The 144,179-nt window shown below is 39.1% G+C and overlaps 5 protein-coding genes and 1 long non-coding RNA gene across 7 annotated transcripts; 2 read left to right on the plus strand and 4 right to left on the minus strand.

Annotated features, from left to right (window-relative positions):
• Window positions 1–3,518: 3,518 nt before the first annotated feature.
• On the minus strand, window positions 3,519–9,410 carry METTL1 (methyltransferase 1, tRNA methylguanosine). The gene is made up of 6 exons (XM_053457702.1): window positions 9,226–9,410; window positions 8,583–8,749; window positions 7,104–7,288; window positions 5,167–5,280; window positions 4,513–4,614; window positions 3,519–4,247 (listed from the first exon to the last, which is right to left on the minus strand). Exons 1-6 carry the CDS (start codon window positions 9,351–9,353, stop codon window positions 4,113–4,115), a joined length of 831 nt encoding a protein of 276 aa, XP_053313677.1. The 5' UTR covers window positions 9,354–9,410; the 3' UTR covers window positions 3,519–4,112.
• A 19,963-nt stretch (window positions 9,411–29,373) lies between these two features.
• EEF1AKMT3 (EEF1A lysine methyltransferase 3) lies at window positions 29,374–33,196 on the plus strand. The gene is made up of 3 exons (XM_053457703.1): window positions 29,374–29,737; window positions 30,881–30,992; window positions 32,765–33,196. Exons 1-3 carry the CDS (start codon window positions 29,573–29,575, stop codon window positions 33,145–33,147), a joined length of 660 nt encoding a protein of 219 aa, XP_053313678.1. The 5' UTR covers window positions 29,374–29,572; the 3' UTR covers window positions 33,148–33,196.
• Window positions 33,197–35,154: 1,958 nt separating this feature from the next.
• TSFM (Ts translation elongation factor, mitochondrial) lies at window positions 35,155–38,820 on the plus strand. The gene is made up of 6 exons (XM_053457704.1): window positions 35,155–35,259; window positions 35,491–35,643; window positions 36,291–36,419; window positions 37,196–37,318; window positions 37,434–37,512; window positions 38,322–38,820. The coding sequence occupies exons 1-6, from the start codon at window positions 35,227–35,229 to the stop codon at window positions 38,738–38,740; spliced, it is 936 nt and encodes a 311-aa protein (XP_053313679.1). The 5' UTR covers window positions 35,155–35,226; the 3' UTR covers window positions 38,741–38,820.
• Window positions 38,821–41,903: 3,083 nt separating this feature from the next.
• Window positions 41,904–68,896, minus strand: AVIL (advillin). The gene is made up of 20 exons (XM_053457705.1): window positions 68,780–68,896; window positions 60,099–60,202; window positions 58,183–58,257; window positions 57,865–58,061; window positions 56,928–57,036; window positions 56,486–56,596; window positions 55,514–55,719; window positions 54,985–55,063; window positions 54,571–54,669; window positions 53,567–53,720; window positions 52,902–53,002; window positions 52,108–52,245; window positions 51,270–51,428; window positions 48,749–48,928; window positions 47,575–47,720; window positions 45,420–45,564; window positions 44,550–44,738; window positions 44,329–44,397; window positions 43,334–43,465; window positions 41,904–42,259 (listed from the first exon to the last, which is right to left on the minus strand). Exons 2-20 carry the CDS (start codon window positions 60,162–60,164, stop codon window positions 42,146–42,148), a joined length of 2,469 nt encoding a protein of 822 aa, XP_053313680.1. The 5' UTR covers window positions 60,165–60,202; window positions 68,780–68,896; the 3' UTR covers window positions 41,904–42,145.
• An 11,540-nt stretch (window positions 68,897–80,436) lies between these two features.
• CTDSP2 (CTD small phosphatase 2) lies at window positions 80,437–103,982 on the minus strand. Of its 2 annotated transcripts, XM_053455788.1 has the most exons (8): window positions 103,457–103,980; window positions 90,615–90,763; window positions 89,672–89,710; window positions 86,051–86,152; window positions 85,756–85,812; window positions 84,877–84,969; window positions 83,893–84,078; window positions 80,437–81,593 (listed from the first exon to the last, which is right to left on the minus strand). In XM_053455788.1, the coding sequence occupies exons 1-8, from the start codon at window positions 103,515–103,517 to the stop codon at window positions 81,468–81,470; spliced, it is 813 nt and encodes a 270-aa protein (XP_053311763.1). In that variant the 5' UTR covers window positions 103,518–103,980; the 3' UTR covers window positions 80,437–81,467. The 2 variants fall into 2 exon arrangements, with proteins under 2 accessions (XP_053311763.1, XP_053311764.1); XM_053455789.1 differs by lacking the exon at window positions 89,672–89,710 and having other exon boundaries at window positions 103,457–103,982.
• A 5,238-nt stretch (window positions 103,983–109,220) lies between these two features.
• Window positions 109,221–110,201, minus strand: LOC128475238 (uncharacterized). The gene is made up of 2 exons (XR_008346479.1): window positions 109,947–110,201; window positions 109,221–109,335 (listed from the first exon to the last, which is right to left on the minus strand). It is a non-coding gene; the product is annotated as an uncharacterized LOC128475238 (long non-coding RNA).
• Window positions 110,202–144,179: the final 33,978 nt, after the last annotated feature.

The following is a 144,179-nucleotide window of genomic DNA, read 5'->3' on the forward strand; positions in this document are numbered from 1 at the left end:
ATCTCTTCAATGGAGAGTATGAATGAGTCAGCTCCAGACTGTTACTCTGAGAGTTCCCAGGTATGTCTGTTACCTCTCACTTGTTTACAGGGAATTAAATCGTTTTTGGGGTTGGTTGCAGTACAAATATTATTTATAGCAAGTTCGTAACTGGAGTATTTAGTCCTTTTCTGTATCACTCTACAGGCTTCCTATGTATCGCGTATCTTATGGGTGGGTGGGTGTAAGAAAACTAAAAACTATGGATGAGCCTTTCCATAATCAGGAGATGCAGCTGAACAAGCTTGGCTGGATTTCTCTGCCATAACACATAACCCATGCAAAAAAATCCTAAACAGCACAGAAGTGTTGGTCAAAAAAGTACAGGAGACTATTTCTATGGGTAACTTTGGCAGTGATTGGTAGACAAATGCTCCTGATGATATACACTGGGTTGTCTGCATTACAGAAATATATACTTTTGTGGGTATGTTTGGGTTCTTTGTTCAAAATTAGGGTTGCCACCCAGGATACTAAATGGAAAAAAATCAATAATGTGCACCTAAAGATATCTGCCCTATTTTGAGGAAGGGGCGTAACTAAAAACCACAGGGCCTTCGTGTGAAAATTACCCTGGGCCCCCCCCCCTTCCAACATACACTTTGACACATATATGTTAACACTAACTCATCCTCACTAACACACGCATAGATACACATTCATTCTAACACACACTCCATCTGAACTGACATTTGGCAAAAACAGCTGATAAACGAATATGGCACCCGTATTACATGCCTAGCACACCTTCTTTTGCAGGCTACAACTCCTATCACCCTATAAATTGGGCATATGCTCCTGGGGTCCATTATGCCAGTCATAAATGATGTATGATAGTCTAGAAGGAACAGGCCACTCTAAAAAAATTTCATGCATCAATGCCAACATGCATTTTTAGTTACAAAATGAGGCTTCGGTTTTTTAGAACGTTCAAAAATAAACCAAAGTTTGGACTTGTCATACATATAAAACCGCTCAATGCTTCATTAATTATAAGAAAAATGTCACAATGCGTGTGTATGAGAGAAATGAATGTACATGTAGGACGTGCAGAGGGAACATGGGTCAAAATAGTAACCTTTCTATCTGACCATGACTTACAGAGGCAGGTGTGTTTAACGTGCAGCAGGCACCTGGCTAAATATTTGAGGAGCTAAACTTTTTTTTATATATTTGTAAAAAGTTTAATCTATCTATTAGAGTATTAAAAGTAATTCTTCCAGCGTCGAGAATTTTTCCCCATTCTGAAGCACAATTGGAAATGGCTTCATTCTGGGGTTATTTTGCCGCCTTCTGGCTCAGCAGCAACGGTTGAGCTTGTTGGACTTTTTCAACGTAAATCATGACCCCTCCACTATATTTCTACGTTAGGTTATTTTGAGGATCTTTTTATTAAATATCTGATTCGCCAACCACTTACCAGTCATTTCAGTTCATCAGATATTGCCCTGGCACTGCCTAAACCACCATCTTCATTTGTGTTCCTTGACGCAGAGGACATGAGACAATTTGAAGACAGAATTGGTCCTGCAAGAGCCTGCAAACCCTGGGCACAGCATCGGTTAGTGACCTAAAGAAGACTCCATGATCAAATTCTGGGGTACACTTTGTGTTATGAGCTTTCTGATGATCTATGACAAATAAAGCATTTTTAATTTTGTGTATTATATTAATTAGAAAGTGAGTTTCAGGTGTGCACCAACATGATAACGACACACAAGCTGACAATGAACATGCATACTGTCATCATTCTCCCAGTTTGTTTATATTTTTTATGAAACGGGCAGGTCTGTTGCCAAAAGTGCTTACAGGTCGTGATGGCTGGAGTTTCCCTTCAATAACTGCAGCGAGCTGTACGTATAGCGCCTGCCAAGACGACACAAGCAAGAGATAGGACGTACTTTTGGATTGGCGTTAAACTTAGATATAATCTATAAGAGTGAGAGAGACCAACATCATCACATACAAACCTGATCCGCTGCAGGGCCAGGGCCGGGTGGACATTGCCAGTTCGGCCCTGCTTGAGAGAACTATTATCCAACAGGATGGTCTACCTTCTAAAATTTATAGTACTCAGTTTATGTTAACTTCAGAAATCCAGACATTACCCCATTGTTCCACATACATAGATCTGTAAATAACCGTTTTCTGCAGTATTTGCACAATTACAATTACACTCACGCCCATCCAAGACAAAACAGTATATATCATTGATATTAAGCACACAAAATCCTTCTGTCATTCAACACAGTATAACAAATGAAAAAGAAAAGTGAAAATAATTTAGGATGGTAAGTGGAGTGTTGGCCTTTTTATGATGCATAGTTAAGTGCCTGCAATGAAATGTTTCATCATACCGGAAGTAACCCCACAGTCTCGAGATACGTGGAAACTGAAAACTTATTTTGTTCATGACTCAGAAAGGGGGGAAAAATTTTCCAAAACATGTTTTGCTTTCCCATAAATTGATACCACAACCATCTATGTCATGCAAAGGGAGGCACCTGGAAACCGTACGAGCTGCTCACACTCACTCTCGATGTGATGATCGTTTTTGATGCGATTTGACTTTGACAGGTACTTTTTGATTTGACTTTTGACAGCCATGTACACCCAAAACATGGCTGGCAACTTTCAACAAAGAAGATGAGCTAAGCCACATAGCCTCACATTATAAGAATTCTGTAGGCACAGCATTTATCCTCCATGTGCAGCAAATCGTATTTCTCAAACAGTAACATACTACAACAAGGGTATATGGACATTTCTGACAGTAAGAAATCATAAAATGCCTGATTATTACATTTAAAATACAACCTAATAGCTAATATTTTTTAGGGAAGGAGCTTTGTACAAAAAATATATATTAGGACAAAATTGTGTATTACATTAAAAACACAGAATTGGCTATCTTCAGTCCCGTTTGTTAAATAAGCAGACCGGGCTAGTGGTGCATTAAAGCAATCATTATAAAAATGGGTCAAGTGGTCACTGACTGCCAAATAAACAGTCTCTGGAAAAGCAAGACTTATTTAAGAGCCCAAGCCTTTTCCCCACAAAGATATCAATATTTACAGTATCTGTAAAACATGACCACTTACAATTCCTGCATTCATCACATTTTCAAACAGGGGCCACTTCTTTGACAAGTGGACAGCGCAACCTATAGAGTCCATGGGCAATGTCTGCTAGCACACCCAATCCTACCATATAATATGGAGTCCAGGAGAGACCTTCAAGTGTGTATTCCATGGGAAACGGAAAATTCTTACCTGAGAATTTATTTTTCTTTTCGTTTCCCAGTAACATGTAGTATTCGATATCTCCACCTACCTCCAGGTAGGGCAGAAAATTATGAAACGTTCTGAACGGCCCTGCTCCTTACCTCACTGAATAACAAAGCCATCCTCAACTTACACAGCTTGACTTTTTTGATTGTTTCTTATGATAGACCCAGTGCAAGAGAAGAAAGAGAAACCAAGAATAAAAACTAAATTTTAATGCATAATTATCTTTGAGTCCAAGTCTTCTATTTTGGTACATGAACAGATTTATCATGTACACTTGCATTTGGCCACCATTGGGGGCATACAGCAGCAGAATACAATGAAAAGTATGCTCAAATAATGCAAATGCTGAAGACTGGTAAAATGTAAAAGAATGGTTGAATGCACAGAAACGAGAGCCAGAAGTAACATTTTATCAACCTAACCCCCAATACATGCAGAGCCACACATATATGATGGAGACTATAGAAGGTATGTGGCACTTGGTTCTTATCACACGTATTCAGAATAACAGGTCTAAATATCGGCTGGGTGCTTCATTCCTCCTACTGAAGCTTAAATATAGAGATGTATTCGTAGAGAATTTGGAATACCCAGGCACCTTCCACACAGAAAGGAAGGCCACTTGGAGCATGGAATTCTTAATGCAGTTGGGAAGTAAGTAATAAGTTACTATCCACGGCCGTTTATCTTCAGCATTTAAGGTAACTGTCCACTTTGTTGCAATTAGTCCTTCAGAAAATGAAACAGACTTGGATGAAAACAATGTTAAACCAAAAACAAATACTAGGAATCACGATCTCTAAATGTCCTGTTTTCTACTCTGGAAAACACTGCCAGGAAATTCTGGCCTTTGTTACGCTGGACCTTCTTTCCTTCTTCTGTGGAGGTTCCCAATTTATCCACAATTATATCACCTTCCTGGAGTTTCAGCAAAATAAAAAGAGAGGGAAAAATAAGTTAGCCCTATCTCATAAGTAAACATCCTACATCCTTATACTGGCTTGTAGTAAACAATAGAATGTTGCACACAGCCGAATGAAGGTCTGTGGGGAAGTGAACTCCATTTTGTCTTCAATGCTATATTTCATTACTGAATGCCATGCTGTATTTAATGCTTTGAGACAATTATTTCAGCGCAGCACATTCTAAAGAGAGAGAACAACAAAGCAATGACAACACTTACCAGCTGTTCTTTTGAAACCCGCTCAAAGAGTGGATGCTCTGTGAAATGCTTCACCATCCAGTCATGGACCTCTTCCACGTCTGTTATAGTGTATACCAGGCCCTGCAACACATAAAACAGGGATGTCAACTGGGGGGGAGGAATCAAATGGGTTCAGAGAGGAAAGTCTGCTTAGTGTGTCTCAAAATGTATTCTTTCTAGAAATCAGACCTATTTTACAGCGTGTACGCAAATCTGCTCTTGTTAGTTTTACATGTAAAGTACCATCATTCAGTCTGTGGCATCACTGGTTAACAATAATGGGGATGTTAGATAGAAAAAAATGTTAGGTTTCCGCTCACAGCAACAATGTAATGGCAGATAAGAGTCCATTGGCCCATATGGTCCGTCACATTTTGTATCTGCTGTAACACCTCAAACCTTTGTTTTGATGCTTGGATTTTTGTTAAGGATAGCCTATGCATGCCAACATTCCCCCACGGTATTAATTCAAACACCTCTGTTGGAAGCTTTTATGAAGCAGATGAAAGAGGAAATATTTTTTCTTTTCTATCAAAAATGAAAGGCAGAATACAGAAGAATAGAAGTCCTACATGAACACAAAGCCGATGGATAGGAGGGAACATCAAGAGAATGGTGGAAAAAAACTCTCACCCCTACACGCAGCACATAAGCATACTCGGCTAATAGGGTAGGGCTGATAATCCTCCATTTGTGCTTTGTCTTCTTGAAGTGAGGATCAGGAAATAGGAAGAACATCTTGCTCAACTGGGGAAAAAAAACAGAGTTTCATTACAGAATGTGAACTGGCTGGAGACAGAATAGGTGATGGCTGTGAAACCTGCTGTCCTACGGTTATTTTTCCACCCGATTAACAACCGGAAGGCTGAAAAGGGCATCACATACAGTTATCCAGTCTTCAGAGGAAGCCTTTTTGTTTACATTTAGGCAAGTCAACTGCAACTGCATGGGTTGCCAAGAAAAGCCAGCCTATTAAGAGTAATGGTTTTAGGTTATTTGGTTTCAAAGCACTGTTAATGCAGGACAAGTCGCATAAGATAATGCCTTCTCCTTACCCCTCCTTGACAAATGTTACCAGAACTAAAGTTCTGCATAAGCGAAGGGGAGGAACAATAATGCAAACCCAAACAGAAATTTAAGACACCTGCTCCCATGGAAAACACACGTCTGGTTCCTAACACATTAGCAAAATAACACAGGTTTACTACATGTACTGACCCGCAGAACAATTATTTTAGACGTGGGGAATCTACTCAAAGGAAAGCCATCTCACATTTTACCATTAGTAAATAAATATGCAGCTTGTGCTTTTTGTTGGCTAGTTTAATTGTTTTAGGACATCTGGTTTCAATGTTGACCAGTAGCCTGTGTCAGAGCCAACAGTGTCTGAATTGTTTCTGGTCCTGAAGTTCTGTCCTTTCACCTCATCCCAGCTTTTCAAGGGATCACGGAAACAATCAACAGGACAGAGGTAACTGAGGAATAATCATGCAGCTCCTGTAGGAAAACAGAGAACTCAACCACCCCGACGTTTGTTGTCTCGATACATATATGGCTTATTTTTATCGGTAAACAATATTACACAGGTTTATATACTGTATAGAACTGGAAACGTGGATTGTAGGATTTGAGAATAGAAAAGTGTCAGTTGGTGTTTAATGTTCAGACTGTTCACTCTGAACAGCAGTCAGAAAATAAGTGCTGTCTAGCTTTCCCACGTCTGGGTATAACGTTTTGCTAACCGAGATAAACAGGATGTATTTGAGATCCAAACGAAGAGCTGATCATATAAGCACAAAGTATCCAAGCGCCTTTGTTTTTGGAAACCACCTTATATTCTGCTTAATGTTTTTCTGATGCTGATCAGCATTATTGGAGTTGGGATTTTCTTATTTTATAGATTTTGGAATTACCAAGGTGTGGTAATTGTCACAATGACCCAAATCTCTCCAGCAAGAAGACAACAAACTGGGGCCAATTCACTAAAGGAAGAGACATCAGGAGAGTTGCAGTTGCAACTGCCCCACTTCAGTGCCAACACTGGCAGTTTTCTCCAGTGAGAAAAGCTGGCACGGTGAAAAGCATAATTCAGTGGGTGACGAGACTGAAGAAGTTGCCTGCAGCAGAAGCTCTCTGGGGTTGGCTTTTTATAATGTTTTGTTAAGTGAGGAAGCTGAAACTGCAACTCTCCGGTCAACCACTCCTTTACTGAAGAAACCCCATTGACATTTATTTTGTTTTAAAAAAAGCCATATTGTATCAGCAACTAGCTTTACAAATACGTGTTTCCTATTTACTATTCTTGATTGTATTTTTTGAATAAAAAAATCCACCAAAAAAAAAAAAAAACACAAGCAAGGTTCCTATTTTAAAAAAAGAGAGACCAGATTTGTTCTTGATGTGTCCATCTGGCATCATTCCTAATGATCACAGATGAACAGTTCAATATACTACAAATATAACAGCTCAAAGCATGGAATGGGAACCGCTACAGTCACAGCACTTCTTCCTCTACCTAACACAAGAGTTACTAAAACTATACTACTTCATTGTATTATGTCATAAAGTACCTGGGCCTTCTTGAAGAAGTTAGGCAGATACTTCATGGCGTTGCTACGGATGCAAGCAATGTTCTGGTATTGGCCAGGATGAGCGATCCTCAGCGATTTGATCCGGTCTCGCACGTAATCAGACACCTTCACGCGGATTTCCAGTCCAAGCATGAGTTTGTTTGGGAACAGGGGTGACAACTCAACTGGAAGCATAAAAAAAATAAAGATATTCAACCCACAGCAAACCATCTAACCAGGAGCACCATGGAGCATGGAGCACCAGGAGCATCATCTACATATCATTTACACGCCAGACAGAAAACTCTAGGAGCTGCTTACAATTCATTTTTGTGAATGCACTCAGTTATAGAAATTAGAAAGGTTAGGAGCCACCAGCAAGGTCATGGCTACTGTGGATTTACCCACTGGTGTTCTAAACATACCAAAAAACTAAACACTGAAAAGAATACTACATTAACCCCTTCCGTACCGGTGTTCTCGAACTGCGTCTTCACTTGAAGACCACAGTTTTATTTAAATATTTTAATTCCGTGCTCATGATTCGCTTCAAAGCGTTCACGTGCATGGAATTGAGGGGGAGTGGTTGCTACGGATCGCTGGGGACAACAGTCAGTAGCAGCTGCCCCTCGCGATCCCAGCATCCATAGCACCGCTGGATCGCGCATCATCAATAACATACCTGGTACGTCCAGGAAGTACCAGGTATGTCATCGGTACGGAAGGGGTTAAAATGTATTGACCCCCCACATTAACAGTGGCTTACAGAGTTGTGGGATATGCCAATAGTCCACACATGTCTAACGCATTAGGGCTTATTTGAAAAATAAGATTCTGGAAAGAAGGATGAAAAGGTTTATTTTTTTATCAGCATAGCAAATAATGGGCCAATCAGAAAGATCGTTCCATTTTATGGTGATAAAAGTAGTTTTGCAAATTTAAAATTATTTTGTTACACTGCGAACATGAAACGCAGTGTATATAAAAGTATCAATGAAGGAACCACTGCAAAAAACAAAACAAAAGCTCTTATCCTCCTACATGGATTGGACAGGGAGAGCGATCACAATCACCCAATCAATCAGATTTGCTCCTTAGCACCAAGGTCTGCACTTAATATAGTCTGAATGCCATGTCGTAAACATATTATTTATCATTGTAAAAGAAGATATTCTACACTCTATTTTGTTTCTATTTTCCGAGAGGAAAAAAAAAATGGCTTTTCTCCCAATTTGTCTGTCCCCGACCTTCCATCTCATACTCCTGAGTGCTGACAATCTATTTCTTGTTTCCGTGCATTGATAATTGTGGTTTGGAGTAACCCGTTATTTGTGGAGCACCACCTGAACGTTATTTATATTTTCTAACGACTGAGCTCGCCCATTTTCAGATTCTAAGCTGTGACAGGACCCAAAAAACAGACTTCCCCAGCAAATATAGCATGTAATCCCCCACCTATAAGCGCATTGTCAACTGTACCTAAAAGACCACCATATCCACAACCGATGTCTGCAAATTCCACCTGATGCTCTTGAACCTTCTCTTCCTCCAAATCCTTTGCATCATCATGACGGCCATCAGAGGACAAAGGCTTGAAAAACTCTGGATAGTATTCCGACCAATCCATTAACTCTGGCTTCACCGGACTGCAAAAACATTAAGATAATGAGCACCTAGTCGTGGCTACAGACAGAGGAAAACTAAACTCTTTGGGGTTTATTCACTAAAGGGTGTTGTGGTTTCAGCTCCATTCCCTTCACTATTCATTAAGTGCCAACACTGACAAGTTCCTTCAGTATGAAGGGCTGAGCTGGCCCTCTATAATGTATGATGTATGATTCAATGGGTAAGGAGACTCTTACTGATTTAACTATTCCTTACACAGGGCCGACCAAGCTCTTCCTGCAGCAGAAGCTCAGTGGGGTTTAGGGTTGGCCATTCATGAGCCGTGAAGTGAGGAAGATGAAATCACAACGTTCTCTTTAGTGAATTGACCCATTTTCATAAATTACTGAATGGATCCTGGATTGTTTTGAAGGCCACTAAGAACATCTAATCTTCCGAGCCCCCGCTCTGCAAGTTGGTATCAACGATATCCCCACAGAACGGTGCTGACACTCACTACTCAAACGTGTGGTCAGCCATAGGGTTAGAGTGCGCTCTCTGTCTGTAATAGCGCTTCTGAGGCAGCGAGACGGCCATCTCCGGTTCAGCTGCTGCATTAGACCGCTGGATCTCAGCACTAGACATGATCCTACTATCCAAACTTCTGCAAGGAAACAACGTGGTGATCAAACCGGCATGCTACTACCGTACGTCGCACAGAGCGCGTCACCTCGGTCACGTGACCTCCATTGAGGCAGTTAAAGCAGCCCTTTCTCCCATAGTTACGGTGAGGCCGCCATGTTTGATACTGGCAAGGGGACTGACAGCTACGGAAATATGTCGTTAGTTTTCAGCGCTGCCGCGGAAATACATATTCTTATGCAACTTAAAAAGAAAGCACCTAATAAGCGAATAATCTGACACTTATACAGATAGCGTTTAAGGCAAAGCTATAGAAAACTATTTAGGAATGGACTTTTATATATGATTTATGCAGTTTATGACATAAGTGAAAAAAAAATGATTCTTTTCACCACAGCAACCAAAACTGAGCCATGCTATTGGTTGTCATGGTGTTATGTTGTACTTATGTTTTAGACATAATAACACAATTGTGTGTCTAGTTTGAAAAGCGTACCATAGACCGCAGTGATGAACCACTCCTTATAACAAACACACAACTTTTACTATTTACATTGCCCACATAGAACCTGACCAACACCCAGATTACACAAACAGATTACAGTCCAGAGGGATCCAATTTTGTCCCCAAACAGCCCAGCGTGAGCCAACTTTGTCCACAAACAGCTCACCCTGTGTCATCTTTCTCCCATGAACACCCTGTCTGTGCAATCTTGGTCCCCAAGGCTTAAAAACCCTGCGTGTGCCATCTTTGCCTTTCCCTAAATCACATCCATGATACGCATATCCATTAATGCATTCTCACAAATCATTCAAGCAATTCATCCACACATTAATTCATTCATTCTCTTACTCATTCACACAATTCATCCACACATTAATTCATTCTCTTACTCATTCGCACAATTCATCCACATATTCATTCATTCATTCTCACTCTTTATTTCAATATTCATACTACCCCCTTTCTCACTATCTACCCCCTCTCATTCCTTCTCACTATCTACCCCCTCTCATTCCTTCTCACTATCTACCCCATCTCATAATCTACCCCCTTTCCTCTCCTTTGTAGTTCACTTACCTTGCCGAAGTCCCGTGGTGGGAGCACAAGGCCTCTGTTTCACTGCTGAGCGCCGGGATATAACGCAATATTCCGGTGCTCAGTGTGAAGCACCGAGACAGAGGCCTCGGGCTCCCACCACCGCAGTCAGGGCAGCGCTGAGGCAGGTGGCCGCAGGGAGCCGAGGAGACAGAAGGGCGTCGAAAACTCATGAGCAACAGCTAGGTGCCCCTCTCTCCTCCACCTGGGTGCCGTACAGCGTTTCGATTAGGGCAGGCACAGCATGGCCTCCCTGCCGACGCCGCACGGGGAGCACACTCACATGTGCTACCTTAGTTTTGGGTTGGTTAGGGAGATCCATGGTTTTCCCAACCAGTCCTGCAGGATGCAGCTGCTGATTGGGCTGTGCGCCCCCTCGCAGCTGCACCCAAGACGAGTGCCTCTCTTCCTCCCTTCCTGCAGGCCACGGATCCCCCCCCCAGGAGTTCATGGCGGACATTTTCATAGTTGCTGGACTCGACAAGGACACTATCATTTTTTTTTTTTAAACAAAAATAAATAGTGCCCATGGGTTAAAAGTGTTAGAGTGAATCAGTCTATTTGGTAGAATGTGAAAATACACACATATACACAAACACTCGCTTTACAAATGCCTGCCCATACACATATACATACACATTCACGCTTGCCCTTGCTGCAACACACTATCATACAAACACTTTCAAACATACTATCCCACCCGTCCCTTATTCTATCTCTTCTTTCTTTATCTCTCCTATTTTTTTAACCCCTTAAGGACAATAGGGGTTTTTACTCGTAGTATATTGTGGGACAATGGCTCTTTTAACGTTTTTCAGTGTTACTGTTTAGCTGTGATTTTCTTCTCTCTCATTTCATGCTCCCACACATATTATATATTGTTTTTTTCAGGACAAACAGGGCTTTCTTTAGATAACATTCATTTTATCATATCATCTAATTTACTATAAAAAAAATGATAAAATATGGGGATTTTTTGTTAAAAAATTACTTTTTCTCACTTTTTAAACAGAAAACTTTTACTCATCTGCAAAAACTAATGAAAAAACCTACTAAATAGATTCTACTATTTGTCCTGAGTTTAGAAATACCCAATGTTTTTATGTTTTTTTGCTTTTTTCTGCACGTTATGGGGCAATAAGTACAGGTAGAGTTTTGCTATTTCAAAACCTTTTTTTCCAAATCTGGTAATTCTTCCCCCCATGTGCCATTTCGGGTATCTTTGAAGCCGGCCAATGCAATTTACCCCATCAAATCATATATTTTTAAAAACTAGACACCCCAAGGTATTTGAAATGCTGGTATTTTAACCCTTTCAATGCACTAATTTTACCACTACCCTTTGTGAAACTTTATGGTAGTAATTCTTTTTGTATTTTTTTCACACATGTTGTACTTCAGGTATAAATTTATCGCTCCTGGTATATGTCCGTGTCACACAACACCCCAATATGTGTTCAGTAACATCTCCTGAGCGCAGCGATACCCCCCATGCATGGGTTTGTAGGGTTATTTGGGAGGTAAAAGGCCGCCTTTGTGAGGTGTGTATTTTTTTGCCATTTAGACATCTGCCCCATGCCCCATATTTGGGACATCTTTGAACCCGGCCAATTCAATTTACCCCATCAAATCATATATTTTTTAATACTAGACACCCTATGGGCATTTGTAATGCCAATATTTTAACTCTTTCCATAATGGAATTTTTGTAAAGATAAAAAATTTTAGGACTTGCTTGTTAAAAACTTTTTTTTTTTTTTTGGTGACAGTGGGGATTTTTACATGTTACCATATTTTTGACATTTTTTTGAAACATTTTTTTAATTTTTTTCTTTTTTTTTTTTTTTACTAGTCACTCTCATTAGTGAGCTGGGCTCCATTGACCTTGCATGGTTGGATGCAGTACCTGCATTCAACCTGCAGGAGGAGCTCGAGAGTTCTCAAGAGGGTCTGGATAGACCCTCTGTGAACTCAGATCTGTTGTTAATGCCATCCTGTGAATGACGGCAATGTCATTCACAGGATGGCACTTGTGGTTGCTCCTCGGAGCAATCACAAGGTGATCGGGGTAGGGGGGTAGTGTTGCTACATGCCTCGATACTGAGGCATGTCAGCAACACAGTTTATGCTTAGGAAGCGATTCCGATCGCTTCCTAAGCAGTTTTAGCCGGGCGCCGCCGCGATCTTTGATGATCGGTGCGGCGGCGGCCATTTTTCTTCCGGGGAGGGCTGCCGAGGGCTGCCCTCCCCGGATCCACGGTCAGCCTCACTTGGGAGGCTTCCGTGGATGCTGCAAAGCCGCCGATCGCGCCGAAAACGCTGCGATCGCGGCGATGCAGCTATTTAACGGCAGCCCGTACATGTACGGGCATTGTCGTTAACCCGTTGCACGGCAACCCCGTACATGTACGGGGATTGTCGTTAAGGGGTTAATCCATTCCTATTTATCTTATTTCTTCTTATGTCTCCGGTCTCTCATTATCTCGTACCTTTCTCTCTTTCCTTTTTTCTTATTTTTGATCATGAGCGCAACGTCTGTTTCTTCTAAGCACCAGGATATGTTAAGCGCTGGGTAAATTGTTGGTGCTATATAAATAAAAGATAATAATAATAATATGATGTCATATCCTGGTGCTCAGCATCAGTTGCCTGCACACAGTCTTAGGCAGTGATGAAACAAATGTCTGATGGGATAGACCTCACATAAGTTTCCAACTGCCAATTTCCCCAAGACCAGTCCTGGGACAAGCTCCCAAATCCTGGGACTGTCCTGGGAAAAAACAGGACACTTGGTGACTATGCCAGTAAGCACTAATGTGGGATTTTGCAGAAGAGTTAAATGTTTCAACTGTGGTATATCATTTTAAAGTAGGGCTGGATTATCCACAAGGCATGTGTCGAGATGTGTCATGTGGTGCCAACTGTGGACAAAACGTTGTCCGCAGTAGTCCTCAGGAGGCTTCCCATCTTCCATTAGCTGTTGCTAGGTGAAAATGCTTTTCCCTAGAAGAAATGAGGTTTGCAGATCATGGATTCCTGCATACACTGTTACATTTATAGGAGTTGTGGTCTGGTCAAAGTAAGAAATCGGCCTCTTACTATGCGTTGATCTGGCAGGAAACCAGTAATAACCTTGTATCATCCGTTTCAAATATTTCAATGTAGATGAAATAATCAAGGGTCTCAGAACACTACTCTTTGGACTGCTTTTAAGATATAATTAACGAGAGAGACTTTGTTAATGTTTCAGTAAAGTTTTTCTCTGTATTGCATTACTGCAAGGATAACTCCAGGGTTTCCAGTTATTTATTAACACCATGGTCAGTATACTACTGTAATTTACCAAATCACATTGGACACCTGTTCACACTCGCCTATCAGAGATACTTACCTATTTGCTTCTTCTTGATCTCAATATAATTCTATGCGCTCTCATATACATTGTTTAAGTTGTATAAAACTGGATTTTAGGGCTGGTTGTGCACCAAATGTCTCCCTGAATGAAAATTAGAGTGAGTTCACAAATTTCCCCCCCGTCAGAACTTGGAGCACCAAACACACTAAGAGGTAAGGCTCAATTGCCCCCTGGGCTAGTCCAAAAGCCTTCAGAAAGGGCCAGTCCGGCGTGGACATGGGAAGGCAGTGGTGTTACTCGTCCCTTTGAATACCTGAAGGGTAAAAGCGAGGCTGCATGCACACTGTGTGAGCAGATAGAGAGAAAGCGGTGAGTGAGGAAAGGGGAGTAAGAGAAGGAGGGCGTGAGCGAGAGGGTTAGAGAGTATGCAATGTATGAATGTACGTATGCATGTTAGAGCAAGAGTGTGTGTGAACATGAATGTGTAAGTGTGTCAGTGAGCATGTGTTAGCATGAGTATGTAAGTGTCTAAGCATGATGGTGTAAGTGCGTGTTAGTATGTGTAAGCGTGTGTATTTGCATTCGTTTGAGTGTGTACATATTTGTGTGTATGTGTGCCAATGTGAATGTGAATTACCGGTGGGGGGGGGGGCAAGAATCCGATGGGGCCACTTGGCTTTATCTGTCCTCCAGGGCCAGAAAGTGCCAGCCCTCCTTTGGATCCAAGCCAGGGCCCACCCAACACAGGCTGAACTGAATGTCTCCTGAAAACATGAAAAATTCTTCATGAGGGCCAAACATTAAACAAGAGGGGGGAGTTAAGCCAACTTGGTTATAGCTTATACCTCTCTTCACAAGCTGGTGTATAGTCGGATTGCCTTGCCGTTCCCCAATAACCGTATGAAATTTCTGCACCTGGACTGCTGTACATTCATATGCTTCCATACCCAACATGCCTGCAACAGTTCTACTGTTATTGAATGGAAATTACCGTATTTGCTCGATTATAAGACGAGGTTTTTTTCAGAGCAAATGCTCTGAAAAATACCCCTCGTCTTATAATCGGGGTCGTCTTCTAATCAGACCTCAAATAGAGGTCTGATTAGGAGACTAAGATCCAGATCCCCCGCACCGCTGCAGGGGACCTGGATCCTCCTGTCGTCGCCCCCCCCACACACACACACACTTACCGGTGCTTCCGGAGGTGAAGTTGGCAGCGGGGGTTTGTATGCGTCCGTCGCAAATACCTTCCCCGACTGTCAGAGATCAGAGTTCAAGAGTTCCTGATCTCTGAGAGCCGGGGAAGGTATTTGCGACGGACGCATACAAACCCCCGCTGCCAACTCCACCTCCTTCCGGCTGCCGCGGAATGAGACGTCAACCCGCTGCCCCGGCAATACAGCAGGAAATTGGAAGCACCGGTAAGTAAGTGTGTGTGTGTGTGTGTGTGTGTGCGTGTGTGCGTGCGTGTGTGCGTGTGTGTGTGTGTGTGTGTCATTTCTGGAATGCCTTACACCCCTATATGCCACTCTGGCACTTAGGGGGTTAAAAGGCATATTATGGGGCAGAGTGGCATATAGGGAGGTATAAGGCATTTCAGGAGGCAGAGTGGCATTAAGGGGGCATTTAATAGAGCACTCTGCCTCCTGAAATGCCTTATACCTCCCTATATGCCACTCTGCCCCATAATATGCCTTTTAACCCCCTAAATGCCAGAGTGGCATATAGGGGTATAAGGCATTTCTGGAGGCAGAGTGCTCTATATAATGCCTTTTAACTCCCTTAATGCCACTCTGCCTCCTGGAATGCCTTATACCTCCCTATATGCCACTCTGCCCCATAATATGCATTTTAACCCCCTAAATGCCAGAATGGGATATAGGGGTATAAGGCATTTCTGGAGGCAGAGTGGCACATAGGGGGTCAAAAGGCATACCATGGGGCACAGTGGCATATAGAGGGTTAAAAGGCATATCATGGGCCACAGTGCCATATTGGTGTGGCAAGCCTGGGGGCAGATGTGTGTAACTGGGGGACAGGTTGGAAAATACAAGAAATAAAAACAAAAAAAAAATATTTTTCTCAATCATAGCTTTTATTAAAAAAAATAGTTTACATGAATTAACATTTACTGGTAAAACTTTTTTCCTTTAGGGTCGTCTTATATTCAGGCTTTTTCTTTTTTTCCTAAGTTAATATTCAGATTTTGGGGGGTCGTCTTATAATCAGGGTCGTCTTATAATCGAGCAAATACGGTAAGTGGCAGGGAGTACTGCGTGCAGTACTGTGAGGGGCTTGGGACCCTCAAGAGGGTGTTTCAGGCATAACCCTCTTAATGGTGGGTATAAATTCTGCTACTTACAATTTTTACTCACTGTCAGCCCATGTAGGACATCTTACCATGCTTCCTGGTTTCCATCTGCAGTTTGTGCATTAGTACTAGAATTGTTAACGATCATGTACAATTGTTTACAATCATTTGTAAAGCTATTACCACAAATATATTATCTGGATGTGGGAGGGATGGCCTTAAATATTAATGATAATTATTTAAATATTAGTAAAATTAATAATTGGTGTTGTGTTTGAACACAAGAACTGGATGTAATTGCCACAGGAACTGTACAATGGGGAGAGAGGACATAACATGTAGTGGATAACATGACAATTCGACTTGCAGAAACAAAACAATATAAAAAGACACATAATGTAAGGTTATGATAAGGATGCAGTTTAATATCTATGTGTACATGATCACATTATCTTCTTCTTGGGAACATAGCCAAGCCTAATTAAACAGTAATTTCTCTGCTAACCTTGACCTGACTCTAGGATTCCCTGGATGAGTTAGCACAAACCTAGTCAGTGCCAGCTAAGGTCTTCACATAACAAGGAATACAAGGAAACAACTCAATGCCTGGTATTTTCATATATCTTGGTAGTTACATGGCTAAATATGAAAGATCACTGCTTCACTGTTTCCATGTGATATTCTGGGAGTATTGCCCCAACAGCAGCTACAAAAACCCCAAATTCTGTACAAAACTATATACTTTTGGAATGTTGACAACCCATTTTAGGAGGGGCATTTTAACATTTTTTATTGAACCATTTTGGAACTGATAATTGCAGTGAATTTTAGGTTGTTTCCATTTTTAACAAACACATTATATACCTAGCAATATTTCAGTAGATTTATTTTCCAGGGCATGTGCAAGCACAGACACAACTGTGGCTTCGAGTACAGCAGTGCCTCACATGCATGGAAAGGGCATGTTTTTTGATGTTGCTGGGTCAAAATTGGAACTTGTGCATTAGAGATGGTACTTTGAAAGATCACTCTGATAAGTGATCAGCTAGTAATAATTAATTATGTACCGGTATGTAAAAAAAAAAATTATTCATAATTTATGGTGGGTTTTTTTATGACTACTGTCACATATGAGAGGTGAGGGGCATCAGGTGGTTATAGTATTAAATCAGATCACTTCTATTAGTCAGGAGTGATCTGATCATCCACGACCCACTCCCGATTGGCTCTGCATCCCAGGCAGACAGCAGCAGCAATGCCCCAGCAATCGCCACAATTACTTTTAAATAATTACAAAATGTCTTTTTGGCATATTTTCTAAGTCTAACTCCTGCTGTCAAGTGTCTACCTATATATATATATATATATATATATATATATATATATATATATATAATTTGTTCACATTTTTGCTAGTTTTGCCTGGTAATTCATGATAGATGCAACAAAAAAAAATCAAGAACATGAAAACTATACCAGATGTTTGAAGTAACACCATTTCACATACACAGAAGGGATTTCTGATACAGCTGGTGCTGAGCTGTGTTTCACTTCTGATCTACTTGTTGAGGCAGGATGACTGTAAGTTATTCATTAAGTTAAAACAGTGCTGACTGATACACTATTGTACTATTACTTTCATTTAATGCTGATTTAATATGTGGTATGTGATGGCCCAGGGTTAATAGGTGCTGTCTGTGGTAGTTATTGTCTGAATTCTGTATGTCCCAATAGCACACCTCCCAACACTTCAAAATCTGAAAGAGGGACACTTTTTTTTTTTAATCTCACCAATACAAGCAATTGCACTGTAAAATGTTGCGCTTGCATCGCCACTTAAAACACACTTCATTTTTGTCAGCACAGTCATGCATATTAAAAATACCCAACACATTGAATTTATTTCCCATAAGGCTCAGCCAGACATACTACTTCCATGATACGGGCTGAGCGTCATGGGAACTGCAGCAACAGCAAAGCTGCAGATGCTAGCTGTGAACAAAAATTCCTATGATTCTCAGCCAGCCAGGTGTCCACGATAATGCTGGCTGAGCATCATTGGAAGAGTATTCCACAGCACCAGAGATTTTTTTTAATTAAACAAAGGCTAATGTTAGCCTCCCTCCCAGGACCCCTACACACTGCCTTTACACACACCTGCCCATAAACACACGTATACACATACACTGCCTTTACACACACATATACACATACACTGCCTTTACACACACCTGCCCATAAACACACATATACACATACACTGCCCATACACATATACACGTACACTGCCCTTACACGCACACATACACGTACACTGGCCTTACACACACACAGAGCCGGCCTTAGGTGTTCTGGCGCCCTGTGCGGACTACTCGTCTGGCGCCCCCCCATCCCAAAAAAAGAAAGGAATCAAAACTTGTAACAAAACCCCAATCACTATATACTACGCCAAACATTGATGTGGTGTAGGCCTACCACTTCATTGTCTGGCTTAGTAGTAGGGATGCACCGAAACGAATTCTGGACTGAAACCAAAAGTGCAGCATTTACCTGGCCGAAACCGAATATGACCCCCCCACACACCATAACACATAACAAAACAATTAAATAACAATATTTATATATATATATATATATATATATATGATTAACAGCAATCACATTCTTATCATGCCCGCAGATTCCAGGATGTACTCGTAGACTACTTGGCATGATAGGAGTATGATTGCCCTATGTACCCCGTCTCACTCCATTCTCCCTATCTACCCCCTCCTAACTATCTACCCTCTCCCTCTTTGAAGTTCACTTACCTTTCAGAAGTCCTGCGGTGAGGGTGCAAGGCCTCTGCCTCCCAGCTCTGCCACTGTATGGAACAGTATAGAGTGATGGGAGTTATGATGTACTTTAGAGCATAATTATATAATGAAAAATACATTGGAAATGGTACAGCATAACACCCATCACTCTCACACCCTTACCAATCCACACACATACACCAATCCACACATATACACCAATCCACACATATATACCAATCCACACACATACACCAATCCACACACATACACCAATCCACACACATACACCAATCCACACATATACACCAATCCACTCCACACATATACACCAATCCACACACATACACCAATCCACACATATACACCAATCCACACATATACACCAATCCACTCCACACATATACACCAATCCACACATATACACCAATCCACTCCACACATATACACCAATCCACACATATACCAATCCACACATACACCAATCCACACATATACACCAATCCACACACACATACCAATCCACACATATACACCAATCCACACATATACCAATCCACACATATACACCAATCCACACATATACCAATCCACACATATATACCAATCCACACATATACACCAATCCACACGCATACCAATCCACACGTATACCAATCCACACATATACACCAATCCACACATATATACCAATCCACACATATATACCAATCCACACGCATACCAATCCACACGCATACCAATCCACACATATACACCAATCCACACATATATACCAATCCACACATATACACCAATCCACCAGGGCCGGACTGGGACTGAAAAGCAGCCCTGGAAAAATTTGGAGACCAGCCCCATATAGTTTATCTCACGGTGAAGCTCTTATACCCACACGCACCCCTTATACACACCCGAGTCACACTATGTGCCATTCTTTTTATCTCATTATTTGTATTAAAATGCCAGAAAGCAAAAGTGTTAAAAGGCCCTAATAAATGAAATACATTACACATAATGGGATCAAAACATTTACTACTGCGAACATTTTTAGATGAAAGAGTTCCATTTTATTCAGTGGAACAAAACACTGATCACATTATTCTTCACGATATTCTGGTAAGAAACTTTTATTTCTTTATTAATTCATGTAGACTATTTTTTTCCATATTTAATAAAAGCTATGATTGAGACATGTAGGGGGTTAAAAGGCATATCATGGGACAGAGTGGCATATAGTGGGTATAAGGCATTCATGGAGGCAGAGTGGCATGAAGGGGGTTAAAAGGCATATCATGGGGCACTCTGCCTCCAGAAAAGCCTTATGCCCCCTATATGCCACTCTGCCTCCCTGATATGCTTTATACCCTCCTATATGCCACTCTGCCCCGTAATATGCCTTTTAATCCCCTATATGCCACTCTGCCTCCAGAAATGCCTTATACCCCCCATATGCCACTCTGCCTCCCTGATATGCCTCAACCCTCCTATATGCCCCTCTGCCCCGTGATATGCCTTTTAACCCCCTTTTTGCCACTCCACCTCCAGATATGCCTTTTGACCCCCTATATGTCACTCTGCATCCAGAAATGCCTTATACCCTATATGCCACCCTGCCTCCCTGATATGCCTCAACCCTCCTATATGCCACTCTGTCCCATGATATGCCTTCTAACCCCCTATATGCCACTCTGCCATATAGGAGGTTAAAAGGCATATCATGGGACATTTTTGTTTACTTTATATGGCAAGCCGATCCAGCTTGCCATATTAATTAAAAAATAATATATGCCACTCTGTCCCATGATATGCCTTCTAACCCCCTATATGCCACTCTGCCATATAGGGGGTTAAAAGGCATATCATGGGACAGAGTGGCATATAGGGGGTATAAGGCATTTCTGGAGGCACAGTGGCATGAAGGGGGTTAAAAGGCATATCATGGGGCACTCTGCCTCCAGAAAAGCCTTATGCCCCCTATATGCCACTCTGCCTCCCCGATATGCTTTATACCCTCCTATATGCTCCTCTGCCCCATGATATACCTTTTAACCCCCTTTATGCCACTCTGCCTCCAGATATGCCTTTTGACCCCCTATGTCACTCTGCATCCAGAAATGCCTTATACCCCTATATGCAACTCTGGCATATAGGGGGTTAAAAGGCATATCATGGGACAGAGTGGCATATAGGGGGATATAAGGCATTTCTGGAGGCAGAGTGGCATATAGGGGGACACACTTACATACACACACATGCCGATATTTAACAAATACAAAAAATATTATACAGTACAAAAAATACATTATTTTACTCACCTTCTACTTCTCTTGACTTCTTGGCAGCTGCACACTGTTCTCTATGCTGACAGACAGGATGCCACTGACCTGACATCCGGTGCTGCAGCAGTCTGAGCGCGAGGGGGCGGAGCTTCCACCTCACGCTGCTCCCATCACTATGCAGCCATCAGGCTGCTGGGAATGTAATCTAAACGGCCGGTGCGCGCTGATGCCGCCGGCCGGAGCTACTTTAACACTTTTTTTTTTATTATTTATATGGTAAGCTGGATCGGCTTGCCATATAAAGTAAAAAAAAAAAAGTATTAAAGCAGAGGCGGCCGGCGGCATCAGCACGCATCGGCCGTACAGATTACATTCCCAGCAATCTGATGGCCGCATAGTGATGGGAGCAGCGTGAGGGGTGAAAGGTCAGTGCGAGGGGGCGGAGCTTTCACCCCTCACACTGCTCCCATCACTGGACGGCCATCGCACACGGCTGCTGGGTGCTGATGCCGGCCGACCGCATCAGCACCCAGCGGCCGCTTTGATTAGATTTCGGGCAGCCTGGGGGCAGCTCAGCGGCTGTCTTCATGGCCGCCCAGCCCCCGGACCTTCCGGCCCACCGGGAAATTTCCCGGTATCCCGGTGGGCCAGTCCGGCCCTGCAATCCACACATATATACCAATCCACACATATACACCAATCCACACATATATACCAATCCACACATATACACCAATCCACACATATACGCCAAACCACACATATACACCAATCCACACATACACCAATCCACACATTTACACCAAACCACACATATATACTAATCCACACATATACCAAACCACACATATATACCAAACCACACATATATACCAAACCACACATATATACTAATCCACACATATACACCAATCCACTCTCACTATCACTCTATGCTTTCCTACCTTTCCTCTTTCAGTTTCTTTGCCTCCTCTTCGCTCTTCTTCTTAGTTCTTCTGTCTTCTCTTCTTCCGGGTCAGAGGGCACGGAGACCGGTGGGCGCGGCTTCAGTGCTGTGCGCCGGGATCTGACAGCAAACCCCGGCGCACAGCAGCTGTTGCCGCGGGGATCACAAGGGAGTGGTATCGGAGGTCTGTTAAACACCTCCGATACTGCTCCCTTGCGAGCCTGCTCCTCCAGCGGCGGACATTACTGTCCGTCTCTGGAGGGGTGCCGGGTGCCCCCATACTGGCGGCAGCGGACCCCGCGGCGGCAGGGGCGTCGGACCGCGCTGCGGCGGACCCCGCGGCGGCAGTGGCGTCGGACCGCGCTGCGGCGGCGGCGGACCCCGCGGCGGCGCCCCCTGGAGTGTGGCGCCCTGTGCGGTCGCACAGGTTGCACACCCCAAAGGCCGGCCCTGCACACACATATATAAACGGACACTGCCCTTACACACACACACACATATATACATTTACACTGCCCTTTGATTTTGGAATCAAAACATTTGCTACTGCAAAATATTTTAGATGAAAAAGTTCCTATTTATTCAGTGGAACAAAACAGTAATTTTGTTACTTTCTTTTAATAAAGTTTAACAAGCACACATAAATTCTGAGAAGGATCTGTCCTCGGAATTGCTCAAATCAAAACATACTAACTAACCACGTAAACCATGCTTAAGACTCATTGAAGTTTGGATGTAAAGCTCTTGCAAAACAAAGTCCTGATTTTATTTTTTGTAAAATAAATTAGTTCCATTGAGTTTTATTAATATTTTGTCTTTAATAAGGGGTCTTTTCTTTAATTGGAGCTACTATAGGACTATGACAAATCTTAACCACTGCTTAAAAAATGTATTAGCAAAATATATTAGAAAAAATGTAAGCATAATAGATTTTTTTTAAAATTCATATTAGTACTATTTGTTTGTGTGGGTTAGCGATATTACAATTAGATATATACAGAGACATGGAGTGTGGCCATTTTGCTAATGGAGTGGCAGAGAGATAGTAAGAGGCATCTCAAGAGCTCTGAATCTCCTGAGGAAAAGTCTCTTGAACCCTGCATTCACTTTGGCTTGGTTCTTCATCAACATACCTGGGAATTTTCAAAATGAGCTCACCCTGAGACTCTTTAAATGTTAACCTTTTCATAGCCCAATGTGAATAATCTATGTAGTGATTTGCCAAATGTGTTACCCAAACAGCGGGGTCTACAGGGGTCGCAGCAGTCGCACTTGCGATGGGACACGTGTCTCTAAGGCGCTCCTTGTTCCTGTCTTCTCGTACCAGTTCAAAATTGTTTTGAAAGGGCCTTTCCGACCTGGACTGCATCAATCTAGGCCAAAAGGGCCATTACTAAACTATTTTGAACGGGCATGGTGAGACAGGATCGTATTAGGGTCACGTGACGTCACGCGACCCCACGAAGAAACAGAGGCTGCTCGCACAGTGTGAGAACAGCTGGACAAAAAGCTGCAGGAGTGGTGGGGCGGGTGGGACTTGGGATATATGTACCGTTTGTATATATGTATGGATGTGAGCATGGATGTGTAATTGTATGTGAGCATGGATGTGTTATTGTGAGTATGTGAGCATGGATGTTTAATTGTGTGTGTTTGTGAGAGTATAGATGTGTAATTGTGTGTGTGAGAATGGATGTGTAAGTGGTTGAGATTGTGTGTTAGAATGAATGTGTCTACGCGTGTGTTAGTGAGTATGAGTAAGTGTGTGTAATTTGTGTGTTTACATATGTGTGTTAGAGTGTATGTTGGAGGGGGACAATGATAGCACAGACCAGACGTTGAAGATGGGGGCCCTGGGGCAATTTTTGCACCAGGGCCCTGTGGTTTCTCGTTACATCCCTGTGCCCAAATGCCTCTGATACGGGTCCTTATGGAAATCTTTACTTAAAACTGAAATGGTAAATATTGCTTCCAAAGCATAGTAGACACGTGAGCTAGTGGTGACCTGACAGATGTGAATGTTTAACAATGAGGAGAATGACCAGGGCATGCAAGCCATCAAATGTTATACAATCCTCTAACCTGGAATCTGTCCAGAGCCATTAGTCCCCCAGAAGGCAAAGTCCCAAGTCTCTATTTGAGCTGATTATTATCCGACAGGTCTGACAGCTCTATCCTGCATTACAGACAAGCTTAATCGCTGTTCAGGTTGATAGCCTCACATTCTGTCTTAAATGGCTGGGTGAACATGTAACTGTAGTCTGACATGGCCTCTTCACCTTTAAAGGGAAATTATCAGTGAAAAATACTGTATTAGGAGAAGAAGAATATTTTACTTGTCTTTCTCGGACACTGTTGAATGCTTTGCATACAGAAAGCATGTTTGAGTTTTTGAAAATAACCATTTTGTTTCTCTAATAGTGCTGAATTTTCCCTTTTTGTAAATACCCATTTTTTAAACATGCCACCCCATTACTACCAATGTTCACATCTACAACACCGTTTTTCTTCTTATTATTTTTATTTTTTTAAAACATTTTTATTGAGGTTAAAAAGACATTTGTTTCACAACCATAGGGAGATGGTAAAAGATAAATGACATATAGCCAAAAACATCCCCACACCGGTACTCCCCAGTAGCAGTCTTATCCGGTCTTCAACAACCGGTAAAAGGGCCAATCCAGCCATCTTGCAGAACATGCATTCGTGAAACCATCGACATACGGTAATATAAATCTTGAGATATCATAATTTTTTTTTCATTATTATAACCGTGTATGTTGTACATTGCTTGGGAACCTGACACGACCCAATGGATCACAGGAGATGTCAGTACCTTTTACCATTTTATGTTTTATTTATTTAGCAGATGTTACAAACCGGATACATATTTACAAAACGAGGTAAATCATTTTCATGAATCTGCAGAACATAGGCAGAAATGGATCAAGCTACTGATATCCTCTTCCCGTCGCATGAAGTCCCTTAATAAACAGCACATTGGACCTATTCCTTGTTAACTTAATGGGGAGTCCCGACTAGCTGCAATGGCCAAGCAAAAAAGTCACTTATGCAAAGAATTGGATTAATAAATAATACAGTTTGTGGATTATTATTTCTCCTAATAAACATCAGTAACAGCCCCTTCAGATTGTATTTACGGGCGTTATTAAAGCCGGTGTTACTTCAGAAGGAAATAAATATAAAGTGCTCTTATAGAATGCCATCTAAGGGCCTAGTAACAAACCGACATACAGGTTCACCCTTTGGTGATGTGCAGATGCCTACATAACCCATCGGATAAAGTTCCCCTTCGGCCAAGCACCTTCTCTTGGTACTCTTGGAACGCTGGTGTCTGTTTTTCTCATCTGCAAAAGAAGCGCTTATTTAGTATTTCCACAGTTTTTAAAATGAAATTGAACTCAGACTACAGACTGTACTATATCAGCTGATATTGTATTAAATTATAGCATAATTCCATATGAGACACAGATCAAAAATAACCTTGAGAGATAGGAATATATCTGAATTGCAGCTGAGATTTGCAGCATTAAGAGAACCGCATCTGGTTTATTTTGCTTAAGTGGACAAATAATACAATTCTGATGCACAATCTCCTTAAAGGCAGCGCTCTGCCTATACAGTGTTTTAATGAGGGTAGACTACCATTAAATCTCATGCGCTCTTGTCGATTCGTTACCTTTCACATCGGGTATTGTCCTAAAAATAAGCTGCGCAGATAGCATATTGAGTTTACACGGCCCTGAGCTCATGTACTGTGAATGGTTCAAAAGAACATAATTATATTAAAAAGACATTTCACTAATTCCAACATTGAAGAGCATTTGAATTCTACTTTATCAAAACAAGCGAGAGCCACTAAGCATCAAGAGGCTTTAGAGCGGAAGAATATATTCTCTCTTTTATGAAAATAGAACTGAATAGCCAAATGCCTGTGTGCCATCATAAATGGAACTGGCTTGTTTGGTTCCATTAGATTTTTAATTAATCTTTTTATAAACAACACAATTCACCTGCCATAATGTCCTGTAGATTTGGGCTACAGTATTAAAGTTATGGCATTATATAATGAACGATAAATCATTTTAATTATGTGTTGTCATCAATTCATCAGGATATTATTTTCTAACGAATGTTTTAACAGAAAACAGTGACACTACTTTTAATCAGGGCCAGCCTTTGTTCCAATTCAAAAAACTTTGAGAGCTGCAATGAAAACAGGCTCAGGCTCCACACAAGGTGGATCAGTGTTAGAGTGAATGTATGTGTAAGTGTGTGCATGTATTTATGTGTGTGTTAGTTACGCACAGGGGGTGGGGGCTACATGGCTTTACAAGCCCCTAGGCTAGAAGGTGCCATAAGAGTACCTCTATCACTACTCAGTGTGCCCAGGAGATGAGCTCCTGGGTGCGCGGAGTATTAAAAAATTAGAAATCTTGAAATACATCTAAACAAATTTAATAGACCATAGAAAAGTGGAACAAACACCCAGCAAATGCTTGGAGAAGTTGAGAAACAGTAGAATACGAGCAATGTAACCCTTTCAATGCTGTATTAAATTCACTAAAAACAAATAGTGAAAGACACACATCTGAAACCGTTTTCCTTTGTCCTTTAATATGGATATTGATCAAAGAGATTTGGTCTGGGTTTTCTTCTGCTCAATTAAATTAATTTTCCAGCCAATATGAGCGTAAGCCAGCAGCACGGGCCCTCACTCCAAAAGAAAAATCATATCATCATAGCATACCTCCAAAAATGGAGGTCTTCCCCTTTACTAAAACATGCTAATATATTATAACCCCAAAACATGCCAATATCCTCAACACTACTGAAACCTTTAAAATTTTCCTTTTTCACTTTAGCCTTTTCAGTACCGTGGGTTGGTTACTTAAAGTTTCTCAGTTTCTTCATTCTGATCAATCCACCATAAATGCTGCTGCCAGACTTATCTTCCTCTCCCATCGATTCATTTCAAAATCCTCACTCTTACTTTGAAAGCCCTTCACAGCGGTTCCCCTGCCTACATCTCCTCACTCATCTCTAAATACACTCCTAACCGGTCTCTCCGCTCATCCAATGATCTCCTTCTATCCTCTCCTCTGATTTCTGGCTCTCATACAAGATTTCTCCAGGGCTGCCCCTATCCTCTGGAAAGCTCTCCCCGGTCTATCCATCTCCCCCCTGCCTTTATTCCTTCAAAAAATCCCTCAAGACCCACTTCTTTAAGGATGCTTACAACATAGCACATTAACGCCCTCCCATATTCCTTTAGCTCACCTTTCCTAGTCCCTCTCCTGTAATACTTTTACTAGTGTGTCTGGTTCATCCCTAACAACGGCACTTTTACCTATTGTGTAATACACTCTAACTCCATCTAGACTGTAAGCTTGTTTGAGCAGAGCTCTCCTCACCTGTTGTTTCTGTAAGTCAGTTTGTTATGTTACATACTACTTGTTATGTCTACCCATTGTACAGCGCTACAGAATTTGATGGCGCTATATAAAACAATAAATAATAATAATCTCCCCCGTACTGACCACGTACCGATCAGCAAGCACGGCTCCATAACCTTGAAAAGACTGATTGTAATGTGGGCGATCATCCAGCAGGGTCTACACAGACGCTGCTGGGAGTCTCTTCTCCTCAAGTGATCAGGCATTCTGTATGTAATGGTGCTTTTTTTTCTGCGAGTGCTAATTGCAAGTTGGACTTTGGACTGTGTGCGCAAAGCATGGTTTTGTGACTCATTCATCTACCATGTCACCATTTCTGGCCATACCAGAAGCATGATGCATGCAATACCTGATATAAAAAAAAATCAATACTAAGATAGATTGAAATACAAGTTTTGTAGGTCTGTGGTGGTGGTTTTACTTTGATCATTTGTTATTGATTGATATTAAAACTGAAATCAATTATAATAAGAGGCACTCCAATACTATGTGCATTTTTTTGCTGTGGTAAGAAATTATGGAAAATATCGAGTACGCTGGGTTAAAAGTAGATAAATTGAACACCCTCCCATCAGAAGTGGCAAAGGCTAATACAGTAAGGGAATTGAAGCATGCATGGGATAGGCATAAAGCTATCCTGAATCTAAGACAAGAGCAAGGACCGTTTAAGACCAATGAGGAACAATGGGCAGACTAGATGGGCGAATGGTTCTGATCTGTGGTCAAATTCAATGTTTCTATATCAGTGTTGATAGGAGCTTGGTATCAACAGTCATCATCAGGCCTAGAATGGCCACCTGGCACACTGGCAAATGCCCAGTGGGCTGATGTCCAACATCACTTCATACATGTCAGTTCTGCTGCTCCAGAGGCAGATTGGGTCCTGTAGTGTGCAGCCGGCAGTTGGATACACCCGGCAGCATGCTATACAAGGATAAAAATGTAATATCCGGCCAACGTTGGCTGCGCTTACGTCATTAGGCTTAAAGTGACAGGGCCACAATATTCACAATCCAGCCCTGGTCATCATGTTATTATATAACGGGATATTCCCAACGTGAACATGGGGTCGAAATGCTGTATTCATTGTATACTTCGCTGGCGTAACTAAGGTGGTCGTGCCTCTAGGGGACTCGGTGTGACGCCTTGTTCCTGTCTCCTCATGCCGATGCCAAATAGTTTAGAAAGAGCCCTTTCTAAACTATTTTGAACCGGCACGGGAAGACAGGAATGTATCGGGGTCACGTGACCCCGTGGTGAAACTGAGGATGCTTGCACACTGTGCCCGAGCAACCGAATAGCAAGCTGCAGGAGCAGTGAGAGATAAGCGAGGGTATGTGTGTATGTATGATTGTTAGCATGTATGTCTAATTGTCTGTGTGTTTGCAAATGTGCCAGAAGTGGGGGGCACAGTCAAGTTGTTTGGGGCAATGATAGCACATACCAGCTGTTGGGGGGCAGGGGAAATTTCATTCTCACATAACTCCTTTCGGCAAATGCCTATTCTGTATGGCGACTGTTTTTTTTGGATTAATGGTCAGTCTTACACCTGGGCCCGGCTAATATGTCAGCTTTTGTTACCATTTTACCAAACTTACAGCAAACGATACTTTGAATAACTATGAATAATTTCTCCTGTAGGCCTACACGGTGCTTTATTATATATAATCCATGAGGTCCTCCTTTCTGGGAACACATCCCTTTACAAACTCCAGCAACTCCAGGTCCACGCGTGGGAGCCAAATACTGCAGCCTGGAGACACGCAACACACGCTGTAAATTAGAAAGCCGCTTTCCCGATGGCTTCCACCCAAACTGTTATCACGTGACGCGCCAAAATACACGAGATGCCACACACCCAGCGCTAAATACCGTGTCAGTGTTAACACTGGAATGACGCGGTGAGGGCGGCGGGTGACCGGTAACTGTGCGCACGCCACACCCTCCACGACGCACAAACATGCAATGGGAGAGCGGCCTGAGCGAGGTGCTGCCGCGGGACCTGGGCTCACTCTTCTCGGACACTTACACGGAGGAGAGCTGCTACAAATTCTGCGGCCAAGAGCTGCGCATCACCCAGCTTTATGGCGCTAACCTCGGAGTGGCGGCTCCCGTGTGGGACGCGGTGAGTATTGGGGCTCACCGGGCTGGAGTGCCGTGAGCATCGTGCAGCGATACTCCGACGTCTCCCTGGGATGCGCGCTGCTCAGCCCGCAAAGCAACGTGGCGTTTGTTGTTGAGCGCGCTCTCCGTGTGTTCAGTGAGCCGCTCCTCCAACACGCGGCCAAAGCAGGACCTGCATCTACCCCGCAGGCACAGCCGGCGGTCACGCACAGTGTAGCCCCGAATTAAAGCGCGTTTCACGTATGATCGTTTGAGAATGTGCCGTTATTACTGTAACCGCACCGGGAATGATGCTCCGGACATCGTGTGCACGTTAATGATGTGTGGGATTTACATATATACTCGGCTGTATTAAAGGACCCTGTATGCATATGCGGGAAATACGCCCATTCATTACAATTGGAATGATTTCCTGTCGCTGATTGGCTACAAACAGCCACCAATCAGTGGCAAGAATTATTTTATTTAATGTTTATTATACAGATTCCTATGCATTCTTAGCAGCGATGTCACGGACTATATATTGGCCCTTTAATAACCCTCTTAGTTTCAGGCCATATTTTTTTTTAACAAATTGTTTCTAGATACTTAAGTTGTGCGGTATTTTTCTCAGATTTGATGTTAAAATGAACTTAAAAGTAAACGGTTGTTTTAATGCACACACTGTCATTTTCCTGCGGCATGAATATTGGGTGGTATGTGGAAAGCTGAATTGCATATTTGTTTCGATCTGTTTCTTCTAGTGGCTTCAAACCACTTACTTTGTACCACAAATGTTTGGATTTCACCTTGATAAATTAGGCCCATACTACTGACTCATCCTCAACAAACCTAATAACTTTTGGCTGACTGGGCTAATCTGCTTTGGTGTGTGTGTATATATATATATATATATATATATATATATATATATATATATATATATACTAAGCATCATAGGAACCACCAGACTGTTTCTGCAAATTATTCTTATTCTACCTCCGATGTGTACCTTTTATAGACTTCGATTCTACTGCAAGAATAGATTACAGCCATGGCCCACCCTAACAAAACTCATGTGTAGAAGTACATTGTTCTAAATCTGCCTTCTTAATGAAAATGGCCAGTGATTGTATTTAGGCTTCATTCTCTTTTTCTTCCCCAGGCATTGAATCTCTGCAGCTATATTGAAGAGCAGAAGTTGAATTTTAAAGGGAAGAAAGTAATCGAGTTGGGTGCTGGAACTGGTATCGTGGGAATTCTGGTGTCCTTGTTGGGTATGTTGGCGTCTGCCAAAGTATACAGATTCTCAGTAAAGATAGGTTTTGAACAAATCAGTCCCTGTTTATTTTCCAAATGTACGCACCCGTTATAAAGTCATGAAGTTTGAGGGCAAAACAAATTGTTTTGATGCAAACTAAGAAACTTGTTGCCTTTAAATGCTTGGGCTGGTTGCTCAAAATGTAATACTTTGAATCAGAATTACATGGGCATTGTCTTGATAAATAATGCCAATATTGTTTGACTGACCACAACAAACATGCTTGCCAGCAGGGCTGCTCTTAGGATTTATGGGGCCTATGGCAATAAATACTTGTTGCAGCCCATTGGCCCATCTTCACAGAGAGTATTGAGTTTGGTGCGTCCCAATTTCTGCCCTGTACATATACTACAGTATATACACACACACACACTGACTCTATCACTATACATATACACTATGACACTACAGTGTGTACACACACACACTCTGAATGACACTATTGTATATACAAACTCACATACACTACTCCCCCTCTCACCTTGTGGAGACCAGCCACGGCAGGATGCTGTGCCACCTCAGACAATGTGAACTAGTCATGAAAGCCTGCCGGTGACAGAATCTAACAGATTATGTGCCCAATGTATTCATAGCTAAACGAGGTGGTAATGTTTTCTAGGTTATAATATAATTTGAGCAGAGCCCTTCTAACCTTTTTCCAAAAGTCTAAATTGTTCTGTGATATCCTGATTTCCCATTGTACAGCACTACAGGGCATGATGGCGCTATATAAACGACCAATGTTTTCTTAAAAAAAAAAACAACCTTTCATTGAACAAGAGTCTGAACCCTTCAAGCACCCCAGGGATACGCTAGGCATCATTTGGGCTACGTATTGCACAGGTTAATGTTTGGAAGCGTCAACATTTCCCAGCTGGGCAAAATGACCTCGTAAGTGCCGGCAGCATAGCGGTACCAGCCAGAAACTGCCATTCAAGCTGTAATGAGCGAAAGCGCTGTTGTTGCTGTTTCTATGGCTGCCGCCAGCAGATGTATTTGAAGTGTAAGTGCCTTTTAGCTAAGAGCCCGGCTGTCATTATATTTTGTTCTTCTGTTGCTTTTTTTATTATTTTATACATAAGAAAAGCCTAAACAAATCATGAATCCATCAGCAGCTCTGAATAACCTGAAAAGACCACAAAGACCACCTTGATGTTAATTCCAGCTACAGTACATCACAAAATAAACTGACCTATTAATTGCTTAAATAGATCTGTTACTTTGTGCAGTTGTGTTTTATATGTTTAAAAATAATTCATGGAGAGAATAGGATAATGAGGAAGTCTGTCATGCAATGCATAAGAGCAGAATGAAGTTCTGTATAGCCCCTAACTTATTTCCTACTCCTTTATAGCCATAATTCGTGTGTCTTGAAGCGTCTAGCACAAGGATGTTAGATTTTATTTATGGTTTCATATAGTATGTTCATATTCCGCAGAGCTGTACAATGGGTAAACCGGACATAACAAGTTATTTGACTTACAGAGACAAGAGGTAATGCCGGCCTTTCTGAAACCAGTTTACAATCTTTTAAGCGCATTGTTTTAATAACTGGCATATAGCTGATATATATCTGCTCGATATGCCGCAAACCTGAATTAGATTGTTTGTGAGATCGGCTCTGTGGCCGATATTGATGAGCTCGTCATGAGGTCCCGTCAAATTAACTGCATTGTATAAAATTATTTGTTTTCCTTTAATAAACATGGTCTCAATTTTCCTGTGTAGGTGGGGATGTGACTGTGACAGATCTTCCGCACACACTGCCACAGATCGAGAAAAATGTGCTTGCCAATGTTCCACCAAACCAAATCCCACGCGTCTGTGCTCTGTCATGGGGCCTTGACCAAGAGCAGTTTCCTCAAGACTTTGACTACATCATTGGGGCTGATATAGTATACCTAAAGGAGACATATCCCCTCTTGATTCAGACTCTTCAGCATCTTTGTGGACCTCACACAACTGTATTGCTGTCCTCAAAAATGCGTCAAGAACACGGCACAGTGGCCTTTTTCCAAAATGTCTTGCCCCAGCATTTTGCTTTGGAGCTTGTTCAAAGAGATGAAGATGAGGACATCAATATCTACAAAGTGACCCGCTGTCAGAACTGAATGAAAGGATCTAAGCTAGGTTCACTGCAAATTCTGAAGCACATTTCTACATGGGGTTGTAGCTCTAACGAGTGTGGGGGGGGGCTAGTATTTTTGTAATCCCTCTTAATATGGCCTGTTTCCCCTTTATGTATCAAGCCACCTAAATCTTCCATTAAAAGAGGGATATATTTTTTTTAAAAAGGTGTTTTTGTATTTTGGGACCAATCTAGGGCATCAATCTCAGTCGCTTCTCCATGGTTGGCCAGGGTTCAATAAACAGCGTGCCAGGATATGCCAGCACAGCTTCCATAGTGTAAATATGCCTGCCTGGAAGATCAAAGATCTTCCCTGTAACCGGCCCACTGGGCAACAGGACACAGGGGGCTTGATTGGCCTAGGCCAGGATACATCATTCCTTGCTGTGCGTTTTCTACTGATGATCCAATAATCTAAAAGACAAATTTGTTTGGAATTTATTATATAAAATAGTGAGTAAAGTTACCTTTTCTTATGATGTTACAAGAAACAAACCACAACATCTTAATCCTTTTTACTACCCAGGCCCTAGTTTTTGCTTTTCCAGCACCCATAGGGACTTCAGTGTACCAGGCTGGGTGAGATTTCATTAGAGGCGATATGTCAATAAAATGTCTACCACAATTTATTTAGGAAATTTATTTAGAGAAATTGGAAATATATGGATATTTTATAGAAGATTTCCAAAATGTGAGCTTTTTATATGTTTCTTAACAAATTGAAAATTAAACCAGTATTTGCTCATTATTGTTCTTTGTCATTGTTTTTGGTTTATATAAAAGCGAGGGCATTTCAAAAATGTTCTTATTTGGAACATCATGTAGAATTGTACCAAATGTAATTGCATTTTGAAACCCTGTACACGCTGACGGTTGTTCAGGATAGTAAAAGCTCAAGCTGTCCACCTACATGTTGATACCAACCACTCAAAGGACCGCTCCAGTTTCATGTAAAATATATTGTGGATTGGATTTTGCGTGGACTCCAAATGCATTCTTTGGGACTCTCACTTTCTTCTTTACATGCTCAGCAGCTCTCCCAGCAATGGCACGTTTTTCTTGTTTTTTTGTCAATAACTGCAGAATGTATGCAGTAGAATGCATTGGAGTTCGTGTAAAATGAAATGCAATGGGTACTAAAAAGAAAACCCCACTTGGTTTTTTTGGGAGTAGGGGTCTTATTTTTGACCCACTTGACACATCACAAGCCGATGATACACGAGCCGCTTAATGTAGACATGTAACCTAAATTACGTAGAGGAACAAGGAAAGGTGTGTGTGTGTGTGTGTGTGTGTGAAAATAAACAATTACAAGTCTCTGTATATGGATCATTGGGAGAGGAACTTCGACTTTCATGTATATGACCAGCAAAGGATAAAGGTTTTGCAGTGAACCGAACCACACTTAGAATAGTTAAGATCATCCCACAGGCTTATTAGGATTTAGGATAAAGGAGGAGCTTTTACATTTTTTTTTTTTGTACTTCCACTGAGGTGACTGTGATTACTTGATTATGATTACTGCTCCCCACTGCAAAGCAGGAAACCAGAGAATGTTAGCAGGACAGTGATAGAAAATTGGTACTGTCTCCTTAAAATGGGACAGTTGGGAGGTGTATTACCCTCCCCCTCACGTGCTCTTCTCCATGCCCAGAGCAGAGCATGGTGTATTATACCAGCACAGCTGGCCACCAGAAATAAATAACTAAAACACCATTTACAGGCGAATAGTTAAGTGTCCCTGACTTCTCTCTCTCAAAATAGTTAAATAACGTTGCATTCTCGTTTTATTTTTAAAAATAAAATACTAATAAAAACATCATGGGTTCCATTTGTTGTTGGATAAATGACACAGGATACATATAGAACCCGTTCCCATCTACAAACAATTTCGTACTCATTCACACACACCATAGATACGTAATGGTTAGACTTTTTTTTCCCTCTCAAATATAACTTTATTAGTGAAGAACATGTTCACGCGACATTGCCTCAGTCTCTGACAGTAAGGGTGATGTCATCAGCCGGCGCCTTGTCATTCATCACCCGGTGAAGAGATAGCATGGCTTCGCTGTCCGGATTTCTGCGTGCCAAGGTGAGAAGGGACAATCGTAACGATATTGCCAGTTCGGTGCCGAGCCGTACTGGGAGGCAATGCCAAACTGTTTTGTTCGGTAAAGTATTGATTGTGAATAACCTTGAAGACAACTCGGGTGTGTAGCAGGTTCGCGCGAAGTGTTTAATGCTTGCACACGTTACAGGTATGTGTCTGGTGTATATCCGTATCTGTCACCGTGGTTAAATGCCGGTGTTTTCGTGTTTCCAGCTCATCTTCTGGCAGCAGACCGGACTCTTCCACTCGGGTGTCAGATTATTGGCAGCAGACAAGGACCTTCTGGTGAAACTAAGGAAGAAAACTGGCTATTCGTTTATAAACTGCAAGAAAGCACTGGAGAAGTTCAGCAATGATGCCAAGCAAGTAAGAGGATGTGTGGTAGTGAGACAAACCTCGCAGAGGAGCCTGAAAAGAACCCTAGCATGAAGCGAGGCTTTAAGCTGCTTTTGCGTTGGCAGCGGTGGTTTTCCCCTTGACTTAGAATTGCCTTTGTTTATGCCCAGGTGATTGCAAAGTGTGGTTTAGTGTCTCATGAGTTAAGCCTTTTGAGCTCCCCCTGCTCCTTCTACACAGATCAGGTCTGAGAGTTTTTTTTTGAGCCTTTATAGACAATGAGCTTGCTGGGTTTGCCTATGTGCATTCAGGGCTACCGTATTACTTGGCCACTTGGCTAGTATTTTAGTTTCTCCGACTACTTGGTAGCTACTTCACCTACCACTTTGATAGCAAAATTAATATTTAATACTTATTAATGTTTGCTTATAGGTAGTTTTACCAATGCTTGCTATTGAGCTGCATTAAAATTCTTCCCCTGCATTATTTTTGTTGTTATGTCTTTTGTGTATGGTGACAATCACGTGTAAGTACATAGAGACAAAAGGTGTGGAGTGTCCTAATCATTAACGTTCCAAATATATAAGAAACAATAATAGTTAAACAGTTTTAACCTGGGAATTCTTTAATTAGTGTACATACATTAACTGTTTGACAATTACATTTCCCCCCCAAAGGCAGAAACATGGCTACATCAGCAGGCTCAGAAGGAAGGATGGAATAAAGCTTCCAAACTACAAGGAAGAAAGACTACAGAAGGCCTTGTGGGACTGTTACAGGAAGGGAACACGGCTGTGATGGTGGAGGTTAGCATTTACCAGTTTAATATTTTTTGAGCCATGAAGCTGGCAGATTTCCATCAGAGCTGCCGCTCTGTTTCATACCTTGCAGACGTAGAAACAAATTTAACAAAAATGAACTTTTAGAAGATTATGTGTGTGTGTAAGGCCAACAGAATCCAACATTTTTAGAAAACCATTCTTTATGGGGAATCATTTTGGAGGCAGCATCAAGTAGTAGAAAAGCAGTTAATATGTAATGATTGGGAAGATGGAGTGTTTAAAATGGGAACCTAAAGATACTGGACTTTCCCAGTCAAGTTCTAGACAACTATACAATTGGAATTATATTTCCATTCAACCTGACAGAGCTTCAGCATCTGCAGATGGTAGGAAGTGGCATTGAGTTCATTGCTTTGTACCTGTTTGATAAATGATGCATATAGTGTTCTTCAGACAGCACTATTAACCCCTTAAGGACAATGGGCGGTTCCTAAACCCATTGAAAACAATGCATTTTGATCCCGTACATGTACGGGCTTTGTCATTAAGGGGTTAATTTTGAGTAATGGAATTCTCTATGCATGGTTATTTTATTTACACAAGCATAATATAAATATGAGTAATGATCCATAATCCCCCTCAATGCTAATAAGCAATCATTTGTTGTCTACTTCATAAGCACATTGTTAGGCCCTTTCATTTATTCACACTATTGGCAAAATTCAAGTGTAAACATTAGCAGATTATTAGTGAAATGTACCCTCAATAGCCAGAAGTAATAAATCTGTAATTTGTTTCAGGTGAATTGCGAAACTGACTTTGTTGCCAGAAATGTGAAGTTTCAGCTGCTGGTCCAGCAGGTGGCAGTAGGGACACTGAGGTACTGCCAGGGCCGCGAGCAGAACCTGTCTTCCTACCTAAAGGTGAGCGCTGCTGCCTTAGATTTATGGGAATTATTTTCCATGTGTTTTCCGGGTTCTGAATACACGAGTGAGAATATTAAGGTGTTTAAAGATTTCTTTCCTTTAATATTTACAGGGGTTTTTGAGTGCCGATGAGTTATTACAGATGAAAACAGATGAGACATTAATTAAAGACCAGCTGGCTATGGCAATAGGTAAGTGTTTAGGTGTTTCCAGTTTCCAACGTCTATCTTTCTATGTGATTGGCTGCTGCTATTCAATGGCAGCTCAGCTCCCAATTGGCTAGATTGAAAGTTCTACTGACTGTATATAAGAAGCATACTGCAGTATGGTCTCTGTTTTTGGTAGAGGCAGTTGGGAAAGGAGTTAAATGAGCAGAAGCAATGGTATTTCCACTCTATCTGTATTATATCTTTCCTAAATAAGACTGATCTTCTTTTTATAACTTTTAGTGTATCCCATCAGGTCCCACAGACTTTTCTGTTTTTACTTTGCAACATTCAAGTAGAACTTTCTCTGTAAATATGCATTTGTCTCCCTGTTAGTCTTTTTTGAGGTCCCGTTCCCTTCACCTTCCTCTGTAAAAACTTAACAGAAGTACTTATTTAGGCAGTTGGCTAGATATTTATGATTACATTTCATTTATATAGCGCCAGCAGATACAGTACGCTTTACAATCAGTCGATTATGCTGCCCTAGGAGAGGGTATCAGTATACTGTAGAGATCCTATTTATTAAACTGTCTTTTTTGTGCATTCCTCCAGCTTGAGAGCCTTATCTATGGATGTCCCTATGTAGTATTCAGTGATTATTAATAGCTGTGATTTGATGTGTTCTTAAAAGTTTGTAACAAAGATTTTGGGTTGAGCGGATCTTTTTCTACCAGGAAAATATAATTCCATTTGAATTTGACCTTTTTCGTGTAACAAGTATGCATCCTTTAAAAGTGTGCTAGTCTATGTCTGCATACAACTATGTTTTTGACCCTTCTCATCCTATTAAGGAAAGCTTGGAGAAAATATGACAGTGAAGAGAGCTGCCTGGGTGATGACTCCTTCCAACATTTTCATTGGTTCCTACATGCATGGCACCCTACCCGTGGACGTCGCCTCCCTGTCAAACATGATGTTTGGAAAATACGGGGCTCTTGTTTTATACCAGGCAGCTGACAGCAGTGCCAAAAGCAGTATCTCTGAACTTGGACGCAGGCTTGGCCAACATGTAGTGGGCATGAGTCCTTTGTCAGTGGGATCCATAGAGGATGAGTCAAGTGGAGAGATGGAGACCAGGATGCTGGCCCAGCCCTACCTTCTAGAGCCCAGCCTCACTGTGGGACAGTATGTGCAGCCAAGAGGGGTGCAGGTACTGGACTTTGTGCGTTTTGAATGTGGGGAAGAAACAGAGCCCACAGAAGCCAGATAACTTGTTTACCTGGAGGATCCGGGAAAATATTTTGAATACTTTTTGCAAATGTAAAATAAAGTTAAGATGAAACAATTAAATTCTGGTTTTTCTTTGTTTGTTTGAAAACGTTTCATGGGACAATAGAGTAACTTCTAAAGAAAGCCACCACAAGAAAGTCTAATCATATAGATTCTATAGGATCTATTTATACCATAAGTGAGAAACTAAAAAGCAATTCTATCCTGAAAGGTCTTTTCAACTTGTTACATTAAAGCTATTACATTAGTGGGAACACTTAATATCTAATGGGTTCACCGCACTTAACAAGTGCTAGTGATTTTTACCATCCACACTCTGCACTCGCTATGTGACCCTGCATTAGTTGCGCGGCAGCTTGCACAGGAAGTGATAGGCTTTGTGCACTGTAAAACATAAGGCGTTAGTGTGAACGGGTGTATGTTGGCGTATGGTGTAAGTATACAATGTTAGACTCTGTGGGTGTTAGAGTGAGTTTGCATGTTAGTATGTTTTAGTTTGTGTGTAAGTGCGTGTGTTGCTTCCAGGAGTAGGGGGCACCCAGGCGCTAGTAACATTAGGCTGCACACTGACAGACTCAAGAAAATGTGGTCCTTGATTCCACAAACACAAGCTAGCTAAAACATAAAATTGAGACAATAAGTGTGATAATAATCACAAGAAATATATTTGCGAGCCAGTTTACAATAAGCAGGTGTTATCAGCACAATTGGACATCCTGGATAAAGGGAGAGTTAGGCTGATAGGTAGGACTGCCTGTTCCCAGTGGAGAAAAAATGAGAGAAGGAGCGTGGTCGGGGAGACATGCAAAAGAACCGTGAGACTTGAAAACCATAGATAACGTACAGGATACATAACACGGTGGCAAGTTAAATAAATTCAAAATATTGTCTTATACAACTGAACACTGAAAGGATGATCATTACAGTAGTTAATAGGAAGCAACCAGAAGAACAAACTACTCCAAAATATCCGGGAAATTAATCACATTTTCTTTGAGATATGGTGTAAAATTACAATAATTTAAGCAAACACACATGGACAGCAGCTGGTCCTGAACAGGAACAAAAATGGTGGAAAGACGAGGTTTGAAAACCTAAGCAGGTCTGCGACTGTAAAGGGCGCAGAATAGAGAATTACATATTGCAACAGCTGTAAAAGAAACTGGATGTTCTAGTTTAGGGCAAAAAGACTAGCATGGTGACACTACGTCTTATTTTTTGTTTTTAGACGGTTTCTTATAGCGTATATAGAAAGTGGTCTGCTTTGTGATCTATGTAGATCTGTGCTAAGGTTTGGGGTATCAGTATTGTGTGTGTTACATTGTCAAACTAATACATTTTCCTTTTTCTTCTCCAGTCGGCCGCACATTTCTTATGATGTCACTTAGGGGTAGGTGAAATTCTACTAGAGAGGAACTGGAATTGAGCAACATGTCATTTTTATTTATTTATTTATTATTATTATTTTTTTTTTAACAATTCACATTGCTTTATTTGAGCCTATTCCTTTACTGAGTATATTATTTAAAAATGACAGATGATAACCATATAAGCCGTGTAGCTTGCAAATAGCCATGTCTTGTAATCATTCAAGTGGTGAGTTGGGAAATAAAATAAAAAAGGCAGAATAACCATTCCTTTATTGGTGCATTCTTCCTGGTTAAACGTTCTCGTACATTTTGAGCTGTGATTTAAAGCGCTTCAAAGAAGAATTGAAACAAGGCGTAAAAAAAACGCAATAGATGAATGTATACAGAAAGGCTTCTATTACACATAAGTTTGTTTCATAACACATTCGAACACAGCCTAATCCCCAAGTTATATTTTTATTTAAGTTTTTTCAGCATTTTGGAGTAAATTTTACATGGAACCCAATACATTTTACTGCATGCAAATCAGCGCCTGCATTATTTTGTTATTGGAGATAGAAATAAGACTTCTATCCTGTTTAACGTCTCCCCTGCCTCTATTGGAGCTCAGTAGCACTCCCATTGGTCACAGAAGCAGCAGCCAATCACATACAAGCTTGCAAAACCTCATTGTTCCGATAGATATCATACATGTGATTGACTACCATCGCTCCCGTGGACTTCAATATAAGCTCTACTGAGCATGTGTAAGACGTGTACTCAAATACACTCTGCTTTTCAGTAAGGGAGAATGCAAATTTGCTTAAAAAATATTTGACTTTGGTGCATAGTTTTACAAGTGGTCTTATCACTTTAGTGGTTGCTATAGCGATAAGCCCCTGTTTTCAATTATTGCACCAAAGTCACTTTTTTTCATAACGCCAAGTGATCTCAAGGTATTTGTTTCAGGAGCCCAGAAATACATGTGTTATGTTTTGTATTAATTTGGCAGTCAGTATGTATTTCACTGCAAAAATGGCATGGCGCCTATACATACATACATACCGATCTGGAATATTCCATAGAAGCCCACTGATGGCAATGGCAATTTATGCAATATATGTTTTTCAATTGGAATAAGGCACTCTACAGCTGAATGTTATTGGCACATCCAACCTCATAATATCCATACCCAGCAGTTGCTTTTTCCCATCCAATCTACGTCCGCCGTGCACCGCAAAATCTATCCAGTTTAAGGCTCAGAACTACACAAGCTAAGTGCCGGCACATTTTTAGCATAACTGTGAGACTTTCTTAAAGTTGTCATACCCTAAAACCATATGGACACTCCAACCATCATGTGCACTTTAATGTATATGATAGATGAGTGGGCCCTTTATATTTTCGTGTGGTTTCCCTTCTGCAGACGTATAGAGGGACTCATGTATTCCTGACAGTGCGGAACCCTTTCAGGATCTCCTCGTATGAGCATTGGTGGGACTAAGTAGCATTTGGTTCCAAGTTAGCCATGGAAAAACAGGAGACAAGTTGAATCAGGCAGACACCTTTATTGGCTGAGCAGAACTAGTTAAATTAAGCTTTTGACACAATGTAGGTTGCTTGACTGCATCTAAAGAGACGTACATTGTCTCAAAAGCTTGCACTCTAATTCTGCCATACCCCAACTGCTAATGGATGTTGCCAGCAATGTTACTATTCTTATCTTGTTTATATTATTCAAGATTTGTAGTAGAATGTATTACATGTTTATGGGTGATTTGTTATGGGGTATACTTCTGCGCAGAGGATTTATTGATGAATTGCTATATGAAGCTCAGAAGGTCACGTCAAGCAGGTGTAATATTGGCAGCGGGATCTTGCACACAGAATCTGACTCGTGTTTTACCTGCAACGTCATCCAATGCAGCGCCATGCCTCATGACAGTAAAATGTTTAATTATTGGCTTGGTATTAAAAAAAAAAACAAATACAACATTTTGCTAATGCCCATGTGGATGTGCCAAATGCAGGATCTTTTAAAATAGTCCTAGCTGTTTTTTGATGTTCAGTTGTTTCCAGGAAGGCAGTGCATAAAACTCTCCTCTGGTGATTCCAAAGGCTGCGAGGAAGTCCCGATCAGAGAGGAAACTCTGTAACAGAGACAAATAGTTCTCAGCTGTTAATTAAATCAAAGAACATATTTCTTTTAAAACACACAGTTTTCGCTAGTTAGAAAACATAATTTATCATGCCATGTGTTTTATCTGCAGAAACAATTAGTGCTCTACAAACTTCTTTCATACCAATTGGATGTTTGCATTGCTATATGTACATTCTAGAAATCCTGGAGCCATGAGCCATTGTGTCTGTGTTAAAATGAAAGCACTTATGTTTTACCAAACAGAGCTGCAGTTTTCGTCTGGTATTAACGGCAAACGCCATCATTTAGCCAACCTGTTTACATCTGTAAAACAGAAATTCATTGTCCGCCAAAAACCTTTCTATCCGATGACATACAAAAGGCTGGTCCTATAGGACCAAGTCCTACCTCGTATGTCATTGTTGCAGCACTGATCACGCATATTTAGAATGCAGGTAAATATCATGCCCCTTGTTGGCACAGATTCTTACAATCAAATTAGCCCAGGTACATATCATGTGTGTTTCCATATCCCACAACATTTCAGGGGTCCAGATTGGGGCACGTGCTGAACGTGTGGCTAGAGGCAGAGGTGGAGTGAGGGCAGAGGCATACCCACTCACCATACTGACCGTAGCTGCAGAGCGTTGCATGATGGTCATACAGGAGTTGTAATGGAGGTTTCTAGCGCAACTGCACAGACCTTCATTGATTTTACAGCTCCCTCGTAGGTCAACTACTCAAAAAGCAGGAACGTCCCACAAAACCAGGACAAATGGCTCGTTCTATGGTATGCGTACCCATTCAAGTTCAGCCAGAGGGACAAGGGGTACTTCAAGACGCATATAGAATAATAGGTGGTACATATTACAAAATTGTTGAGAAATACATACCTGGGGTTTTTCAGCTGTATTTTAAATTATTTAGTGTCTTTGAAGATATAGATGTTTATTGCATCCTGATTGAGTTCTCATTCTCACAAAACATGGTCAGATGGATAATTATGTCAACAAGATGCTTTGCAATGTTTTTACCACCAATTCCACGCGTTCTATCCATTTTTGCCCATCTCGTTCCACCTCACCTCTTTCCTTGCGGGATCCACGCCCTCGGGGAGCTCATGTTTCTGTTTGCCTTTCAGGGCTTCCAGGGGAAAACACTGGTAGGTGCTGCTAGGGATGGGGCTTGTTGGGGAGACAGACACACCGTTTACATCCTATAATAAAGATGATGTGGTTTCAGCTGTCAGCAATGATTATTTAATAGTGAAGTTTATACTTTAAATTAAGTCAACTTAGGTTAGTGAAACATAATAAAGCAAATTTGTATTCAGACCAAATGCTCTATTGCACAGCTTCATATCTCTATAGGAAGTAAAGTATGGGACTATATAGTCTTCACTTTCTAGATGACTGGGAAGTATTAATCCCCTACTTACCAATTCACATGAAAATTACAGAACTGGTTGCAAGTATGGTAATTCTAGTACAGTAGGTAAAAAATTATTTATAGTTTTATTTAAACAATAGTCACACTTTATTAAACAACCAATCAAGGTTCTTAGTCTTTAAATGATTTACAGACATGGATACTGTCATATTGATCAAAGAAAAGAAGTCTTTAAATGTACGTGATATCTTTTACTGGGACAACATAGCGATTCTATATCTTTTTTTTCGTATTGAATGAAGAAGGGACCTTTTCCCCTTTCAGTAACAAAAACAACCCAAAACATAATGTCAGGTGTGAAAAGAAAAGGTACATTCAGCTAAAAAAGTGGCGCTGCGCTATGTGATTGATAGAGAAAACGCTATGTTAAATAAGCCACGGGTGCAAAAGGCTGTGTATGACATCGACACCTAGTAAGGTTATAAACAGGCATTTTTAGGTGAGTAGCGGCAACATGTAACACTTCAACAAACTTATTTCATTAAAGTCGTGAGATTATCTGTGCAATTTAAGCATTGCACAGTTGGTGAGTTGAAATCCTTCTGCTTACCAGATCTCACCTGCCAGTTCACAGTTTAGAGAATAAACCCTACGCCTGGTTTTGTCTTCTGACATGTTTCTGATCTTTACCTGCGTAAGTCTACTGATGGCCGCAGCATCTCCCAATTCCTTCTTCAGTTCTTCATAAGTTTTTCCACCCTTAAAAAAAAAAAAAAAAAAAAAAAAAGAGATATTCCTAGAATTTATTAAAGAAGAATGCAAATTGTTTTTCTTATTTTTTTTTCCGCAATTCTCTGGAATTGTGTGCAGAATAAAGATTCAAATATGGAATTGCAGATTGTGTGACTTACACTCCATTTTTGTGGGTCCCAGGCCAGAAACCACCCTGTAAAGTTTGGTGGCTCAAATCCCTGCTTGATGATGATTATAGGAGTCTCAGGGTCTCTGCCGCCGGGGTGGGTCTTGAGATATTCCTGAGAAATCACTGGTGCCTCCTTTTTCTCTGTTTCGTTGGCTTCGGACCCAATCCATAGAAATATCTTAAGGGAACAGTAACAATAACGAATCATTTTTTACCCATTGATTTGCAACCCTGAAAACCCTGACTTGTAATCTAATCCCATTTTAATTGTTCTGGTAGTTGTTTCATGTGCATTGTATGAATTGTATATTGTATGAATGCAGGCAAATGCTCCGCCATTAATCCAGCCTTGCATGCAAGACTGCTGGGGGCTGCAAGATAAGCTTATTATTATGGGACAATTATCTATTTTACTTGATGTAACAAGAACTGTAGTTCTATTGTGGTTTCCAGTGCCCATGTTTCTTTGATGAAAAATATCTCCCAACCATGGAAAAGCAGAAAACATTGTAATAAGGTACAAACAGAGTGAGGTTGCCCTTCAAGTCCCCAAAATACATCAACAAAAATGGAATACTCATAAAAAGCTATAAAATCTTTACTCGACAAACAAAATGACACCAACAGATGTGAAGGCCTGCTTTGCTATCACCATACTGGGGAACTTCAGAGGAAAGGGTGCTTAAAGCGTACTCTTTTCAAGCAGTAGAAGGAAGTGGCCATGGAGTGGGCAAGGCCACACGACGCTCTCCTGGCCAGAGAAAGAACCAGAGCCCAACCCACAGAGTTCTAAGGTATGCATATCACTCACTACATTGGTGTAATAATAGTCTTAATAAATATTTCATTTCTTTGTCACCTGATCCCAAGTGTCTAAAAGCATGACATCTGTCGGGTCCAAGTCTTCTTGGGTGAAGTTGGTAACTTCAGTTACAATAAACCGTCCAGTCTTGTTGGAGCATTCAAACAGGCGTGGGTGGATATCTGCCTCCTCTTGCTGAAGCCTGGAACAAAATCCATAAATTTACCATCACCAAGGAAGTTTAGCTACATGTGAGTGTGATCTGCACAAATCTACACTTATGTGTATAAAACAGCTTCTGCACGCACCTTGTGGAAAAGGGCTTTCTAATGTAACATACTATTATTTTTTATGGAATAAATCTTTATACTCTGTATGAGGTCTGTCTTCTCCTTTTCATCTGCTTTATTTTGAAGGTTTCCCATTGCTGTTTTAAGGTGATCTGTGTGATTACCCCTAAAACCTCATCCCAATTTCTACACAAATAGAGCTGCATAGCTCTGCAAAATGTGAGTGGGAAATTGTCTTAAAAGAAAGTACAACTATTTTACTTAACACGGAAAGCACTATGATGTGTTGATTTGTGCAGATCACTTTGTTTTATTTTATTAAATTTATATGTTGTGAGGTGTCACATTTTTTGGTTTCTTCTGTACTTAATTGATTAATTAATAACTTGAATTTCCAGTGCTTTTTCACTTATTAACTATATACACTCAACGGCCACTTTATTAGGTACCCCTGTTCAATTGCTTGTTAACACAAATAGTTAATCAGCTTATCACGTGGCAGCAACTCAATGCATCTAGGCATGTAGACGTGGTCAAGACAACTTGCTGAGGTTCAAACCGAGCATCAAAATGGGGAAGAAAGGGAATTTAAGTGACTTTGAACGTGGCATGGTTGAGTATTTCAGAAACTGCTGATCTACTGGGATATTCACGCACAACCCTCTCTAGGGTTTACAGAGAATGGTCAGAAAAAGAGAAAATATCCAGTGAGTGGCAGTTGTGTGGATGAAAATGACTTGTTGATGTCAGAGGTCAGAGGAGAATGGGCAGACTGGTTTGAGATGACAAACAGTAACACAAATAACCACTCGTTACAACCAAGATTTGCAGAATACCATCTCTGAACGCACAACATGTCAAACCTTGAAACAGATGGCCTACAGCAGCGGAAGACCACACCGGGTGCCACTCCTGTCAATTGGAAACTAAGGCTACATTTCTCACAGGCTCACCAAAATTGGACAATGGAAGACTGGAAGAACTTTGCCTGGTCTGATGAGTCTCGATTCCAGCTGCTACATTCAGATGGCATGGTCAGATTTTGGAGTAAACAACATGAAAGCATGGATCATTCTGCATTGCATCAACGGTTCAGGCTGCTAGTGGTGTAATGATGTGGGTGACATTTTCTTGGCACACTTTGGTATTGTTGCTGACCATGTCCATCCCTTTATGACCACAGTGTACCCATCTTCTGATGGCTACTTCCAGCAGGATAATGCACCATGTTACGAAGCTCACATCATCTCAAATGGGTTTCTCGAACATGACAATGAGTTCACTGTAATCCAATGGCCTCCACAGTCACCAGAACTCAATCCAATGAGTAACTTTGGGATGTGGTAGTCCATATGGACCAAAATATTCCAGCACCTTGTAGAAAGTATGCCACGAAGAATGAAGGCAGTTTTAAAGGCAAAAGGGCGTCCAACGTGGTACTTGCAAGATGTACCTAATAAAGTGGTCAATGAGTGTATATGCTGGAGATTCTGTGGAGATGATCCTCTATCTTCTCCATCCATTCTCTCCTTTCTTTTTTTTTGCTCCTTTCTCCAGTTTCTCCTCTCTACCTTATCTTTATCCTTTCTCCTCGCTATCTGTTTCTTTCAACCACAAGAGAAAGAAGGAAAGTGTTTTGGCAGTATTACTATAGTGTTTCTTGTTTCTCTTATGGGCAAAAAAAATACCATGAGATATCCAACATTTCATCTGCCTGTATTCACTCATTTTAACACAATTCACCCATTCGGATGCATCCTGTAAAAAGTGATTTCTGCATTACAGTTCACAAATCCTATATTTATACTACATGGAGAATCATACTGAAGCTGTAAAACAGGATCCACAGTATAACCAAGGCATGTTCACTGTATTTTCACTGCTTAGTAAATCTATGCTATTGAGTACTTGGTTTCCATTACCTCTTGTCATTAGCGTATGGAGCCTTTCCACCTAATAGTTCCCAAAACTGCACAGTCTCTTGTCCTTCTGCCAGTGTCTCCTCAGCACCATCAGATAGGATGGCAGCCAGCTGTTTAGACATTTCACGTTCATCTCCACTTGAACCCTTTTATAAAGACAAGATCCCACACAGAAGTGTTTATTTATTAAAGTTGGAAGCGTGCAGGAGGGTTGCAGTCTGAACTAAGTGACCTCACTATGCATTTGGAAGGGCCAACCCCAACGAGCTTCCCAGTGCAGCACTTTATATGCATACATCTGTGCAAGGGAGATCTTGTTTTAAAAGCCATCTACTAATTATTGTGTGGAAAACAGTGCGTCTCAATAAACATCACTCTTCGCAGACACTTAGATAAGCCGCAGAATAGTTATCTGTGACAAAGCCATTGCATCAATAGGCTCCTGTGTTTGTCACTTCGTTAAATCTCTGAATTTCTATTGAGTTGCATATTACAAATAATAATAAAAAAATATTGGGCCACAATCACAGTGATTCAGCAACCAAAAGTATCACTCTGGCTATCTATCTGCTTCTAGCAATAGCTTCAGTTTTTACCATCAAGTCACCAAGCAAAAATATAATCTTCTATTGGACGCTCAATAACTTAGAATTAATTTCACAAATATTAAAGGCATTTTTGAGGTTGCCTGTATTTAGAACTGTTGTACCTAAATGCATTGGAAACATAACTCCTAGCACTGTTAAGTGACATAACTTTTCCAAGAAATAATTAATCAATATCATGTAGATTTGCTTGGAGCACTTAATTATTATGTAATACCAACGAATTCACTGGCTGTTGTCATAGAAACGGAAAAGCTTCTGTGTTTTTGTGAATAAGCCTTTAGAGGAAAGGTTAAAAGAGAGCTCTGCGAACGGTTCTTTGCTCAACATTCTGGAGAGTGCAAGTAATGTATTGTCTATGTGTAACAACACATTTAAGAGTAAGTAATGACATTAGTCCATACAGTTGAACCTTTTGAATATTTATTACCATTAAATGACATTTCAATTTATAGCATAATGTAAACATCTTTACCAGTCATGAGATATTTTAGTGACTAAGCGTTCTCTTCATTACTGGAGCATGGCGTTCATTAAAGAACAAATAACCTTATCCAGTTCCAACTCACCTTCCCATACCACAGGTAATGCTCTGACTGTGTCTTGAGCAGGAACACATCATTGGAATTTAGGGATGAGGCAAAGGCTGGAACCTCCACGGCTTTGGTGTTAGATGGTTCTGTTCCACGGATCTGAAAAAGCCTCACTGGTGGTTCAGGCTCATCGTTCCCCTTTCTTGAAGTGCCTCCCTGAAAAGAGGAGAAAGCAAGTAAGAGATGATAAGAGAACATGAGCATTGATTTATGTTTTTGTGAGAACATTTTTATACCAGAGATACAACACCCTGAAATTGTTCATACAAATAATACAGAAAGGCACATGCAGCAACGCCCATATTACCTTTCCCTTGATTTCAATATTTCTTTATAAACATGGTTTATCCACTAAAGGGAAAGTTTGCAGGGAGACACTGAGAGAGAACGTAGAGGAGCATGTCAGAGAGAGAGAGAGAGCGAGGAGAAAAAAAAATAACCATGTTCAAATGAAAATTATGAGCTTTCTACTTACTTTTCATTTGTTTTGTTGGAGGTTCCGCCTCATTTTTGGAAATTTTTACTAACAAAATTGCAGAATTTCAGTTTGTACAAATCGGAATGCACAAATCTATGGAGTAGCCTTTTTGACTTAGATTCCTAAGCAGCAGTCGCAGTGCTGGCCCTTACTTTGACACTTTGACAGGGGAGCAATTTGCATGTTCTGCACTTCTTTTTCTCAGCAAATCTATCTGCATTATTCTGGCCCCTCGGTGCACTTCTGCAAATCAGGGGGAAAGGGAGTGTCTGGAAGCGCCGGTCTATTGTGGAAGTGCACCGGGAGGCCAGGTTCCCACAGAAGTGGGAGAAAAACAGAAGAAAGTAGATCAAGAAAAGGCAAGAGAAGAAGCAGTGTTGCAGGAAAGAAGAGAGGGACACGGCAGCAGTCGTGGAGAGCGTAGGTAGACATTGAAAGACAGCACAATGTCTTGGGCCAACCCTGAGCAGTCAGCATACCATACATCACTCTTTTAAAGAGTCCAGCACTGCAGCAGTTTTAATGCAGTATGCCTTTCTTAGTGCTATACCCATGTTCACTGTTAGGTAAATCAAGTTATGATAAATGACCCCCGAGTCATGACACTAGATATAATTTATATAATGTAACTGGATTGTTAGACAAATAATTACGTCATAATATCTTTTTTTTCAGCTAACAGAGAGCTTTTCCGTCACTGATCTAATTTACTACACATTCTGTTAATGGATTTTCTGTATCTGCTTCCTTTGTGATCATATCTACAATCTAGTGATAAACATACAGCTTAGTAATAACCACCCTATCGTGTAAATCTCAATGTACCAAACAGACAATGAAAGTTACACATTTTATTAGAATAAAGCAAAAAAAAACGACATGTAATTAGATGTATTTGTCCATTTTGGGGAGGTTTTCTAAATTGTGCTGGGATTGTGTAATAACTGCTGTTGAGTCAGAAAAAGTACTTACTGGTTATAAATTGTATCAATGTGGTGTGGCCCTTGCATTTGCCCATCCCCCAGCTTTTTTCCACTCTGGAGATGTGCCCGTCAGCTTCAGCTTGGTGAGCACTGAGAGCGGTGGTCTATTGAGACCCCCATGTAAATGCACAGAAATTTTTTTCATTTTTACAGAGTGCATATTAAACTACTTTATTATGCATTCTTCTTTAGTGTCGGTAAAAACCATCCCTTTAAGAAAACTACTAGTTAAAGGTTTGCAGAATTGTTTCATTTAGTGTGTAGAAGAAAAAAAAACAGTTTAGTTACTTGTTGTCTTGTCCCTGGTCTTCAAAACACAAGCCAGTCTCCAACTGTACAGGAGGTAGTTGTGTCCAAAAACCACCCTGTGTTTCTCACTGTTGTAACGTATCAAGCACCCAACAGATTGTAAGCTTGGCCCTCTTATCCTTCCGTACCAATATGTCTAGTATGTGCTCATTTTATTGTTAATTTTCTATATTGCCAATTTTAAGGTCATTGTTAATTCATTTTATATTCTCCCCAATCGTAATAGGGGACCCTATAAATAAAATATAATCCGATGTAACATAAGAAAAAGAACGACTATGTATGATCACATAAAAAACATTAAGTTGATGTTAGGTGATCATAGATAGAATAAAGGGTACAGAATAAGCGGAAAAGTACTGGAAATTAATCCAGTTCAAAATAACATTGCTTTGTCAAACTATCTCCTGCTGTTGACAGTCCCCCAAGGATTTCTCTTCCATATGTGTTTACATTGGGGTGTTGCACTGGTGTAGAAGGTAATCAAACAAATGTAGCATTCACTTTCTCATTGAAAACCATGCATCCCAAGTGTCCTTCTCGCCAGTAACCAAATGTCCCTGTCTCCACAGGTGTATCCCCAGTTGAGACCCCCTCTATGACACCCATACCTGGGAACAACCATCTTATCTTTCTTTAGCAATTGAAAATGTTACGTGTGAAACCCTTATAACTTATTATCTAGTCTGGATATATAAGGAAGTCTTTCAACCTGTGTAGAAGTTACCTCAAATATGATAAGCTTTCCTTTGAAGATGGCCATAAAATGACGGGGCTCCTTGCCCATACAAACACGCACTTGTACTGGCTCCCCGTTGAAATCCTGATCAAGCTGAACCGCCAGGTATGCCGAGGCTGCCAGCTCATCTTGAGAAGCATGACGCCCCTGCACCAGAAACAAGTGACATTTGATCACTTTACAGACCACACATTACAAAGAAGTAATCAGAAAAAAATCTGAAAAAATGCTTTATTAACATTTTTTAATTGTTCCACACTTCTCAAAAGGTTTATTATGAATGGATTTGCCATTATCTCAACTTTCTCATGTGCGTAAAAAATTATATTTCCCAGCACACACCTGACCGCCTATTCCCAATTTCCTCATTAATATCTGTAATTTTTTTTTTACAATTTAGGGGAATATGTTCAGAAATGTATCATAATTTTGAAGGTATCTTCCTCCTCCCTCATTCAACCATATCAGGGAACCTTCCAGGTTTGATGCAGAGTCTATGGGTGAAGCTCTGTTTCCCAAGGTCTTCAGGTCACTTTCTTTTTTCTCAGGTCAGGAGATTAGTGTTTGGCCATGCCCATTCCTTTCCCTACTCCTAGTAAATTCAAGGAGATATGGGGCTAACCCTGGCCCTCATGAAGTTAGCCATGCCTTTACACATAGCTAGTTCCATCTGTTGGATACCTACATACTGCCTCCACATGAAGCCAAGCTCCCAGAAGAGGGATTGTCCAGGGAAGTTGTATGCTCAGTAACCCTATGTACTACTAGAAACATGGGAATGGATTTCATACAGGCTGCTTATCATTGTCTCATTTGCCAGACTTACCTGCCATATGTAGAGAATATAGTGTGCTTTCCTATTGACATGGTATGTGTACAGCACCAAGTAACAGTCTCCTCCATAGAAAAATCCAAGCCACTGAGACTCCACAGGAACAAGCTCAAGGTTCTCAATTCTCCAAACCTAAGACAATACACATTTATGTAGTAAATCATACATATCCCTCTGCAGAAAGGACAGTACCTCTTTGTGCCTCAAAATGCCCCCTTCCAATCCCCCCAATGTCCTTCTTTTATAGAGACCCACAATATTTACTAGCTACATTATAAAAGAAATGAAAATGTGACTAAATTGTATTATTCCTCTAAGTGTCTCAAAGCGGGCCATTAAACTGCATCTATTACAAGGCATTCTTCTTTGTTGAGAGGTATGCTACTGGTACAAAAGTAGAATTATTATTGTCTGCAACATATATTTCCACTGGTGAAACAAAAAAGTAGAGATGTGATTGAACAATGTTACATTTGCCTAAAATCTAGCGGGCATTTTTTTTTACGGAGAATAAAAGCTTCCATTATAAAGACAGTAGTGTGACAGAAGCTGTGCATTACTGATAAAGACTTGTATCAAAGCCACACTCAGCAACGGTGAACATGAAATTTAACTTAATTAATAAAAGATATTTTTGCTCCCTCTATCCTCTATAGCGCCTTCCTTGAATACATTAAGAACTGTATTTTTTTTTTTAACAGTGTACGTTTTTATTTGCAGATATCAATCAATGATAAGTAGAGATGATGTCTAAGAACAATTTTTTTGTGTGAAATCGACATTTATACCTCTACACTGCCATTCCCATCATCCACCATTCGCTCCTGAGCAGCCACAGCAGGCTTAGCATGGAGCAAAGACGCATCAAACTTCTCCTGGGTGATCTTTGCTATGAAGAGAGATTGATATTGTGTTAGAATGATGGAATTAGTGACCAGTTTAGTGAATTTAGTAAAAAAATAGGCTTGTATTCTAGTTCCTTAGGAAAGAGGTAATAGTTCCTTGGTTAATAGGAAAGGTACCAATTCACCATAAAATGTAACACTTCTAAAACTAAATGCACCATTCCTTATGCCATTCCTAGTACAGCTGGATTCCAAAACTCAGAAATAATTATTTTATCAGGTAACATTTTGGCTCATTCATATATTTTTGACAATAAGCAAGAACAATCCATTAACTGAATCAAATAATTTTGTATTGTTAACCCTTTTTTACATTGGGTTTAACCCTATAACCCTATTATTATTATTTATTGTTCTATATTACAAAATATAAATTTCCTTACTATAATTGTCTCTATAGCAGAAGCAGAACAAACAATCGGTCTCAAACAAATGTTTTTTGATATTCTATAAAGATATATTATAATATGCCATCTTACTAAGTAGCAGAATTAGTATTTCGAAACAGTTCCCTGCAGCTAATAGTGAGCTGAGTTAAATTTACTTACCAATCTTACTGGCACTAAAGGTCTTTCCCATGCCCACAGACTGGTCTTTTATTGTCCATTTCTGAAAGAGCTGTTTGAACATGGCTGACTCTGCTCCATCATTCACTGTTTCCACATTGGTGCTGTGTGGATAAGCTTTCATCTTTATGAACTCCTATTATATTCAAAACAGACAAAAGCAACTCATCATACGGTGAATATAATTAGATTTATCCCAATAGACACACTGACTAGCTACACAATGTGATCAGCCTTGGGAAGACTACTGACAACATACCTGGGTTATATATTGTGCAAATCAGTATATGCTAATCACCCACAGCATACTAAGGGCTGGATCAAAAATGTTGCTACGTCCACTTATTACCATCTCCTCCCTGAAAACCTGAGAGGAGAATAATCAGGGTGGAAGACATGGCCAAAACGTGGGTAGGAGTGTGGAAAACCGGGTGACACAATGGTAGCAATAGAAGAGGCTAAAATCCTTAAACTCATGTGATTCCCCTTTAAAAAGTAGGGCTCTAAGAAAGTGCCTATTCTGCCTTAAGGTGAATCTGCTGCTGGTGATAACCAGCAAATGCGAAGTTCTAGATACAACAACGTGCACCAACAAATACTATACATGATTATTTGGCACATGCCTTTGTGCCTTGGTTGTTCCCTTGTGTTTAAATATTGGAATGCTGTGTAGTTCCATACAATGAGCAAACAAATACCAATGGGTCTAATATATTGGCACATACTGACCAAAATTACCGAAATATAACCTGCCCAGTGTGAAACCAAACTACACCAATGCCCGGAAGCAAGGGGCATTTTGCTGAGCCGTTACATACCAGTGATAGGTAAAATTAAGCCAATTACTGAGAGTCCTACCAAGGGTCAATGATCAATGCCTTAAAGCAGCTACGGTCAAAATTTTAATCGGTTGTTAATTATTTAAAGGAAAACCTGCAAGGAAATATAATTTGTCAGATAAATGGAGTTTGTATTGATTTACTCACCAAAGCTTTAGACATTGCCGTTTGCTTTTCTGCCTTTGTGGCTCCTTTTCCTTTCCAGACATAGATTTTGGCTCCCCCTTGATCCAGAATATAGCAGTCCTAGCAGAAACAAATGGCATAAAAAAGATGACTTGCAGGGAATAAATATCATTACCCGTTTACCAACTATGGATTTTTTCTCCAATGCTGCTTACGTCACCAAATTAAATATAGTAGATTTCAAAATTACGCAGATCGCTATATGTAAGAATGTGTACTTGGAAACTATTTATTGTGATCCTCTATGGGCAACTGTGACCCTTTGGCACTGGCAGTTTGGATGATTTTCCTGTATTTTACAATATGTTAATTATTTGTGTCTGACATTTTGAGATGTAGACATTTATGGCACACAAACTTATTCTAACCACTTACTTGGCGATTCAGAAGATCCTGAACCAAAGGCCGAGTTGCTACTTCCTTCACCTCCATTTGCCCACCAGAATCAGAGACACTGAAAGGCATACATTAACGTGTTCTATTAGGCTGTTACACTATTCTGTAGCGTTTGAAGAAACAAAATTTGACGATTATGTACTAAACTAGGAATACATTAAACATATTGATCGTGAAAGACCCCAGAAGACTCCGTTTTGTACTCTTAAAGACAGAACCATTATAGACTGCCAAGTGGAGTCCACAGCTTCAGACGTGATCTGGACCTTTAAACACATCCACATTTCAGGGTGTCACTGCTGTCAATCCCTATACATCACATACATACAAATCATTTACTACATCTACAGGGTCCTTCCTCTCAATTAATGGTGTAGAGGAATGAGCACAGAGACTTGGGGGTAGCATAGTGTATGGGGTTCCTGTTTTATACTCCCAGCTGTGATGATATTCTTTCCATATCTCTAATAGACCTTTCTCTGCCCACATAATACTGCATGTTGCTTACTGGTATAACATGATATTAGCTTTCTGTGCTTGGTCTGCAACTTCGTCGGGAGTTCCTGGTCCAATTTTCTGTGTTCTCTCTCCAAGTGTACTTATCAGGAGCTTCATTAACTCTGGTGAAGCCTGCTCATTATCTCCTTCAATGGCACCAATCTCCGCTCGTCCTCCCCTCTCTCGGTCACGTATATCTTTAGCCAGCAGCATTGCCTGATGACGAGAAAGCACCTGATGGTTAGCAGTACACATGAATCACTGTACCAGTTTACCCAACGCAATGGAAATCACCCATCTGAAAGCACAATGGCTCAGAAAACCTCAGCTTGTCCATCAACCTTCAATCCAAATAAATTTAGTCTCTTCCCTACAACAAATCAACTAGCAGGGAAGAGCAGAGGAAGAGAACAAAAAATGAGGACATGCCTTGACACAAATTTTAAACTAAAACATATCTGATCAGTTCTGAATAGCAGCATAGACAAATGAATCGCAGAATAATATCTAATACATTATGTACAAAGAAGTCTTTCTATAGTCCTGGTGGCAATAATGATATCTTATTGATTCTAATGTCTTGGAAATTCTAATAATCTTTATATTTCCATAGGTTCATCAAATTCATTATGAGATGGTCAATTTTATGGACAAGGGAAAATTTTATTGCTGTGAATACCGGCATTGGGCATTCTTTTTCTGCCAGAACCGGTACGAACAAAAACTGGAGCATCAGCATTGCCGGCCGGTTCAAAAGAGTACAGCTACAGATGCTATGGAGCCCTGAATGTCAATGCTTGTAATTGTGGGTTCACCCCTATTTAGTAAGGATGAGGAGGATTGAGCTATATTCACCCTTATGCGGTTTTTGTGGATCTTGGATTACAACTGAAAAAAAAACAGATTATAAACCTGTGACATAAGTAAAACCATTAAATATTCAGCCAAATATTAATGTCATTAAATCAAAAAGAATAGGCACCTTCATTTTCTCTGACGTGTTGCTTTCAGGTCCATTCCACTGTATAATAACTCTGCCAAGATCCAGCAGAAACACATCTCCAAGATTAAAACTGAGCCAGCTCAATTCAACCTGTTGAAGTAAAAGCCCTGTTATGTAACTAAAAGTGAAAAGGAACGCTTTGATTACAGTATATAGACAATAATGTTCTATAAGCCCAAAAGTGATACAGCCTCTGAGAAATCACTGGTTTGTTAGTGGTGGCAAAGGTTGTCTCCAGAAGAGTATGTTATATTCTCTAGCGTTTGTTGCAGGAGAAACTAAACACAGATGGCCCAGCATAATTTATCATTCCGCTCCAATTCCGCTAACATGCCATTCTTTATTAAATAAGTATATACAGAATGAGGTAGCATTCATTCTTTTCATTTGTATCATTCCTTGGATGGAGTATGGGAAGTACCTCAGTAGCTGTGACATTCCTCTTGCCCTTAACATGTAGAAGCCTCTTCACATCATATGTGTTAGTGTCAATATGTTTCATTCCCGATGCAACACCTCCTTTTTTGTAACTACAAAGAGGAAATTGTTAAAGAGGGGGGCTTCTGAAGTGGAATTAGTAATAACATTAATATTATTTCCATTCTGGATATCAACTGTTCGCTACTGGTTTTTACATCAACATTCAGGGCCACGCCGATGTGGGTGCACGGGGTGCATGGCACCCAGGCGACAGAGATCGGAGGAGAGAGAGGGGTAGCGAGCTATTCATTCATGAAAAAGTTTTCAGCAACCTCTTGGATCCCCTCTTTCTCTTCGGTGCTGCCCTGACTGCGGTGGTGGGCGCGCGAGACCTTTGTCTTGGTGGTGCTGGCGCTTCATGCAGGGTGCCGGAATACGACGTCATTTCCCAGAGCTCAGCAGTGAAGCCACGCGCATCACGACAGAGTAGCGAGACAGAGGCCTCGCACTCCCACCACAGGACTTCAGCAAGGTAAGTGAATTAGAAAAGTAGAGGGTAGATAGTGAGAAGTTTGGAGAAGTAGAAAGTGATAAGGAGGGGGTAGATAGTGAAAAGGGGGTAGTAACATATAGGGGAGAGATGAGGAGTAGAAAGAAAGGTGGCAGTTCCTCTGAAAAACTCTGAAAATCAGCATCCACTAATAGTAACTGACTGGAGTAATTTGCAAACTTCATAACTTCTCGTGTGTTCTCTTTCTTGAAGGAGCAACTTAAGTTTATCATAACTGCACCTTTAAAGACACAGATAATTGACCATAATGAAAGCCATTCCTTATTTTATTAAAGTGCATAAGTATTTGTATTTGTGCCACTAACAATATATTTTTTCACTCTATTCTGTTCCACATCCTTACATTTTTACAATTTGCTGCACTCACATTATACCCTGCTTAAAATAGCCTTTGAAGGTGTCGGACTCATGGCCCTGGACTTCCCGATGCTGCACTGGACTACCCCCTAGATAGTCATCTAGCTGGATAGTGTAAATTGCGGCCGAGCCTTGCTCATCCTGTGAAGAGTCATTTCCAATCCAGTAGTGGATATCGTACACAAGGGAACTGCCAGATTGCTTTGTCTGAAGAAGAAGTTGAAGGACAAATAGTCATTGTGTACATTTATTAACAATTGTATCAAAAGTCACAAATCCGCCTTTTTTTCTGATAGCTTAGTACTTCCAAGCTTGTAGGAATACTTACAGAGAGTAGGAGGTAACAATCACCTTCAAAAAAGTTTCCATGGGCTTTTGGTGGAACTACCGCTAGGTCCATTTTCTATAGGGTACAAAAAAAAGACCAAGATGATTAGTAAATAATCAAACACCAAAGGCATAACAAAAGTTATAGTTACTTGTCTTATTTTTTTAAGTCTCCTTGATTATGAATAGAGTTGGGAATTTAGCACAGTTAGTGTCTCCATTGTTCGGACAGGGGATCAATATTTGGCTAAGCTCATTCTCTGCAAGGTTTTGCCCTATCCTACCCAGGCTCTTCCTCTGCTTGCCTACTGACCACCCATGCCCCCACGGCTTTATAGTGTAACTGGGGCTATCCCAATCCCTATGTGCAGGCCCATATACCCTTCCTGCACCCTAAAAGGAGCAGAGGAGGGGGCTAAGGGCAACCAGCCCCTTGAAGGTCCCTGATATGATTGTAAACAGTATGTAAAAATTGCAGAGCACTGAAGAGTATGCAGGCAGAATTTCACATGATGTATATTTTATACACAACAGATCATTAGCTAATTAACATATTTTTTCTAATAACTTGAAATTGATAAGCCTAATAAATAATGTTAAATACGCTATAAATATATTCTTCGTGGTATCATCTTCATCAGAAATGGTTTTGTTTTAGATAATGTTTCTAAAGTGGTTGGTTGTGGGGGTCTCTTTTTATATAATAGAATATGAAATCTGAATGATAGATCTTTTAGAGAGGTCCATATTACAGAAAATTAGCCTGGGGCAGACATAATTAATGAAGGAAATACACTGCCAAGTCTTACAATGACCAGTCTTAAAACTATAAGGTAGTTAAATGGTTTGCGACTGTAATCCCTGACTAGAATCTAGATAGTGATTGTATGATGACTAAAAAACCTACTGGAAATCAATAGAAAACAATCAGACATCTAATACCATCTACTAAGTAATTCAATGTGTGATGCAAGACAATAAAAAAAACCTGATATAAAAACATTACACGTACCCAAAGTGTAAACCATTGACAAAGTTACCAAATTTAACAATTTAAAGAAATATATAAGGGATATATAAGTTTCCCCTTAATTATATGACACTGAATTGGGGGTTTAGGGCTGTATGAGACAGTAGACTGTCCCTTTATTTGAGTAATATTCATGTCAATATGACTAGCCTCCGTGTAGATACATTGTGTTGCTGCAGGGTAGGAGGCCTGACACTGGGCCAGGTGTAAATTGCGACTTGGCCGACTGTTGTGTTTATATACAGCTGTTCATCAGTGGATGTTTGGCACAACTGTGAATGGGAAAATAAAGAGTAAATCTGCTCTCTCATTACTGCCCTACATAAAACAAGCTGAAAAAGTGCTGCTTTTTAAGAGTTAAGCAAATCATGGGGGATTTACACTTTGAAATGAGTTTTGTGACAAAAAAAATAATAGTTGTGTAGATGTTTGGGGTGTGAAATCTAAAGAGAACATCTGGTGAAAAGTGGTAAAACAGAGCAATCAGCAGAAACTCTCCTCTGGAGACTTCATCGCGTTTACCATGCTGCACCAGACTTACCCTTTATACACAATCCTCAGGTGATTTTGATTATTACTATTTTTATTATTACTATTACTACTATACTATAATAATAATATTATGCTGCTTTTGCTCTAGCAGGGACGGCTTTAAGTTTTTAAAATGTGTTAAGTGTATAAATAAGGGGGCCCCCATTTCTAAAAGAAGAAATTAATTACACACATGTATATATATATACATACAATTTCATACGTTTGAATAACCCCCTTGAATGAATATGTAAATATATGTATTTCTAAAATTCTCTGAATTCAGCGTTACACATTTGTAGTTGTACGCGGCTGTAGATATTGCGCATTAGTGCGGCATTTTGCAGGTCCTTTACCTCGATTCTCCAGATAAGGAGGCCGGGGGTTTTGGTAACAGCTTTAAACGCACTGCTCAACGACATGGCTTCCAGCTTCTAGATCACACGCTGTTAAGAGGCACCTAAGTAAGGAAAATATATAAATATATATATATATACATTGTAAATGTTGTGGAGCCATCAGTATTAGACTTTAAAAATAACTTTGGTTTCGGAGATGTTATACTGTACGTCATGTCCCATTGGGATCTTCAGATAACATGATATATATACTGAGTTACATCTCATTTTTACAGCTGCCTGACTGCAAGCTAATGGGCTACGGAAGTGTCAAAAACACAGTGGACAAAAGACTTCTGCAGCGAGGAGCAATTATTTCAGATGGGGCAGAGTGCTGGCAATAAGTAGCCCAGGGGGACAGATCAAACCTAATGCTGGATTTAGCTGGATTAGCAGACCAAAAACATTTGGCAAACATAATGCACAACATGCACTGTCTAGTCGTGTTCAAAACACATGAACTCATAGGGAATGCATGGAAAACCCAAGGAGCACAGAGAGGACCCAGTTATCGTGTAACATCATTGATACGCTACAACCCTGGTGAGGAACTGCAAGTAAAACACACATGAAAACATTATAGCATGAAATCAGAGCAGCCCGGGGCACATCTTCCACCTTCGTCAGCCCTTTCTTGATGTCATCTCACCAACTGTAGAGGAGATCTAGTTAAGATCCCCTCTATCAGTTTTTGTGAAAATCTTGTCACTTGGCACTGCAGGAGCAATCAACAGAAGAATTTTGGAAAGTTGGATGTCTGTTTTATCAGACATCATGTGATGACAGCTATGCAAAGCCATAGGTCACTTAACGGTGACAATACATAATGGGCCGTAGCAAGTATTCCACTTCTAGCGAAGGTAGTCTCTTCACTTCTGCCTAACACACAATGCATCATCTCATCACAGCCAGAATTCTAAATATTAGAACTTCTTCTTCCTTCAAGCTGAGACCTTTGTTTTCATCGAGTTAGTTTGTCTCCTTTGTTTTCCAAAACAATGAACACTCTATTTTTCAGACAAAATAAGCTTTATTTGCATCAGAGAAGCTAAAAATTAGGCAGTTTGTCATATACAAAATATTATTGTATTGACAGGTGTGTGCATGGTGAAAGCCCCCCTTCAAAGTAGAGTGACCACGTCTGCCACGTTTTCCATGACATAGACATTTCTGACCAGTACAGGTCCAGTTCAACGGTGTATTGGTCTGCGTCTTCCTATAAGTCAAGTAAATAAAAAAATAAAATGTAAAAAAAACTATTGATATAATATACAATTTGCAAAACAAATGAACAAATGCCATTTACTGGCATTTGTTCATTTGTTTTGCAAATTGTATATTATATCAATAGCTTTTTATATGTTCAATTATGTATTTTAAATATTGATGCATCTATTTTTATACTCTGTAACCTGTTTATTTGTTTTGGAGGTAGCGCATACACCAGAATTTATAGATTCAGTACAGGTCCAGTAACCGAATAATAATAATAATAATTGTCCACAGACTGCTGTATGACTCAAAGAGCCACAGGGCAACGATGGAGTTAAATCATTTCCATCTGGGGAATCAGACCTCCTGGCCATATGCCAATAATTCTAATAAAATAATATTCCCAGAACATAATGCCTTTCTAAAGGACACACTTACCAGAAACCCCAACCCACAAACTATGAAAAGCTTTTAAATGCAGGCATTGAATTCTTGTGCATAATTTAAGGAAGAAAAGCAGCGCTTGCGTGGGTTCTTTTAATTTAGTTATTCTCACTCAAAGTTTGTTTTATTAAAAATGCAGCTCCAGCACTTAAAGCAAATAAATCCTGTAGGTGCCAACAATAAAGCACCGGTAGTGCAGAATAACTGGGATTCCTCCGAAGACCATTGTGTGCACCCCATATTGCTCTGTCATACCGCGACATTAACGCATGCACATAGAGTCTCCGGGAGAAAACAGGAGAGTTCCCAGGTATGCATATGATAGCTGCATCGTCCCTTCAAATTTTCATGTGGTCTGTTGCATCTCCCCCATACATTTGCCCCCCAGCTATATGCCCTACATGAGGCTCGATCAGCTAAGTACATCTCCCTGCACGTGATATACTCCCCATCCAGTTAGCTCCAGCACTGGCTCGGGGGAACGCTGCATACAGACCCCACTTAATAATCATGTGACACAAAGGCAGACATTTTTAGGTTGTTTGCATAGAAACTGGGAAAAAAAACGTCTAAGATTTTTCCAAGAATTGAATAAAATGACAGCTCTCTTTAGCATACTAAGGAGTGCAGTTTATTTGGATTGATTCACCCAAAAATTGTTTGATTTGGTCTTAAGATTGCCCATCCTTATAAAATATACTTGTTAATAGTTCTTTGTACCCACAGCTAATCTGTTTAAAAAAATTATTTGGTATTAACAGATAGCGATACTTCAGCTTCAGATATATATATATATATATATATATATATATATATATGTAAATGTAATATATATATATGTAAATCTAATATATATATATGTAAATGTAATGGGACCTGCAGTTTTACTTTACAGCAGTATGGCAGAATGCCATCAGTGTATTCTTTGGGAAGAAGCAATCATACATGTAGTTTACATTGGAAGGCTTTTATTAGTTCAGTGATTAATGTGCAAATTGCATGCCGTCCCCAACAAATCAGGTATCCAATCAGGACACCTGTGTTGGAGGTGTGGCTAGATGCAATTTGGGGCATGGTCAAGTGGGCATGACTGGACCCGAGAAGGGACGTGGTCGGGTAAGGACCACTTGCCCACTATACCTGACAAGCCACCTCTAGGCACCCAGCTACAGTGAGTCAGTGAGGTGGCCAAGTAGGCTCCATTCATTTTACAGCTGCCTGGGCCAGTCAAGGTGGATCGGATGATCTTCCCAACCGGCCCATTATCTGCATTGCCCACAGGATAAGGACAATGGGGCAGTTATGGAGAATGGTGGGACAATGTCTGAAGATCACTGGGGCACTTGGGAACCTGTTAGAAACTGCTGTCATTAATGGAAATACTAGTGGAAATGTCAGCACTAGTCCACCACAAAATACTGTTAGGGAGTTGATGGTTGTTGGACCCGCTGAGCCTCTCTTCCCCAGTGCTATTAGTATTTGCATAATTGAGAAGTGAGCTATTACTGGTGCTACTTGTTTGTCCAAGATCATTTGAATTAACTGGCAAAACATGCAAAGTACAGGTATTTGAATGTGTTTGAGAATGTTTTCTTTGGATTCTAACAACATAATGTAGTTTACTTTTCTCTATAGATAAATGACTCACTCGCTCACATGGAGATGCTGATATAGAGAAATGACGAGAGCTACATTAATCAGTGATGCTTATAGAATATATGGAATTAATATGAACACTGCTCTGCATCACGCACTTTAAAGACGTCCCAAGTCATAGGAGCCATCCGATCACCCCAATAAAGAGACAGTGACACTCCTTCAATAAAACGTTTATGACTGATCGCTGATGATTTGACGATATACTGCATACAGTTCATGAAAATCAGATTGGATCAATTAATTTACAAGGATCTGGAAAAAATACTATTACGTTGCAGAAAAAGTGCTTCCATTTCCTGAGGCAAATAGGCCAGATTACTCATAAAAATGTATAGGTTTTGAAATTCATTGGCAGATACAAACCCATCTGTTCTCTCCATTTCTTTATCTGTCATTAAAGCATCAATGCTTAATTTGCCCTTGGCCTTCTCATATGCACAGATAGACTTGTGTCTATCCCTTATGTGCTTTAATACCCTCGCCATATTAACGTTTACCACTTGTACCTGAAGACTGTTGGCTGAAGGTTGCATTTACTATGTTACACTTCCTACCCTCTTATTAAAAAGGTATGTCTACCTATGACATTACAGCGAGGAACTGCATCCCGAGTCTCCGAGAGGGAGCTTGTATAGCTAAAGGCGCAGGTCCTTGTCTCTTAGCCAGAAGGAATTTAGAAGGGGACTCTTCTTTCAGATTACACTCTTGACAGATACCATTAAGTACAAAATACTCAAAAGGGTGCCAAATACTCCACTGAAACTGAACTTGACTCACTAAACCATGGGTTGTATTTGAACTGCAATGATAGGAAACATTGATTTTACTGTATTATAAAAAGTACTTATGGAGGACATTACTGGTTACATTTTAAGGCTGGGGAGGAGAAAGTCCAATCTGAGTGTGTCACTGGGGTGTTTCTGAGGAGCACTCCATACACACAACAGTGGCTCCATTGAAGTACAGTGTATGCACCTATGGACCTTTCCTTTCAGGGAGCGCATCCCCAGAAGAAGACTGGGAACTCAGTGATCCACTGTAAAGAAGCATGGATTATCTCACCTTCACGTTCTTCACCAGAAACATGGCATCTCAGACGTGAAGAAAGATTTTAAAAATAAATAAATAAAAAGAGGGGAGATGGTCCTCCATAATGCAAAGCTATAACAGGACAATTTCACTTAATAGTAACTCCATCATGCTAATTAACAAACAGCTATAAGTAACATCATGCATCACATTTCAGCAACCAGTAACTGTGGGACTTGATTGGACCCATGTTCAAGAGGTGAGTATGTCACATCCCAATGTGTTCAGTTTTTTTTTAATATCTTTAGTAACAGTAATTACCTGTTTTATATCCACTATATCCAGGAGTTTCGAGGAAAGTTAAATCTTTCATTCATTTGCATCCAGCCCAGTAAAAAAAAAACTGCCCCAGAATACATTTAAGCAGAAACACATGTTACAGAAATACGTGTAAAGCCAGTAAAAGGAGTACAGAATGGATGTAGTTGTCAGGCAACGGCTGCTGAACATGGATTTGCAAGTAAAACATCCATCTTTCTCATTTAATTATTGGGTATGCCGGTCCTTCACAGTTCTTCCTACATCGGCAGTGTAGCATGTGTAGTAAAGGGAGCTGAAATTATCTACTTCTGTACAAAATCTATATTGTAATTGTATATTGTATACAATACTATATTGTATTATAAGTGCCAGAGAGAGAGACACACAAAATATATGCTCAGATTTATACCTAAACAAAATCTAAGGCCTCCTTTCACTTATTTTATTTGAATGTACAAAAAAGTAAGACCAGAACAGATGTCATTGTCTAATGTTATCTTACCGTCTGTATTTAGGTGATCGGGTTTTGTGCTAAGTAACAAAAATAGGTTAAGTTTTAACTTTGGGGGTAAGGCTTTTTCTCAAAGTTGCAAAAAGATGAGATATGCTTCTAAACAGCATTTACGAAATAGATAAACATAATTTGATGGCAGATAAGAGCCATTCAGCCAATCTAGTCTGTCCTTTTTCGGGATGTAAGGCTTAGGTCTTAATCAGACCTAGATGTTGTTTTGGATTCAGGCTAATTTTATGCAAGTTTAAGTTCCACCAATGTATTAGCATCTACCCCATCTGATGGGAGGCTGTTCCATTTATCTACCACTCTCTTCGAAAACTACAAATCCCATGATGATCAATTGTCCAAGTGAGTACCACAGTAGAATGTCAGAGGTTCCCTATTCCTGTTCACAGCATGACATATATACATGCAGTAACTGTCTGCTTCTTTTAAATCCTATAGAAACAATATAACGTCCTTACATGCAAGGATTCTAGATCAATAACATGTTAAAGCTTAATTTATTTCCTGTCAAAATGACATTCATATGCTACAAACAAAATAAAAAAGGTGGCACCTGTAGGGGGTTTGCTGGCAGCCACTGCAGAGGACAAGGGTCTTGACCTAACCCTATGTGTTACTAAAAAAAAACCCAAAAAGAAGGTCATGCGCTGAAACTCCATCAACCATCAGTTAAAATGTGACAATTCACAGAGGTCCTGCATACATCTGCTCTTACTGTACAGCGCTACCCACACAAAATAAGAAGAAATATGGGGACTTACTGGATATGACGGAGTTTGTGCAGAAACAAAGAATACAAAAAGCTGTCCTTCTCGAGTTCTGATCCAGTGTGATATCTCAGAGTCCTAACAATGCCAGCAGGAGCATGGGGCTGGCACACATAACGGTTACACCCAAAGCCACGTGGAATAAGCCAAACTGGCAGACAACTTCCAATTACTGAACTTTATGGTCTACCACACAGCTCATAAACCCCTCCTGCCCCTAGCATCCAGAGCAAAGGAAAAATCAACTGGCTGTAGGGTCCACGCCAAACTACTAATTAGACATCCAAGTGGATTAGAGGGTTGCTAATAAAGGCTTGAAGCAGGGCTTCTGAAAAGTAATGAGTTAACATTTTTTTGATTATAATGTAAGCCTGCATTGCTTATTTTTCGTAAGCGAACTCTTTAATATAACAGATTATAGGGCATCAGCCTGAATCCTTTTACAAAACCTTTCAATAGTCCATCACAAAGATTCTATTTGTAGTGACTCGCTAATGGTGGCAACATATGGTCCTAATTGGAGATCAGAATGATTGGTGGTTATGAATGTATAACAGTGCTCTACATCCCTAAAAGTCACAATAATATGTGTCAGCAAAGTTTATAAATTTAATTGGGCAATACATTACATTAATTAAACTAGTCTTGTACGTCGTACTCAGTTACACAAAGAGCTATCAACAGGTCACAGTAACATAAAAGGTACCATTTTTTGACCAATTCAAATGTCGAGGGTACAAAATCACTAGCCCAGGATATTGATATATTCAGAATTCACCTGTAACCAAGCAGTAATTTTAACTGTGATATGCCAGCAATCAAAACACTAACTGGGTGATAAAACATAGTGGAGAAAATAGTTATTTGGCTGCTGAGATACCCGTATCTGGGAACATGCCAGGGTTGACAGCCTGGCGATTGTCCTGCCCTGGGGGTTTAGGTACCCCCAGTTAGACGTTGACAGGTTGAGAGGTGTGTAGACAGGAGTAGGTGTAACAAACATCGCTCCACAGCACCGAATTGAAGGCATTAATTCATAGTCCAGAGGTATGCAGATGTCAATAAATCATATTTACAGGCATATGACTTTGAGGACCTGCCCATTATCCCTAAAAGCTCCCAGGTATGCTTAATGCACAATGTCCCTCAAAATTGTATAGCTGTGTGCAGACATTGCTCAGGTCTTACTTTATAGGGACACAGATGTTTACATGGGATTTAAAAGGTCAATATATGAAAGCGGTATGAGTCAGTATTGTACATAGAGAGTTAGTTTATTCAGGGCTGACACAGTGGGGCCAGTCCTGGTGGGGCAGCAGCACTCCTGCCCCAAATCCGGGCTCCCTGATGTGCTACTGCTCCGTAGGCCAATTTAGAAGATCAGATATCTCACTTGTAATTGGCCCATGAACACTATGGAGGTCTGTGCCTAGCCAGCCAGACTCCATAATAAAGTTACCCCGTCACACACATTCTCCAAATGCAGCGTAATGGGGTAAGATGTCATGTGACAGCGCTCCGCATAAAGGGCGGTGGCCACAGAGGTAAGTGGTGGTGGGAGACCGGGAAACTGTCCTGGATCAGGCCTAGGTCAGCAGTACATCCTGCCAAAATACACCAATGATTCAGAATATTCAATTAGATTTTTTTTACTATTGAATCTGCTGTTTATTTGAAGATCCTGTTTCATAAACCAATGCTCTAAAGTCTAAGTAATTTTTGAACTGGAAACATAGTTAATTAGAACTAAGATCGTAAAAGAGGATAAAATATAATTTAAAAAAATATATAGGTCTATTCATTAAACCCTAACTTTTATGTTATAGTTTTAGGTCCCTAAAACACAATAGGTTGTGTAAAACACTTCCTATGTTTCATATTCTGTGTATCCAATCAACTGAATGTACAGACCTTTGCATAGCCTCTAGCCAACCCATCTTAAGTAAATATAAACCTAAAAAAAAAGAATTCCAAAACAGGCATTCATTAAGAATAAGCAAAAAAAAATTCAGATATACATAATTAAGCATATCAGGAAAATTACTAAAAATACAAAAAATATATATATTTTTTCTCTTTATAAAAAATAAACAAACATTATTATTGGTTAATTGGTATGTTAAATATTTACTTTAATCCCAGTACTGATCTGAATACAAAAACAATTCTCACAACAGCAAAGCTGAACATAAAAAAGAAAAAGACAACAATTATTAAATAAAATAAGATTTAGGTAAAACGAAATAAACTTCACCTACTATGAAAAAAATATTTTTTTAATAATCAAGAGCAGTGTTTATTTTGCCTTGTGACATTTATTTCAACAGCCAGTACAAATAAACTGGATTCAAGGAAAAAAAATGTTTTTAATATTTACATTTGCAGCTCCAACATACAGTATATAGTAGAATTCTACACACACACACACACACACACACACACACATTTTAATTAACATTCTTACTGGAATACAAGGCTCAAGCTTGTAGGGAAATATTGTGTCCCATTACATGTCTGCATGTTATTTAAAATGTAGGCAGTTTAAAACTTTTTTGTTTTCAAGAAAAATATATTACCATATATTCCAGAAATATTTATATTTTTCATACACACATACATAAATATTTAATTGTTTTAAGAAACAAGCAATGTTTGAGCTCAGAGAGATGCATAGCAAAGCTTACCTTCCACACAGGACCATCGACTTCTTCAGCTTGGCAGAAGACAGACTGCCCTGTGCTGTATAGAAGCAAGAGATGACAATAAAAGAGGAAAATGACCCTTATATTCAGAGTTTGTGTGTCTGTGCACTCAGGGTCAGTGTACTCGCCCTGTTGTGCCAATTTGCCTGTGTTTGCATTGTTATATGTCTTCCACCAATCAAAGATCAACTAAACCGAGCCTCAAAATATTCAAATGAGATGAAAAACCTTTATTTGGCCATATTCAAAGCAGCTGCAGTAGAGAGGTGCAGTCTTCTCTCATTTTTCTTCAGGGCATCCACACCCTACTTAGATCGATTTTTCCAAAGTGCTCTTTTAAGCCAATCAATAATTCATGATGACAAATATATTGTGGAAACGGCCAACAGCATCCAATTCCAGAGTTTATTTTACGCTCTTAATGTTCTAGAATCAAGTGTGTTGTATTAGAAATGATAAACCAATGCGTCTATATTATTATTATTATTATCTTTTATTTATACAGCACTTCTTACCGTATATACATTGAAAGGGGATGGCAGACTGAGATGAACTAATGCATTGGTTAAAGCGGATCCTTCTAAATGATCACAAGATATAATAAAATGAACACAGTGCACATGAAAAAATGTATTTTGGAAACTGGGTAGTGTCAGTTTTCAGATTGAGATTACACTCATCTATGTGCAAATATCTTCAAATGAAACAAATTCTGTAAAAAAGAACAGCGTAATTTTAGCATTTTTAAAATAAATATCTTTTTTTCTTCAATCTGCATTGAAAATTAAACTCTGTGGCCCCCTCTCTGTAAAATGCACACTAGCCATGAGCAAATGGGCCAAAAACGAGTCGGACACATTTTTTAGGTTCGCTTTTGTCCCATTCATTTTCAGGCAGCGATCTTCCTTCCCTGTCCATTCATTTCAGCTGTAAGATTTGGGGGCATTTTTTATTCGGGAATGAAATTCAGTGCCTTGTGCTCACATTCACTCGTCCACTCTCTCACACTTTCTCTCTCAATCTCTCTAAACGTTTCCTTACCTTCTCTGCTGACCACTTCCGCATCTTATTCTTCATCCTCTATCTTCTCTATTCTATCTTCAGTCCTTAATCTGCTATGTTCTTTCTTTGTCCGCATCTCTGTGGATTTTTTTTTGTGGGTGTCAACATTTTAAAGTAGCGGGTGCCAAATACTCTAGGTGCGCCTCTGCCTCCCGCGCTGGAATTTCCATGAAGCAGACTGAGCATGTACCTAGGACCATATGTTTTTAAGTATGACATAGAAGGCAATAAAGAGGGGTTTCATGGTGGCCACATTCCATATATGCCCTGCCAATCCCTTTTATTTGTTACTAAACTACCTATTTTGAAAACATTCTTCACACTTTCCAAATGCAACTGCGCTAATAAATAAACCAGTCATTGTGGAGATGAGAATCGTGCATACAGCGCTCTGTCACATTATCATTTAGAGAACATTATTCAACAGCATGTTGGCCACCATTTAGATCTTTAGTCAGCCTCCTGGGGGACCCTCTTAAGAACAGACAGACGCTCTTCGGAAACCAAATCCATTTGTCTCTCTGTCCACACCTGATATCCGTTCTTCCTCTGATTTTTTGCTGTATATGAGTATATCACAGTGCTTTAAAGTCCTAAAAGCCTCAATAGTATATGTGAACTGAAGAAAATGTGTTTATTATTTGTTAGAATAGAAGGACATGTTCAAGTATATAGTGGAACACCATTCAACGTACATGTTATATAAATATATACATATATAAATATAAATATATAAATATAAAGTATATATTGGAACACCATTCAACGTACATGTTATTTTGGAGAGTATTTTTTAATTCATGTATATTTTTAGCCTTATGCACATATATATTTTTAATCTTAGTCAGATTGCAATGTTTATGATAATCATGATCGTTTCATTTAATTTTTTTTTGAGAATTTAATAAACACTGCCTGCAGTGTTTATTAAATTCACAAATGTAGAGAAGTGAACCTATGCAACTGTGCCTCCAAAGGAACATGCTCTACGCAAATGAGTTTGGACGTTTAAGAACAGAGGCTGAGAAGACCGATAGACATCTGAAGAAGCTGCCCATAGTGAAATGCGTTGTGCGTATCAACATCACACGGGCCAGGGAGGAGCCAGACATCTACACTTTCAGGAGAAAAGCCAGTGATTGCAGTAGATTTGGACTTAAGAACATATTTGGGTCTTAGGATCCAGTTTTTAATGTAAGCATGGACATTTTAGTTATTAAAAGGTATATTTTCCTATAACCTCCCCTCACCCATTTTGCTTCATGACCATATTGACCACTGATGGGATCTTGAAAGCAAATGCATATGCAGGAAACCTTGCATCCTCCATGTGAAGCCATCATACAGGAGCAATTGATGCTCCATAAAGTGTAAGAGTCTTTATATTTGTTCAGACCTTTTCCACGTTTATTGGATTAATTACTGCACTAGAATATTTTATCTGTTTTTTGTTTTTCTGCTCGGTTATTGAGTTCTGGGATTGACCATAATTGAAGAACTAGAATTATCATAACAATAAGGGGAAGTATTGTGTTACCCTTCTATCTTAATTTATGTGCGCAGCTACTTTCCTTTCTTCATTGGTTGTTAAATCTTTTTAAAATCTTTGTATTCCGGTGGCATCATGTTACATGCTATCCACAACTAGGCACAGCAGTGCAGACAGGAAGTAGGATGCTTGACCTATACATAGGCATTAGAACCTAACAATCTATACTTACTTGGTTGATCTTTTTCCTTATTTTTTTTTTTTACCTTTTCAAATGAATCATTTTTATAAATGAATCGGAGAATAGGAAGGATATATCTTAGACTTACCTAGTGTGGCAATTTTGTTAATTTCTATAAATGTACAGAACCAAAGAGGGGCCCCAAAGAAACAAGTGAAAAGAGACCTTGAACACGTATAATTTATATGTGGTTTAACATTAAACTGACATTATGTAAGAGTCAAAGTAAGCATGCCAGGCCTTTTTATCTAAATGAAGAGGCCGGAATTTATTTTATCCCAATTGCCACAATATTTTTTAAGTATTCTAGACTAATTTCAAGTTGTTTTACAGCATTCAGAACTCTTGTTAACGCAAGAGGGCGATCTCCCCTCTGTTTTTGTGGCAGGGGGACAACTGCCCTTGGCCTGGGCCTAGATAGTCTCAATAGCCAGCCAATTATAATCTTTACCAAATTTGTGCTATTCCTTTATAGAAAATCTCATTATTCAACAGTGACACCTAGTGATATTTTTGTAAAGCAGTGACTTTCGTTAACGTTTATGAGATAATGCTGTCTTTTGTAGTAATAACAATAACTGCCTTTTACTTACTGACAGACTACGACAAATCGATTAATTGGGTAAAGAAGGCTCTGCTCGCCAGCTTTGAAGCTACAGCTATAATTAAAAGGCTACATAATATATGTAAATAGTCCAACATTTTAGGTACTTTCGTTTATTGGAATACTGCTTTATATCATCAATGTTCTGTAGACCACACTAGATACAATGTGCTTTAAACAAGTTATTGTTTATATATATATTAGACCTCTGATACCTATAAATTATAATTTTCTGCCAATTTTGTTAGTTCATACAAATTTAAAAAATGAGACGGGATCCCAGTGCAACAAATGAAAATGAAGCAACAAAAATGAATGGACCAAAAACTAAAACAAAAAATGTGTCTGCTATTTATTCCTAAAATGTTCATGTAGCCTTTGTTTTAAAGTTCTTGAGGTGCGTCCCACATAGTGATATCCACATGGGCATTGTAAAATATAAATTACATTGGTCGTATTACATGTCATAAAATGTTTTATTTTAATGTGTTTTCCATTTGCAAATGAAATAATTTCTGTAATATTTTGAACACAGATTGAACACATTTTACATCCATAGAAACCGGGGGGGGGTGTTTAATAAGAAAATGGTTCAGATTCTTGTTATCCTTTTCTACCTTAGTATAACTGTTGGTTAATTTGATTAGGTGCTCCTCTAAATGCAACCAACGGGTTGTCAGGTAGGAAGGACCTTAGGATATTGTCTATTAATAATAGATTCCAGTGTTTTTGTAACTACTTTTAAAAAAATTTCTTAACTGGTTATTGTAGTTAAAAATCATTGGAATCTTATATGCTTAATTTTGTGTTTGGTCTGCGTATTCCATTAAAGTTTCTCGAGATGTATTTGCTCATTTGCTTATAGTGTTATCTAAATCTATTTCTTCATATCCCTTTTCTAAAAACATTTGTTTGAAAATATTGGCCTGTTGAAAGTAAACTTTCTGATCTGTGCGATTTCTTCGTAGTCAGGTATATTGGCTTTTTGGAATTCCTCTCAACCATGATATGTGGTGACCAGAGCCAGCCTTAGGTGTTCAGGCGCCCTGTGCGGACTACTTCTCTGGCGCCCCCCCGGAAAAAAAGAAAGGGAAAAAATCTTGTAACAAACAACTAGTTTTAATTAGCAATTATTTATGTGCAAGTGCAAACAAGTACAATAATATATAACTGGAAACACTGGTAACAGAAATGTACCTTAATTACATCAAATATAGGAAAAAAAACAGCTAACAGTGCAATCTTTGCCACAATTTTTTTTCCTTTAAATATTGAAAAAATTGGACGCTAGGCAATTATTTCCTTTGCACCCCCTCCACGCACCCTAGCATGCAATCACTCCCTGCGCTCCCACACCAAAAAAAAAAATATATATTTGCCACACTGCCTGCAGATTAGGGGAAGACTGTGAGATTCAGTGCAGTCTTCCCTCCTTCTGACTCACCTCTCTTTACCTTCCTCCCTATAGTTCAGGTATAGATAAACAACACATGGAAACAACACTTGTGTGTATAGCACTGCAGGTATAGTCCAACAGAATAACACACAAACCCAACTGTGCAGGTATAGATCAACTGGGGATCACATGTAAACTCAGCACTGAAAGTATAGATCAAATAAACAACACATGGAAACAACACTACAGGTATAGATCAACTAAATAAGATATACAAACCCAGGTATACATAAATAATGTATGGAAACATCAATATCAGATTAACACACAAATCTGGCTTTGCAGGTATAGATCAACTGGAAATCAAATATAAACTCAACATTAAAAGGTATAGATTAAAAAAAAAAACTAAATTACAGGCATAGATCACACCCCAAAGCCAGCCCTGGTGTCTACATAGAACTACACCAGCACCCAGTTTACACACACAAATTACAGCCCAGCCTGAGCCATCTTTGTCCCCAAACAACCCAGCCTGAGCCATCGTTGTCCCCAAACAGCCCAGCATAAGACATCTTTGTCCTCAAACAGCCCGTCCTGTGCCAACTGTCTCCCATAAACACCCTGCCTATGTCATCTTTGTCCCATAAACACCCTGCCTGTGCCATTTTGGTCCTCAAAGCTCAAACACCCTGCTTGTGCCACCTTTGCATTTCCCCAAATCACATCTATGATACATACAAAACACTTATACAGTCACTCACTCATTCACTCTGTCATTTACACAATTCCTTCACACAATTATTTATTCTCTCACTCATTCACACAAATCATTTACACATATTCATTAATGCATTCTCACAATTCATTCTCACCATTCATCCACATTAATTCTCTAATTCATTCACATTAATTCATTAATTCTCTCATTCACGCAATTCATCCATACACCAATTCATTTATTCTCTCACTCATTCACACAATTCATCCACACATTACTTCATTCATTATCTTACTCATTCTCACTCTTTCAAGATTCTTACTACCCCCTTTCTCACGATCTCTTCCCCCTTCTCACTGTCTACCCCCCATTCTGACTGTCTACCCGTCTACCCCCCCCTTCTTACTATCTAACCCCCCCTTTGCATTTCACTTACCCTGGTGAAGTACTGTGGTTGGAGCGCAATGCCTCAGTCTCGTTGTCCTGCTGCGGCGCGTGCAGCTTCACCACTGAGTGTCGGGATATGACGCCATATTCCGGCAAATAGAGGGTTGAGGCATTTCTGGGGGGCAGATGTGCATAACTGGGGGCAAGTTGGCAAATAAAAGGATATAAAACCAAAACATGCATTTTTCTCAATCATAGTTTTTATGAGATATTATTTATTATAATATTAAGGCTCCCCCCCCCTAAATTAATATTCAAGTTTTGGGGGGTCGTCTTATAAATCAAGCAAATACGGTATTTCTAAATCCAGGAATTGTATACTTTTTTGAGCTATGTGTAGAACTAAGGATAATATTGTTATCATTAGAATATATATTATATATATATATACACACACACACACACGTATTAAATTCCATATTAGATATTCAATCAGCCCATAGTTCAATATATTTTTTAGAGGCATAACTAGAAACCCAGTGTGAAAATTGCCCCGGGACCACCAACTTCACCAAGCAACATGTCCCACAGTGCCAACAGCTTGTCAGTGCCATCTTTGTCCCCAAACTGCCTGCACCATCTTTTCACAAGCCTTTCCATACCCCACACAGCCCGTCTATGCCATCTTTGCCCCCAAACAGCTTGCCTCTGCCCACACCACTGCAGGAGCGGTATGTCTCTGTTCCTCTGTGCTGTGTGCTGACTCAGCATGCAGAAAATGGATGTGATTTCAGTTTCAAGACCTTGAGACTCTTCCTGGGACCTGAAAAGGCAACAAAGAGACCCAAAGAGTGTCTCCAAGACTCAGTTGTGGTCAAATACATACGCAGACACCCGTTGACATCCAGAGTGCAGAGATTTATTTCCTTATTTTTAGGAGATGGAAAAAAGGTAGGAAGGATTATATCTTGGGTTTTATAGAAGGACACAACTTTTGAATTCTGGAGGCAGTGGAAGAGTCACTTTATTGTCATGGAAGAGTTCCTGCATACATAGAGCTTATAGTTCACAGTAGTCATCAGGGGGGTAGCGTCAGTTGATAGAGCACTGAATTGAGATCCTAGACCAAATCCTGGAGACGGCTAACCCAAAAATGTTTCACAAGAGTGTTCGGCCAGTCTGAAGTCCTTAAAGGACCTCAAGGCTGATACTTGGACCTGAAGGGAAGATGGGTGTAGGCCAATCTCAAACCCTTGTTGAAGAAAATGTCGAATGTGTCTAAAATGTGAACAACAGAACACAGCTCAGGTAGAATGTATAGAGAAGCACACCAAGCAGAAAATATCTTCCACACTAAGATATTTCAGGGAAGTGATTATTTTTCTACTCTGCAGCATGACTTATATCACCAATGAGGAGACCCTTAGCTTGGAGCAGGTTTCATTCAGCTTTCTGGCCGTCAATTTTAGGGATCATGGATTGGGGTGCTGAATAGGTGCTTGAAGAAGGAATGCGCGTATGGGCAGCCCAAAGAAGTCCATAGCCAGACTGAAGAGGTCTCAGAACCAAATCCTACTGGGATCATCAGAATTACCTGATGCTCTGTCCTCCTTTATCTTCCTCTTGACAGACAATAATATCCGAAAATGATGGTCTCCGGTGATTTGTCACAGATTCCAAGGATTGGAGAAGACGTGCATGGGCAAGAGTACAGATTAATGCGGGTTTAGCTGAGGTCATTAGACCCAATAAACTCAGAATGGTCCTGATTGAAATCTGCTTCTCCCCGGTAAGTAGAAGAATCAGGTATTGAAGCTTCAACACCTTCTCTGAAGACAAAAAGATTATTTCCTGAATCCTAGATCATACTCAGAAAAGTGTTTCTTTGGACAGGAAACAAGTGAAACTTTTCCAAATTCAGAATCCAACCACAGGTGCATCAGGAGGCTTGAAACGGTGAGTAGGTGGATCCTGCAAACCAAGAGCCAAGTTAATGGTGATTAGTCAGTTGTCCAGTTAGGGAGCTAATATGATTCCTTGTAGACAAAAGATGCCTTTGCTACTACCACAAGATTTTTTGTGGCATATATTTTTTGGGGCTGACAAAATTCGAAAAGGTAAGGCCTGATACTGAAGTTAGGAAATCATGTAGGGAGTAGAAACTGCCACCCTGAGAAATCAATGGTGAGGAAGAAAAAATCTCTACTTGAATGTATGCATCCTATAGATCCCTGTTAGATTTAAAGTTGTTTCTATAGTGGAATGTACGATTTCTTTCTTAAAGTGGATTTGTCATATGAAACAATTGACAAAGTGGGGATCTATGATCAATCTCAGTCTACCAGGGGCCTTTGGAACTACAAATACAGGGGAAACCTAGTCCCAATCTAGAGGGAGGAACATGAATCAAAGCCCATTTTCTTCAGGAATTCTCAAATTATAGACAGGAGCCCCATACTGGGTCTGTAGACAGAGGTTATCAAATATCTGGGGGGGGGGTGAAATTCCAGTCTGTATCTACAAAACCCAGGAGTTCAATGTGATGCATCAGAATCCGGATGAGGAAGGCTTGTCACCTCTCTTACCCCTACTTGGCAGATATCTGGTACCGAAGGGTCTGTCACAGGAAGGTCTGGAAATCCAGGTGGTTATGTCCTCTGGGGCAGGTAATCTCCCATAGTCTTCTCTAGGAGATTTTACAATTCTTTGTTGAATAACTCCTTCCCAAAGGAAGGGCACGCTTCAAAGTCTATTTTAAGATGCTGTTGGCTCCCTTAGTTTGTATGTTTTTTTTGTGCTGTGCATATTTGCAGGTTCTGACCAAACCTTGAGCAGCCCCTCCTGCCACACAAGTAACCTTTAAATTGCTGTTAGAGTCTCTTTTGGGTTAAAAGGCTGTGCAGTACCACTGATTTGGCTTCTTGGTAAGCAATATAGCCATGAAAAATTAGATGCAACTGATGTATGATAGACATTTGAGTAAAAATAAAAAAACACAATTGCAAAATTGGCTGTCGGTTCAAATAGCTGACACACTCCATAAAAGTCATCACTTTGAATGCGAACTGTACTGCACAAAAATAGCTTCTATTACATACTTGGGGTAAATCCATAGAGTCCTGGTCGTTCATTACCCTTTGAGTCCCAGAAAGCATTATAAATTCACTTAAAGGGTACACACATCAATTAACAAAATGCCCACCCGCTATGCTGAAACAATAAAATATCTCACGGTTGGTAACAAGCCTGCCCAGAATTTACAGTAGAATGAATGGCATATTGAGGTTAAATAAATATTCAGAAATATCAAACTCTGGATATACCTACTTACTCTGATGTCCACATAATATGTTGTAACTGTCCAGCAGAATCCAGGTTTGTAATGTCAGGGACGCAGGGGATTTTCAATAAAATCTCCCTTATAGACAAGACTGATTTCAGAGGTTTTACTTGCTTCTAAAGGTGGCTAGCCCTAAAATGCTCATTCCTGGCTCTTACCAGCAAACAATTCTGATAGTCACACAAGATTCAGCCAATCATTCAAAGAAGACAGCAGCCATAAAAGTAAATGTTATAGTCAAAACACATTTTTATTCTTTTTAATGTTGAGAGCACTGTTTGTATCCATGGCACTCAAGGTGTTCATAGGAATGTATCATGCAGAATTTAAAATTGCATTTTATGCCTCTTAACCCTTTTAACGTGCTGCATACCACCTCCAGAATTTAAAGGGTTACACTTTTTGGAATTGTCGTGTACTCCACCATTCTAATAATCAGTGATGTCCAACTACAATACTCAAGGTTTACAGGATATGTAGAACACTGCTCATTGACACTAAAGTGCTTCATAGTGCCACGTTACATTGGTATGACAGTTCTAGTTGAATGATGTAGTGATATGTGTAAAGATTTTTGTTTCAGTAGAAGGCACCTTCTGTTTCTTGCTCATGCGCTTTAACATCCTTTGGCAAACAGATGAATACACAGATTATTACACAATAACATTAAGGTATTCTCAACACCATCAGGTCTTTAGCGAGATAACATTAAGCGGCCAGATCTAACCTAAACGCCACTTTGCATGAGTGCAATAGTGGAGAGACGCTCATGTTGTCTCCTTTAAATACTACAGCAACATTGGAACATGTAAAAAATTATTTTCCAAAAGGAGAATTTCAAAAAAAGACGTAGGACCTTGCTTATCAAGAGCAAAAACCAAACTATTACAGAGTGATTTGCCTATATTATAGATTTTATTTTAAAAGGACAGTAGAAACCAAAGGAATGATTTAGGCGGGCATGTAAATTAAATGTGATGCACTAGAATCAGGAGTGGATTGTGGACAGATACAGTCCCTTGAAATCTATTTCATAAACTAGTGTGTGGGATAGAATTGGATTAAATCTATTTTTTACAAAAAAAAAAATTTCATTGAAGAATTTGAGGGTTATAAATAAAAATCAATAGCGCAGTACTGCACAAGTAGCTGTCCCTGACATAATAGGGAGTTCGGGACATTACCCCACAGAAAGAGATAGCAGCTCCACCATAAAAGAGGTAGGGAAAAGGCAAAGCTTAGGCACGGCTCCCAGAATTAAACCGAGCACCAGAATAACTCCAGGTAAGACTTTGTGGGCTGCTCTACGTATAGACGTATCCATATAGTATATCTATAAGAGATGCAAATTCATTGGTATACTAAGGCACTGTACCCTTAAGCAGTGAATGGTACATATGACAAATATGCTTAGTAAGAATGGAGTGTTATAAACTGATAGCAACCACCATTTTAATATATTTAAAAAAAAACCCATAGAATTTAACATAAAAAAAAATGTAGATTTCCACTGGGAGTAAGTAGGCAATAATCTTTGTTTCAAGTCTGTTAAGACACTATGAGGCAAAAGAACAGCATAAATCACTGTTCATTTTTGTGGCACTTTTTGGACCAAAAACCCCAAATCCATTTTTTCCCCATGAAAATCAAGGAATGTTCTTCCGACTTCTTCAGTATCTTTGGATATTTCCAGTGTAACAATCTGCACTTTTAAAAAAATAATAATGAGTTATACGGATTTATAACAATACCAGCCTCTGTATTACAAAATAGATAGCATAACAAAAAGTTATCATCTCATAACCACGATAAAACTTTTTCCCTCACAGGTATCCCTCAACCTAAACAATACGATGTTCTGCCAATCTGGAAAAAAAAATTAAGGTCAGGACAGGGGTGCTTAAAAGAGGGTGTGGTCAACAAAGCCACGCCCACTAGCCAACCACTGCATCCTTATAAAAGAGAAGTTTAAGACAAGCACCTAATGTTCCTTATGGATGGGCCAACCATGAGCCCAACACTTACTGCATACAAACATCCAAAATTGCCTTTAGTTAATTAGAAAACAAACAATGCTAACATTCTATGGAAGAACAATTTGTAACATTCACAATCCTGAGAGATATGCAATGGCATGTGCGGGTTTCAGTAGATTAGTAGTAGCTGCCCAAATGCTTTCAGGGTGTGAAAAAAACTTACTTCCACCTATTACTAACAAAATCAAACATTGTTAAAGGTATTTCATGTTTTTTCATGCTGTGAGTGAAAAAACACTCTAGGATCTCCTCAGAAGGCTTTCAGGGGATTCTAGACGCAGGTGATGGTTCCATGGTAAAAAAAAAAAAAAAGTAATGACGTTGTGTTAATTGGAGAAATGGAACCTGCTAGGGAAGACACTATTGTGTATTGGTTACTTGTTTAATTGTGAATGTGACATTGCTCTCCAAAAAGCCAACTTTAACATAAGGCAATAACTGGCATATATTGAATCCCATTGAAACAGAGTGTTAAGATTAAATGACATCACATAAACAGTATTTAAAAGAAACCAAAGGTTTGCTCCCCTTGATGTGATGTTACAATTTGACCTTAGAAATGCACGATTACTATACTGAAGATTAGGCCACAAAATGATGCCAATGGGGGCACTGCCAACAAGCATGAACTTGTTTCCCCCTTTGATCTATACTTGCCTGTTAAAACAATATATCGATCATTGTCATGATCAAATACCCTGTTCTAAATTGTTTATATGACACATTCCCTTTAGGTAGAGCAAAACCTAGAATGAGCAATAGCACCTCTCTTGTCTTACATGGTGGCTTGCATTACTCTTGACCCAGGTTTGCAAGGTCAAATATTGCCACTTACTCTTTGACATAAGCCCTTATCATCATTTGGGGCACATTGGGATCCAGAGTATGCGCACACACATTTTATCAAGTAACAGTTACCAAGAGTACCAGTGTGTTCATTCACCGAGTAGTATCAAAACAGTACACTTTCAGAATGGTTGTACCTCAACAATGTACAATGGGACTAACTCAATGAAAGTAAAAAGCACTGGGCTGCAGCAAAAACGTAAGGTAGGTACATGGTACCATTTTCAAATAAAAGGACACCTTCTCCGACCAGTACACCAAATGGCATTACTGTATCCCTGTATTCGGAGCCAGCATGATACAAGACATGCTAGCCATTAGGAGTGTTAAGCTGCTTTGCTTGGTACATTCAAGAAGGCTGGAGGGGAAACTAGTTCTCAAATCAATGAGAAGTCCCCAGTATGCCGGATCACAAGTTCCACCTCCTGTTCCTCTTCCTCCGAGGCCAAAGGCACTGCGAGTGTGAGAATTTTTTTTAAAGAAAAACTAAAAAGAGTATTAAGATATAAAAAGTCCCCTGAAAAAAAGTAGGGCATGTGATGAAAACCTCAAGGCGCCCTTAATTGCCCAAGACTTGTATAAATGTCCTCAGAGTCACTGAGTTCCTCGAAGATAGGGATCAGGCTTAGAAGCTCGGTGTCTGCCATGTCATCAAACCACGACTGCACTGGTACCTAGGGAGCAGAAGAGGCAGTTTGGTTAATAATATGAACAAGAGGCAATTATATAATTTTATTGCTTGTTAATTCTCATCTTAAATTCTCAAGCTCCCAATGAGAGCCAAAATGCAACATCACAATTAATTTCCGCAGATGCAGGAAAAAAAGTGACTTTTTAATGATTCTCTAAACATTAAAATTAGCTCCATTTTGGATCTGATAAATAGAAATTTATTTAGACAATTATTTTGTCGATAATTAATGATCCCACGAATAACCCTTGGACCCCCAGTGGAATAGAGTATGTTAGTGATGATCCCAATATATATGTGATGGGCACATCATTATTCATTAAAACCTTCATATATTTTGGGTTTGATTATGTATATTTCTGCTAACTGCAAAGGGCGCAGACTGTCCTTTTGGTTGAGTGCTCTTCTAGACTGATCCACAGGCATGGAAAACCCGAGGAACATTGGGCTACATAATGTTCTGGAACTCAAAGGATTATATCTGTGTTTTCAGTCAGCTTCAGACATATGGCATTGTTAATGGTTTCCTAGCAACCTGATTTATTGCTTCACAATACAATCTGTCTGCAATATCACCGCGTAAGCCAAAAAACACAAGTAACAGATTATTTCCCTCGACGAGTTGTGCTTTCAGAAGTGCAGAACACCTACATTTGTACAAAAACAAGCAGGCAGTTATGTAATACACCCAGAGGTGGTCATGGTTCTTCTCGTGGGTGGGGGGATAATAAAAACAGGTACCAAAATGACTCAATCAATAGTCTGTAGTCTGTACACAATCTCAGTCTGCCAGATTATAATAGCAGCAATTTGGAGACAAACATAATGTACAGGCTTTTAGAGGAATGTTCTTCCAAGAACTAAAACTACACATCTCCGGAGACTGACTGGTAACAAATGTGCATAACCCCTTATGTGCTGGAAGTACACTGTACTGCATTGCAAGGACATTTACAATGGGAGGCTACCACAAGACTAAACTGGAAATTATCTTTTTTTATATAGCGCCAACAATTAAGGAGAATTACCTAGATCACGTTTAGGTAACATGTAACTATCCAGGTCTTTTTGGCCAATAACATCTCCCTTTGAGATACCTGGAGGCTCAAAAGTGAGGCGTTCAATTTGCTCACTCCATGTATGTTTCTGGCATATGATAATAGTTCCTCTTTAAATTAAAGATTATTAGATCATTGTCACCTACACATCTTCTAGCATTACTAATACACTGTCTTCACCTGTCTACACTCATAAGCCATCAGTACCAAGTGGCTTCCGCCAGATTGGAGAAATTATTTTTATAAATTTACAATAAAGATTAGTACGCCGCTGCCAATTTTTTTATTTTGATCACCGTAAGGTGCATGGATATCAGCTATTCAGGGCAGGCCCTGCCATGGAGCAGAGTGGGGCAATTGCCCCAGGCGCCACTTTGCTGCCACAAGTGCCTTTTTTTTTTTTTAAGCGGAGGAGAGAGAGGGTCGCCGAGTGGTTTGCGCTTATCAAGTTGTCAGCACCTGCTCGCGGCGCCCCCTCTCTCCTCTGCGAGCCCTCTAGCTCGGTCTTGGTGCCGGCTTGTAATGCTGAGCGCCAGAATATGACGTAATTTCCGGCGCTCAGCAGTAAAGCAGTGCGCACCGCGGCAGAGAAGGAAGACTCCCCGCAGGACTGTTGGAAGGTAAGTGAAGTACAAGGGGGGGAGGGTAGATAATGAGAAGGTAGGGAGAGGAAGGGTAGATAATGAGCAGTGGCGTCGGCAGGGGGGGGCATCATTTCAAACTTTGCCCCAGACGGCACTATGTCTTGGGCCCGCCCTGCAGCTATTGTACAAATTGGGTAATTACGGGTGGAGACAACATTTTTTTGCAGTATTCTGTGAATGTAAGCAGTTCTACAAATTTAGATTTTCATGTATAGGGCTATGTCTGACAGTATGTCACAAATATTAAACACATTATGTTTCAAACAAATGTGTTGTATTTTATATCATTTGATTTTCTTTCAAGCTAAAACGGAAATCAAAACAAAACCCGCTCTAATTGCGTCTTCTGCTCTACTGGAACAAAGCAAAATTGGCCAATTAAGTTCTGATGGAACTCACAATGTTGTGGGGCAAGAAAAAAAAATGTGAATTGAGCATTAATAAAATTGTGCTCAGACAACTTAAATGCTGGTATCAGTTTTAAGACAAGAAGACAAAGATTCTTTAACTGTTCTGTAAATTATTCTCTTCAATAACCCCCCCCCCTTTTAATCTCCTCCAAAGGCTGTGAAAAACTTACCGCATTTTCTGGATGGAAGATATAGGACGCTGGGGAGTTGTCTAAAATTATTGTTTTCTTTAGGTCCCTCCCCAAGCGGCTAAGATCCTTGACGTAGCAGCCTTGGTGGAACACGCAGGCTTCCCTGAACAGACGGGCGCGGAAGACTCCTCCCTTGTCTAAAAGGTCTGTGACTGGGTCAGCGTACTGGGAAAATATCATTAATTTTTTAATTACAAACCAAGACAAGCGATTCACTGTAAACAGATTCCTTCTACATCACTATTAATATGTTTCTTACGGCCTACCTGCCACCTAGCATTGTGGAAAATGTCATAGAATTTAGTAATTAAAACTACCTATAGCTTGTGACTTTTGTTTATGAATCTTTGTAATTGTTTAGTTTACAAAGCTAATTTCATGGAAGCTGAGACTGGTGGCAGTCTGTGGCAACCATCAAGTGTGTCCTGAGGCTTTCACCCTTCTCTTCACCCGCTCTACTTTATCCTTAATAGCCTATAACACAACAGAAGACTTCATATTGCAGGGGTTCAAGGTCCACTACGTTATTTTATGGTAGTTTCATACATACTTTGTCCTACTGTTTAACAAAACATTGAAAATCCATGTCTGAATAAGGACACTTTTTTATCTTTAATTATCCAAAAGATTCTAGCAGTACAGTCACAAGACAAATAGGGTACAGCAAAACTAAGCCCTAGTCACGGAATCCTTGTTTCTACAGATCATTCTGTAAAGGGAGTTTGGAAATGTTACTAACATAAGTTACGGAGGCTTGTTTCTTACAAAAAGTTGGGTTATTACTATATAACGCAAAACTTATCTTGTGATTTCACTAACAGGGATAAAAATGAAATTGCACACTAAAAAGTTTCCTAAATTAGGAGCACAAAAAAACTTCACAATTTGTTAATTTTTAATGTATTTTAACAAACATGCATCTTGTTTTACATCAGCGTAGGCTGGGTACGAGAGACCACATACCTTGGCAAGGCTAGCTGTGAACAATACACATTCATATAACTCTCCCATTCTTTCCAGAAACTCATCCACATAAGGCCTCTTTAGAACATACACCTGAAGAACAAACAAACAAAAAAGCAAACAGTACTTTATTAGAGGCAAGCAAACGCTGGTTATTTGTACTGAAACCATGCTAGTGCCATTCTCTCTCTAAAGATATAATCGTTAAAGGGATGGAGCGGATGTGTGGAGTATGTAATTGCACGTCAGGAGAACATATCTCAGTAAGGTAGGATCTCAGAATAGAAGGAAAAAAAATGTACAATTTAACTGAACCAACACGACTTGGATGCAATATTAGCTCCCTCCTGAAACAAGTAATCAAGAGTAGGCCGTACTGCGAGGAAACAGCCTATCCTGGATTACTTGAACCAGGCTGAAGCCACTTCAGTTCCTGATGACCCAGCGCTAGAAAGAAACACTTAAATCAACACAATGTTTTACATCTTTTATTGTTAAGTTTCACTATAAGCACACAGTAAAGAATGCTAAAACATTGCAGACAATGGATTTCTATAGAAATCCAATATAGCAAAATACATGGAAAATAAAACAAAAACAGTGGCTCTGATAACAACTGGATTATAGCTTCACATAAGTATATGTATACGTTTCAACCAGGTATCATTAAGGAGGGTCAACATTAGCGATGTTCTCCTCCAAGAGATCTTCACACATGGTTCAAAGCTCAATCAGTGATATGAAGGAAACCTTCCTTATCTACACATTATGCAGGGCCAGCTCAGCCCTTCTTACGAGAGTTCTCCTGGGTCAGCCCTTCATGGTGAGAGGACGTGAGGAAGGTAAAAAAAAAAAAAAATAATATGCAAATCTTCTTACCTGATGTGTGGTTCCCTCAATTTCCACCGGTACGATAAAATCTGCATTACTGATTGGCTAAATAAAAAAGGTAAGGGTCACTATATACATTACAGCCATTTACAAGCATGGTAACATTCTTAATAAGGCATTTTGTATACAACACTTCTAAATGTGGAATCTTCCTACCACAAATCTCCACGAATGACCTTGAACATGCAAAGTTTTACATACTGACCAAGAGGTAAGCTTTAACTAAAATCTTCCATTCTTCTGGCTTAATTATTTTGTCGATCACTTAATACAGTCTTCTTACCTTGAAAGAACTATGAACCAGTGTTTCGTCCAGGTCAATCACCATGCATATTTTCTCTTTGTCTTTCGGTGCTACCTCTGGTAGTAAAGAGGTACCTGGGATCTACAACAAAAGGAAATAAACACCGTTACCTATTTGAGTAGTTTAAGACAACATTATGGGGTAATGTCCATTACACAAACAACGTGAGGAAAAGTTATTTTACACACAACTTAGCTTTACAATAAACACATAAAAAAGGTTAAAAAAAATTTTGCAATTAAAACACACATTTTAGCGGAAGTCTATTACAAGCATGTTTTTGAAAAATAAAGCAGCAAAAAAAAAAACAAAACAAAAAAAATATAAAAACACACTTTACAACATGTGAAACATGCACCAAAATCTGGCTATGTGGGGCCAAATTACCTAGAAACTGGTTTTTTTTTTTGTTTTTTTTTTAGATTATATTGAATGCAAATAGGCCTTTTATTTTAAACTTTACGATTTATTTTTTTTTTAGCTGTTTTAATCCTCTCACAGAAACCTATAATATAAAATCTAACAAACACTAAAATTATTTCTGGGAAGGGTCTGGCCTAATGTTGTATTCAGTAAAAAGGTTCATTTCAACAGAGCAGGTACAACAGCAGCTTCAATATACAAAAGCGGCTATGGGTGACAGGTCCTCTTTAATAAGTTAAGCAATAAAAAGACAAATGCTCACACCAACACCCTCAGTTACCAATATAATTTACGCTAATGCCAACTGGTACGTTTTTAACTGTAAACAGATGCAAGTGGAAAAGGATTTATTTTGCAAGTTTGCCCGGTTGTGTTAAAGCCACTCAACAGGTCTACATCACACCTGGATGTAATACTCAGCGGGGGGAGGAAGATTTACATTTTTGTAACAAAAATAAATAAAATAAAAAAATAATGAAGACATACTTAGATCAGCAATGTAGATCAGCTCATCTTCTAGAACCCAGCTGTAAAAAAATGGGTTCTGTGAACCTTTGGAACAAGCTATCTACCATATCTTGTTCCAGAGGTTCACAGAACCCATTTTTTCACAGATCAGTTCTAGAAGATGAGCTGATGTATATTGTTTTACCTTTCCTCACTATAAAATTACATTTCTGCTTTTGTAAAATGTTTGAATCACAGAATATACGCTAGATTAACGGAAGCGAGACGTGCACCACCATGCTGGGAGATGAACCAAGCGGGCGGAAGTCCGCATTACCAATTGTGCAAAATGCAGGTATGTAAAAAAGTCTTTAATAACAGTTTGCCCATTTTTGTGCATGTTTCATATACACATTTCTACAAAAAGTAGCATATCTTAAAAAATATAAACAAATAAAAAAACAACAATTAAAACACTAGGGACAGTTTTATGGGAGTAGTAGCCTTGAACTCTAGCTATATTATGTACGGAAAGGAGAAAAAAAAATGCTATTTTGACTTCTATTTCATCTTGAAGATATTTTATGAATAAAGTGAGATATCACCGAAAATGATCATCAGTCCTCATTTTATCTACCTTGAAAAGATGAAGATAAAGTGAGCAGAGCTAGCCGGGGTTAGACCCATGCAGATGCTTCCAGGCAGGAGTCTCAGCGGGCTGAGCCACCTCTTCGGTCCCACTGGCTGAAGCATTAAAAGTGCAAGTGGAAGAAGCTTATTGAAGAAGGTGCATTTCATATACCGGTTTCTTGATTTTTATGAATTATGCACAAAACAAATGAGAATGAGAAAAAAAAATGGGGATGGGATTTGGGAATAAAAACACAAAAAAATACTTCTTTGAAGACAAGTAATGCCTTGGTTCTAATATGGTTTCTTTGAGGTGAAATATTTAAATATATAAATATATATATATATATATATATATATATATATATATATATATAAGGAAATATTTGCAAATTAGAAAATGTAATATATTTTTTTTTTATTGCTGTACACATAAAAAATAAAAGAAAGGGCCGGTAAACTCACAATCTTTAGAAAACAATATCCAACGTCAATATATTTAATCCTGGGCTTAGTAGCTAAACTACTAAGTAATCTAGAAACCCAAGTGGTCCGACTCAAAATAAAAACATTAAATACAGGCACAATATTTGGTTTCCTTTATGTATGGGCGGCCCATCCTATATCATTTTGCATGAAAAGACTTTATTGTGAATGCTCCTACCCAGTAAGATAATCAGATGCAGAGATGGTTCAGGTAGAACATTAAATGTTACAAGAAAAAAACCTCACAACCATCGCCATCATCAGGAATGAGGCTACAGTGTCATTTGGAGAGGGCTATATATTCTATATCATAAATTAGCCCTCCTGAAGAACGTGGAGAATAATCAGTATTATGAATTAACCCAACAGTGAACATTCAATGTTAGTCTTCCCTATTAAAAGAAATACACACACATATATACAAAACACACACACATACATACAAAACACACACACACACACACTGTGCTAGCCAGGCTTTTAGCAAATTAATAGAAATAATAGAAATACGGCTGCCTGGTAGGCTTCTTATCTTCCCGTATACAGAATTTAACACATGAATTCTATGACAGAACTTGAAGGACAATGTAATTTCAGATACGCAACTATGTGTATATACATAAAATTACCGGATATTTCACTAGCACAATGTTTATAGATTGTAAACGTGCATGTAGGTCCCTCTAAGTAACTTATCGCTTTGCCGTGATCTTTCAGTTTCAGTTTTGTCATGCCCCGATGTATGTGATGTGTGGACTATAGGAAACGCTGTGAAAATTGTTGGCGCTACATAAATAAAAATAAAATGTTATAAGGTACTCAATGCAAACCCCCGACACCAGATGTATAGGAGACCACTTCACTTTAGTCAGTATTCTGTATACCCTTACCTAAAACAAGCCAGTTTGTGGATTTTTAAATTGAGATGCCTTTGCTTGAGCGGGGATATTCAAAAAAATGTTTCCTGTTTGTTACTCTCAGGGCGTGAAGTTGAAAACCATTACTTTAAGAGGTAGTCCTTCCATACAAAACCTTTGTATTTGTCAGGTCTACTATACCATGGATTAAAAAGCAAAATGATAATGCCGATTGTTAATTATATAAAGCTTGCATGGTGTTCATGGTCAACCAGTATTCAATGGCTTTCCTAACTGTGCATAATTTAAAAAAAAAATGAAAATTAAAAAGGATTGGGGGTTTTGGTAGTGAAATAAGGATAAACAAGGATTAAAGAGAGCATACAGGATGTTCTATATGCATTGTGGTAATGTATATGGCTACAAAGTAATTACTGCTGCCATGTGATCAAGTTCTGTATAAGGACTACTCTGGGCAGAATACTTTTCATGTATACAAGTATATTTGGCTATTTAAACTATATATTGAATTGGCTGTGTTGTTTGGCACTATTACTTATTCTTTATAGTTTAGTTTAAAAAAAAAGTCAATTTAACTTCAATAGGGAGGGAGATTACCAGCAAATTGTTACAAGAGATGTTCAATTTAGCCCTAACAGAGATTGGCTCGTTCAAATTTGCAGATAATGGAGTTTGCTGGGTGTTAATTAGTTAACATGATGCCAAGTATGCAGGCGGGCACAGAGAAGATACATACCTGATAGAACTGATACTGAAGGCACTGGAGTAAATCCGACTGAAAACAGAGACAAGATGGTATTTCAGAAATGAGATCTGCTGAGCTGCAGAGAGCCAGGCTACACAGTAAGACAGTCGGGTACTGAAAGGGTTAAAAGTAGCACAAACAGCAGGGATGGGGTGTAAAGAGATGCAATGGCCTATGAACTGGGTTGGTTCAGCTTCACTTAACAATTCCAGCGCCAAAAGACAGTGCAACATATTGAAGAAGCATTTTGTAGCACAAAGGGTTAATGTAAATCATCGGTGAATAGGAGTGGAAGAATAGGACTAGGTCATGCTTTATGGACTAGAGGACTAAAGTAACAAAAAAAAATGAGGATCTAAAAATCCAGGCTTTGCAAGATACACTAACTGAGCACCACATTTACAAAGAAAGACAAGGACACGGGGCAAAAAACGACTTTTTACAACCCAAGATGTATGAAGACTGCACTTCCACAAAAATCCATTTCACACCCTGCCCTCTTCTTTTTTATTATAAACATTTATTTGGGCTGGATATCCAGCCATTTTACCCACGCTTATGCGGGGGGTGTTTTGGCCACCACTTAATCTATCCGATTATAGAGTTGGGGTTTTGTGTTTGTATTCTCACTCTTTTGTTTGGTAAATATGGCAGAATGTTGGACTCTGAAGCTGACCATTTTCAACAAGAAAGAAAAACAGCCATAATCTCCTTTTTTGCAACAAATTGTCGATTAAACTGTAGTGCGCCATGTGTGTGCAGGAAACACGTTTGCGGTGGGATCACCCTGTTATTGGTCACCCCTTATTATTTGCAACCAAGGAAAACAGTGATTTGCAAAATAGATCCTTCTCCATAACACGTATTCACATATCCTGCATGTTACATGTGCTGTGGATTCGGTGATGATATGTAGGGGTGCTTCTTGATCTACCTTTGGTGTAGGATGCGCATCCTCCTTCTGAGCAGGAGGCTCGCTTGAGCCCCCAGGCCGGTTGACATTCTGTGCGCTAAGGCAACAGAAGAGAGCCTTGAAGATGCTCCGATTCCGAGGTTTCTTTGGTGAGGACTTGGACACCAGTCCTGAAAGAGAAAACAAAATGCATCACGTGAATACGCAGGATCAACAGAAAGCCAGTGTGTGAACATTATGTGATCATCAGACAGCAATAACATTAAATGTGTGAGATCCGTGACGCTCTTCCGCAGGCATATTTCATTCGCAACATGTTTTAGTCAAGTACGGTATTTATAGAGGGGAAAAAAAACATACAAACATAAACACCACCACTAGGGGGCAATCTGGGCTGCGGTCCTGTATTGCGTCTATGAATATGTGAAGGGGCGGGGAGGGACCCGCACGTAACTTTACTGGCGGAGTGAAAGTTTGACATACAATGGGCCAAAAACAGACAGATCCGTGATTTGTTCTCCCCATCATGCTTAACCAGCTTCTTAGCAGGATGGAATCATAGAAGCACCGGCTTCCCAACGCAGCTGGATGAAATGTCCGATTGCCCGTTAAGCCCCTGTTATCACTGGTTCTACCTCCATGACAGCCCCCTTCCTCTCCCACCTCTAAAGAAAGAAATCCTTTTTTGCTGCACATTTGAAGGATATCATTTAAAATATGGTGTGTGTCGCATATGATTTCAGTGACGCTGTGAAATGTTGGACGGCAGAAACGCCTGTGCCGATTTATAAAGATCACAAACATGAACACAAATGAAACAGATTGTCATCTATTAGTAAATCCGCCATGTTTGTGACTTCTTTACAATAATCTCTTACTTCCGATTGTAAAATCCCCATAAGCAGCTTTTCCCACCAACACCTCCGAGCCATGAACTCTACAGCGTCATGGAATATGTTGCTATCTAACACATGAACGTATAGACCAGAACCCTCTTATTATCATTGATTTTAACTTTCCTCTATTATAATAGTGCTATGGAATCTGTTAAATTAAAATGTAATAACCAGAATTTAGTATTGTTTGTGCCACAATGAACCACAGGGCTTCCCAGTGCATGTGCCCCAGGAGCTTGCAATCAAGGTTACACCATTTATATAAACAACATTTATTGATATGGTAGAAGGCAAAAAGAGATTAAACGCTTAAAATCATCACGTCAGCTGGTGAGATTTCAATATTCATACATTTCCCCTTCACGAGCCTGGGTAAGGATGCAGATTTTACTTCTCCTTAATAATAGGGGAACAATCATAGAGGTATTATTAACCCATTTAATAATACGATGTATTCCGCAACTAGTACCCATTGCTACCGCATTGTGCTTATTGCCTCACCCATCTGTATCTTTTATATGGACTGGTGGATGAATGTTTTTAAAGTCAAGCATAGACATAGAACCTGTGTAGTTTGGACAGGAGCCTATGGGAGCATTACAACCGGTTATGTTATGCGCTACTAGCCATGCTTTGTTTACCCATTGTACAGCACTACAGTGTATGGTGGTGCTATACGTCAGTAAATAATAATACCGGATGAGGCTGATTGCCTGCTGCAAAGGCAATCGGCAGGAAAGTTTCACAAGTTCCCATGGTTATTGTTTCACATGTAGTCGTCTTATTTACATGCTTTACCATGTCAGACAAGCCATCGGCATCTATGTTGTCCGTTCTGCCGTCGTCAGTGTGTGGAAACAGCACCCAGTTCTGCCATGCAACGCTTCCACCAGTCATTTTACAACTTAACAGAAACCACAGCCTGTACCGCCAGAAGTATACATTTCAAGATGCGGTTCAAGGATGAAAAGCAAGCAGCTATTAATTGTATTTAATTTGAAAAGCATGTGGATTAGACACATCCGGCAATCGTAAGCCAAGGCTGTGAAGACCTTGATATATGTTCCCTAAGCAGAGAAAGCAAAATATAATTAGGAATGCGTTTCCAAATCCGTACAGGTCGAATACTGTCAAATAATGAGGGTCCTTTTCTAATTGATAAGAGGAAGGAGAAAATTATTATTTGTTTTATATAGCACCATCATATTCCATAGCGCTGTACAATGGGTAGACAGGACGTAACAAGTAGTACGTAAAATAATTGGACTTAAAGAAACAACGGGTGAGGAGGGCCCTGCTCAAAGAGCTTACAATCTATCTTGGTTGTTCATTTTATGGCTAAGAGAGGGGTTAAAATGCTTTTGCGCGTCGCATTGCTTTTTCTCCCTGAAGGAAGACAAGACTCTTCAGGTAGAGAAGGAATTTCCACTTTGTGTTGAGCTACGAAAATAGATTCAACGCTGAACAGCTGGGAGACAGAGAGGAACAACATGTCTATTACAATCTCAATTACTGAACTCCGACGCTCAGCGACAGCGGTTAATTCGACCCCAGCATGCCGGTCTGTTTTACAGCTCCTCGCAAAACCAGCAAGGGGGTTCACCGTGTGCATGTAAACACGCCATGCCATCTGCGGGGCAAAAACGTACACCCCCGCTCAGATTCTCATTCTCATTAGTAAATGACGCTGGTTGATGGCTGCTCTTGCTGGCACGGTCAAGGAGTTCAATACGCGGGACACCGAAGGAATCCATCTCACTGCGGCTTTTAATTGATGAGAGTTTACCCCAGAACGGTCTCGTTCCCATCATGTTATCCATGAATTCATGTAGCACTGTTACATTAGGCAGTGCTGAACAACACAAAAAGAGGACACAACAGGTAGCGCACAACTTAATTTGTCCAATGCAAGTGTGTTTAGGATTCTGGACACCTAGAACCCGTGACTCTTTAGCGTTCTAGGTGCCATGATTGTTTGTTTTGTTTTTGACGTTCTTGAACAACTTGAACATCCAGTACAAACTAATTTGACCTTTATCTCGGTACGTGGTGTCCACTTGTTTAAGTCACTCTTTTGGTTAGCAAGAAACCAGTTGCCATCCAGTTCATGAACTGGTGATCACTAGTTTCCAGCTGGAACTATAATGACCAAGTCCAAGAAATGCTGCACATGAGCAGTGGGACTGAAGCATAACAAGCCTCTCTCGTTCATGTGCTGGGGTAGGGGCCAAGTACAGCTCTTTGCCCAGATGAAAAAGAGAAAGCTACAATTTCTATACGATTGTCTTATATTATGGGATCCACCTGAGCTGCCCATGCTTGTTAATGATACATGCTTACAGCAAAAAGTTACGCAATATTTCTCTAGACTGGAAGCGCTTTTGTTCTGGAACCCTTCTTCTCTTGTAACAAGCGTTTAAGAAGTTTATTTTAAAATAAACTATTAAGAAGATCAACAATGACTTGTATGGTTAACCCCCTAGCCTTCTAAAGAAACACTAACCAATCCTGCTAAAAAATAAGGTGACCAAAGGGCTCCAACTGGTTGGTTTTCTCGGAAACGCCGATTACTTTAGATGCTTCCTTGGGCAATTTACAGGGTTTTTTTTATATTTTCATAAACTATTTATGCAGCTTTGTTGGGTTTATGCTAAGAGCAAAACTAACCCTCCTACGCAAAGTCTATTAAGATGCAGGCCTGAGCGAATTTGCTGAAATCTGGAAAATAAACAGACTTCAATGTTTTCTATTGCAGAAGATACAAAAAGAAGATTGTGTCAGCATTAATGTATATTCAGACATACAAACATGAAAATAGAGCTAATTAATTCTCCAAAGAACTAAAAACACACTGTCAGAGAAGACTGCCACTAACTGCCCTATGACCACTTTGTTGCAAATTACCAGCCAATTACATTGAAAGCATACCATTAAAAATGGAATATATAACGGTAATAAATTCAAAGTCAAAATATATTAATTATCCTCATCTCCTAAAAATTGTGTTCTTATTGTATCCTTTTTGCACTGTATTAATACTGTGATCTCCGCAATTAAGCACGACTCTACACTGATTATTAAAAGGTAAATGTGGCTATTTTTATTTAACCTAAAAAAATTAAATAATTAAAAAAATTATATATAAAAACAACCCACCCTTTTCATAAGTTTTCACAATAAAGGGGTTGTCTTTTTTAACTATACTGCAAAATAAGGTAAAAAAATATTTTTTTTCATAACCATGTATCGAAACGGGACTGTTCAGATTACCAGTACTGCTCCTGATTATATTAATTCAGTTTATCTCTTATTTCTTAGGGAGAAAAAAAAATGTTTTAAAAACTGTACAAATAAAATAAGCTTAACAATCCAGTTTTAGGGATGACATCTAGCAACCTAACGAACAGCAGCTGCAGTAATTGGAAAACGGATATAAAATGTTAAAAATAAAATTTGACCTTTTTTTAGTAAAAAGATGTATTGATAATGTTTACATGCTATTTTCACACGTGGGTCCGGCTTAAGCGAGATAAGGCAAATACTAGATATCTTAATTTCCCAAGGCTTTGCAGAAAATAAGGCGAAAAAAGTCCTCTTGTCACCACTTACACTAAGTATACATAATTTATCGGAAGAGAAGAAAGGGGAGCTGGCTGTGTTCTCTATAGCATTTAGGAGACAGATGGTTAGTCAATCTGTCTTTCAGATACAATATCAGAGAGCGCCGAGGCAGGTGGCTGCTACGCTCCATTACTACGCTGAAAACGCAAGGTGGGACACAAGAAAGCCTGAACCATAAAGTAGAATCCGTCACCTTTACAGCTTTTAGCATTAAGCTAAATGAGTTGAAATGGCAGGTAACAGAAGCTGGAGGTACTTTTAATTAGTATTACGGAGTTGTCTGGTTTAAATTAGGACGCACAGTGCTCAGGAAAACAGGGATCCGGCACAAGTCCCGTCCTCCTCCTACCTAACTCGGCGTCCGCCACTAAGTTAACTTAAGAGGGGTATATACACGTTAATGGGGGGAATAATCATACAAATAGGATGTTAATTTGGCTGCTCCCACAGAATATCCATCCCATGTAGGACACATGTACGTTGTTTGATAATAAAAGGAAACTCTGTAGATATCATTACATTGGTTTATTTGGTGTACCAGAATATAGACAATTCTTGAGAAAATGAGATTTGCATCAACACACTGACGCCCCAGTCGTACTACCAAGCGTCACGTTGGTGCGGGAAACATTAGGTGTTATGAATACTGAGCAAGTTTGCAGTAACCATGGAAACCAATGACTGCGCCACTTTGCACCAGAGTTGTTCTTTAATCCCCATCATCCTGCCGAACGTGCCGTTTAGTGTCAGGTAGCAAGGAAATAAAGACTAGAGAAATAAGAAATGCACCATTCTGGATGCCAGGAGACGACACGGCCCGAAACAGGCAAATCCATGACATGCCTTTGTGTTCCTTCGGTCTGAACAGGAAGCATTATGATTATTTTTTATTTATAGACTAAGCGACTCCATGAAAAGAGCACAGGAAGGAAGAGCACAACAGTACAAGTAGATCTGGACAAAGAACTCAACATCAATACAAGCCAAGATACAATGAAAACACGGCCCACGGGCCTCAGGCCAGTGCCTTTCATTAAACCTAGATTTCTGGGGATGTCTGCACGCTGGCAAACGGTCGAGAAGGAGCGAGCGGTGCGTACGTTCTAAACCAAGTGAAATTTAAGGGAACATTTAATGTTTTAAAGTCCCTAATATGATTAACATCGGATTATGGCTTTTCTAGCGGCCTAGTGTGCCAAGAGCACAGATGGCCGAGGGTTCCAATGTGTTATTTACACACCTATGTGCAAATCCAGCACAACGCTGCCAGACTAACAGGACAGCTGCCGGAAAAAGCGAAAGAGCGGCATTTCTAAAGGAAACCCTGATAGTTTAGCTGACTGTAAGGTATCGGCGAGCTTCACTGAAACATAATATGGCTGCCGGTTTAAGGACCGAGCAGAACACCTCTGTGCAAGTTACTCAACTATCCCACAGATCCTTAGGCTCCCGTGTCAGGATTAAGGATAGGCAATGTTAGCTAGGTTTACCGGCAGACGTTTTACCGAAGCTACCATACTTTGTGAGTCAGGGAGTAGCCCAGGCTTTCTGCAATTCAGACGGTAACGAGGAAGAAAAGGAGCATTCATTAAACCACGCAGAAAGTGCCTGTGACTGAACAGAGCTGCCCTGCATCCAACGGCTTGTAGTGTAACAGATAGCCAACTCATTGCTACAGTCCCTCAAACCATCCACCCAAATGAGACAATGACAGAATTGTGGCCACACAGATGGCAAAAAAGCCCCCTTGTATAAAGACACCAAGATAGCACAGCACCAGGACCATTAGGGGTCTATTCGCTAAAGGGAGGGTTGCGTTCCTTGATTTCACTATTCAATATGAAGGTCCAAACCCCAGCAAGATTATGCTGCAGGAGAAGGTTGGCCGACCCTGTATAATGCATAGTCAACGTGTGAAGAAAGCTCAATAATTTGACTTACACATTAAGCAGGGCCAGCTCAGCCTTTTGCTGGAGAAACTTGCCCTTTATAATGAATAATGTGAGTAAAACCACAACTCTCCCTTTAGTCAATAAACCCTCTAGTGCATTATAGGGAGTCCAGGAAATCCCCTTTTACAGGCAAATTCATTGTGAATTAAATATTTTGCCATATATAATATATTCATTCACACACACGTACAGTTTTATATATAGTTATATTTTTTTATTGTATAATTTGTGTGATCTACAGACAACTGAAAGAGGGTGTTTTAAATAAAAAAAAATTACATAGTACTTCAAATGGTGTCTTCTAGGTGTATCTAGGACAGCCATTATGCTTTGGCACACTCCTGGGTTGAACCCCGTCACAAGGGATTAGAATAATATACAGAAAGAGCACTATGGGTAAACTCAAGCAGATGAGCCGCTAAAATACCACAAATTCCTATCAGCTCCGGCACATTCTTGCTCTGTACTCGCCTGATCCTTATCATTAACTTTTCTTCAAAGCCCTTCTAAGTTTCTCGTAATGGGTGGGGGTGAAAACAAAAAGTTGATGAAAAGTAGAAATTACAGAGGAACCTTTGGCCACAGATAGCTCTTAAGAAGCACCACATAAGGAACCTATTAGCTACAAATAATAGAGGAGGGGGTAAAAACAGGCCTCTGAATGATAACAGGAACCTAAGTAAATCCTAACACGCTTACAAGATTGCAAGCCGCTTGGAACGCACTTCAGCAATTTGAACTTTGTAAAGTTTTCAATCTACAGAGACGGTGCCCCCTTCAAAAATTATTGAACCACCGACCTGTAAAACAAAGCCTATGGGTGTTACTATAAACAGGTAGGAGCACGAGCACTTAATGCCTTCAGTATTAAACTCAGCTGCAATATGATGCTGTTAAGACAAACCAACTTGTTTGGCCATCTAATACAACATCAACGTCCACAGAGGAGAAGATGATCAAGGAGATCTTAACAGAGAGGACAGAAATATCATGGAGCCTATTCACCTACTTGGTGAAGGGACATCATAAACCAATAATGGCTTTTTGCCTCTTAGCTAGCTTGACCATTATTGTTGGTTTTCTCTCTTTTTTTTTATACCAACAATCTACCCTAATTAAACTGCAAGTCATATTCCATTCAAATTGTTAAAGGGATGATATTTCAAAGTTGTCTCTTAAAGACAGCCCCGATACTGGAAGCAAAGTGGGATTCTCCTAAACATCCAAATTGAGAAGGTCTGCCCTGATAATAACAAAATCCACAATGCAATGGGCAGCGGGTACTATTCCTTGTTATAGCAAGACTATAGGAAGTTATTTAGGACTCTATATGAAGTCACCTGCTGGGGACACATATATATTATATTATATATATATATATATATATATATACATAGAAACATAGAAAGTGACGGCAGATAAGAACCAGTAGGCCCATCCAGTCTGCCCAACCTCTGAGTACTTTCCTTTAGTACTTGCCCTTATCCTATATCTAGCTTGGCCTTATGCCTATCCCATGCTTGCTTAAATGACTTTACTGTATTTACATCTACCACTTCTGCTGGAAGGCTATTCCATGCGTCCACTACCCTTTCCGTAAAGTAATATTTTCTGATGTTACCATTAAATCTTTGCCCCTCTAGCTTATGACTGTGTCCTCTTGTTGTGGTAGTATTTCTCCTTTTAAATAAACTCTCTTCCTTTACCTTGTTGATTCCCTTTAAGTATTGAAATGTTTCTATCATATCCCCCCCTTCCTTATCATTCCTTATATTACATCTAAACCCCATACCGATACCTATATTTAGCACACAGGATATCAGTCTTGTACACAAATTAAGAACCAAAAAAAAGTGCAGAGCATTTTTAGAAGTATCTCTATTCAATGCTAGTTAATAGTATCTGCTTTTCAGGAGTTAAGATTTACCGCCGGTGCCTTAGCTAGTCCTTGGATGCATTCCTTTCTGGCTGCTAAACTCCCCATATACTTGTCCAGTCCTGATAAAATGTCTTTTTTTCTGCATGCGCTTATTTTTGGGAACGCAGCCAGAGGGCTAAAGTACAAGGTCGATCTTGGGGGTCTAAAATCTAATGAACTTTGTGTTTAAGACAGGTCATTTCCTCTTCGTTTAAAATAACAAATTGCATCATGGTAGGAATGGTCTTATTGAAAACCTTTTTAGATTAATTCCTTTGCCATTGAAATGTCAAAGGCTTAAGATGGAATACCCAAAAACGGTGACCTGTTAGCGGCCCTCATGGACTGGAGTTGTGTACGTAACATTTAATAACATACTTGTTGGAACTGGGCTGTATTGTATTTACTGGGTGTAACACCCATGATTAGAAGAATATCATGTTGTATTATTTTAGGATTGTTTTTTTTTTTCTCCATGATATCAGTAGGTTCCTGGTATTTGTTTGTTTTAAACAACATACAAGATTCTAAGATACAAATGTGTACCTTATCCATAAATAAAGCTCTACATCCAACATGGCCAATGACAGGGGAAGGGCTAGCAGGGAGCATCAGCTGTTTGAATAGCGTTTCATCTTTCAGCAAGATGGCGGGACGTGTATGCCCGTACTCCCTGTTTTGTTTTACTGCAAACAAAAGAAGTGATGAATAAATAACTTCTCCGACAAACTCAGAGATGATATAAACATCATGGGTTCCAAAAAAGATGCTGAGACTAACAGGAGCTCAGACGCCAATGTCAAAAGTCTCTTGCTGACATCATATCCGCAAAACTAACGCGAATGATGAAATCCTTAGCGGTCGGGTGAACACAGCCAGAAATGAACTATCACTATTGTGTGAAATGAAAGCATCCACAAGAACGTACAGGATTTGCCAAAGCGGAAGCTTTCAGTTAATGGCGTGCTAAAAACGTTTTTTCTTCCTTGGTGATGCAGTAACTATACAGAGTGCGCTCGCTATGTCCCCTGGTCAACCGGCTTTCACAAATGAGATTTTTGCTGAACAATTACATTTTGTATTAGAAATATGTTTATGGGAGTTTCCAATAAAACAGTCACAAACATACATACATTATATATACAATTGAAATACTCAACTGGAAACAGCAATGTTCTTCTGAAAGGGTGTATTAAGTTTTAGTCGACATTAGGTTGTTGTTCTTCTGTAGTGTCTATCTCAGTAGTGTCTATTGTGACTTTGTATTTAACGAAGTTCATCTCATCCGAGTCAACTACTTGGGGCGTTAGAAACGGCAAAGGGGTTGGGCTTCATCATAAAGCATGCATTCATATAAAAAGCGGTTCCGGTACCAAATCATCTACTTTAAGGGAAGACACGGTTCTTTAGCTATTGTGCAAATGTATCTCCCATAAACCCCAACAAGAGCAATGGGAGTGCTATGAATGTTTGAGAATCATGGCAGATATAGATCCACAACAGCTGGAGGGCTACCTGTGGACAACCATGATATACAGTTATTCACATTGTGTTGATGGTTGATTATAACTGGAGCCAAAGTCATCTTAGTGACCAGTTAAAAATACTCATTACTTTGTCCTTTTTTTTGCAGGAGTCAATTCAACTTATACAACTTCGCCCTGGTAGGTCTTGTGTCGTGAAATTACCACCATGTTCCCACATCTGGCGCAGGCAATAAAATGAACATTTTGTAATTTAATCCAAAGGGGAGTTATAATTAATAATACAGCTCCTGGTGTCTATTTCCTATAGATCTCTATGGATGTGCCCTTTACTCGGCTCTTAAACAAAATCATGCACCCAAATACGCCAGTCTCCTGAGCTCCAGAACGGTTTGCCAAGTCAGGGTGTAACAAGCTATCGGCTAAATTCACAGTATTGTACGATGACTGTCGTTACGGAAGTAACAAGCTATCCGATAGTCTTTATTTACTGTAAACTAAAAACTGGCATCGGGTGGCCCTGCTCAGATATATATATCAACTGTGCATCAGTCGTGTTTGGAGAAGTCATCTGGTAGAGAAGTGTCAACATTTTGGTTTATATAAATCGAGATTATTGTTATGTTACGCACTACATATGTCCTGTTTATACATGCAATATCATATAGTAGTATGGTGCTAAATAAATAAATAAGATATATCCTTTCCTGGCTTCTTCATTTTGTACACCCCCACGCAGCTCTGAAAAAAAAATTACTTTAAGTTAATGTGATTACAAATTATTTATAGAATCCCATCACTATGGCAAAGGAAAAATGCTGGCAGGCATTGGAATTACATCATATACATCTGTACCAAAACGGTACAGAAATCTGTTACTGCATTCATCTATTTAACCATTCCAGCACCAGGCCCGTCACAGTAAACAGCTCTCTTCAGACATGATCAGACAGGGATCATTTAAAACGTATTAACGACGGCCCATCAAATGTCACAACAGCTCAATAAAGGAGTAGTTGTTATGCAAATTAACACATTATTAGACCAAGACGACCCAAAACAAGAAGTGCTTAGGACCCTTTATCTATAATGATTATGGTAATAAAAGCCTGACGTGTGGTTTTTCCCATTTTGATCCATATTATTTAAATTATTTTTTTTTACACCTTTGTTCAAAATGTACCGATGATTTGATGGGCCATGCCAATCAACAAGTGTCAATAAAAAAGAGCAACACAATGAGGAGTGGGTTTGGGGCAGAAAATGACATTTATAGAATCCTCTAGATTCCTACCACAACTCCCTTGATCTGAATTGAAAAAACATCATTAGAAATCCTTATTATTTTCAGAATTATCGTCGAACACATGAAGCTTGTTAGCGGAATAGCTTCCTATCTGGGTGCAAACAACAAAAATGGAGAGGCGCGCTAAGATACTCGAGTAATGCCAGGAATCGAGTGTTTGTTTTGGTTAAACTGTAATGAAGGGCAAATACAAAACATCTTCCATGACAATTTTCTATACCTACCGCAGAAACCCAAACACCAGGCAGCAGATGGCACTGAGCACTTTGTGCGTATGGCACAGCACGATTTTAACACTTACAGCGCCAGGCTATGGTGCACCTCCAGTAAAAGGGCTCTACACCTTAAATTTAAAAAAGAACAAAAAAAACACCCTACAATTTCACAAAATTAGGTATACAGCTTTAGTTCAACAATGCCTTTGGCTGAGGAATATGTGAGTTGTAGCCCAATTTTAGATAAATATTTGGACCTCTGTAGACTGCATAAACTAACAAAGAAAACTATTGATCGCCTACATCCCAGATCCCCCCCCCATTTCAATGCTCATGGATCAGGAGCTTTGGAATAAATTAACCCTTTACCTACAGAACACACTGCAGGAGCTGTGGAATAAATTAACCCTCTGCTCATCGAAAGACGCCTAGATGATGTAAGAGGCAGCTGCACAAACCAGTGAATGTCTTCATACAAACTAAAAAAGGAGGTTAACCTTTAAACCGTGTATAAACAGAACAGCGCTTGGCATTTGACGGAGACTTGCAAGAAAGTAACAAAACGAAGCAAATAGTAACCATCTAAGGCTACAGGATTCTCAACACTTCAAATGGCTAGCTAGCTGATGGATGGTCACTGAACACAGGTCCTGGCATTGCAATAGTTAATCAACATTATGGATGGGCACAGCAGGAATTGTGTTAGGGGCCACATGAACCTTACCAGAGATCCATGGGTTAGTTGCAACACTTTAAATCGATATACTTACTGGACTCTAGTAAAACAAGAGAGTTCTATGGGAGATTATATATTTGTTTTTACTTATTTTTACAAATATACAATATATATATATATATATATATATATATATATATATATATATATATATATATATATGTATACACACATATATACATGATATAAAATCATATATACTGATATGAAATCAGTAACAGAGAAATGTGTGAGCATTTGCTTATTGAATAATCCCCAGGCTTGTTGTTCCCATAAAAGCAAGTCATTAAGAGGCAGCATTATTTAAAATGTGTACTAAGCACACCCCTAACATGATAGGGAGGGGGCAGGACTGAGATGTTTTTCCACTTCTCTCCAGACAGAACAGAAAATATGATTGCATAATTAAAATAATCAAATATTTATACATACAGACTGCATGTTTTTAAACACGCATGATTGTTTTGCTACAATCATACAAACAGTAGACTCTGGCTAATGTGTACAAACACACACATACACTCAAACACACTCATTCTGGATTCTGTTAATGTATATAATATAAAGTGCACAGTGACATCACTAGAGGCAAAAAGCAGAAAAAGGGAGATCTAGGAGCACAGTTTAGATGATCGCTCCCCATACTGAATGTAAAGATAATGTATACACGCCGGGGATGGGGGAACACAACAAGTGATGACGGGCTAGCGAAGAGCTGCAGTATTCTCTCCTTACCTTGCTTGGGGTGCACCAGTGCCTCTTCTCTCTGCACTTGAGTGATACAGCTGCTTTCCATCTAAGACTTGCACAGATCCAGTGCTGATCTCTTCTTCTTCCAGATCGGAATCCTGTAGCTCTCCGCTTCTTTACTCTAACTGGGTTGTTTGGTGTTTTTTTCTTTTAAATCCCTGATTCTGGTTCTATTACAATAAGATCTTTGGGATCTCTAAACATAAACGTTGCGATAAATAAATAAAAACCCCCTCCCCAGCCCGTACATACATACACAGGCAGGTCCCAACCCAAATCTCAGAATTGGTTCAACATGGAGAACGCTGTGCAAAAAGAAGCAAAACAACAGAGGAAATGGGACATCGGCCGTTTCAAGGTCCCCCCAATACTATAGATAAACAACCTCCCCGGATCGGCCTCTTGTACGCTCCGACCCTCGTTACAGCTGGACCCCGGGGCCCTTGCTTGGCTCGCAATTAAAAGCTATGATCTTCAGAGGCGGGAAAATAAAAGATTTCGTGGAAATTAAGCTTTGTTTTCCTAGTGCAGGGCAGAGTGATGGGGGAGCCTTGAAACCGCGCGAAGCTGTGATTGGCTGGCAGGGTTGTGGGCAGTATAAAAAGGGAGGTATTTTACTATGCAGTGTTTATCTAAGTACATTCCAGTGCATACGCTGCTGTGTGCATTTGGACTAATGCAGCGAGGGACGCTGCTTTTGGCACAAACACCATGACAGGGGCAAGATTAAGCTGAATTCCCCATGCCCGTTAACCTGTTCGCGCCCAGCAGAGGGACATTTAAATAAGAAGCAGCTCCCTCAGAGCAGGGTTCGCTGTTCTTTGCTGTAGCATTTACATGAACCCAGGGTGATAAATACATTTGACGTATTTAAGAATAAAAAAAGGAAAATAAAGAGGACTTGAAGCACTGTAAGAATAGCATTAATTTATATAGTACCAGCAGATACTGTAGCGCTGCAACAACGGGGCAGTGAAAACAATTAAGAGACCATTTAAAATGATAATAACATTAAAAAGAACACAAGGACGGTTTTTGAGGGGATTTCTAAAAAGTAACCAAAAACATATGGTAAAAACTGTCTCTGTTGTGTTTTTCTGGACGCTGCAGGTGACTTTTGGTCACGAGAAAATACGTATGAATTCCCCAAATTACATAACGTCTTTATAATATCTGCTATTAAGGGCCTTAAAACAGGAGTATCGCATGCGGGCTGGAAAAAAAGGCTTAGGATTTCTCCAAAAAATATGTAATTAGGCAAACTGTGTTACTGAGGATGTCGCCAAGTATTATTTGGTGAAAATGGCGGGTCACCGGACAGTCCTTATAGTCCAACCAACCGGCCTGGGAATTCCTGAGCTTCGTGTGAAGTCAATGACCGTAAGGTTGGGTTGGTGGAGACAGCAGGTCCCCTCACATCAGTATAGTCAGTATAGTCATGGACCTGGATACATGGAGCTGTAAAGTCAGCCCATAAACAGCTTTAGGGAATGTTTTCTGAAGCAGTAATGTGTCTGGGAGATAAGAATGTGTAAAACGCTACAGTCATTCGTTGGGTAGGGGGTAAAAAGTTCAAAAGACCATACTGATCTGTTACATTGTAAAGGTACATGGGCTAATACTAGACCATGGCTAAACATATTGTGGGAACATGGAGCTTGCATTTGGCTGTCAGTACAAAAGGGAAGACTTGACTATGTGTATTTTGTAGTTACCCAGGCAAAAAAGATTGATAAAGAAAATATGTAGTGATAGATGTTTACCTAGTTTACCAAAGTAAAGCTGTTTACCCATGGTTATGGGTAAACAACAACAACAAAATATCTAACATGAGAATATTGGTGTAATGTAGGTAGAAATGGGTGGGATCATCATGAAACCACAACTCTGGCTCACACACCATCCCAAAAGTTTTAGGAAGATACGGGTTAACAATATGTTGCGTTGGTGTTCAATATACAGATGTTTAGAGAGGATTCATTTTAATTTATACCCTCATTTTATACCGTAATTTATTGTATATACTGTAGTAAGCATGTGAAATATCTACGGCAATTTCGTTCAGCCTGTATCCTTCCCTTATTGCAGATTTTTGGATTGGTGGGAATTTACTTTGGATTTTTCGAAGCCAAGGTTTCCCGACTTCATTTTTTTTTAAGGCTACCTTGTAACAAGGAACTCCTCAACTTGTTTTATTGTGTTTTCTACTCAGTGATGAAGAAGCTGGCTACACTCTCTACAAATACCGTACCCTTTCTATTAACTCAGTTCTTAAACCCAAATTATAATAATTAGAAATATCATTATTCCTTAACCGGGGCTTGAGAGCCGCTAAAGTTGTTGGAAACCAGGTTCATTAATGCTAAAGGTTACTTATTCAATGTATTCCTTTGCATGTTCTATATCTTTGATATACAAATGCAGAATGTTTTACACCAAAGTGGAAGCTGTAAGTAAATAAAGGCACGGAATGAAAAAGATTGTAAGAAAAAATTACAGTACGGTATATACTGTTTAGGTGTTGGTAAAGTAATTTTTTTGTTTAATATATAAATACTCATCATTTGTTATTAACTGAAGCTGGAACCTGGGTAACCTGTGTTGGTGCAATATAACGACACAATAAAGCAGTATCTGATCCCACTTCTAGAAACTCACATTTGCAAAGAGGCAAAACATTACGGATGTTTAACTAAAAATAAAACAAGTTATCATTTTTTGAATGTTAATCTGTACTTTATTCTGTTTAAAATTGTATTTGATTAATAAAGGTTCTTGATACTCTCACTTTAAATCTACTAAGTGTATGAGTATTAAATTCCAGTGCTCAAGTAGCACAAAGCACATCCATGTTTTTCAGGATTGTGCGACTATACTTCGCGATGCACAAAGTTAAATCCTAAGAGTTGCCTCCAGAAAACGCATAACAATACAACATCGGAATCAGACTTGAGGATTCAGACATAAAGTGAAGCTGACAGAATCAGTTGATGTATCGAACATAGTACTGATTTCACAGGATTTATTTTTTTTCCTCGTAAAAAAAGCTGTTTTCCATATGATCACTATATCCCAGGGAATTTTTCTGCAGTTTAACGGACTTGTTTTCGCACAGATTTTATACGAGCCAAGCAATAGAATGTACAATTTAAACGCGTGTGCCTTTTTTTTCCGTAGGTTAGAAATATTTGTGTGCATAAACACTGCATCGATGGGAGGACCTTCGGCCATCATGTATAAGCCAAGTAACTTTTACAAAAATGTGTTTTTCATTCTTTGCGGCTGAGTGAGAAAATATTCTGCTGTATTCCACAAAAAATAACATGGAAAAAAGTTTTTTTTTATGGATTTGTCTGTAAAACTTAAAAATGAATGTGTTCCAAAATACTGTGTTTTTACATTATAATTTTATGTTAATCACCTATTTGACATTGCAGTACAAATAGTGACAAAACATGTAAAAATCATTAATACAGTTAAACACAGAGAAACAAGAGAAGCCAATGTGTTGGAGCTTTTGTACAGGGAGTTATGGAGTTTGCACCTCACTTTTTAAATGATCAGCATCAATAACATTGGCACCGTGTTCTCTAGGTACCAAACATGCTTCCACATGGAGGGTGCAGAATCCGCTTGAGAGGCGACTTGTTTTTACTGCCTGTGAGATTTTGCAGTTTCTGTTTTTATTCTATGACTTTAGATTAAAATGAATGGATCCAAATTGTTAGGTGATGCACTATATTATGTTTTATTCTGTGTATGCATATGGAGTATATGTGACATCCGAAGAACTCCTGAGGACATTAAAGATGGGAGCACAAGAGTTTACTGCCTTACTGAGCATATCAGTAGTTTTCATGATACTAATGATTGATCAATGATACCTGTCTTAACCTAAAAAAAACAGTCAAGTGATCGTCCCTCAGCTTTTCCTATCAGAAACCCCTCTTCAGTGCTGGTGTGGCTCTTCACTTTCCCATGCTGGCCAATTAACATGTCTGGCAGCATGAATGCGGCTTGCCTTGGACTTTTGTCATGAAAAATTCCATCTACCTCCTCGCCACTTCCCAGGCGTCATTCCTGCTGTAGCACTGCCTGTTTGTGCCCTTGAAACTGTTTAATGTTTTGCTGTTGTGTCACGATTACTGTTGCTTCTTTGTACTGTGTTTCACTAATGTCTCAGATGTACTGTTCCAGGTATTGACGCATGCCATGTCTGTATATTCTGATTGTTATCAATGTAGGTATTCTGAGCTGCATCGCAGTCAGCCTTGTATAAGATATCTATGTTCTGTCTTTGAATAAACTCAATCAAGCCTATTAGTAAGTGTAAAAAACACGTAAGACATTTTACTCAACCTGTATCCTGATTCCTGATCGCATTTTTTTAGAAGAAGACCATGAAACAAGGAACCCCTCAACCTGTTTTAATTTGTTTTATACAGTGTAATGAAGAAGCAGGGCATACTACGTTAAAAACAACCTTTCCGGTAACTCAGTTCAGTCTAAGACCAAAATTATATTAATTAGAAATAACATTATCCCTCCACCTGGGCTTGAGAGTCACTCACGTTGTTGCAAACTATGTTCATCAATGCTAAAGGTCACATTTAGGGTTTTCATTTATATGTTTTATATATGTGATATAGAAACACTGAATATTCTTCTTTTTTTGCTTTACACCAGAAGCTATAAGTAAATAAATAAAGGCAGTAGGTCGCCGTCACTTCCCTGGGTGTCATTCCTGCTTGAAACTGTTTAATGTTCTTGCTGTTGTGTCACAGTTACTGTTGCTTCTTTTGTTCTGTGTTTTATCTCAGTAAATACTTCATTGTCTCAGAAATACTCTTCCAGTAATTGACACATGCCATGTCTGCATATTCCTGGTTAATTTGTAGGTGTATATATTCTGAGCCGCATCACAGTCTGCCTTGTATATGATATGTATGTTCTGTCTGAATAAAATACCTGGTGGTGGTGTTTGATATCAGGTTGTGTGTGCTGGGGGAACGAGAGAGCGTTGTCTCAGAGTGAAAAGCTTCAGTGTGCCGGATCCTGAAAATAATTATTTAGAACAACGTTGTCAGAAAAACAATTCAGACGTGTAATACTTTATATTGCTTCTTCTTGATTGGAGTTTTGTAGCCCTGGGTCATAACTATTTGTCTTTTATACATCAAATACCACCACAGTTGTTTTTGGCCAATGTTTCTTTAAACACAATGAGAATCTAGTGGTGTCTGCAGCACCTCAACATATTTTAATTGTGGAATTATGTTACGTACTGATTTTTAGATGTTCCACCTTAACTTTTACCAAGCAAACCAATGCCAATGACATTTAGCACAATATCAAACTGTATAATTAATGTGCACACACCTCTGGAAGAATTGTAATTTCAATACAATGGTTATTCCAGTAAGCAAAAATATATATAAAAAAAAAAACCCAAAACTATAAAAGTTTTCAAAAACTAACCCAAAACAGCAATAGAAACTGTAATTGAATGCTTTTAAAATGTATTTCAGCTTTTATACCCCCCGGAAATAGCATTGTATATTACAATGGCTCTATTAGGGAGTGCCATAACTGTGTAATGTGACCTTCATTATGTCAGCTTTGTCATAAAGGATTAACTCTGTTACCAAGGAAACTGTAGATTTGATGAAAAATATACATATTATGAAAGCACCAACTTAAAATGTTTAACCATACAAGATAGGAATCGTTACAATCACCCCCAACCATCTGTATCGGTAATGTTACTTTAATATAAAGAAAGGATGATAGGGATATACATATATATTGTTAAGTAGGTATTCATTTTGATTGGTTTCCTATCTTCTTATTTCAATGTTATATTCCTGAAAGAAAAAGAAGGTATTATGTTTATCGTTTTCATCCGTTCTCTTTGATTACTGTCTGTAACTGGAAAAACAATTGCTTGTTAGCTGACTGAAAATGACTAATAGATCCATTGAACAGAAGATGTCATCAGGCTGCAGCAAAGAGCAACTGACACCCAAAAAGAAATACATTCTTTAGTCAATGATTTTATGAACATTAAACATCATTCAATATTCTTTTGCCATGAACTCCATGCATCGGCTAACATTCATCTCAAAGTGTCTTTTAGACAAAAACCTGATTTTTACCTTTTTTTTGGCTGACTTTCTACTCAAACACCAAACTGAGTTTATTCTTCATTGCAACGCTAATGTGAAGCCTGTTCTGCCATAGACTTTTATTGGTCAGTATGTCCAGCTGAGCCATTGTATTGTGTGAGGAGTCAGCCTGAACAGAGCACATACAATATGGGTAATATGCAGCTGCCTGAAAACATTATACTGTGCAAAAAATATATTGAAAAAGGAAACACAATATTTTTGAAAACTAATCTTGAATCTGATACAATAGAGAAAAACATTTGGTTGGAGGTCCCCTTTAAATTGTGAAACTAAAGTACATCACTTACCTTATCAATTCCTCAGGTATGAACTGTTCAAATAAAACGGCTTGATAAGGCATCCCCACCTTAGCGTTACTTCTCAAACAAAAGACTCCCGCTTTGGTCATTTGAAATGTTAGGTTCTACAATAACAGCATACAAATTACCTCTTCCCAGGTAACTGACCAGCCGTGTTCAATACATGTTAACACGTAGAGGTCAGATAAGATCTTTCGAGAGGGCTAGGCAGGCTTTATGTGGATGTGTGCCTTCCATGTCAGGCATGTTAAGCTACTGTTGATAAGGAGATATTTTATAGCTATTGAACAGTTTCACAAGGCTGATCATAACATAAAATGGTGAAAGGTTTAGTTTGTTTCGTTACATCATTTGCTTGTAAATTTATCAATATATTTCCTGTTGTATAATATTATTGCTTATGCCTTTTTAGTTTACAAAGTTCCAGCTCAATTACAGCCAGCTATGGGATAGTATTGACAGATGAATATTACACAATTGGATATTAACTCACAAGTCAGTTGTTATTATATCCACTCTGTGAATAGAATGTGTGATCGTCTTGCAGGAAACTCTGTGACTTTCCTTACTTGGTGTAATACATTATTTCTAAGTTCATTGGTTGGGCAAATGTTTTTCAGCATATAATATTGCAAACTCCAACAAAGAACATAGTATCCTGCTAATAACATATGCCTTTAGCAAAATTATGAGATTTTATGTGATAATTTAACAAATCTGTCCTTAGACAGTTCAGTAATACTTGGTAATACTTTAGTTATTTGTCCAAAAATGAGTTTGCTTTTTTTCTTTTCAGATTATAATTGTATTTGGTTGGTACATATGAAAAACTGTGAAAACACACACACACATATATATATATATATATATATATATATATATATATATATATACATATATATATATATATATATATATATATATATATATATATATATATATATATATAGATATATATATATATATATATATAGATAGATGCATGAGAAACAGTATTTTGTATTCATTGCTATAATACAATAATATATAAAAGATTTGTCCTTCTTTTGTGACTGAATGAAGTTAGCGAGAATGCTTTATGGTTGCTGTAAAACATATGTCCAAAAGCAGCCTTTGAGTAGAAAGCCTTTGTAATGCAGCTGCCAGAAAGCAGCAGAGAGGGAATTTTTTAAGAGCCATTAATGAAACAAATCCACAATGACATAAGAATTCTTTAGTATAAATACAAATTAATCACAGTTGAAGGAGGCTGATTAGATTGTTATAATCATTAAATATGGTTTTATTGAATGATAACTTTCTTTGAAGGCGAAAGTACTTTTCATAGAAAATAAACCACACACCAAAGCATAAAACCACCAATCATACATACGGGATTTTGTTTTATTTCATGCATCTGGGGCAGCTTATTTAAACATCATCATTTTTATTTTCCATTTTTAATTAGAAACAAATTTTTGTTTTCAGAGTTATATGGGGAAGGAAAAAACAACTTTCAGCTGCTTACTTAACCAGAAAAATATTATTCAAAACAAATTAAGATGGTAAAATAAATTATATTTTCTGGTTAAAAACTCATCTTTTTGTAGTATTCAATACTCTTTTATTGATTTGAGTTTCCTTTCATTTCTGAGATGATGTAACAGTGATGTAAAAAAAATAGTACATTTTATAATTTAATTAAAAAGCTAATTTTATTATAACTTGTCTTCAAGTATCAGAGTTTAGCAAAAATTATATTAGCATAGCTTTCAAGTTTTTTGATAAAAATGCATCTTTTCTATGCACTCATTTCTATGCACAATAATAATTGTTCAGGGGGTCTGCTATGATTTCATTAGAAATATTTTGATATCCTTGGTTAAAAATACTTGTTATAATTATATGCATATATAAGTCATATTTAATATAAAACCTAAAGTTTAATTTCAATGTTGTGAGCCAATATTATAAGGTTTTATTTATTAACTTTAACTTGATTATTTAAATTTAATATCTGAGTAATTTTCATTAGCTGAGATTTATTTGTTTAAAAGCTTTACTGGTATATTATATTTTTAAAATGATATAGTGATATTTATCCTAAAAACATTGTAATACAGAATGTACAGTTTTAAATTAATGTATTTTGTAAATTATCTACTTAAAAAAAAAAGAGTAAAATAAAAGATATATTTTAGTAACTAGTTCTATTCATATTCGGTAATACCCAAGATCAAAATCTGATTGTCAGCTAAGAAAGTTATTGTTTTCTACTGCTAAAATTACATTTTGATCTTTTAATGATTTCAGATTCCATTTCTGAAATATAGTATGTTATAGAAGAGTGTTTGGGTTGCAGAGCATTATAACTCCTGAAATCAAGACTCAGATAATTAATATCATTTTAGAAGATGGTTCTTAAAACTAAGTGCTTCTAGTTTTACTAAGTATCAAACATCTGATTCAAAATTATAGAGTAGTTGAGCAGCGCATATATACAATCAACCCTAGCTCGTAACCTATACCAACTGCAGAAAAAAAATTGTATAAAAATATAAAAATCAGTAAAGTTTAAAATAAAAGGAATCCATTGCTGTTCTCATCAGTCAACAAACTCAAAAAAGCTATGTCTGATATTCCATGGCGAAATAGCATCTGACGTTACTCTTTAACATGAGAAAGCCAAACAGCAAAGTGAGCTATGTCACTATGGTCCACCAGAAGACAATGTTAGTTGACGCCTCTCTATACAATATATACAGTTAGTTGCAGAAGGGTATGGGTGTTGCTCTCCTTATAGATCCATGTCTATGCTTATTTAATGTTCTTGTTTAGATATGTATAGAAAATCCAACTTTTAAAGAGAGAATTGCAATGGTTTTTGTTGCCAACTGATAGCAATTTGTTTTGAGGTCACTAAGGTGATTCTTGTGCAACATATAAAATCCCTGAAGGAGCTTTAGCAATTTGGATGCACTTTGGAAATTTAGAATGATAACCAGGCATGTGTTCATTAAAAAAGTTATTGAAGAGGATCTGTGAAAGAAGGTTTTGCTCTTTCGTGGGTGTTCAATCATTTATGATTTGTCCCTTCTAGGGTTTTGTGTTTTGAAGCGATTATAGCGATAAGGAGATGTCCTAAATTCCAAAAGTTGCATGGTCCTAAGAAATATGTTTTTTATAAATCGTGAGCATCAAATATCTTAAAAAATGCTGCTACTTGTATTTTCAATAGTTTATTAACCTTTATTCATATATGTTGTACCTTCTTGCTATATTTTCAACCTGTTGCCATGGTGAGGATATTTTGGATGGTTTGACTGCATTTCAAAGGCCAAATGATCTTGTGTTTTAAGTATTTGATATTCTCTTCTTGAACTGTTCAAATATAACAAATACGTGTTTTGATGTCCCTATAGTTACTACTAGTTCCACTTTCAGGAATCTTGTAAGAACATGAATTATTTAAGTTGAATTGTATGGAGCTGCATTTTGTCAAAATGTTCTAGTGCTGATGCTTTGAGTTTAGAGGTCATTTAGTATTTAATGAATAAGGTCTGTTTTTTCAGTAAAAACGTTGTTTAATAATATTCCCAAGAAGACAGAGAAAAAGAAAGCACAATGAAATCTGTATATTCAAGGAGCACGGCAGGTTTTATCCCAACCTGAATAACACCTTCTCTGTCTTCAAACAAACTCTATTGCATTAAACAAGATAAAAAGGTGGATCTTTTGTAGCAGAAAAATGTAACAAAGATAAAGTTAAGAAGTAACTGAACATTTATGGACATGTCTATAACTAATCCTCACAGAAAGACGCAAGGCATGTCGCTTTGTGATCTATGGTTACATGGGTTCCCTCATTTGCACATGCATGCTGGTAGACAAAGGCAAAATGTTTAAGCACATCATATGGTAGAAGTGCATTAACCAGAGTATTACACATACAATCAGCCGTTAGGGTCTCTGTAAGTCCGATAAGTGCAGGTTAGAAACTACCCTGGCCCATGCAAGTGAATCTTGAACAACACATGAAAATGAGGGATCGCATGTAACAATAGATATGGAATCAAAAAGTGGCTTATCACTTATATATGTGTGTGCGTGCATACTGGCATTTTACTTTTTTGCTCTATACGATGGGGGACTTTTGTCACGGTTGACCCACCACAAGTATACAGAATCTTTACCTGTCTGAAACATGGTAACTGCTGGGTCATGCCAGGGATGCATCTGCACTCAACAGTCTTAGACAAATAGGTTCATGATTGCAAAATAACAATACAACAAAATGTCCATAATACCACTTTGCGCCTGGAAACCGTTTCCGTTTTTTCTGCTTTCTTGTCTGTTGCTTCTTTATAATATATTTCAGACTAATGTGTAAATACTTGGTGCCACACAGTAACACAATGGAGTACCTACAAATGTATGAATGTTTATGATGTGAAAGATGTTGAATGCACAAATGATATGCCTGTTTTATACATGGTGAAGCTGTCAGTGCTTGTGTTCTGCACTGCGTCGCAGCATGCCTTGTACATGCCAGCGTGCCATATAACAATCTGTCACCTTGATGATGGACATGAATATTGGTTTTTGGGAACAAGGGTGGAGGAAAGATTACACGTTACAGGTCATCTGTGTAGATATACTTTTACTATACCAAATCAAGTTACGGACGAAAAAAGAGACCATAGACAGAGTGGTTGATCACAAGGATGATAAGATGAATACTGGATATGAAACATTTAAGGGAAACCAAAATAATAAGTAAGGTCAAATTCTTAATTTAACCCCCAAGGAAAGCAGGTGTGGAGCTGAAAAATAACCTTTTTTATTTTCCAGAAGGCAAGTTCTTCCATTGCTGAAGTTCAGAGAAATCATAGAAAATCATTCAGAATTATCTTAATCTTATTCTTCATACATGTTTCTTTCCTGAAGATATGTCATATAACTAAACAGATACATTTCTGTTAGATGCCAGACACAACTCTGGTTGTTTCCAATTAGAAGCCACCAAATACATTCTTTAGCTGACATTCACCAACTGGAATCAAAAGCTACATGAATAATATGATGCAAATAAGATGATTGCAGTCCTGAAAGCCGGGACTTAAAGGGCGTTTTCTATATGTTTTCCGATTAAATATTTTGGTTCTTCCCATTTGCTCTCAGGGATACCTCTTAGGTTGCAGGTCCACTGCGAGCTTAAACCTGTGAGAATCATTAGTGTGTGCAGCATATTGCATTGCGTTGAATGGTTGAATTCAGATGCAATATTTAGGTTCTTATAATATGCAGTAACATATTATGTATCGGGGTACCTTTTGGAATGTAAATTCACAACTATGGTCAAAATATGGTCTAAGAGGAATCCTGTACTAACAGGTCTGGTATTGCATTTTTTACATCTCTGAAATGTTTAGTTAAAAATAAATAAGAAAAAAAATTCCCATTATGGATAAGAGAAATTTGACCCTAAAGAATTACACAGACAAAACCCTGCCTTTATCCTACTGATTGATTATAGGGAAGAGTGAGGAACAAGGAGTAAACAAATGCTTAATGCGTGATCCACCCTTGTTTAAAGATGCACAAATATAAAAAGTGTGATACTCCCTCATAAAAATATATTTGACTTTTGTAAACTTCATAGTCAGGTATACAGGCAGATAAGTTGTGGTTGGCAGGCATCAATGGCTGCTCATACTTAGCTAATGGATTACTCAGATTTTGCCTAGAACATGTGTAAAAAGTGTATGTATAACATACCGTATATAATAATAACATGTGTGAATTTATTAAAATATAGTAAAGCAAGTGAATGGATATTTATAGCTGCATCGATCACTGAGATACATTTTGGAAGGTAATTTTAAGGATGAAGTGTGTGTGTGTGTGTGTGTGTGTGGTGTGTGTGTGTGTGTGTGTATGTTTTGTCAAGGGGAGGTTAAAACCTTTAAAATAATACACAAAACATACTAGCAGTGAAATATTTATCTTGGGCACTGTGCCCCCAGCCATCCCAAACTCTTTATAATGTTCAACATTTAGAAGCATTAGGAACGTCAGTCTTATGGTCGCTGTTTAATTTTAGTGTAAAACATTTTCTGTCAAACAATTGTACTTTGTGAATTGTGGCACTTGTCAATGGTAGCTGTAATGGATGCCTCCACCAGACATATTACATTTCATTATCCAATACTTGCCTGTTAGCAGTTCTGTTAGCAATTATTTGAAGTCATCATTTACCTATATATCTGTCCACACTGTCTTATTTTAGGTAATTAGGAGGACCATCTCTCCTAAACGTCAAAAGAGAGGTCTCCACTTTGAGCGCCAATTGTCAAAGGAAAGTACAGCAGAGAAGCGGGGAATGAAAGATATATAATAGTATGCAAACAAGTTGCAGTCAGCAAAACTGAGCTACAAAGGTCCAGCTTGCACACTGTTTATACCCACATGGCTATTCTTATGAGCGAGTGATTTGTAATGACATTGAGCTATAGAAAAGGTTTGTCCTGCAGCTTCATCAGTATAAAAATGACACTCCAGCCATCATATGCATCTTAATTCTTATGATTACTGATTAGTCTCTTTACATTTTTGTGATAGCCCCCAAGCCAATGCATGGGAAAATTCTGCAGAATAGCCCCGTATGCATTCACCTCTTTACCTATCCCCCCCGCTATTTGACTTGCAAAAAACATGTCACCTGCAACCTTAAATATTTACTGCCATTTAGCACCAGAATGTGTTCCGGGGAGGGGAGGTCAAATAAGAGCCCAGTGCACATGCACAGAAATCAACTGGCTCATCGAAGCCAATCAGTGGCACGACAGGCTGGACCATATAACTCTGAAGAATCAGCTTCTCTTAAAGTATTTTCATTTTCTGTACTTGCAAAGTACTTTAATATGCATTATTTATTGAGGAATGTGACTTTTGACTTGCTCTAAATTGAATCAAAGTCACAGCTGCAATTATGAGTGCCACGCACAGGGATAGACATGCATTTTCTACTAACTTGTCTCTACCAATTGATTCTCTTCATGTGGTAAGGTAAGTTTTGTTGTTAATGCCACTGACAATCCTAGGTTTTCATATGTATGCATTTTACATCCCTACCTTACCGTAGGTGACTAATGAAAGTTTATTGGGGACCTCACCCTTTTCCATTAAACTCCATAGTGCTTTTATGGCTAGAAGTACACAAAGTGCAGTGGCTTGTGGGTAACTAAATAAAAAGAGTACAATGGATGGATGGAAGGAATGACTAGGTCGGAATTAGAACATTTTCTCCAACGGTGATTCCGTTTGCAGGAGATGCAATAAAATAGAGGGAGCCTACATACTTATCTGGTTGAAATGTTATGAAATCAGGTATGCATGGGGAAAAGCCTTCACTATTATCCCTAAAGTATTAGATGGGGAGGTTCAACCCAAGCCGACATCGGCACTTCTTCACCTTACCTTATTGGACTTCACCTCAGGAAATAGGTTATTATACATATCTATATGGCATTCAAATTAATGGTTACGAGTAATTGGAAATCCACAAAATCTAGTTATCTAAGGCAACTCTTCATAGAAGTAGACTTTCAAGCCCCCATGGAAAAATAGTATTATACAAATAATTCTGATAGGTTAGATTTATATTAAAACATGAATCACCTAGAATAAAGTACTTCCCCCCACACACACACAGATCTAGACTATAATTTGCAGAGGATAAAAAGATGGCTGAATGGTGTATAAATGTACAGTAGATATTTGTATCTAAATCAATAAGAAACACAACAAAATGTTTAGATTTATGTATCTTTTCAAAAATTGCTTTTTTGTACTTACGAATCTTTACAATAAAATGTAAAAATAATAATAAGGGAATTGGAGGATCTTAGTTATGAAGAGAGAATAAAAACAATTTAAATTTAATACACTAGAAAAAACGGCGTCTTGGAGGTGATATTATAACATTGAGTAAGTATGTACAAGGCCAATATAAAGAGCTCTCCAGTGACCTGTTCATTAACAGAAATGTATAAAGAACAAGAGGTCATCATCTGAGAATGGAAGAGCAAAGATTTCATACACAACAAACAAAGGGATTCTTTACCGTAAAGACAATAAATAATGATGGAATAAATATTAATATTTTAGAGCATCTTGATCCAAGGAGAAATCTGATTGCCTTTCAGAGTCAAGAAGAAATTTCCCCCCTAAGTGGCTTAAATAGGGTTTTTTGCCTTCTTTTCGACCAAAACCAGGAAGAATAGGTAGAAGCTGAGCTGTAGCTTGCTCCTTTTGCGCATGAGACAAGAGGTTATTTTATTTACACCGCCTTTGCACATACCTGCCCATAAACACACATGTTCACATACACTGCTCTTACACACGACTGCCCGTATATGCTACCTTTATACAAACCGGCCCATAAACACACATATACACATACGCTGCCTTAACACATACCTGCCCATAAACACATATGTACACATACACTGCCCTTACACACAACTGCCCATATATGCTGCCTTTATACACACCTGCCCATAAACATACATATACACATACACTGCCCTTACACACACGTGCGCATATACACATACATTTGCCTTTACACACACATATGCACATACATACACACACCAGCTGAAGTGTTAACATAATAGAAATGTGCTCAAAGTTCTGGTCTTACACACACCTGCCCATACACACACAAGCTCACAAACACATATATACTGATATATACATATATATATCTATATACACACATACACTGCCCTTACACCCCTTTCTCCCCGTCTCTTACCTTTCTCATCTTCCATCCTCCATCCTTTCGTGGGAGCGCGAGGTCTGTCATTTTTTAGACCTCTGGTTTAGTGCTCCCTAATCACTATGCACCAGCTATTGATGCAGAGCGTGGGGATGGCGTTATATCCCGGCGCTCAGCATCATTTGCCAGCGCGTAGTGATTAGGGAGCACGGAAGCCAAGGTCTGAAGTGATGGACCTCACGCTCCCTAATGCTGGGCCGGTTAGAGGGGGATTGTGAACTTCCCAACCAGCCCTGCAGGCTGCTTATCAGATGGCCGTGCGCCCCCTCGCAGCTGCGCCTGAGGCGAGTGCCTCTCTCACCTCACCCTTCCTACAGCCCTGGGTAGAAGGGTTAATCTTGATGGACTTAAATGTGAAATCATTTCTGATTGAATATTCCTATGGGATCTCTTTTAATTCTTTTAACACCTCTATAAAATAGAGCTCCTCTTCTTTACTTTCATGTACAGAATAAAGATGGAGTCAAGGGCTCTGTTACTTGGTATTGCTGGGTTGTTACTTATAACTAATATAATAATATTGAACTTATAACACTAAGACTCTCCACTTTGGACCATACATGGGTTGAAGAGGTCCTTTTCTCTTTAACTCAGAATGAAGTTATAAGGAAAGGCCTTCTTATGTTGTGTTCTGATGTAGTAGCTCAACACATTTTGCCAGTAATTGGCTTCTTACTGGTGCATCAGGAAGAAGCCAATTACTGGCGAAACATGTTTTTATAATTGTTATTCACAGGTGTTTTTACAATCAATTGGACAAACACATTTAGTTTTGTTTGATTAAACACTTTTAGTAGGTTAGTACATTTCACACTTTGTTTGTTTGCACCTTGTTTCACAATGGTATGATAGTGATAAAGGCTGGTTATATTACTTATGCATTCAATAGCAAAATGGGTCCTTTTTGAATCATGCTTTACTCTGATCACAAACTTTCTTGCATTCCCTTACTACAAGACATCTACTGGTATCCTGCTTAAAGCTTCAGAAACCTGTACATTTTTTTTTACACGGTTATAAATAGGATTGGCAGGCTGAGCATTGGATTATATCTCTCGGCACAGATTGGGTGTCAGATTGTATGGCATGCAGCAAGCTTAAACATTTCATTCTTGTTTTTCTACACAGCTCTTCCATTCAGCAATAAAGAGCGTGGAGCCCCAGAGCACAGGTTGCTAAGCAACAGTCACGTGACACACAAGGGCACAGTTTCCATTACACAATACTGAAAAGTGAGATGGACAGCAAGAACAGAATTTGGTGTTCATGTCCTTGGGCAGCCAGACAGTTTTAGATTGAGTCTCCTGTCAATGCTATAACAGTTTCATTGACTGCTGCAATATATATATATATATATGAAAGATATAAAAAATAACCATATAAACCCCTTGTGGTGTATCTACATTACCCATTTGATAAATGGGCTGTGCTTTCTACAATCCATGAGGTGTTGTAGAATGTTATAGAATCCATGGGAATTTCAAGCAAGCGGGCCAACTAAATGGCTCTTATCTACTGTTAGATTCTATACTTCTGTATCATAGTTGCCTTCCAATCAGAAAACCCTATATTGGTAAATACAGAGATCTTTCCCAAGAAAAGTATGAATTAACTTTTTTTTTTTTTTGCTCAGACTGGGAAATAGAACACATTTCCCAGCCTGCAAAATGTAGGTCTTCAGAAAAGCACAAACTTGTTATAAATAATATTGTAAAGTATGATTTATACACCTAGAAATGCATCATTTTTGTCCTCCTACACCACACACATAGACAAAATTTGTTATAAACCATGATGGCTCCCTGGGACTGCGAATTTTTAGATCCAATTACTAAAGTATAATTAGATAATTTGCTAATGAAATGTCATTATTCACAAGTTTTGTGAATGCAACTAGTCTTGTCTTTTTTTTTCCCCACTCTCTCTCTCTTGAATAAATCACTGAGAGCCAATAACACATAGATCACATTCTCCGAGAGTCAAACATTAATATAGCATCAGGCACCAGCTTGTCTCCTAAATAGGGAAGCGATAACAAGATATTGGATTACACTAAGATTCATTTACTGAGGACCCTGCAGGCTAAGACAGCTCAAATTTACTTGCAATGGTAAATGAGCCCACGGTAGAGAAATTAAATTAACAGTACTGAAAGGCGTGTAACAAAGTCAGGAAAAAAAAAACAATATAGTAACTCATCACACCGATCATTGGTGGTACAAATATTTAAAATGTATAATTTATATTAGAAAAACAATCTATATGGTGTTGATGAATCTTTTTAACTGGGCCATCCAGTCTTGGATGTATAAAGTCAGTCCTAGCAGACTAGACCCTCTGTGTTTAAAGAAAAATACTTAGCTCATGGCTTACGCTTCTACAAAGTTAGAGAGATATTCCATTCCAGACCATTTGTGGGACAACAATGTGTTATTTTTTGTTGGGAAATGACACTAGTGTGATTTCAGTAACTCACTTAAAAGCAACATCTTACCAAGTTGAGCTTGAACACATTTAGGTTCCTGAAAGCGACATAACCTGTTCCAAAAATCTCAGTTTAGTAAAACTGGGCTCAGCCCAACCAATAAAAAAGTGTGAAACGCTAAATGCCTTCTCCCACTCAGCACAAGGACACGTAAAAGGACTTCTAGCATCTAACTTGGCTTTTGTGCAGTGTGACGAGAAGAGACTTAACTACAACTTTGCACCAGAACTGCTTGTGCTAAACCGTAATACAAACCATCAAACAGCACAAGAAGCTGTATTTTTCCCAGTTGGACTCTCACGGCACACAGATAGATCTTATTGGGTTGGGAGGCACTTGTGCAATGGCATAGCTGCTCAATGGGACATGTTAGGGACATCAGAGTTACACTATGGAGGAACATCAGCCATTTTTTCCAAGACACACACACTTCACGTGTTGCTTGTGGTGTTTGGGATAACCAGTTATAGGGTGTCACATAACAGTATTCTGTTTGCATGAGTGACGTCATCAAATGGAATGAGTTTTGGCAATCTCTAACAAATTGCTTGATGGCCCACATTCTACCTGTGCTTTTGAGCAGCATATGAAACTTATTTGTGGAAAAATGGCTAATATAGTCCCTAGCCACATATCTTCTTGAGGGGGAGTATTGGGATATGAAGTCATATCCTATTTCTCAGTAGTGAGGCTTTTGGGAGTGGAGGTTGGTCTTTCGTGCAACTGTAGTGCTGCCTAGGTCAAGCCTACGACAGTCCCAATCACAATGCATCTCCGCTCCATGATAACTGGGGATGAAATCCCTTTGTCAGATCCCCTTTGTGATTGTTTTGGCTATTCTCAGGCTTAGTTTAGCCTGCTAAGATGATACATTTCCATGTCCAACAACTAAACTTTACAACTTTACAGATAACCATGGTGTTTTGGGAAACCAATGGATGGGCAGCTGTGGCAGCTGGAATTAAAGTCTGGGTAAAAGTAAATACAAACCATCTGTCGCACGAAGAAATCTTGTCTATGAAAGATGGTTAGGACTGAAAGTAGGCTTTAACATGACAAATAATACAGAGTGGTGTAAAAAAGTGAAAGCACTGATAAACATGACATAGTAAGAACAGCCAAGTACTCAAATGAATCCCATGGGGGTATTTTCTAAACCAGAAAAAAACATGTTAACAAATGTATATAATAATTGTATTTGTACTGCTGTAGAAAAGTACAAGGCTACAGCCATACCTAACTATGACCATACCCTAAAGGGGACTTTCTTATGTTCACCCCGCACTCAGGTTTAGACTGGGAAATACCTAGAGTAACTATGGCCTATGAGGTGGAATGGTTTAATAAGGTGAATTGAATATGCCAGGGGAGGACTAGCTCCTTTTGGCCCCAGAGCAGAGGGGACAAGTTAAGGTTTTATCACACATGGAAAATGGGGAAATTAGATAAGTTGAAGTTTTATCTGCTGTGAAGTTATTTTCCTGTCTATTAAGCCAGATTACTTACAGTACACTTAGAACACTTGCGATGTTGCGATGTAGATGCATGAGGTCTTATCCAAAAAGCAGTATATGATATATATTCATTCATTGAAAAAGTCATATTACAATACAGAAATCAAGTTAAACAAGTATTTTTTTCCAAAAATAATGCCAAGACTATAAGGACATTATGAAATGCACATATGTGGGGTCCTAGCCTCAGTAGTGATAAGCCATACATTTTAACGTATATTTGAAAAACATATTAGTCATAAATAAGATACATATGAAAGTACATAGCATTATGTAATATCACTGTGGCCCATGTCATCATGTAATGGGACCAACTGGTAGAGCACTGGTGTAGTCTAATTAATGTAAGCATGTGTAAGTGTATAGTGTTTATTCCCCCAACCATCATATTAATATCCACACCATCATTATCATTTATCCTCACCATCCATGCCATCCCATACAATTATCGCCCCGTATTTCACCACAAATGGTGCATATTGTATCTAGACAAACCTACACACACATACATATTCACTCATCCTACACGCAAACGTACACACAGATGTGTACTCATACTAACACATACACACTCATGCAACATAAATACTGACATACTCACTCCCTGCCTCCTTCAACTCAACCTATTAACTTCCCGGAGGGATGTAACATCGCATTATGTGACCCTGCCACGTTCCTACCTGGACCGACCCTTTTTTAATAATTTTCCCAGGCCAGCCCGCCCCTGGATGGATAGCCTCAGGACCTGGTATCTCATTAGGCCAATCCAGCCCTGTTTCTAGAAACCTCTATGATAGCATCTCAAATTATAGTTTAACAGATTGAATAATTAAAATGAGTTGTATTGTTATACCATTAATTATTTCTTTGAAGAAGCCTACGGTTATTCTTATTTACTTTACATGGCTCAGAAAATGAGGATATGTTTTATTAGGTATATTTTTACAAAACAAAGCTCATTTCTAAGATATGGGACTTCTGCATTCCCTCCAAATATTATGAGCTCCAAGACAAGAGGGACATCAGAAGAGGAAAGAGGCAAAGAAGGAGTTGGGTTCAGAGAGGTATTAAAAAAAACCTTTAAACAAAAATGATGTAATGTTTAAATTCATTATGCTTGTGAGGCAAGGTTTGTAACCTGACCTGTGTATAACACCAATGAATCCTAATGGCAGGGACCCAGAAGCAAAAGACCTGCTGCGGCCACATCTGGGCTATCTCACCTGTCAAGCTAATGAAAGCTAACCATGTCATATGACCAAAGACCTCTTTTTATTCAGGACCTGGTGACATAAATACTGTCTACAGAACTAGTGCTAAGGTCTCCAGTATAGAGGTAGCATGAGGTAACGTGGCAGACAGGGTGACATGTGTAACGCTTTCTGTGCCTGGTCAGTATGGATCAACATGCGCCATTCACAATTAAAAGAAGCTACCCATAATAATAGAACTAAGCCTTTATACATATCTTGTGCCTTTGTGGAGACATAGCTTTTTACCAAAGATTACACATAGTTATTAGTATCTCCACCCCTGTGTCCTGGTGGGTGCTTGTCTACATGGATACCTACCAAGTGTCATGTTATAATAGGGAAAAAGTAAGCCTAACCTCAAGAAAAAAAGGACAGTTGGGTTATGGGTTTACTTTAAGTTACTTTATAAACATGGCATATCAAGAGAGGCTTTGCTGTGTTGCCTTCACTAATTGTTTGTTTCAGTAAGTATTTCAGCAGTGAGAATCTTCAGTCATATTCATTAACACAATAATACAATATTTGTGTATTTCAGCGGCATCTTCTCATAGAGTAAGGCTTTCTAAATTTTCACCATATACGTTAAAGTTTTACTTTTTTACAGATCTCCTGGGAGCTGCAAAGCCTGTGAAATATCTAAGGTTTGAAAAATGAAAATAAGATTCTGAAGCCCCAGATGTTAAAATACTTTAAGCAGCAAAGAAGGTAGATATTTCAGCAGCAGATGAAGAAAGGAGTGTATATGAGGGCGGTGATGCCTTACGTAAAGCTATTGTTACTGCAAGCTGCATATTTCCTTCTTTGTGATTTACCCTTTAGTTTATGGTCTCAGATGGTACTATCATACTTAACCATTTAAATGGAAAAGCGACAATGAACTCCAGATGTTAAAGGGATAATTTACATGGGTAAGTCTAACATATTTGCATACTCATATAAATTTTTATGAACGATAAGAACCATTTGGCCCATCCAGTCTACCCATGTTTCGTGATGTAAGGACTCAAACCTTAATCATTTCTCGGTCTAATCTTCTATTTAGGATAGCCATACATCTATCTAATGCATGTTTACATTCCATCACTGTATTAGCCTCTACCATCTCTGCAGGGAAGCTGTTGCCTTTATCTGCCACCCTCTCAGTAAAGTGAAACCTGAGAAATTTTAAAATGTAGGCAACTGGAAATGTTCACATATAAGGTGGAGTTTACATAGATAGTAAAACATTGGTAATTAATCAAATTATATTATTGTCAGTTTCTGCGGAATCTTTACAAAGCCAAGAGAGAACCACTATAAAGCCATGTAAAGAGAACACCAGCAAACCAGATTGAGAAGATCAGTACCAAGCCAAAGAACAATAATTACTAATTACTACCAAGGTACCTGAAGAGATCCATACAAAGCCAAGTTAAAAGAACCCCCAGCAAGCCATAATGCGAAAACCAGTACCAAGACAGGTCCCCTACAACCAGGTAGAAGGGAATCCTTGTTGGGATAGATTGAGGAGACCCTAACTGAAACAGGTGCATAGGACAAGGCTTTGGGAGATGAGAGGAAGAGGGCTACAAATGGAAAGGTGGACGCGTTAAAGGAACTGTCCATGGTTGCCAATAGTCTTGTGTCAGCCAGAGCAATCCCAGCAACCAAACTTACATACTCCCGATCGCTGTCAAGATCATAGCCCCAATTCTTTGCTTACAGTGCACACTTCTACAACAAAACCCACCTGACCATATCTGCAGCATGGGCTTGTGTGCAAAAGGCTAAGCGGAGCACCAGAGACATAGGTCAGACATAGTTCTCCTTGGGCCCCAAAAACTCAAGGCTTGACCTGTATAACATTCTAGTCTGAGGTAAGAAACTATTAGCTAAAATTATTTAAACCTGTATCCTGTAAAAGCAGCCACCTGTACCTCACAAATATAATACAAGCTTCAGATGACAAGTTCAGTAGAGACACACAAGCTGGTCATAGTTGTGTGTGAGCCACACCCGGCTTTCCTAACTACGAGAAAAGACAAACTCTAGTTACATAGGGTTCTACCGGACATCGATGCCTGCCAAATGGTGTATTAGCCATGTCGAGTCTGGCATGCATTCAGGCACTGAATTTTAGAATTCAGAATCAAAAATAGGCAAGGCTGAGAAAAACTCAATGTAACGGGTTACAGCAGGAAACAAACAATAAGGTCAAGAAGAAGGACTCAAATCCAGTGAGTCAAAGTAATAGAATAGCAAACACCAAGTACCGAGTGAGATCAAAATTACAAACCATTGATAACTAGCATGTTCTCTGTTTAAGCAGCCATTAATTTGTTATGGCCCCATATGGTTACTGCCCCAAGTGACATTCTTATATGTGAAGTATTGCTGCTTGGAAGCCACAAGAACGTCCTGCAGATCAAATGGACCACCGGGGATCCTGGCTGGCAGAGGCATTGTTACAGTGTATTCTTGCTTCTCCATAACCACCATTCAGCCAAATAAACGGATGCAAGAGGGTTCAAAATATATGCGACATTAACATGTTCATTTTCCCATTTCAGAAAATCATTTTAACATGTGCAAATATTTAAGAATTATTTCAATTTTACAATTTTCTCACTTAAAAAAATCAACATAAAGACTTATCATGTGCCAGAATATGTTTTCACTTTTCCAAGAAATTCTGAGACAAACATTGCTCGACACCACACAGTCTGCACAGGAACAAAACAAGAAAGGAAGCTGACATGACACGGGCCTGTGATATTGTGTTCTTGGCCCTGGCCCATTAACTACGAGGCATTTATGGTTGAGATAGAAACCCAACAGGATCAAGAGGGTGGTGGGCTGTAATAGACAACATCTTTATCTTACAAAGCCACTGTAAGAGCGCAAGGAAAGGCAGCCTCTGGACTACACCTCCCATGATGCCCGGCCATTTTAAGAGACTGGCCTAGGACTATGGGAGTGATAATCCAAGATGGCTATGGAGAGTAACTACATTGTGTACATATAATCAGGTAAACCATGTCATTAAAGACCAGAATATATGAAATCCCTGCCTAATGGACAAATACTCCATTTACGAGAATGTTAGTCGTTTACTGCGTCTGGAAAAAAAGAAATGTACATTGAATGAATTTAGCATTTATCACCAAAATATGGATTGATGACTCCAGGAAAAATCATGGCTGTGTATTTGTGTGTTTTCTTTCTGCCCCCTCCCCCAGATTTTCCCTCTCCCTGCCACGCCTGCCTGCTTTATTAGCTTGTTTACATTGAGCCTGGCCTCTGGAAGCGCTTCCCTTTCTAGGGCCCCCCTGCTATAATCTGAGGTTGTTTCCTATTGCTGCCACATTGGCTATGCATTCCTGAGCTCTGAGCAACAGCCTCCCCTCCCCCGCCCTTCCATAGAGGTGATGGAGTTAGTCGGCAGACACTAGATTAAAGGACTTAGAGCAGAAACTATTACCAATTTACAGTGTCAAGACTACGCAAACAGTATTTTCTTATTTTTAAATAACGCTTGCAGTGCGTAAGTTTGTCAAAATTAGTAAATGGGAAGTTATAACAAAAATATCACATTTTCCTCAAAATTGTATACGTGCAAATCCTTATACAATTTTTACTCTTTAGATTCATTTTAAAGTTATTACCGCCAGTGAAGTGAGAATGGGGCATGATCTTTTTAGGAATTTTGTCATACATCACGCATAAAACAAATGTTAAATTTTATGTAGAATTTGACTCCACCCAATTTTCCTTTTTTTTCTCTTTCACAAATATTTTTTATATATTTTTATATTTTTAAGTAAAAAAAAGAGAGAGAGAAATCTTAGTGTACACTATCAAAATAGTACATGGAGATGCAAAAATAAGAGTATTGGAAAATACTTGGCCATCATTTCAGTTGGATTCTGGCCTTCTTGTCTAGAGCTAGAGAGCATGAAGACGGAAGAGCCATAGCACACAGAGATACATTGGGTCGGATGAATGTGTCTTATTGCAGCGCTCTTTGAGTGCTCTGCATGTGCCTTCCAGTCTCAGGAAAGCGGTGAAGCAGAGGGGCCTGCCTGGATGAAATGAAATCTGTAGGAAGATTAGAATGCAAGGAATGTGGCATTCCTTCAAGCCTGTATCCGGCTCATTTCTCAGCCCTACAGTTGGACAGGGAAGGCCAGCAAGGGTTGCTGCACTCAGCATCCACATCCTCCTGCATGCAGGCTTAAGTCACTTTAGAAAATCTATAGAGAACATGCAGCCCTTTTTGTGCTAAATTGTACAATAGTTATGCATACACTTGGGGTTTCTATTTTCTATGCTTTAATCATCAAATGAATTATTTGACATCATAAGTTACATATATATTTTAACTTACACGTTGCTTTGTACATCACAGATCATGACTAAATCAAATCAACAGAAACAAACCAACATCTAGAGTGGAAAGGACCATGCATCTAAAATTACAATTAATTTGAAGAAGTGAGCTTCGGATTTTCTCTTGAATATCGACAGTGCGGAAGACAGCTGGATATCTTGTAGAAGTGAGCAAAGGCAGGCATGTGCATTTTGGAAGGAACTGGGGTTAGAGCGTAAAGGTCCAAGAACAAAAATAGGGAGAATATCTGATGAAGGCAGAAATGAATGGAAGAGCAGAATCATAGCGACCTTAGTATTTTAGGTCCTGGATTTTAAATCTGATGCCATGGGTAGCCAGTGGTGGGCTTCAGTAACTGAGTTCAGCGTGTGGCGTCAAATAAATGGTAGTTGAGATAAGGACTAAGATTTTTAATGCATCTTGGGTGAGGAACTGGTGGATTCATACAAATGTCACTGTCTTTAGGTACTGGCAGCAGCATTTTGTGAGGAATTGAATGTATGAGATGAAGAGAGGCCTGATTAAACTATAACTCCAAGACATTTGGCATGCATAGTCGATACTGCCATGTTGGATATTGTCAAAATAAAATAGAGGCAGTCTGGACTGCACAAAAAACTTCTTTATTGCACAAAAACGCTCTTTACTGAAGTATGTGCTGGGTGGTCTTGGTTCTCTAAAACAAGTAGAATTGCAACCAACTGAACATCGTGTTCTTTTCTTTGCCTTTTTTCCCTTTCCTTTATTGTTATTTAGTCCCAATAGATTCTATAGCCAAGGGTGGTTTTTGAAAATAGGTACCAGTTTCAGAGTGGTAACACAGGCCCTTTGGAATTCTGGTACGTCTGCTGCTAATACCAAGCATGCTCAAGGTAGTCATTGTTTTATCACCAGCATTATAGAACTCTCGGTAGATATTTGGATGGGTTTACTTCCTTATATTACCAAATAGGGCTCTCGTCTTCAATATGGAATATACTCACCAGTGGAAATCAAATGGTCAGATTAAGTATGTGGCAACCACATTCACTACACAATGCAAGGTTAAAGGGCCAGTCTTTATGTTTCTGGAGCATGTAAAGCTTACCGCCTATAAATTATGTCTCCAATTTCCTGTTCTGTCTGAGGCTAGTTGGTTTAGAGGAATATAGGTCAAGTGTTTGAAAAGTTTATGCCTGCACATAAGTTAAAACAAAAGGCTCTAGGAAGGAGCTTTGATCCATCATCAGAACAGGATGCACTTGGTATCAGTAGGGGGTCTTCATGGTCTGGTTAGCAGTAAGTTAGTGGTAGCTGCTTACCCTCTGAATGACCTGCATTTGAAGACATCTAAACAGGTCAGCTGGACTATCTGACATGTATTTACTGGCTCAGAATGTCACATGCCAATTAAGTGTTCCCAGCAGAAATTATTAAAGATGCAAACTTTTACTTGAATAATAATGTTTGGGAAAAGGTTGGACATTCAACAGCACTAAGAAAGATGTTTCTAATGCTGGAATTAATTACAAAAGGTTCAACAGCAGAGTAGGCGGAACAGCACCTTTTAATTTTAACTTTTCTTGGTAGCGTTTTTGTGTGCTAGAGGGTAAATAAATATATTGCTTCATGTTATTTGTTCGTGTACATTTACAGGAACACATTTCCTACTAAGCACGTACCAAGGGACCCTGAGCTTACTGACGGTTCCATATATGTGTGCTTCACCCAATTTGTCTACCTCTGGTCATCCTACAAAGTCATTTAAATATTTGTCTAATTTTTTGTGTGTGTGGAGAATGTGGTGTACCTAGAGGTGTTTGTTGGGAAAATGCAGCTTTATGTATGTATACACACAATATTTATCCAACTGTGCCATACGACATGCATTCCATCCCTGTGGCGGTTGGTCTGGAAGTTTCTACCTTTTGATATAACTCCTGGCAGGGTTGGACCTGGGACCAGAAGCCAGGCATTTAAAGCACATTAGCCCAAGGTTTAAATGGTTAAACGACAAGGCTCAGTGGTCTACTGGGGATCTGTCCCATATGTATCCGTCCATCTGAGTGTATCTGCCTGCTGGGTACTTTTATTTGCACTTTTTTCAACATCCCCTAAATAATAGAGTAATAAAGAACATGCATGAGTTTTTAGGTTTACACCCTACACTATGTTTGTGCTTCTGGAGGGCAACAAGGGGGTGTTTAAATTAATGGGGGGGTACTTTACTTTTTGCACTGCTCTTGCACTGTAAAACAGTGTGACATGATTAGAGATCCCTTTCAGGATCCTGTAGATCACAAGAATCTCTCCCTGTTGATGACATCATTAAGGTCCATTTCAATATGGATGTTTTTTTTAACCTTTTCTTAATGTCTAATTTATCTTTTTTTAATATTTCTGATATTTTCTTATTTTTGTGGGAGAAACTCAGAGGGGCATGTCTAATAAACTACAAATAACTCTACATAGTGTCTACACATCCATCATATTTATAAGCCCTAGTGAGCTAAACATCACTCTCCGCCCAAGGCAAAAAGGGTGCTGTCATAGATAGTAACATACAGAGCAAGTCTAGAGTTGGTAGGTGGGGTTATGATGTCATAACATGGTATCCTGACTAGCCGCTGAGTGATTTGGCCTCTTATGGTACATAATTAGTGTGAATTAGTGTCAATTCACCATTTAGTAAATCAGAACCATATTTCAATAAACACATTTTGTATGTATCTGCTCATCTGCCACATCAAGGCACCCCATGAGAGGTGAGTCCTAACTAATATAAACTGTCACTAAACCAAAATGGTTGGGCTTCCAAGTACCCGAAAAGAAACACAACAGGTCTTATAAGCAACACCAGTTTAACCCCTGATAAGGAGCTCTATCCAAAAAGAATGGGATGGACATTTCTCCTCCAACTTTAACATTTATTGAAACTCTGCATTTGCAGGTTTGGATTTTAGTAATTTACTGTTCTTAGTTTTTTTTTAAACATAGCTACATTTTAGGTCATTGCTTCTGCCCAGCTAATTGGGAGTGACAGCAAACATAGTGTGCTTCTTCATTTAAAACCATTCTAACCATATTAACATAACGGGCCGAAATAAATTCTACCAAATATATCCGATACCTGAAAACATATATTTCCGAACATGAAAAATAATTGTTTTTTAATTTGATGACATGGCTAAGCTTTCGTTTATCATTGGTGAATACCAAGTTTTAGACTTTTTTACTTAGTATTCTGCGCTCTAAAATATGTATGTGTGTATAAATTTATATATATATATATATATATATATATATATATATATATATATATATATATATATATACATACAATTACAAAATTTGGTTCCAGTACTTTAATCAAAAATTCTAAAACTAAGCAGCCGTTTCTAGAAGGAATAAACTGAGCTTCATTATTCTAATAGTGTCTGTATCTGGTAAGTAGTATTGAAATTGTTTTCTTGAATTGTTCTTAAACTATTCTTATACTTATACTATTTTATTTACTATATGACATTACTTAAGAACACACATCTAGTGAAGACCTATTTGAATGAATAATAATATGGGGAAAACAACTCTTAAGTTTTTTAATAATTGGCATGTAAGGTTCTCAGGATGCTGGTGATATAAACATTTTTGCATTTAATCCAAATTGATACTTATTTGGTTGTTATCACTACTTCACTTCTAAAATCCAATATCAGGGAATTTAAAAGCTGAATTCAGGTCAAAGACAAATTATTTGATGGAAAAGATTACAGATTATAAACTAGAACCTAACAATTTAAACGTTATGATGTACGCAATAGTTGTATCCAATAAATAAGAATATTAGATATCTTCTAACAATTTGATTTAACGTGAGAAATAACTTTGAAAGTCTATTTTAATATATATTGTTTCGGTGTAGAATTTTTCATGTGCAATTCTTGCTTGTCACGTTATTCCTGTTCAATTCGGTGTAATATGATCAACATCTGTATCAAATACTCTTCTGTGCTATTCTGTAAATATAACCTGGGAGTGGTTATCTGTAGGTTCTCTGTAGGCTTTCTAAAAATGTTATGTCAAAAAGAAGGTTTTCTTCTTGGATGAAGACTCTGGTTTTAATTCTGAGGGATTTTGGAGGGCATGTCTGTGAAATGGCTGTCGGCTTCTCTTCCGCGCAATGAATGATTTCACTGTTAATTGTTTTAATGCAAAGGAAAAATAATCCACGGTTCCAACCTTTTCAAGGATAGCTGTGTTTTTCTATACGTATGTGACGTATGTGATTCTTTATATTTGTGTGTGTCACGCACACACGTCTACATAAGGAATCCAACCAAGTAAGCTTGTTAAAAGCAGTATCTGTCCTTTGGTAGGGAAGTGGTTAAAGAGCTTGATTTTCTTCTGTGTCATTTTAGGTCGCTTTTTTACTCCCTTTTTCCTCCCTCCTTCCTCTCTTCTCCTTAGGCCTCTTTCTTAACAAACTGCTGCATGCCAATCTGAGGCCACATTGGGGAGTGGGGAAATAAAGAGGAGGGGGAGGGAGTGGGTAGGGGAAGAGAGTGCGTGGGGAGCGATGCGATGGGAGGCAGCCTTTCCTGAAAGTCACATGGCTGGCTGGGGTTTACATAAATCACAGCTTGTTTTTCCCGCCAGCTGCTGCAGGATTTAAAGGGATACGAAAACTAAGGACAGAAAACAGAGCACCGCGATCCTGTAGAACAACCAATGTTCCTTTTCACCGTGGCCACTCCAACATACAACTTTGTTCCTTTTTAAAGAAATAAAAAGCTTTCATTTAAAAGAAGTAAACCTGGTAGCACAAATACTAAGAGACACGCATGAAACTCACTGTTCATGGGACACAAGGAGGAAAGTAGTCCTTTGGGACTGATTCATGGGCCAAAGTGAAGTGACCGAATATCAGTAGCCACCCCCCGAGTTCAAGCCCACCATGTCTGCAATGCCCACTTCCTACAAGCACTTACTAGCGTATGGCATAGTCTAGGAGTCGTTCTCCTAGCAGCTTAGTAACCAACGGAGTTGACAAATTCACCTACATGGTAGAATCAGTCCTGCTCATTTCTTTTGTGTCATAAATTTTTTTTCACACAATCACAGTCCTGATTATTATTATTATTTATCTCTACAGGTAACTAGCGAACAGTCAGGACAAATCTGCCGATTTTTAGATGTTCACAAAAACAGGTTGACTCACCAACTCCTTGGTTTAGCAGATACATCTATGCATCTAGAGTTCTGATCTTCCAAACATAAAACATTAGTTATCATTATTTCCATTTAATTATTGATTTACGTTGTATTTTATATTGTCTATGCAGCAAATCCAAGTAAAAAAGACAACAATGCAGATTCTTAGTCATATTACAAGAGGTGAATGCAGTCCCAAAATACTAACTATTATAGTAGATGATGGTACATAAAGCTTTGAATTAACTCAACTAAATTTGCTCTTAAAATAATACAAGAAGTAATGATGCAACATACATTGATGAATATATCTTTATATATTCAATGCATTCACCATATGCGGTTTATAATATCAATTTTTGCATAAGGAATAAAGGAGTCCAGGACGTAGGTAGTTACAAGTTACAACGCGTGTGGTGTCAGTACCTTTATTTGCAATGGTGCCCCTATACCAAGCATTTTCACCTTGGGCTTCAATAAAAAAGGGGACTTGCCTCTTGTCCTGGAAATTCCCTGGCAGTTACCCCATATCCTGCCTATTCCCCTCAGACAGGGCAAATGTTTTATGATGTGAATATGACCACATAAAATTGTTTAAGACACTTACAGAAAACATATTCCGACAAATAGTATCTTATCCTTAAATCCCCAGTGGTAGCCCTTATTTCAGGAAAATCAATGGAGTATTTCATTAGGTTGAAAATGTTTAAAGAAGACCTGTCACCTATGGAAACTCTGAATCGATCAATAGAGCATACAACCTGGTCTGTATGTTGTGTTTTTTTTAATCTGTTAAACTATTTCCTAGGTATTTTAATTAGAAATGTGTATTTACACTACCTATTTTCTGTGGTTAGAACATTATTATATTTCCCAGCAGCCAACTTTGTTAACAGGGTTATTCATTTTGTGGCTTGTTAAATAAATGGCACAATACTAAGAGGACATAACAATGATCTCCACGGCAGTCGTGTTAAAATCTTTTTACGAAAACATCTTACCATCAACGGATTTCTAAAAAGTGTTTCAAACAACACATATGCTTTTTATGTACTAATGATAGATGACCTCTTATCCACATTGCAAAATATCCATCACCAGCTCACTAATGTGGGATATCAACATCCATGTTCCATGTTTCTCTGCTCCTGAATGAAATTACTCAAAAAAAGTCATTTACAATAAGCACAGACTCAAGTTATCCATTGAAATATTAAGATTTCTGGGCTAACATAGTTAGTTCTGACAACAGAAAAACATTATAAGTCTTCCAGAACAAATAGTTCAGTATGCATTAACCATGTCACCTTGGTCTTAATTACCCAATAATTTGTATATCTTTGTATACATGAATCCTCTTTTAGCTCCGCAACACAGCGTACACCTACCCTTTCAGCTAAATTAAAGTTACTGAAGCTAGTATATAGCAGCTAGTACATAGCTACGGCATTTTTTTTTTTAAACCTTGAGAACCAAGCACTGCAAATATACCATTATGCCGTAGGAATGTGAGGAATTTCTTCTCTACAGAGCATTGTTTATGGGTTAAAGCTCCGTTTTTGTAGCGTTAATGTAAAACAAAAATGTTTGCAGAAAATTCTAGTGTTAAAAAAACCCGTTTTGGATTATGTGTTCTGCATTGTCTGTATTCCAAGGAAACAAACATGACAGGACTTGCATTAAAATTTGAAAGCGAGAGAGCTTTAAAATTTGTTTGAAACAAATAAAGATCTTGTGCAAGCGCTGCTCAGTATGTGAAAGAGCCACTAAGGAAAACGTGGGTGAAATGTGAGTGAGCGTTACTCTGATTTCTGTTTACTTCCATTACCAAAAGAAAATGAAAGCTGATATAACTTTCATCAAAGCATGTGGGGACTGCAAATAATTGACAAAGGAATACATATAGGCATTGCTGATGCTTTGGAGAATGAAACAGGTAAAAGGGTTAACTAAAAAAAAAAAGTTGCTGATATGTGTGAAGGATTTTACATTCATAAATATGTGTAAGCATTTTCATATATGGGCTAAAAACTTAATATCTTTCAAAACAAGCAATCCCATTATACAAAAAGGATCGTGAAAATGATATGGTGAACATCCAGGTGGGATATAGTGAAATAAAATGATCGCTCTTTTTCATATGGTTTTTAAAGAACAGATGCTGGGAAACAAACTCCCTGGGTCGCTACAATTCATTAAGTAGAAATTGAGATCTGGGTAGAGCTATAGATAAATTATATTTTACATTTTGCAGAGGCACTTGACTTAGTTCCTCATGGCAGGCTGGTCTTTAACTTAAGGGACCAGGCATAGCAGAAGAAAGTCATAAACCAGGGCTTGATAAACCCCGGGCTTAAGGGCGACATGGCGACTAGAAACCGCCTCCCGGCGCCCAGTGTTTTGCAGGGCAGCCATCATGCATCCGGTCTAGCGGGTGCCGTGAGGTGCCCGGGGGGGGTCACATAATGAACCCTACATGATGGGATATTAGATGGGATATGATAACATTATATAAGTATATGCAGGGCCAATATAAAGAGCTCTTCAGTTACCTGTTCATTAACAGAAATGTAAAAAGAACATGAGCCCTCTCTGAGACTTGAAGATCAGTAGTAAGGAGGGTAGAGTAGAGAGAGCAACTTGTGCACTGCCTGGTGTTAGGTTAGTACTGCACTGAATAAACCATAAAAGACTCAACTCGAGGGACTTCAACTTATTAGACTTGTCAAAAAAAGGAGACTACATGTTAAAATCAGACCCATTAGTAATTTATTAGACTCCCATGAAATCCACAAAAAGGATTGTTAACTGCTCAAACATTTAGCGGGTGTACTGCTTAATCACAGACCAGCCTGCACGGATTCCACATCTAAATCAGTGTGTGTCTAAGATCAAAGCAAACGTACATGGATGAGATCAAAGTAATTTTCAGTTGGAAGTTAACAGGTGTTGCTTTAAAGAGCAAAGGCTCATTCAAACCAAACCTAGTTTATTTCTGCGTAATATTGGCATTAAATTGAAAGCTAAATAAAAAATCAGAAAGGAACTCTGGTAAATGTGTTGTAAAATATGCAAGATTAATACTTGTGCAAGTCTTTTCTAATAGGATGCTATGGAAAATAACTAAACATATCCCAGAACAGTGACATTTCTGGGCTTCCTGACAGAAATGTAGTAGTTGTCAATTAGTAAAAGCACTGAAAGGAGAAAGGAAATTGATTGCTGCCAAGACATTTGAAATTGTTACATTTATAGCAGCAGTTCAATTGCTCCCCCTTGATTAAATCAAGTTGCATTCTGTTAATTTCAATGTATAATATTTTTAGCAGTCACAGTCTAGACTCTGCAACCATATCTTTGAGTCTGGACTGGTACAGCATGCATTTCCCACCACCCTTAACACTATTTAATGTTTAGGTGGCTTACTGAGTTCCTTACAGATTCTCTATTATTTTAAGCAATCTAGTACATTTTCAAATAAAGGAGAGAAAGATCTTAACAACAACCATTTGTATTGAGGAAAGTCTGGTTGAGATTTTAAGGCTGGAGATCTACAAAACACCATTTACCATCATTGTCCCTCGACTAGACATTTCTATTTGTTTGCTTTCCTGTCCTGATGCTTCCTGGGCTTAATTTTCTGTTTCAGAGATGGCTGTGATCATATTCCAGCAGTTAGTTACATGCATCTGAGGAAATGCTGGTGGAGTGGGAAAAAGTGTTTTTTTAGTGGTCTGTTGTTCACCAGCCGCAGTCTACCATGTTGCACAGTCTTCCATTGTCATCCAATGATCTTGACCTATTATATCCGTGCAGTTTTTGTCTAAGATGTTCAGGTAACTAACAAAACTATCTGACATTATCTTTATTGTGTAAAGGAGACACCGTATGTACAGGATACCCAGGATGCTTATTGGATTGAGTCCACACAATATGTTGAACTCCTGGTGACACTTTGAAATGTATCTATACAATGTCATAGTGCCTGCAGAATGTTTGTTTGTATTTTAATGTTGGAAATTATGGGAGTAGAGTCAGTTTTATACTGATTTACACATGCCTTCCGTGGTGTCATCTGTCTGAAGAGTGGTGACTGTAAAATACACATTGGTTTTGGGTTCTCCTGGGCTTTGGTGTATACTGAAATAATGAAGTCAGACCTACTTTGACTGGACTTTAAAGGTGAGATTTGTTGGCTGGGCTTAGTATACTAATTTTCTTGTTCCAAATAATACATTTCACAGGTTTATATACTAAATAAAAGTATGTAAAGGAGAATGACTTCACATGACTTGAGGTCAGGAAATGATTTGGCATGCTTGTTATGACGCTTTGTGCCACGGATCTCCACCTTCTTGAGTTAATATATCCCATCTACAAAACAATGAAAGTGATGGCATAACAAAAAATAATAATTGTTAGAAAATTTTAATAAATGTAGTTGTGCCAAGTAAAAGTAGACATGCCAGCTCCTGGCTCGGCACAGCTCCTCAAGAGAGGAGGAGTGTGACTCAAGCAAGCTTTGTGTTAAGATTTCCTTAAGATGAGTCTGACTTGATACATTATTAGAAGATTTATAGGTTCATCTGCATTTCCACAGTAAATGACTACAGAATTGAAAGGTCCCAAGGGTGATTTTGTATTTATTTGAGTTATAGCTTTGTTAATTTACAAAAAACTGTTTTTCAAAATGACGTAGTAAAGTGATATGTATTTTTATTTTACTTCATTTGATTTCCAAATGAAGTAAAATAAAAATACATATTTCCAACCTGCACTACATAATGTGGGAGAAAGGGTGTCAATGGCAGCTAAATGAGAGGCTGTTCACAACAGGACAGTCTCGGCTTACAGCGTGATTATGTATTATTATTGGGACTGAGGTATTCGTAAATTGCCAATTATGACCAAACATGAAAAAATAATTAAAATACTACATCAAGAAGTGTTTGATTACTTGCACAAACAATGCACCCTCTAGTGTTTCATCTGGATAGTGTAGCATGAAATCATAAATACAGCGGTAATGCATGCTTTGGTAATATATTCCATATGGTGAAATATTTGTGCTTGAAACTGGGAAATACACGAGAAGCCATTAGACATCCCGAGGCCCAGGACAAACAGAGGGAACTGGGCCCCACATGACTTCTAGCAAATAAAGATCAAACACATAATTTCAGACAGAAAGCTATTTATAAAGAGAATATGTACCATGAACGTAAGGAAATACATATAAAAGTATTTTTGTGGCTATATTTGGTCAAATCTTTCTTCTAAGGCAATTCCAAAGAAATACAGTCTATGAAAAGGAGTTACCAAGGGAGCCGTGCACAGCTTTAGCTGGCTCGGATTCTGTGGCATCAAACTGACTCTGGAAGCAACATCAGTACAAGCACTGTCCGTCAGGAGCTTCATAAGATGGTTTTTCATGGCACAGTAGCTACACAAAAGCCATAGATCGCTGTGCACAATGCCAAGCGTCGGCTGGAGTGGTATAAAGTACATCACCACTGGAGCAGTAGAAACATGTTCTCTGGAGTGATGAATCACGCATCACTGCCTACAGGAATGCACAGTGCCTAAAGTTTGATGGAGGTAGAATTATGGTCTGGGGTTGTTTTTCAGGGTTTAGACTAGGCTTTATAGTTCCATTGTAGAGTAATGTTAATCTACAGTATACATTTGAGACTATTGTATGGTTTCATAGCACTAGTTTGGGGAAGACTCTTTCTTGTTCCACCGTGACTGTGTCCTTGTGCACAAAGCAAGGTCCAAAAATATGTTGTGACAAGTGACCCGCACAGACCCTGATTGTAACCCGTCTGAACACCTTTGAGATGAATTGGAATGCCTATTGAATATTTGATAAACTAACATGTCTTTCCTGCTCTGTTTTTGGACCTTGGGCAATTATACCACATTATACAGTTCTTTTTATTAATACTATTTATACAACACTGTACTATTACTATTCCTGCTAAACCCAGTGTAAAAGAGCATGGTGTGCATTTATGATTTTGTCCTGTATAGCAATACATAAAACCCACATATATATTACCGATTGTGGGCACTATGGCTGAAATGAGTGTATCCTCAAACTGAACTGTATTCTTGCTACACAGAAGAGTTGTATAACACATTTAAGAAATCTGCAAATGGTTTATTGTATAATGTGTTTTTTTTTCTACTTCTGCAGATTTTTTGTGATGTTGATGTGTCAGGGTTTGGGGTGTAATGTAATAGTATTCTGATATACTAATATAACTGAGATGATGGAGTGAAATAGAATTTAAGTTAAATGAATTAAAACCTGCATTGGAAAGGCATAAGACCATGTTGAACACAAAATGAGATGATGTCCTTAAAAACGCCTTAAAGGGGCCATTTGTGCACAAAACCTGGGGTGGCAGGGCTTCAATGGCTTAAACTGCCCTCTGCAGTGTCTGTCTCCCCATTTGAAAACACTACCCATTATTATGATTTATCAAAGGACCTACGGTGGCTAATACTAAATTCCAGAGAAATGTTTTGTTTCTGAAATGCTGCCAGTGTACAAAAAGCTGTTTTGCTACTCCAACTCCAAACCTGCCATAACCCCTGATCCATTTCCAGTAATGTAGCCACTGTTACATGTTTCAAGGAGGCAGACCGTTATTCACCAAACTTTGGAATATTGTTCTTGAAAACATCTGATCAGCTGCCAGCTAAAAATGTTCACTTCTTGAAATCACCCGAAATAATTCAGTAACGCTGCATGAATTGTAATTTTCTGTTTATAAATGTGCACCTTTGTATTATAAATGTTCTGTAAGACGTAATTAAAAATAACAAAATTCTTAACGTATTAATATTTTATAAATATTTACATCATGTTCCTCCTTGTCCTTACCAGCAGATGGCAGTGTGCCTCCTGTTTTAAATAGGTGATAACGTGTTGTCCATCCTATTAGAGCAGGGGCGTCCAAGTTTTTTCTGCAGTGGGCCACTTCATCAGAATTGTATACGTGCGCGGGCCGCACTCATTTTTCACTGTGAGAAAATATGGCCTTTAGTTAAAATGTGCAGATTAAAATAAAGTAAATAACACAAAACCTTTACTTTTCCTCTCACTGATTTCTGGGCCTAGAAAGTTTTGTGACCTACAAATTCAGGATTCAGGATAATTAAAAATGAAATAGTTCTATTTATTCTAGGGATCCACCAAAATGAAAATTCTGGACCAAAACATTCACGGTTCACTTAGCCAAAACTGAAAATGACCCCCCACCTTTAAAAATAATAATAAAATAATAATAAAAACAAAAAAAAAATAGCAATATGACTTGGTATGATAGGACTGTGCTTGCTGTTAGCAATCACACTCCTATCATGCCAAGTCAGCCAGTACATGCTGGTACAGGGTGGCTGTAAGTGATGTGCAGACCCCATACTGCTGGCAGCATCAATACACAAGGGGGACAGCTAGCTAGGTTTCAGCATGTACTGGCTGACTTGGCATGATAGGAGTGTGATTGCTAACAGCAATCAAAGTCCCATCATGCCTAGGTTCCAGCACTTACACATCCAACCAGTAAATGCTGGAACCTAGGCATGATGGGACTGTGATTGCTGTTAGCAATCACACTCCTATCATGCCAAGTCAGCCAGTACATGCTGGTACAGGGTGGCTGTAAGTGATGTGCAGACCCCATACTGCTGGCAGCATCAATACACAAGGGGGGCAGCTAGCTAGGTTTCAGCATGTACTGGCTGACTTGGCATGATAGGAGTGTGATTGCTAACAGCAATCACAGTCCCATCATGCCTAGGTTCCAGCACTTACACATCCATGCTATCACACACACGCACACTCATTCATTCATATACTCATTCATTCACAGATTCATTCCCTCAATCACGCATTCTCATTCAAACACCCTCCCCACCCCCTTACCTGCACTCGAGGTGCGGCTCGCGTAAGATCGGTTGCCCTGGCTTATGCGGGCCGCACCTCCAGGTCTCGCGGGCCGCATTTGGCCTGCGGGCCGCATGTTGGATGCCCCTGTATTAGAGGATCAGTAAACTATTTTGAAGTACAACACCCTTAGATTCCTAAATGGCATGCTGATACATCTGTTTGAATTATACACAATTAGACTAAAGCAAATTATCTTGTTGCTATTATTTATACCGTATTTGCTCAATTATAAGATGACCCTGATTATAAGATGACCCCCCCAAAATTTGAATATTAATTTAGGAAAAAAGCCTGAATATAAGACTACCCAATAGGGAAAAAAAAGTGTTACTAGTAAATATTAATTCACATGTAAACTATTTTTCATATTTAATAAAAACTATGATTGAGAAAAATGCATGTTTTGTTTTTGCCAACCTGCCCCCCCGTTATGCACATCTGCCACCCAGATATGCCTTATACCCCCTTTTATGCCACTCTGCCCTCCAGAAATGCCTTATACACCCCTATATGCCACTCTGTCTTTCTGATATGCCTTTTAACCCCCTATTTGCCACCCCCAGACATGCCTTATACGCCACTCTGCCTCCAGAAAACCATTGAACACCCCCCCCAACTTAGCAGTGCATCCCTTTACTTGTGACCCATGCTGCAGATTTCCTGGTGTCTAGTGAGGCAGCTGGTGGAGGTCTGGGCGATGCAGACCTCCGCTGCTGCTGGCCAGTAATTCCACCGGGGCTTCTATGACAGAGCGCCGGCATCACATACCATAGAAGCCCCAGCGGAAGTGCCGGCAGCAGCAGAGGTTGTCTGTGTGCATCCTGCAAACGTTCACCGGCTGCGGGATGCGCACAGACAACCTCCGCTGCTGCTGGCACTTCTATGGTGGAGCACCGGAAGGTCATGTGATGCCGGCAGCAGCAGAGGCTGCCAGAGAGGAGGATCCGGTTCCCCTGCAGCGCTATGGGGGATCTGGATCTTAGTCTTCGAGTCAGACCTCTATTTGAGGTCTGATTAGAAGATGACCCCAAATATAAGACGAGGGGTATTGTTCAGAGCATTTGCAAATATGGCATTTGTAGCGCCACCATATTCTGTGGCCAATATCATAGTTATAGTAGCAAAATGCGAAAGAAAAAAATGTGTAATTTGGATTTAAATGGTTAACTAATTTAAATAGACATTTGGACTTTTGATTGTCTTGAGGTACAGTTCTGTTTTACAAACATAGTGTTAGCAATGCAGACCCTTCATTTTCTTATCTCTCAATAGTATTAAGCAAACCTTGATGCGGTTCCTTGTCTTTTTTTTTTTTCTTTTATACACGGGAACGCTATATGGTGCAGAAAAAATATCCAACACAATGTGGAAGCAACTCTTTATGGAATGTATCCAATCTATACATAAAAAGGTTTGCGACCATAATGATTTCCGCTACTATGCGCACGGCTTTCAGATGGGTTGTGCACAGGGCCGGCTCAAGACAAAATGCCGCCTGGGCCGAAGTTTAAAATGACGCCCCCCCCCCATTATCTACCCTTCCTCTCCCCGTACTTACCTTTCAGCAGTCCTGCGGTGAGTCTCCCTGCTCGGTCTCGGTGCCGGCTTGTAATGCTGAGTGCCGGAAATGCCGTCATCTTCCGGCGCTCAACATTATAAGCCGGCACCGAGACCGAGCTAGAGGAGAGAGGGGCGCCGAGCGGGTACTGACAACTTGGTAAGATAAAACCACTCGGCGCCCTCTCTCTCTTCTCGGCTTTAAAAAAAAAAAAGGGCTTGGGGCGCCCCTTCAAAACTGCCGCCTGGAGCGGTTGCCCCACTCCGCTCCATTGTCCATCGGCCGGCCCTGGTTGTGCATGCATGCTCACAGATGCTATCATGTACTCACATTAGAAATTGGTAAAGGATCACTGGTAAACAAAAACATATGTTTACACCTAAAACCAACTGGGTATGCATTTCTGTGGAAGTTGGCCATGTGATTGATGCACAGTTTTTGCTTTGTAATAGTTGAAAATGTAACCGAAATTATGAGTGTGTATAAATGTAAATGGTACATTTGAAACTCTCCACATGCCCCCCTAATGTTACACATTAAAGTCACTGGTACAATCTAGAGAGTATGTTGGCAGTTCACCTAGTATAGGAAAGCTGGAGTGGCACAACTATTTCCTCTTGTATCAGTTCAAATTAAGTCTGTGATAAAAAAGTAAGCAACTTGGTTGAAAAAAAAATCCATTTAAACCAGAAATGTAAAACTCTAACCCTAGTGGGCTGCAAGCAGACCATTTTTTAACAAAAGGCGGATTAAAATAAACCAAAAAAGTCTCTTTCACTCACATTCTCATTCTGGTTCTCTCTCTCACACTCTCTAAATGTTTCCCTACCTTCCCTGCCGGCCACTTACGCTTCTTTTTGTTCTTGTTCTTCTATCTTTCATCTTCTCTCTTCTATCTTTGTCCACCTCTCTGTGGACATAACCTAGCACGAGCTTCTGCCAAAATGGCGGCGCTTCCGGTAACGTCCCCCCCATTTCCTCCAATCATGGGAGAGAACTTCCCCAAAAGTGGGGCCATTTTGCCCTTAGGCAGGATCGCTGTGCTTTCGGTGACTTTTTCAACTGATC

Source organism: Spea bombifrons, chromosome 2 (genome assembly GCF_027358695.1).
Source record: "Spea bombifrons isolate aSpeBom1 chromosome 2, aSpeBom1.2.pri, whole genome shotgun sequence".
NCBI lineage: Eukaryota > Metazoa > Chordata > Amphibia > Anura > Pelobatidae > Spea > Spea bombifrons.

Bases quoted from the DNA above. Each gene is read 5' to 3' on its own strand.
- METTL1 (XM_053457702.1), bottom strand. From the start codon at position 9,353: ATGTCTAGTGCTGAGATCCAGCGGTCTAATGCAGCAGCTGAACCGGAG. The intron at 5,281-7,103 runs GTACTTTATGAC...TTTTTTCCCCAG, and splicing joins ACTTCTTCAAGAAGGCCCAG to TTGAGCAAGATGTTCTTCCT. The intron at 4,248-4,512 runs GTAAGTGTTGTC...CTGAAACTCCAG, and splicing joins GGGTTTCAAAAGAACAGCTG to GAAGGTGATATAATTGTGGA.
- EEF1AKMT3 (XM_053457703.1), top strand. From the start codon at position 29,573: ATGCAATGGGAGAGCGGCCTGAGCGAGGTGCTGCCGCGGGACCTGGGC. The intron at 29,738-30,880 runs GTGAGTATTGGG...TTTCTTCCCCAG, and splicing joins CGGCTCCCGTGTGGGACGCG to GCATTGAATCTCTGCAGCTA. The intron at 30,993-32,764 runs GTATGTTGGCGT...TTTCCTGTGTAG, and splicing joins AATTCTGGTGTCCTTGTTGG to GTGGGGATGTGACTGTGACA.
- TSFM (XM_053457704.1), top strand. From the start codon at position 35,227: ATGGCTTCGCTGTCCGGATTTCTGCGTGCCAAG. The intron at 36,420-37,195 runs GTTAGCATTTAC...AATTTGTTTCAG, and splicing joins ACACGGCTGTGATGGTGGAG to GTGAATTGCGAAACTGACTT. The intron at 37,513-38,321 runs GTAAGTGTTTAG...CATCCTATTAAG, and splicing joins CCAGCTGGCTATGGCAATAG to GAAAGCTTGGAGAAAATATG.
- AVIL (XM_053457705.1), bottom strand. From the start codon at position 60,164: ATGTCGTTGAGCAGTGCGTTTAAAGCTGTTACCAAAACCCCCGGCCTC. The intron at 54,670-54,984 runs GTAAGTGGTTAG...TGTTTCTGCTAG, and splicing joins AGGATCTTCTGAATCGCCAA to GACTGCTATATTCTGGATCA. The intron at 52,246-52,901 runs GTATAAATGTCG...GTATTGTCTTAG, and splicing joins ATGGGAATGGCAGTGTAGAG to GTTTGGAGAATTGAGAACCT.
- CTDSP2 (XM_053455788.1), bottom strand. From the start codon at position 103,517: ATGGAAAGCAGCTGTATCACTCAAGTGCAGAGAGAAGAGGCACTGGTG. The intron at 84,970-85,755 runs GTAAGAAGATTT...TTTGTTCTTCAG, and splicing joins TTGAGGGAACCACACATCAG to GTGTATGTTCTAAAGAGGCC. The intron at 81,594-83,892 runs GTAAGTTTTTCA...TCTGCTCCCTAG, and splicing joins TCTTCCATCCAGAAAATGCG to GTACCAGTGCAGTCGTGGTT.